The sequence below is a fragment of the Thermobia domestica genome, chromosome 1 (assembly GCF_964235325.1).
Source record: "Thermobia domestica chromosome 1, izTheDome1.hap1.1, whole genome shotgun sequence".
NCBI lineage: Eukaryota > Metazoa > Arthropoda > Insecta > Zygentoma > Lepismatidae > Thermobia > Thermobia domestica.
The window spans coordinates 385,867,656-385,993,214 of NC_137454.1; the positions used below are offsets into that span (position 1 = coordinate 385,867,656).

The 125,559-nt window shown below is 36.6% G+C and overlaps 1 protein-coding gene across 2 annotated transcripts; it reads right to left on the minus strand.

Moving 5' to 3' along the window:
• Positions 1-2,125: 2,125 nt before the first annotated feature.
• LOC145665008 (uncharacterized) lies at positions 2,126-109,043 on the minus strand. Of its 2 annotated transcripts, XM_081732198.1 has the most exons (9): positions 108,367-109,043; positions 48,807-48,884; positions 30,213-30,445; positions 22,365-22,464; positions 20,234-20,398; positions 16,708-16,762; positions 15,222-15,957; positions 11,870-12,109; positions 2,126-5,360 (listed from the first exon to the last, which is right to left on the minus strand). In XM_081732198.1, the coding sequence occupies exons 2-9, from the start codon at positions 48,880-48,882 to the stop codon at positions 5,241-5,243; spliced, it is 1,725 nt and encodes a 574-aa protein (XP_081588324.1). In that variant the 5' UTR covers positions 48,883-48,884; positions 108,367-109,043; the 3' UTR covers positions 2,126-5,240. The 2 variants fall into 2 exon arrangements, with proteins under 2 accessions (XP_081588324.1, XP_081588334.1); XM_081732208.1 differs by lacking the exon at positions 48,807-48,884 and having other exon boundaries at positions 108,367-109,041.
• Between the last annotated feature and the right edge of the window lie 16,516 nt (positions 109,044-125,559).

Consider the following 125,559-nt stretch of genomic DNA (forward strand, 5'->3'; position numbering starts at 1 on the left):
GGTGAATTCCGCGAGTGTGTTTTGAAAAGTTGAAACAGGCCTATGAGGAACATTGCTTACCAAGAGCACAAGTTTTCCGCTGGCACAAATCATTTTTGGAAGGCCGAGAACACGTTGAAGATGAACCTCGCTCAGGGAAACCTTCATCTTCAAAAACTGACGAAAACGTTGAACGTGTGAGGGCTCTTGTGAAATCAGACGGTTGTTTAACAACAAGGATGATGAGTGAACAGTTAAATTTAAAACTGTCACGGTACATCAAATTTTGACAGACAATTTGAACATGTGAAAGATTTATGCCAAAATGGTGCCGAAAAACTTCACAACTGAACAGAAGGACAATGGAAAAAACGTGTGCGTTGATCGTCTTGAGATGATTGCCAATGACTAAGAATTCTTCAATTGTGTGATCACAGGTGATGAATCTTGAATATTTGAGTACGATCCTGAAACAAAGCGGGAAAGCGAAGAGTGGCACACTCCATCATCTCCTCGGCCGAAGAAATGTATGAGCAAATCAAAGATCAAGACGATGCTGACTTGTTTTTTGACAGTAAGGGTATCGTGCACAAAGAATTTCTTCCACTAGGACAAACTGTCAACCAAGTGTTTTATAAAAGTGTCCTTGAAAGGCTCAGGAAAAGAGTGATTCGTTTGAGACCAGACATTGCAAACGAGTGGATGCTTCACCATGACAATGCCCTGTGTAACACGGCCATTTCCATCAGTGAATTTTTGACCTCAAAACGCATTACTGTTGTTACTCAACCCCCCTATTCACCTGATTTGAGTCTTTGTGACGTTTTCCTGTTCCCGAAATTGAAACATGTCCTAAAAGGACGTAATTTTGGAACTCTGGAGAACATGTAAAATACTGCGACCAACCAGTTAAAAGTCATACCAGTTGAAGACTTCCAGCGCCGCTACCAAGAGTAGGAACAACGACTCCGCCAGTGTATAGCTGCCCAAGGGAGCTACTTTGAAGGGGATAACATTGTGTTCTTTGAAAAACATAAAAACTTTAGTTAGTACAAAATCAGTCCCATTACTTTTCTCACACACCTCGTAAGCAAATATATTTTTTTTTTTGTTTTCGTCAGATTTTATTTTTGGTACAGATTCACTGTACGGATCCATACGTAAATTCAATTGTATATATACTTATTTTTCAGCAAATCTATTCATATCATTGACAATCATTTTTGGGGTGTGGACTTGCATTCCTCTGTACAGATTCACTTTAGTGGGTGGGGTACACGATATTGTGCAAAAGACACTAACTAACTTGTGCTAGGCAGCCATTAAAAAGCACGAATGTCATCTAACCAAGTTAGAGCAGGGGTGCCCAAGTGACAGTAAGGAGTGCGTTTGTAGAGAGCAAGTGTGTGAGCGAAGTTGGGTATACACATAAATGAGAATAGTGCAAAACATATATGCCATAAAATTACTTACTTTACATGTTGAATCATGTATTTGTACGTTACTAAAGACATTATAGGTAATATCCCGATATATATTTTTATTGCTTGCATATTTGTGTTCTGAAGAAACGTAGCATATTACTAACGTAAATTTCACAATTATGTGGATCCCATAACTCTCGAACATTTCCATAGCTAAGTACCATGAGTTAGCACATTGACTTCAGGGACCTTATGCAGAGTCGTTCTGACGCGTGATTAGTGCAATACTAAAGACTTCGACTAACATGTTTCCTGCACTAGTCAGGCATTTAGTATGGCGCTAATCATCCGTCAAAACGACTCTGATAAGACCCCAAATATTTCAGTTTGTATACTGTTAGTTACTAGCTCCCTTATGGGTAAATCCGTGCGCATAACAGGTTCGACTTTCATAAATGTACTTTTACGTAGATACACATTTCATAGGTAAGAACACATTTAGATTATTTAGACACTAGTCTAATAATCTATTAAAAATTATTATAATATTATTAAAAATTATTATATTATTGAAAATTTGTTCTGTAAATTTTACATATCTGTGGATCCGTACAATAAATCTGATGCTTAAGAACTCTAATTCATCAGAATAAAAATATGCATGTTATAAATCAGAATATGTTATAAATAAAAATATGAATTAGCAAAGTGAAATGTATCAATATTGTGTAAAAATCAGTTTTAATTTAATCAATTAACAAGAAAATACATTGATAATGATATAATCATTTGTTATTTATGTAGATATTATCAATCCCCTAATATCTTAATATAATTACATGACCTTTTAAAGGTGAGAAAAATCGTCATCATTGGGGTTTAACAACATACAGAACTTTAAGACTAGCTCCTTGTTATTGTTTTTATTTATGATATATAAGGTATGTCATTTGTTTGTTACATTTGAATGTAGTGAGTGACAGTAAATCATTTCCGTAAGTTGCAATCAATGTAGCCATCAGAATGTTCCTTGAAGACACCAAAAGTATTATTTACAAAATTAATTATTTTATTACTTACAAAAGAGAAATATATACATATAACACAGTCGTTGTTAATCTAACAAGAAGAAAGGGAAACACCAAGCTTGTAACTGAAATAATGGATAACTATCTTATTTTGATCGATAACAGTACAGGTCCAGGAAATGCAATACAAAATTATTTACTATATTTTTTTGTCCAAATTATGTACGGTACTCATAACCCACTAAAATGTTATACGGTATTAGTGTATGATTATCTTCTAATTTTACTGTAACAATTCAATTTAAGCTACTCTCTTTCCCCTTTTCTGATAAAATTTGAAGAGTCGAGCATATGATAAACGGAATCATGGGTAAATATTTTTTTATGGAAATATTCTCATACATTTTTATTTTAATATATCATAGAGCGAAATAGCTCAAGGGGTAAAGCGTTGGCTTCGCATTCGGGAGGTCGTGGGTTCGATTCCCGCTGCAGACCATCCTGACAGGTTTTCCTCAGTTCTAGCAGGCAAATGCCAGATGGTACCTACTAAACAAGTCCTGGCCGATCAAAAATCATTTTCGTTGTTATTGTTGTTAGATATAGTATAAAATGGCCTCTGAGCTTTATCTGGTGATTGTTAAAGAAATAAATAAATACAATTTACTCTATTTCCAGTTAAATTTTCATTCTGTGAATCTGCACGATATTGGGATATTATTAAAAATGCATTTGCATATTAAAATGTTGATTCCGAGAAATTGAACATAGAAATAATTTTAATTAAAACGTTGGTTTGAATTGGATTAGAAGAATTGATGAAGTACTGTGATAGCAAGGTATCTCTGGGAAGTGATGTTATGGTAAGTATGTTTTTACTTATATATCAAATAAATAAAACTCATTTATTTTTTGAAAGTAGTAGAACAGTGTTTCATCACTTTTTCCTTCCTTTCGAGCTCACTAAAAGAATGTAATTACATATGTATGCGTACATTTATTTATATTTCCCTTCAGTGATCGAATTTATAAACATTTCTTTCTTTTTTTCTGCAGGCTGGTAGCACTATTACTTTCACTGAAGTTAAATGTTCTGTACAAACAATGCAAGCATCTCACAAATCTGCATTGCTACATTTTCTCTTTATAATTACGTCAATACACTATACAAATCTATTGCTTCAAATGATTTTGATATAGAAACACACAAGTTGTAGAAAATTTACCACATTTGGTGGAATTAGATGCCATTGATATTGGAATAGGAATAAAACTCGAAATGAGCAATTTCAGGTTTTATTTGACCACTCTTAACGAGAAGAGCTAACTTTAAAAAAAGAAAAACTTAAACTGCGACAAAGTATATTCTTTAGTAACAATAGGCCATATCTGTGCTCTTGATCACTAAACAAAAAGGAAATTCGTTTACAAAGGCACCAACTACCATCGTTTGCGCAAAACTGGCAATACTTGATGATTTAAAGAACCAGTAAGAATATTCTGAACTAAATCATCATCTACAATTAAAAACCTGTAGGCCTATATATGATATGTGGTTGATTCAGAAAGTAATGCCTCCAAGCATACTACTTGGCCAACAGTACTGCAAATTATCATTAATGCACTGATGGTTAAGCTATAGAATGTCACTTGTCTCATCATCCTATCTCTTCTCGTTCCAGAGTAATGAAGCAATTCAAGGCATCCAGTGGTGGCGTCCGGTTGAAACAGCGGGCTGTCATTGAATTTCTGACTGCGGAAGGTTGTGCGTCCAGGAACATTCATCGCCGGCGACGAGTCGTACATATACCATTACGACCGGGAACAAATGGTCAGTCGATGGAGTACCGCCACACTTCCTCCCCTCCGCTAGAAAAAAAATCAAAGTTGTCTCATCTGCTGGCAAAGTGTTGTTGACATTCTGCCTCATCCTGCCTGTAGTCCGGATCTTCCGCCTTGTGACTTTTGACTCTCCCCAAACTTAAGGATCACCTTAAGAGCGAACGCTACAGTTGTGACGCGGGGGTGGAAACAACAGTTCCGCAATGGTGTCGCCAGCAGCCACCACAATTCTTCGCTGACGGCATGAAAAACGTTGTTTCGCGTTGGTTTGTATTGCCCGTAATTGGGACTAGGTGTTGCAAAATGATGCCACCATTTCTAGCTGACATTACAAGCTTTCCACTGATACCTGTATCCGTGCTATGTGTCAAAACACAGATAAAAGTATCACCTTGGAGGCATTATTTTCTGAATCACCCTCGTATAAACGCAAAATCAATTTCAGTAGAACGGTATTACCACAAACACTAAGACAATATTTCCCTTTCTTTAAGTTAGACATGAATTACAATGTACACTTATCTTCTTATTTTACACATTACTCTTCAAGACAGTTAGTCTTACACAACTCGGACCATTTGTAAGATTCACCACAGCAAGCAATTTATTAGCTTTTTTTTAATATGCTCTTGCTTCTGTTTACATATTTACAGTAGAGTTCTTCGCGATAGAATAGTGCTCAGCAAAATATCAATTAACATAACGTTGCTCAGTCTTAAATCAGCCCTTGCACTGAGATTTTAACACTGCTTATCACAACCAACAACAAATATAATATACAGAACTTTTTATTTGATTTGTTTTCAGAATATGTTTATTTCTTAGAGAAAATTAAGCTTTCGGGCTTTTACTTAGTTGGCTCTGAAAGCCTTTTTCAATCGCCTGGTAAACCTGCTAAAGCGGGCCCGAAATACAGTAGATTGCTGAAACACAAAGGCGTCATAACACGCTGTAAGGATTTCGTTATTTACATAATGACACAAGGCATGGCACAACATACTGGTAGACAGACGGGTACAACTGCTGCACCCCCTGCTCCTCCCTTGCCGTCTCCTTTTCCTGCCTTCCCATCATCCTTCATTTTGGCCTGTAAAAGAACGAATGGAACAATTACCAAACGTGCTGTACTTGTTCGGACAGAATTAATCTATGCTACTAAAAAGTAAAAGTGACACACTCAACAACGCCCAGGGTACTTCAGAAAGCAACAAGTCTTGTAGAAAATAGTATATCTGTACGTCTTGTGCAAGTTTCTCAAAATTAAACTATGGACTTACAAAATATAAGGAATAAGTGCAAAGTCCAGTTTCGATAAGTGTTTTCTGATGTTTGAAATGTTCTTTTTCATACAATAATGCCATCAATACTAAAAATATGTTGAGAGTTATAAACTTTAAGTTAATTAATGTAACATGCCACGAACAAATACAAAGCCAATTTTTAGATGTGTTTCAATTGACGACTAAATCATATGTTACCTCCCCGATATTAGTAGTGGCCAGGAAAGTTAGAAATTTAGATATGTTCGAAAATTTCTGTAACATATAAGCGTATATATTCTCAAAGATGTAACCTCCGTTGCAAATACTGTATTATAATATTTAAGCATGTTAATTTATATCTTTTAAGTTATGCACATTTTCTCAGTGTACTGTAGATCTTGTGCTTTGCAAAAAATCAACTAATATTTATAACAAGTGACTAGTACTATTGTTGCTAGAAACGTGAAATTCGGACAGAATGCTCCTTTTGTCAGGAAAGAAGGGATATTTTGAAATTCGTATTGTAAGTGTAGACGAAGAGGGTTCAATTTCTTTTGTCAATAGCGTGGTGTCTTATTAATCCCTGGAGTTAGAGAGATTTGGCTTCATATAAACTTTTCATTAAACCCAACTGAATACATGTTTCAACGATCCCGAAAATTCTGTTCCTAAAGAAGTAAAGGAGACAATTTCTACGTATAATCTTCAAAGTACCCTTCCTTTATTCAGGAAGTGCTCAAGAATTCACGTTAAGTTGCACCTCGAATTGAATTGTCAAATATATACTAATGAGATACCATTTTCACGTACCATATATATATATATATATATATATATATATATATATATATATATATATGCACTTTACTACGTGAAACAATAAACAGAAACAAAATTACCGTTATATTACTTAATGTGGTAACAAAATTTATACCCATCAGTATGTACTATATAAATATTGATCATAAATCAATATTACTGATTTAAGTTGTAGGTATACAATGAATCATGAAACGATGTAAGTCAGTTAGTCCCAAGAAGAAACAAAGAGAAACTGCTAAGTTTCTTGAGAAAAAATCTCAATAAATGTAGGAATTTCATTAATTTAGAACCTCTTAAGTTCTTTAGACACGATCATATTTCTATCATACATTGGATCACAGATTTCATCAGATTGAACTGTAGGATGGACAGTTGTGGGTGTACCATTGAAGAGTTGATTTGAATAAGGGCTCATGTAACAAAATTTTAATTTCACAGAATACTTTTCTTCTTCAAATTTTATAGTCATATTTCAAGATTATGTATTAGCAATATAGATATCTCTGTAGGGGACAATAAACAATCTTAATTATAGAATGTAATATGTAAAACATGATACGATCTTGTAAACTTTCAACTTTGTTATGTGAGTCCTTATCCAAACCAACCCTTCAATTTTGGGATTACGTACAACATTTGGAGCTATGTTTTATTTTCATCCGACATACTTGAAAGGAAACAAATGAAAAGCATGGTGCGATATAACACTATTTTGATCATCATCACTTCCATATGAATGTACCGGTAGAATTTCACTCATACACTAATTCTTACTGATATGCAATTATCAGAATGGCAGCTGCCACGTAACTAAAATAAACTTCACAAGAAACCATATTGGTATGCTCATTATATATATATATATATATATATATATATATATATATATATATATATATATATATGCTCAGAGTTTTAATATAGGGTTAAATAAATTTCAAGACTTAAAGATGGTGAAATGGGCACTAGTGTACGTAATCTCTATGCTCAAATGTTATTTCTCAGTTTTGGTAGCATTGTGGAAATAGTCATGGGTGGTTGACTATATATAAAAACTTTGCAATTAGCTATTAAAAGAAAAAAAAAACAATCGAATGAAGAAATATTAAGAACTAAGGGGAAAAATAATGTTTGATCTGTGTAAGGCATATACAATTTTCAGTTAACTTTTACCGTATAGTCACGTTATAGGAGGACAATAAAAAGAAGTGAAGAGGATTTATTAAACACCTGCAGGGACATAGATTTACACGTAAATGTGGAAATAAAACTAATTACATGAAAACTCCAGTTGACCAACACTGTAAATTATGGATCTGATAAAATATCAAATAATACTTTCAACAAAGTGGATACTTTCAGATATCTAGGATCAACATTAACAGACCAAGACCATATCTACGAAGAAATTAAATGTCGACTGAAAGCAGAGAGCTCGCGTTATTGCTCAGTCCAAACTCTTCTCTTCGGAAATTCTGTCGAGGAATCTGAAGTTTAAAATACGTAGAAGGATAATTACACCTATTGTACTGTATGGCTGTATGGTTGCGAAACATGGTCGCTTGCTTTGAGAGAAGAATGCAGACTGAAAGTATTCGAAAACAGAATCCTGAAGCGAATATTCGGGTTCAAGAGGAATGGGAGCGGAGAATGGTGGGAACTCCATAACGAGGAATTCCGTAATTTATACTGTTTACCTAACATTGTTAGAGTCATTGGGCCTTATGCAGTGTCGTTCTAACGCGTTATTAGTGCCATACTAAAGAGTTCGACTAACATATGTTTCCTGCAGCAACATGCCGCTAATGATGTCTTTAATATGACGCTAATGATAACATCAAAACGACTCTGCATAAGGCCCATTAAGTCGAGAAGGTAGCTAGATCATGTAGCCAGGATGGAAGAAAGTAGCAGTAGGAAAGAAGGTAGAAACGTAATCGGAGAAAGGCCATTAGGAAGAAAACATAGACGTAGATGGGAGGACAATATTAAGTTGAATCTTCCGAAAATAGGAATACAAAGTAGAAAGTGGACACGGTTGGTTAAGGTGAGAAGTCAATGGAAAGCTTTCGTGAATGCGGCATTGAACCTCAGAGTTCCATAGGCCATAGAATTAGTTATTATGTAATCACCAAGTGTGTAGCCACGAGAAGGGGCATCGGAGCCAGGCCCTTCAAATGATTTTCTGGATCCCCAAATGACCAGCTTTTAAAACCTCATCGTACGATTACGTCGCTCCAGTCATTTAAAAACAACAAAGTTTACATATAAGGGCAAATTACGGAAAATTTACAAATTAATAATATACGGTAAATAATTTACCTATTGAAAAATAGTATGGTATCTCTTCTGTGTAAGGAATGATCAATGCACAGCTTGCTACCACATCTGCTACAATCGATTGACTTAGTACTCCTGTGCGGATCATGTCCAATATGAAGCATGAAAATATTTTATATAAGTCTACTTTAAAATAATTGTTAATCTATGCCAATACGAGAATTTGTATCGTGAACGGAAACGTAACCACTGAAGTTACTTTTAAAATAGGGATGTATCAAATTTCTTTGACATGGAAAAGCTTCTGTTGTTTGGCAACAGTGATTTTTCAGTAATACACGCCGAAGAGTTTGTTTACCGTATATGCTGTGTACAGGAAAAGGCGAGTATGTCTTTACTAAAGTATTTTAAGGAAGCATGAAAAGCAGCTCAGAAGACAATACTGCTGCTGCAAAAAAGGAACAACAAAATGTGCAACATTTTAGAAGTAAGGAAAATAATTTAGAGATGCAGTGTCCTGGTGAGTTAGGGTTAGAAGAACCCGTACAGCCAATTCTGCCATGTTATCCAAAGTCGGAAATAGGAAACAGATCGCGGTCGTTTTCTAACAAGTGGTATGATGGAAGACAATGGCTAGAGTTGTCGTATTGTGGTCTAATGAGTAGATCGCTTGACAATGGCTAGAATATTCCATTTCTGTTGATGCTGCACTTTGTTTCCCTTGTTGGTGCTTTTAAGAAGGGTGTGGATATTATATTTACTCTAAGGATTGAAAACATGCTGGAAAACAAAATTTTCCGGTTTTTTCATGTCTCAAAATCACTAGCTATAACACTTTTTTTCCTTTTCTGGCGTTGCACATTGTAGCTGCCCCCTTCAAAACCGACGGGCTCCTCCTAGATAAACCCGCTTACAACGATATTGTATATCTGTGAATTATTTTCATATGAATTACTTCCATTTTTCTTGTAGTTATTGTGGGCAAAGGTGTTTAATAGTGCACAATCTGTTGTTAAGAAGAAGAAAAAAATTAGATAATATGTCGTTGATTTTTATATATAATTAATGAATAATTGTAGGAGGTTGGCAAGATGGCGTAGAATGTTCTACACAATAGAGCGTTATGCTCTTCAATTATTTCAATTTAATTTTTAACTACAATTTCAATTTTGGACATAATTTAGTGCATTACAATTTTTATAGTGTTATACATAATTTTTTGTATGTTCTACGCTTCTGCCTTCCTTTTTAATTCACAAACTATTGCGGAAACAGAACTATTTGAAAGAGGCCAATTCGTACATTTTGGAACGGGCCATCTTCTACAATTCCATTAACAACAAAAAGATTTAAAACAATTCTAGTGAAGCAGTCAACTTGGCCTTAGTGCTGTGACTTTTTACTTATAAAATCTCCCGCGAGGGAGATGAATAGAATAGAATAATTGTAGAGGCAGCAATTACGAATAGCTGTTTGTTTCGAGTTGCTATGACAACTGAGAATCAATTAATGGAGATTTTGGAAAATAAAAAGGTAGTTGTGATGTGTATGTGATTATTTTAATTTCAAGGTTAGTTCTTGCCAATATACGTATAAAATAAGTGTACTACCTATCTTATTATTCCAACTATGGGCTAATGTAACAAAAAATACGTCAGATATAAATATAACATTAGACGCTGGCTCACATCAATTGTTCACTCCATGAGACTTTTATGTGTATTATTTTATTATTTTGCCAACGCTATTTGATTGAATACCAATGTAATATCCACAATGTGCTAAAGAAATAGTGCTATTACATAAGTGTTATAATTTTCAACTTTCGTTTATGATTTAAGGGGAACATATGGACCGCTTGAATACCAAGCAATGTAACTTTAAAGTGGAAATTTTTCAGGAGAGAACTTTGAAGATCAGTATCTCCTGAGAAATACATATTTATTTTATATTTTGAACCAAAAACGTAACTATGAAATCTATTTTCTACTGGTGATAGTGAATAATATTCTTTTAGTTCAATTTACATGAGATGAAGTTCAAAGTTCTTTCGAGGAAAATTTCAATTCTGGACTTACCCCATTTGGCATCCAAGTGGACCGGTTTGGGTACAAAACCTCGCGGCCAGAACCTTGCGGACCAAAACCTCGCCTCCCAAAACCTCGCGGCCCAAAATCTCGCCGGGCCGAAACCTCGCCTGGCCAAAACCTTGCCGCCCAAACCCTCGCGGGACAAAATCTCGCCGGGCCAAAACCCCGCCTGGCCAAAACCTCGCCGCCCAAAACCTCGCGGGACAAAATCCCGCGGGGCCAAAATATCACCATACCCAAAATCTCGCCTGACCAAAATGTAAATGTTCCAACAGATGATAAGGATTACGGTATAAAAGACGCTGTTTCAGAAAAAGTATCACGGGTATTTGACCAAGTCTCGCGATACCATATGAAAATTATATTTCTCTATTAGAGGATTTCAATGTGATGGTAGGGCGACAGAATGTTTTTAAACTGGTTATAAGGAAAGAAAGTCTGCATAAGGAAAGCAATGACAACTAACGGGGTTAGTTTCGTGAACTTGGGAGCATCCAAAAACTTAAAATTTCAACAAAAATCTAATAATATTTATGAAAGTATGAAATAATATATGAGTTTTTACGACGTCCCTTGATTATGTCCTGTAGGTTAAAGGAGACGTAGATGACCAGGATGAAGGAAATGATCGAATAAAGAAAGTGGGAGGAAACGGGAATAACCCGAGAAAGCCCATGCACACGATGTTTTTTGTTTCTTCTTCTTCTTCTTCTTATTATTATTATTATTATTATTATTATTATTATTATTATTATTATTATTATTATTATTATTATTATTATTATTATTATTATTATTATTATTATTATTATTATTATTATTTGTAATGTGGAATTGCATATTAAGAAACTCATTGGGTAAATTTTAAAGAAAAGTTTCATTCGCGGCGAGGTTTTGGCCCGGCGAGGTTTTGGCAACGCGAGGTTTTGTCCGTATCCCAAGTGGACCACATGAGTCAAAGGAAAATATAATGGCCATTTCTTTGGTGAGATGGAAGGTAAGTGGGGAAATGTTTTTTAAGTGCCCTTAGTAGGATTTATGGTTTGCACTGTTCAAAATATTATATCCACTTTCAGAGATGACAAGATCCACACTACATCGTTTTGTATCCTTGATTATGTGATGAATTAGAGAATACTCACATTAACTGGTTCATCCTTCTTGGCAAAGAGCTCTACACCTGGAGGATAATACACGGGAGGCCCGGCAACGTTCTTTGACTTGGCTTTCTCTTGAGTGGCAGGGGGTGGTTTCTCAGACACTACACCTCCATTTTCCTCTGGACGATTTTCCCTTGGTGGGCGTGGAGGGCGATCATCCACTGGTGGTGAACTGTCCGCCACAATGTAACGAGACGACGGTGGTGGATGAGGCTCCAACTCCTGAAAACACAAGTGTAACATTACTTTTCTTGAAAAGTAAAATTCGAAAATAGAAACTAATCTCTCGTTCTATGTTATTGTGTTGAACAAAGATTACGAGATCCGACCTTGAATTCACTCACTCCCATTTTTAATTTCTGAACGGTTCCAGATTCTCAGTCTAAAAACCGATACACTCTATGAAAATTTACACTTAAAACTGGGACATTTTACGAAAATTTAGTAACTTCTAGTCCTGCACTTACTTTTTGATGAAATGTAATAATTAATTAATATCAAAAGTGACTAATAAAAGCGGTACTTTATATATATATATATATATATATATAGTCAAAATACTGACACGTAAACAACTTCCAAGAAAATACACTTCTTTCAGATCGCTGGAGTGCTCGGGCTCAAAATCGAATTCTACAAGTCTACAGGCCAACAAACTAAATATATGGGCTTAAATAATAAATTACTTATAATTAATTACACATATACGGGGAATGGAGAAATACAGGTTGCGTATGGTTGTCAAAGTGATGTTGTATCATTCTTGCAGCTAAAACATTGCTAATTATTGTAAAGACAACGGTGATGGATAGCAGACTCGCACCTTGGTCTCCAAAATTGACCACAAGGGCTCAATGATACTGAGGTCTTTGGTTGTGGAGACCATGGCAGATGACACTTCACCTTCGTGCTCATCAAACTAGTCCTGGACGATGTGAGCTGTATAAACAAGCCTCTGTCATTTTGACACACAGCATTAGCATCTGCGAACAAAGTTTGCACTATGAGGTGCAGTTGGACACTCAAAATGGTTACGTAGTCCTTGGCAGTGACATATCTATGCAGATGATGATGGATCCGGTAGAATACCAGGATATGGCTACCCAAATCATCACTGAACCACCGCCATGCTTCACTCTTAGTAAGAGACAGTATGTATCGTACGCTTGTGCTGGCGTTCTCCGCACGTAAACTCGGCCAGCACTTTTTATGGGCGTTACACCACTGTCTCTGTATAGCAATATGGTCAACAGTCACGAGTTTGGAAATTGCAGATCTACAATAAATACCCTTCTTGTGGAGTCTTCGTCTGACTGCTAACTGGGTTTGTAAGCATTGTATTCAGATCAACTGTGAGTTTTGGCTCCGTGGTGATCTGCTTGGTCACAATCCTACCCAATGTGCGTCTGTCTCTGTCACGCAACACACATTTGCGTCCACGCCGGTGCTTCGCTGATGCGGTTTTTCCGGAACACTCGTAGGCAGTCATAATTTTCGAGACTGTGCCTCTTGTTACGCCAAACATTTCCGCTACTTTCGTCACGGAAACTCGTACCATATGCACACCCACAATTTGTCCTCATTGAAACCCTGTCAGCTCAGATATGATTCACGATAACCTGCACGAACCAGTCACTGAACTGTAACTGGCCCATCTGTTCGATTAACCAGATTGCATATCTCACAGGATGTGCCGGTGATCACAGCGATACCTATTATTCAGATGCAAATCGTGTTTGATATAACTACCTCTTTTATCCCAGGAGTTTCCATATTTTTATCCATCTTTTGTACATGTCATTTGTATTATTTACGTCCATAAGATATAATTCTTCTCAAATAATGACTTAATCAGCTTTTTCAATTGTTTTTAATTACCTTAAAAATTTGTTCTTTTGTCACCTACTACAAGTAACACATCTTCATTACTTTTCCATTCCTCTTACCTACATCTCTCCGTTGTTCTCCATCAGTAACGACGCTAGTGAGGCCAAGGAGGAGGGTGTCCCCCGGTGGCATCGTCTGCCCCCAGACATGTATTTTAAGGCTCATTTTCGGTATATATAAAAATAACCGCTCCCGCTAAAAATTTCTCTGTCCCTTCACTTGTCCCTAAGAAATTAAAGGTGGCGTCTCATTGTTCTCCATAAACATTATTTGAAAGTATTTAGCTGCTTTTCATTACTTTTCCACAGTATCCAGTCCAGGTTTCTGCTTCGCATAGTACAATGTTCCACAAGAAATATATAAGGCTGATGACACTTTTTCAAAACTAAACGCGGATATTCATTGAGGGAGAAACCAAAGTACTACTAGATTCTATCTATGACCAACCATCCAAACAGGATTGCTACACTCTACTTCTCAAGGGTTAATTCTATATTATCTTCCCATTCTTAGCCTACTCAGAGGTATTGCATCCAAAGACTTTGCAATGAGAAGCCTACACAACCTGCTTTCAAAAGTAATTTAAGAGTGGAAAGTCGTAAAGATGGGTAATTTATTGGATGGGAAGTGATTGAAAGTTTAAGAAATGTCAACCCAATTCATATATGTTGAAAGTTTGGTTTATTTCTCTTACAAATATTCATTCTTAAAACTGTTTTTCCCCTGTATCCTTCATTTATATGGAAAATAGTATTGTTACCCAAATATTGAATACTCTTAAGCAGTGAGTTGTTCGAAAACAAATACAAGCTATCTAACTTTTTCTGATTCGCAATACTAAACTTTTTGCTATCAAATACTGATGATGAACAGAATGTTAAATGGTGTATTGGAATCTGTTACTAAACAAGGCTATTATACTATTCTATTCACAATCTAAAGATACGGTTATAGTGAATTATCCTACTTCATCCTTCCCTTTTCAATTATCCTCTCTCGAATCACCCTTCGTCCTTCATTGAAGAACGTATTTATGCTAAGAATACCGATCAATTTCCCTCACTCTTAGGCAGGGATCAGGGTTAGCAGTGAAATCGTTGAAACAGTTCTTGCTGCTCATACGATAACATCACATTTGCAGTAAAGAGAACATCAGTAACCCTATTTTAAACGTCTATGAGTTAGCAGAACTTCTGTGTGTGTGTGTGTGTGTGTGTGTGAGAGAGAGAGAGAGAGAGAGAGTAGCCAATCAGTGCGCTTTCCACTCGATCGTCCACTGAAAAAAACAAATACGTTTGCCCTTTTTTGTGTCGTAGAAGGAAGAAAAGGGAAGGATGAAACAGAAAAACTCGGCATAATCGTACCCTTAGGTTGAGACCAGTATAATTTATTTAAACTAGCAAGTGAAGGGAACAAATTAGAAATAAGAAATTATATTTTATCTTACCGTATCAGAAAACGTGGCCATCAGATCGTCTAGTCTTTTTGGTGGTTGTCCAGGGGTTCCAGCTGGAGACTTGCTAGGAGTCACAGGGAACGGACGAGGTCCTGTGTTCTCAGGCTGCGTGGGAGGCAATGGTGCTCCTGGGTGGGTGGTTGTGTGCGTCGAGTACTTGTAGGTGATGACTCGGGTAGAGGGCTCCAGTGGTGTCGGCTGTTGATGTGCATATGGGGATGGAGAGTGTGAGCGAGAAGAGGTAGGAGGATGAGGACTCGGAGTGACATCCGGGAGAGGTTGAGGAGAAATGTGATATGTCACTGTACTGTTAGAGGATTGTCTTGGAGGTGGCGTGTGGCGCGGAAGATCTCCTGGATGTCCACCTTCTCCGGGGCTTCCACCATAAGTGTATGTCCTAACTGTTGTGGTAACCTTGCTTCCAGGAGGATACGGCGATGCAGAGTGTGATCGCGGAGGGATTCCCTCTGGAGGTGACGCGTCAGGGTAAGGAGAGGTCCTTCCTCCCCTTCCACTGCTATCATATTTGAAGGATTTAACCGTGGTGACTTTAGTTGATGGAAAAGGACCAGTGTCTGGATAGTCATCTTTCGGCGGCTGCAGTGGTGGCAGTGGTTGCAAAGGTTTGTTGTCAGCTTCATACTGAGTTGTGTATTGATAGGAACGAACGGTTCGGCTTACTCCGTGGCGCTGTGGTGTGCTGTGGTCTAAAGGAGCAGCATCTTCTCTGAAATAAAGAATATCTTATGAGTAATCGCCCAAAATATTTTACACCTTAGAAATTAAAAAAAAAACGCATTGTACAAAGACATTAAAAGTTAATCAAATTTCACGAATACAAAGAATGTCACCTCAACAATATTCCAACTCGTAACAAGGAGATAACATTGGCTCAGTGGCAAACCGCTTAACTCTGGTGCATGGGGTCCCATGGTTTGATCCCCAGTCAAGCAACTTTGTAGTGGATAACATCATGTCCGAAGGGTTTCTCGGGATACTCCCATTTCCTTTCACTTTCTCATTCCACCAATTCTTCCATCATTATTCACTTGCTTTAAGAGTATGCCTTACTAAAAATAATACAAACTTTACCATTTTTCTTTTGCTTGTTTATTCATAAGTGAAAGAAGATAATGAGACGCAACTTATCACAATCATAGATAATGTTATTCTACAACAGAAAATATGAACCTAAAGAATTTTCAACGTTGCCATCCATAGAAATTACACTGTTGCCAGAATAACAATTCCCTTAAAATCTAAGTTAAAGCAGCGACTAGAGGAACGAACTCAGCTACACGTATTTCATTTACGTATTATATTGTTTTGGTATCCTGTGAACTACTTTTTGAATAACATTATAATTTAATTTTAATAACTGCATGTTAAAGTTATTTTGTTTATTACAAACTAAATACAACTATTATTTAATAACTAAAATTAAATATAAAGAATAAAACATAATATGTGCACTTACATTAGGCCAGAATCTATTCCTCTTGTACTTTCAACAACGCTGCTTAATACGCCACCTAAAATCAAGCACAATGAATAGTAAGTCAATAAAATTACATTAATATATTTACAAAAACTTATATTCATTATTTATTATAAATTAGCAAATGATTATGAGTGTAACCGTCGACAATTTTATGTGACATTCTCTCTCTGCGTCCTTTATATTAAATTCATTTATGATCCGAGGCAAAAGTCTATAAACAAATGCTTCCGAAGAAATATGTGATATGTAGCAAAGTTTTCTTGTTTCTCAGCCTTTCCTGCTGAAATTTCAGAATTTCTGCAAGAGAATGATATATTAGTGTTCTCTGTACTCTTTTTTAGAAACTCCTACATACCAACATTTTGTGACCATATCTGCAGCAGGTCAAATGAAACATATCTATATAACAATAATTATTTCCCTCCTACAATTTTTCCTCTGTGTTTTCTATACATATTCATGCGAGTACAGTATTTACACATTATTTAGATATTTTTTAAAAAAAGAAATGATGTGGAGGAACCTTCCAAGGAACCAAGAACTAGCATTTTGTTGACTATTGTCAGAGCTGTTTCTTCTAAAAAGGAATTATGGCTGCTGTTATCTTGCGATTTGTCAAAACGGGGATATTAATACCTTCACTTGCTTTCCTCTTCATAGAAGTATGCACATTATACTAATTTTTTCCTACTTCAGCTGCATAAGGTTTTGGTTTCAAAGTAGACAATTCTGCAGGAAATATGGACTAGTGCTGTGACAATTCGAATAAACCAAACTCAAATATCCAAATAATGGGGGGGGGGCGCGGTGGCTCAGTAGTAGAGCGTTCACCTCTGGTGCTTGGGGTCCCGGGTTCGATCCCAGCCCCCGCCAAGTGAACTTTGTGGTGGACAAACACCGTGCTCGTGGGTTTTCTCGGGGTACTCCCGTTTCCTCCCACTTTCTTCATTCCACCATTTCACTCATCTCTCATTATCACCGTCTCCTTTAGCCTAACCGGCATAACGGTGGGACGTAAAACTGAAAGATTTCATTTCATTTTTTTCCAAATAATGGGTTCTTTGAATATTCATTAATCGAATAGCTGAATAAAATTTTCTTTATTCGAATATTGAGAATGAATATCAAAAGAATTACTCAAGTACCGAATAATCCAAAAATTTTAACAGGACTATTTATGAAATTTCTTCCCCTCCCCATGTATGACAGGTAGAATCTATAGTTACTGCTTTTAAGGTTAGATGCATTTCAATGTGTGAAAAATGATGCACAACCGATCTATGTCTATGATATTTAAATTATGCTTAGGGTTGTGCGATATTTAGATTTGGATATCAAGAATCGATATCGAAACTTGATTAAATATCAAATTACCGAAAAATTTTAAAACATCGAAATACCGAACAATATTGAAATATCAAAAATTAAAAAAATCGGATAACAAAATATTGAAAAAATATTGAAATATTAAATTTTGAAATAGAAAAGATTCAAATATGGAAAACTATTATTTTTATTATTGATATTTGAAACATTCGTCAATAAATTAAAAGATCGCAAAGTCCTAATTGTGTTCCTCGAAGGTGACAAGAATTTCAACAACTATCGTGGTAACAGCCGACAAAGAGAAAACATAAAAGGATGCGCGAAGAGACAAAATAAAGCCTTCAGAGCCGCAGCAGAAATTATAGTGACCGTGATAACTCGTGAAACCTGGGCTCTACGCTAATGACAGAAATGTTTCCCTCACGTGTGATGCATCGGATGAATCCGGTACGATTAGTGGAGCTGTCTTCCGAACGCACACTTGCGAGAAAGTGAAACGTCAGAAGTGCACCACCAATGTTGTCAAACTTAAAAATACAGTACAAACTAGTGATAAAACGCAGCACCCAAAGATCTATAACACAAATACAATTAAACGGTAACAATAATTATAGGAAAAACATAAAATAACAACAACAAAAATAACAAAACAAAACTTAACGGCAATCTGGAACAGTGCACCCTCAGGAGATGCTTTCTTATAGCGCGAGAGACGATACTGGCAAAGTTTCATGGATGGAGATTGACGACCGGAACATACCCTTGCATTCTGTTTGGATGCTGAAATTGGTAGATCTAGATCAAGCTTCATAACTCCGTGCGATCACTACAGTGCTTTCGACTATATAAAGTTACAGTTAAATGTGGATGGGTGGCTATCTTTTCGACTTGCTAGCGGAAGGCGTTGCTTCTTCGATATCCATGGTGGTAAGTTCTTATCTACATTGCAAAGATATGGATTGGGACAGTATGTATGAAGTAGCGGTGGGCACAAAAACAGGTTTTAAGATTTTTAGACAAACCAAAACCGGTTTTTGAAAATTTTCAAAACCCGGTTTTTCAGCGAAACCGGTTTCGGTTTTCTCCTAAACAGGTTCGCTTTTCGCCGAAACCGGTTTCGAGTTCTTCTAAACCGGTTCGCTTTTCACCGAAACCGGTTTCGATTTTCTTCAAAACCGGTTCTATTTTTCCAAATTGGTTCTATTTCTGACCAGAATAGTGTTTGATTGTTATCCAAAAACCGATTGTTTCCACAGAAATGGTATTATGCGTTTTCAAAAAGTTTTCACCGAAACCAGTTTCGGTAAAAACCGAATCGGTTTTGAAGAAAACCGAAACCGGTTTCGGTGAAAAACCGAACCGGTTTTTGGAGAAATCCGAAATAGGTTTCGGTGAAAAACCGAACCGGTTTTGGAGAAAACCGAAATATTGGCTTTCGAATTTCGGTATTTCTAGAAACCGTTTTCCGGTTTTTATAAAAACCTGTTTTGCCCATCCCTAGTATGAAGCGGTATGGTATGCCGGAAGTAAATTAAGATCTAAAAATGATATTTTTTTTTTAATTCTCATACATTCGTCATTTTTTCTTTCCGTCTTTCATTTTCTGTGTCTTACTCGTTTGAATTACTACGGTGAGCTGGACTTTTACCATAGTGAACTTACTGTATTTATCATTTATTTATTTATGAAAAAGTAATTTTCAACATGTTATGCACCTATTTTTGACACTTCTTCAGTAACACAGATAGCATGTACTATATTATAGTTAGCGTGTACAAAAAATAAATATGTCGGACCGTAGTGGCTCAGTAATTAAGTGTTGACCTCTGATGTATGGAGTTCCTGGTGCGATTCCGACTCGTGCCAAGTGAGTTTTATGTTATGTGTGAATTTCCTAACGATTCTCTCGTTTTCTTCCATTTTCCTCATTGTCCATATTGTTTATTATCCTCACCATACTTCTTAACTCGCAGTACAATTGTTGGACGTTAAACTCAATAAACAGACAAATAAATACGTTAATTTTGATAAAAGAGGAAACATGAAAAACTGTAACTCGTTTAAAATCTTCGGAGAAGCTCGTATACGCACGAGCATACTGGTAGTAATTTACTCCCAATTCGACCGCTGTGCAAAGGTATCTTTCCACTAATTCCTTAGACTAGAATGGACTTACCTGGCCGAGTCTCTGTTCTGAAGTCCGTCTGCTGTGCGTGGTGAAGGTCATCTAATAGGCTGTCCAATTCACTAAGATTCTGCCGAAGTCTTGCATCCGCTGCAGGATCAGACGAAGAAGATGGTTTCACGCGCTCGCTTGTCTCGTTCAAGGTCAGCGCTGGAACTGAAAAAACGAACAACCCTCGTACAAAAGTGTATTATGTAAAACATTACAGTTATAGGCTTAATCAATCATTTCATTATGGTTGATGTATGACACCATAGTATGTCTTTAGGCCTAAAGAAGCGACACAGAGAAACATAAGGAGAAGATAGGGAAACGTTGCAAGTATACAAGTGGTCATAGACTACTTCAGTATTGTTCTTGTGTGCCTGTTAACACTGATTTTCTCGGCCTGCTCTCCATACTGTTTGTCTGGTTTACTGATAATTGGAAACAATGACGTCATAGAGGATCAACTTGACTTTAATAAGTCAGCTACGCCACTATCAGAGGCGGCTCGTGAGGGAAATCATCTCTGAAAATATTATAGTTTTATTGCTTCCAAATAAGAGCATACTTAATTTACTATGTATCGAGCAACTTTTAATTTTTTTTATCACTGTGACTTCCCTCACGAGCCGCTTGTAGTAGCTACTTTAATTTATATTCAGTTAGAGACTAACTTTAAATTCAGTTTTATTATTTTCATTTATATCATTTCAGCATTTTTAGATAAATCAAGTACATTATATTTGAATATTACTAGATGCTTTAAATTAATGATGGCCAAATGAAGTCTCGCGAGCCAAATCCGGAACGCAAATAAGAATGAAAAGATTTGTTTCTTTATATTCTTTATATTCCATAACAAGAAGTGTTAATGTTAATTCACACATAGTGTGCTGTTTCCATATTTGACATCAAGATGGTCATGACATACATACAGCAAAAAGTAAACGCCATATGCTGTTGGCCCTCGTAACCGAGCGCGCTAGCGAGCAGGCTAATTATGAAAGTCACTTTCGGCGTGGGTTCAAGCCCGGCCCACGGAAGATTTTTTTTATTTTTTTAAATTTTCATAACACTTTTCTCATTAAAATAAGATAGAAAATGACACTTTAAAAAATGATTTATCTAGTGGGCTAGTAATAAAAGTCGCTTTTGGCGTGGGTTCAAACCCGGCCCAAGGAAAGTTTTTTTTTTATTATTTTTTTGAATTCTCATAACACTTTCATTAAAATAAGCGTGCAGTTTTCCAATACGGATCCATGGTATAAGTAGTAGTAGTAGGAGAAGGAGGAGGAATTAATGACTTGCCCGAATTTTCCTGTACATTTTTCATGAAACAGCTGTCTAGGGTAGCGAGCGAATACTGAAACGTTTGGGATCGGCAAAAATGCATGCTGTTTCCATGCTCCGTCCGTGCCGTAGGCCACAAAATTTCTTTTCAGTCTTTGACATTGAAAATTCATTGTTTTTCTTTTTTTAATTCACACGTGACGTGCCGTTCCGGTCCTATGCCGTGCCCCGACATACCACCTTGAAGAGAAACCAGTCCGGTCGTGGCTCGTCGGTCGTGATCCTTCGGCTTTCTTCGGAGCACACGAAGCGACACGAAGTTAACCAGAACTAAGGGAAATTATGTAGAAAGCAGTTGCGGCACGTTATCGTATATGTGAATGGTCGCGGCCGTGGCACAGACGGAGCATGGCAGGAGAATGGTATAAGTACTGCACCCAATGTTTTTATAGTATTAGACTCATCTCTTTATTTTACCCACAAAAGAATCTCCTTGTGCTTTATATAAAATTATTGTAAAGCTTATTTTTTTCCTTTTTGTTACTAGAGTTTTCACATTAAATCAGTTCTTAAAGTCTGTCATACTTGAACAATCTGAAACGTAATTAACGAAGACCCCTTGGACGTTATACTGTGCATGCAACCTTCAGAGTATTTTGGTTGCCTAACAGAATAGAATATATAGTTAGTAGAAAACAATATTAACACCTCAATAATAAAAAGTAACAATGGAGTATTGTCTTGTCATTCGATTTACGTTACTATGCAAAATTTAATCATGATATAAGGTTGCAACCAGGATATGTATGAACCATTCTGAGTTTTAAAAAAAAATCTCTAGAAGTACCTGAATTCGTATCTTGGCCGCCATATTTGTAAGAGACAGTCTTGTAAGATTTGGTTTCGTATGCAACATTCTTCTGTTGAATAACTTGAGTTCCACTGCCCTGTAAAAGAAGACGAACAAGATTCTTTTAGAAGTTGACTACCACAAAATAAATAATCCCAGAAATCAGTTACTGAACCAATAGAATAAGAACAGAAATAAGAGAGGAAAGCAATTTGAAGTGAAGTTTGATATTTCTCTAACTAGATCAAAGGGACTTCAGAAAATATGTCATTTCAATTCAATTGGCAGTCGATTTCGTCGCGTTCAATCAACAGGCGAGTCACTCAAAGTTTTGTTTAGACAATCGACTGAGCCAAAAGTGACGTCAGATCAACTGAACCTACCACAAATACTCTAAGTGGAAACACACCTTTTAGATACCATCTACGCAACAATTAAAGGTAATAGTATACATGAGAACCCCCTGATCTGCGTTTCTTCTGTGTTCTATTACCACTTCTACACGAAATACCAAAAATTTTCTACGTAGTACAATAGTAAGAAGTATCCATGTGCACAAGACGTGCGATATGCGTTAAATCCCCCCCCCCCCCCCCCACACACACACATAGTCATAGATAAAGTACAAGGGCACTACACATGCAGATATAAAGTACAGATACGCTCTTTTTTATTTTCGTATCAGTCGATAAGTAAATAAAAGTCGCTTTGTTACCCCCTTTGTAAGTTCGTATATACACAATGAATAATCCCTAAAAGTATGAGCGTCCTGCTCCTTCGGGAACTGATGCAGCTTCATGTATACTATATCCCAATTAAATTAATACAAGTACTAAACTCACATAGGATGAAGATTATATGGTGTTGGATTGATCTGCTAGCTAGTAGTAGGCCTATTACATCTTGCACGATCAAGCCATGCTGCTGTATTTTTGTGAGAAATAACTATTCACCTAGTTACAACAAGTATAATTTATTAATGCAGCTTCGGACAGTCGTCTCGCCTCGCTTTTTGATTTGTCTTGTCGAAAACGGCGGCGGATCTGGCCCGAGGCCGGGGAGGCAGAGCCCCCCAGTTTTTTAAGTGGCAAAAATAATTTAATCTATTATTTATGTATTTTTGGAAATTTATAGTAAACTCTGATATATTTATCTCAGTCTAGGTTCTGCCCCCCCCTTCCCCCGTTTTTACCTTTTAGATCCGCTATTGCTCGAAAATATATCTTAATTAACAGTGTAATAGGAGCCAGGATAAAAAAAAAACATGTTAATTGTTCACTTAAATTTGAGTTTACCGTCCTTTTCAGCAGAGAAGCTATAAGAGACATGAACCTGTAGCTTGATGTGGGATCCGAATCACATGAACTCCCACCAGGAGTCGAACCCGGCTCTCTCACGCCATAGAAGCGTACGCTAACCGCTTAGCCACGAGCGAGCTTATAGAAACATATTTATATGTTCCCATCATATTCCTTTCGTTTCGAAAATATGCGAGCTCTCAACACTGAAGAGTTCAAGAGCATTTGTGCTCGATGACAAGCGCGAATGCGGTAATTCTTTTTTGTAAATGAATCTTCAAATTAATATAAATCTTTCTGTTTAACCTCATACGTTTATTTAAGGGATATGGATGATTAAGACAAATGAATGATGATGGAAGAATTGGTGAAATGATAATGTGGAAGGAAACGGGAGAATATCCACGGATACGGTGTTGTCCACCTCAAACTTACTTGGCCGGGGATCAAACAAGGGACCCCATGCTCCAGAAGTAAGCTCTCTAGCACTAAGCCACCATGCCCTGTCCATGATATTTTGTAGGTAATAGGAGGTTAAAATCTGGTACCTCATATTGCGTACGCCACTGGATTGGAGTGCATAGCATAGAAGCAACATGAGATATGGGACTCATAGCTTAACTTGAAATCCTACAATTGGTTTGGTTACAGAACCTCACGGAACAAAACCTCGCCGCCGAAATACTTTCGGCCCAAAATCCCGCCAGGTCGAAACCTCGCCTGGCCAAAACCTCGCGGGACAAAATCTCGCCAGGCCAAAACCTCGCCGCCCAAAATCTCGCCTGTGCAAAATCTCGCCGGGCCGAAACCTCGCCTTGCCAAAACCTCGCGTCCCAAAATCTCGCCTGGCCAAAACCTCGCGGTCCTGATCTCGGGACACAGAATCTCGGCTGGGAAGAGATGTCGTCAATATAAAACCTCGTTATGACGATTTCTTTGATGCAGAATGCTCTATATATTGCTATTAGTGTATATATTTTTTAATAACACATAATTGCATTAAAATAATGACAAGAAAATATTCTAACGCGTGCTTTGAAAATCTGGATATATAAAAATGAAAATTACTATGTTTGTGACATCATACCTCTTGAGCCACCCGATCGATCTCGATCAAATTTTCAACATAGATGAGGTTCGGGCCCGGGATGTCTTTTGTAATTTCACTTTGACGGCATAATGAAGTGGAGGGGGAGATATATAAAAATAAATAAAACTTAATAACTCTTAAACCAAGAGATCAATCTCGATCGAATTTGTCAGACAGATCAGGTTACTGCCTGGGATGGTTTTTGTCATTTCACTTGGACGGGAAGGCGGAAGGGAAGGGGGAAACAGAGAAATACATAAAAATGAAAGTGACTCCGTTTGTGACTTAATAACTCTTGAACCACCCGATAGGTCTCGATCAAATTTTCAATATAGATGGGGTTTGAGTCTGGGATGGTTTATATTTCACTTTGACCGTGACCTTACGGAATTCTAACAAAAGCTAATAATATTTATGAAAGTATGAAATAATATCTGAGTTTTTACGTCCCTCGATTATGTCTTGTAGGTTAAAGGAGACGTAGATGATCAGGATGAAGGAAATGATTGAATAAAGAAAGTGGGAGGAAACGGGAATACCCCGAAAAAGCGCTAGCACACGATATTTTGTATATATATATTATTATTATTATTATTTGTAATATGGAATTGAATATTAAGAAACTCATTGGGTAAATTTTAAGGAAAGGTTTCATTCTGCAAGTTTTTGGCCAAGCAAGATTTTGGTTCGCGAGGTTTTGAACTGCGAGGTTTTGACCAGGCGAGATTTTGGCTCGCGAGGTTTTGGCCCGTGAGATTTTGGGCGGCAATGTTTCGGCCGCGAGATTTTGTCCGTATCCCCTACAATCATATACTGCCATGCATTCGATCTTGTGTCTTCTTGATCAAAGTTGACAGCAGCATTGTAATAATAACGTTAACTAATTGAAGAGACAAGGTTAGCAGGGTTTCAAAATTAAAAATCGGGACTCGTGTGATACGTTCTCCCAGACGAACTACTTCTTACACATATTGTGTTCATATAGCGAGTATATACAGCACAAAAATGCCTATTACCTTGTTTTCGTACTTTTTTTTAAATTTTCTTTTATTTTTTTAATACTCCTTTTCAATTTTCACTACTTTCAACAGTTTCTTTTCCTTTCGTACAAATAATTTTTTAAAAAATGCATATAATCTGAAAGTTTACTTCACTGTCAATCCAGCTTCCACTAAATCTACGGCAGGTCAGTTGCCTAAGCAACCGACAGTTTTCATGATCGAAAATATTCGTTCAATTACAGCATTGCTCAGTGAGACCAAGAGAAAAAAAATCCACAACATTAAAGAGATTCTGTGATTCAGGTTTCCTGAAAGAAGTTCACTCATTTTGTTTGTTTGTTTGTTTGTTGATTAGGGTTTCCTGAGTTCGGAAATCACAGACTTTAATGTCTCATATTTGTTATAAAATGAAAAGTATTTTCCTTAATTCATGTATAGGGTTTATTGATTCCCAAAATTAGGTTATTTTATATTAATACTGCATAAAAACTATTCAGAGGAGAAAACCGGGAAGAATCGAGCAAACCAGGACTGGGGACACTGGTAAAAATTACGACTGTTGACAATTCGAAAAGACATTATTTTCCTTAATCAATTAAAAATATTGATAATGGACTTAATCGAGAATCGAATGAAAGGCTACTCTATGGAGATCAGAAAACAAAAGCAATGTTTAAAGAATGCTCAAGGTTTACGACTTGTCTATTATATGTGTAAAAATGTCTTTTAGCATCCATTCGCTGGTCGAGGAGGTCGACTTGAAGGTCGCCTCTCCCTTCCTCTTTAGAAATGAATTACGTAATGTGGATTTAAGAGCTTTTCTTCTCTCATTATTTCAACATATTCTCAATTTACAATCTTCCTACGACAATAGCATCAACAGGCCTTCTCTCTTTCTTCCTCGACAATGCATAATTTACCACTAAATTGAATAACAACAGACATTTCATAGTTGCCTCCCACTATTGCCAACTAGTGTTGACAGTGAGACGCTCTTGCAAGATGAAAAAAAAAATGAAAGTTATTCCATATAAAACATATAGCTAGCCTATCAGAGAGAAAACGGTGGCCCAGTAGTAGAGCAATCACGTCTGGTGCAAAGGGTTGGTGGTTCGATTCCATAATAGGGCACGTGGTCTTGTAGCAAGGCCGGATTAAACTATCTGGAGGCTAGAAAAAATATGTAGCCCCTGCTGACTTCATCTCATACATTTCTGTGGAAGTACGGTAGGAAAGTTAAGGGGATACATGTAGTTCTATATCAACCATGCCATGCGTTAAATTATTATAGCTAATGGAATCTTCCAAATGCATTAAAAAACTTAGCCTATTATATAAATGTAATAAATAAAATAAATAAGAACCTCAAAAATTTCTTTTCCTAGCTTTCGTCCTAGTGAAGTCATCATCAGATCCCAAATGTCAAGAGAATTGGCCATCTCATGATCAACTGACTACAAAGCGAGAGCGGAAATGCGTTCCTGTTGCAGTCTAGCACTTTTTATTTATTTATTTATTTATTTATTTATTATTTAGTGACTTAATTTTTCTGTCGGATTGGAACTGGATATTCTATAATTACATGAGACTATAGAACACTTGTAGTCAACTAGAAAATAAATAAATCACGATTCTCATGCACTATAATTGATCTTTTTTAAAAAACTGATTTTTGCTAATTTATTAAGACTGTGAACAAAGGAAGAAATTTGTTTTATATTTTTGGTCATATTTTATCTTACGATGATGATTGTATCTTGTATGATTCTTTTTAGACAATCAGTTAAGAGTTTGATCAGAGTGGAGGCCGCTGTCACCTGGAGGCCCGGGTCTACAACCAGGGGCGTCATTTAGGGGGGCAGGGAGGGGCATTGCCCCCCCCCGAGTTTGAGATGTATATAGATTTTATCAATAGAATAGTAGTAAATCAGTGAAAACGCGAAATTTTACTTATATCAAGGGGTCTTGCCCCCCAAGCAAAATCTGAAATGACGCTCCTGTCTACAGCCCCCCTAACCCCCTCAATCCGGCCCTGGTTTCTTGTAAATAATAAATTGTTCAGGTTCCTAAAAGGGATTTTTTTTTTCACTTTCCAATTTCATAAAGTAGTTTGTTCTTGTTTACTTATATTTACATTTCGTTTTACCAAGCCAGTCGTGTAGCGTTAAAGTAAAGCACCCTCTCGTGGCCAAATAGGTGCTTTCAGCAACGGCGCCGCCTTTCCAAAATTTATGTGCATATCAATGGCAGGGCATGTAAGCCTATATTTTTTCGATATTTGAATGATTTATTTTTATTTAAAATCTTTTATGAACACTGTCATAAAGGGCTGTGTTGTCATAAGGTAAAATATATCAGTACGCCCTACTATAAGGATAAGTTGGGGTTACACTAGCTCAGCCGGTAACATGACTGAATTAAACACAAGAGAAACGGGTTCAAATCCGGGTCTAAACTAAAAATCTTGTAGTGTGCCGCACCCACAAAATTATTCGAGTGGGTGCCGGAGCCCCGGAACACCCACGTAGTCGGCGCGCATGGCTTTCAGTGAACGCGTTCGGGGTTCGATTCCCGATGTTTTGTCTTGGATATAAACCCAAATAGTGGTATACATAGTTGCTCAACAATAGAACGCTTCATATATGTTCGCGCGCGAGATCTCAGATTAGATACCAGACCATGTGGGTTTAAGGTGGACAACATCAAGTCTGTGGGTTCTCCCGTTTTCTCTCCAGTGACGATGCTAAAGGTGGGTAAAGGGGCAGACACGTCCAGACATGTTTCATTCTAATGTAGATCAAGCTCAATTAAACCATTATTTTCGGTATTCAAAAAAAAAAAAAATAGCTGTACGACCAAAAATGTCTGCCTCTCAGCTCGCCCCTCTTCAAGAAATTAAAGCTAAAATCGACACTGTTTCTCCCACGTTCACATTCCACTATTTTTTTCATAATGATTCAGTTTAGTTAATGATACGCCTTCTTTAGCATAAAGGGTATAAGGTGCGACGTCGTACCAAATTTAATTTGATATCATTTTCATTTCAAAGCCGAATAATGGTTCGGATCTCAAAGTTTTGGCCTCTCAAAATCAACATAACTGGTATGAGAAGGGGAGTTTTTTTATATTTGCCAACATGATAGGAACGTATGCTCTTTCCAAAATTTTTCAAATAATAATAATAATAATAATAATAATAATAATAATAATAATAATAATAATAATAATAATAATAATAATAATAATAATAATAATAATAATAATAATAATATGCGGAGACACATCAGAAACAATTGAACATATCACAGGGTCATGCCCTATAAAAGCTCCGACAGACTATCTAAAAAGACAGACATTGTATCTAAACATTGTTGCAGAAAGCATTTATTAGTTATTCGCACATAACATGGATCTAATCACCGATACCAAGCCATACTACAAATACCAGCCAAGTCCCAATACTTGAAAATGATAAATACAAACTCTATTGGGATCGAGAAATTAGAACAGATGTAACAGTGCCTGCAAACAGACTATTATCAATAAAATGAACCAAGAAGTAACCTTCATAGATGTAGCAATAGCCAGTGGTGCCCACCCCCCCTTATGTCCATGACGCAACCCCCCCCTAATTGTCTATCCGTAGGTGTTCTTCCATGAAACAATCTTCTTTTCGATTAATTTTTACACCTTCTCAAACATATTTATATGGATTTTTACCCCCCCCAATATTTCAATGACGCAGTTTGCGTCATAGCCCCCCTCTGTGGGCACCCCTGCAATAGCCTACCATTGATTCATAACATACGTACAACATTCAGTACGAAAATAAGCAAATATAAAGACCTGGCAGATGAAGTCAAAAAGTAATGGAAATGTCAGAAAGTTACAGTAAGACCAATCATTATCTTAACTACAACAATTATCCCTTTAAGTACAATTACACAACTTGAACAGATAAATGCAAAACATCTCCTAACAAATCTAAAAAAAAATCAGTAATACTATAATCTATACCTGTCATATGATAAGGAAGTTCTTTGGGGAGCTCTTCAAATAATCTTCACTAGCCAGAGACGGCCGTCAGATTGCTAACCTGAAACCGGTTTAAACCGAAATACAGTAATAATAATAATAATAATAATAATAATAATAATAATAATAATAATAATAATAATAATAATAATAATAATAATAAAAAGCTGAATTTCTGGCAAGGTTAGTGGTGCCTCCCACTTGTACACAACCACGATCGTGGATACACCTCCAGAATTCATTCACCCCTCAATTTCACATTTCTGCAGAAAAGCCTGATCCAGCCAATGCAATATTCCTTATTTAAACAGCATATGAAAGGTTATTACGACAATAAACAGTATCAGATTGTCCTGAAACTCTTTATGAAAATTTTCAGAGACGGGGTCTCAATATGGTAGTCAACAGCCCATGGACTTACCAAATCAAATCCTGGGCTCGCAGATCTCTCCGCTACAACCGTCGTTGGGTTGGCAGGTGTCAGGTACTGAATTTGAAAGTCTTCTTTAACAGCAGGATCCTGTGAGACTACTGTTCGAACCTCACGATATGACCTAGAATAACCTGTGTTGGAAGGAGAAGGGCCGTTCATAGTGCCACCAGCCGCGGAGCCCGGTCGAGACACGCTCGTCTGCAGGTCTTCCAACAGAGCGTCTGCAACCAAAAACAAAAAGATAAATAAACAAAATGAATTTCAGTAAATTATTTTATATAAGACAATGTAGAAGCTAATTCATAATTTTGAATATTTAAGAACAATACAGAAGTAAAGTTTGCATCCAGTCTGTAACGATAGTCTGTATAAATATGTAAATGTCATGGGCAGTGGTCCAGTACCTAAGATATTATATTCTTTTATGGCCAGATCTGTACATTTACGTTGTTAAGTTTTGTGAGCAGACAAATTTTTCTAGGAAGTTAAGATGTAATACGTAAAGACGCCATTATGAATGGATGTAGATTCAATTTATAAAGAAGAAATTTTGTGAAAATATAACGTAAATGTTGAAAAGTATTTGAAAATACCTAAGTTTAAATCTATTTTATTCTGTGAGTTATCATTGAACATTCATGGAGCAAATTACATCTTAAGCAGTTCAATAACCTTATTTTGACGAACTTAGGGCAAATATGAAACTAACTGTCCAGAATAGTTGAAGTTACTAATATAAATGTTACAAGTCGTCATTTCACAACTCAAAATGTGTTATTCCACTAACGTTTTCCGCTTTTCAGATGTTTTTGCACGAAAGGGTTTATTTCGTAACTTACTGGAAAGTAGACCTGGGGAAGCGAAGACAGATGAGTAGCACAAAGAGTTATTTGAATTTACAGAGACTTTTAAAATACCTTGCAAAAGGTGAATAAATTGTTCGAGTGTGTATATTATGTAAGTGCATTTCTTATGGAGAAGACATGTCAGTGAGTGATTCATTATTTGTTATTTCTATCTTATTACTTTAGTTACAAGCATGCTGTCTGCATTAAAAAGTTCTTTACACATTATTGTTATATTTTGGGGGTAAAATAGTATGTTTTATATTAACATTTTCATTTTATACTAGAGTATTTTCGGTGCTGACCTTTGCTCCCAAAATTTCGTAACTTCACATGCACTTGTACACGATATGTTTTAAACTATGCTTGTAAACAATCTACTTCTATTATTTTTTCTGAGAATAGAAGAGACAACACTTTACCAATTACTTATCATTTTTTTCAGGTACAGAATAACACCGGTTCTATATACTATATAGACATAGTGCCTTGTGGTATTGGACGCTGGTCTGCACCATAATTTCAAAACGATTGTCACAGTAAATGAGCAAGTATGAGGCATAGTAAACAGCATTATATGCATAGCAGTATTCTTTTTTTTAAATGTAGAAGCAAACATAGGCACACAAGAAATAAGTGATCCTTATTCTACTGTCTAGCTCTATCATTTAAGAGCTGTACACACATATACGCATTATGCTTTTATAAATATACAAACTTGCCATGCCAAGTACACAAAATATTCCTTTCTAAGAAAATTAGTTTTATGTAAAAAGTTGATAAACTCAAAGTACGAGTGCAGGTGCTGTCTCAAATTATAGCCAGAAATGTAGTCCTAAATCTTGCATTGTTGAAGATAATTATGTTAGATACTAAGGAGAGAGAGGAATTAAGAAGATAATTGTGAAGTAAGTTATAGTTTATAGGTATATGGTCTCTAGGAATATCCTAGTGCTTCCGAGGATAACTTATTCTTTGGAGTTCGTTTTTTTTTTTTTTTTTTTTTCAAATAACATCGTTGCTATGTGACATACATAGATAGACCCACAGTTAGCATCGAAACAAAGCACATTTCCCGCTAGGGCGTCTAATAGGAAAAATGTTATGCACTACATCAACCATATTTATCTATCTGATGTCACCTTTAATTACAATTACTATAATTTCCATATATTTGAGCATCTAATTATTATGTTTAAAAAAATGTTCCCCTGTATTTAAATCATAGGATAAGAACTCATAGCCTCTGGTGAGGTAGAATATGGTACATTGATCCAGCATCGTGAAGGCAGTTGAGGAGCCACTCGAATTACAAGTGACGAACTCCTACCTAGAAAGTTGGAAAAATGGTAATACACTAACTAATAAACAGGTATCTGACCAGGCATAGCGCATAAGAATGTAATGCCAGTGAATAAATACCATATTTTAGAAAGTGATAACATTTCCTGCTGTTCATAATCAATCGGAACACAATTTCATCCTCAAAATTAGTTTTTTTTTTTATCACGATACGAGAAATAAGGTTTTCTTCGTCTCATTCTCGTCAGTTTCGTAGATCTTTTATCTCGTCTCAATTCTTGAACAATCCTTTCTCGTCTCATTTCGATTCTCGGAAAGCTTTTCTCTTCACGATTTGTAAATTCATCCACAAAACTTATGACCTGATTTTTTTTTTCTTAATTTCATCCAGAGTGTCTCACAATTTTTTCGCACAACGAGAGAACTACGAAGGAATATAATATAACAACATTTAAAACCTTTATTTTGTTGGAGTATATTTTGTAATGACTTGCGTATCTGTAAACGATAATAAATTTTCACATTGAACACTTTCTCATCAAAGAAAGGAAAATTGAAACCTAAAAGAAATGACCCAACTTTTCCCCTTATTAGAAACAGAATTTTTGAAAACGGTTAAACACAGGTTTGCTTATTTGTATTTGCTTTATTTATATACAAAATTTTATATCTTCAACTTAAGCGAATCCTTACATTCGGCACACTTTGTGAGTAAATAAAGGAAATAATTAATACTTTTGTGACCAGAATATATACTTATTTATTAAAATTAAAATAATATACATTTTAGAAACAGGGAAAAAGCTTAAGGAAAGTGTAAAACAACGTAGGGGCGATGTGAGGCTTTAAAGAGAGAATAACGCTATACATAAACATGCACTTTGTGAATAAGTAAAGGGAATAATTAATACTTTTCTGAAAAGAACATATGCTTATTTATTAAAATTAAAATAATATACATTGGAGAAACAGGGAAGAAAGCTTAAGGAAAGTGTAAAACAACGTAGGGGCGATGTGAGGCTTTAAAGAGAGAATAATGCTATACATAAACATGTTAAAGAAGTAGGAAGGGGTACAAAGTCTAGAGAAACAGAATAGAACAATAAGAAAATAAAAAAAGCGCGGATAATTAAGAAAGAAAGAACTGAAAGATTAATGAAATGGATTTCAAATACATGAATTATGAGATAGATTGTTAGAACGAATTGAAGGTTAAAAATCACGGATATGAGAAATTATTAAGGGAAGCAATAAAAATAAAATTATGTAATAAAACATTGATTTGAGAGGAAACTTTAACTGTTATTTGGAATATTTTTAAATAATAATAATAAAAGAGAAAAGTGAAAATAATAATGATTATGAAAACAGTTATATTATAAATTTAGAATGAAATAACAAATCATAACAATACCTAATTGTTTCATATTAAAATTTAAAGTCAAAAGAAGTTTAAAAATTAAAATTATATCATAATAATAATGATATTTCTGCTAGTTAACACCTGACGAAGATAAGTTATTGCAACTGTTACGCATATTTTAATTTTAATAAGTAAGATTATAAAGATTAAGTATTTATTATTCAAATAGTAAGTCCAGAGTCAAGATGGATGAAGTTACATAAGAGAACAGGAACGTCATTTCAGATTTTGCTTCGGGGGGGGGGGAGCAAAACCCCTTGATATAGGTAAAATTTCGCGTATTTCACTGATTTACTACTATTTTATTGATAAAATCTATAGAAATCTCAAACTCAGGAAGGGAGGCAATTGCCCCTCCCTGCCCCCCTAAATGACGTCCCTGAAAGAGAAATTTCAATATGACTAAAACTGACCTCTTTCTCCTTTTCCAGCGTAAGTACATGTTTCCTTGTTTTTAATTAAAACTCTATGTATCGAGTTTCAAATATTCAACTTTAAGCAAATCCTCATATTCAGGACTTTCTGATTAAACAAAGGGAAATTTGTGTATTTTTAAAATGTATACCCATTTTCTCCCTTTGAGCGTATTTTTCGTAAATGCTTCAGCCTTTCCTACGCTTTTTAATAAAGAGTTTAATCTCTTTAACACCCTCAGGAACTCATAAGATACACCATTCTTGGAGGAATCTTTGTAAACCCTCTTTACCTCCTTAGAATGGCTATTTCCACATTTTTTTCCTTATCCCTTATTTTCGTGACAAAAAGAATACCATCTAGAAATTTCACTTTTCGAGGTATAGTGCGTAGTTCACCCATTCCACTCTTTTATATAATAGTACAAAAGAATGTGTGTGGGGGTGGGGGTGGGCGGGTAATCAGATTTTCACCTACACAAATAGATCATCACGAGATCTAATCCTCTACGAAGTAATTTTTCGATTTTCGATTTAAGAAGGACTGAGTGATCAAAATTTATGCAAAAATTTTGTACAATGAGTCAGTGCCTGCGAGGTATGCAACCCAATAGTTTATTCTCTTGTCCGGGTTGCATACTTTCAGATGTTTGAATGCATTTGCATTAAACCTTTGCACTATCTAGGTATTTTTTGTAATGCGAAGTACCAAGGGGGCTCATTTCGTGTCCACCTGTTGTTAAGATTAAATATATCTTTAAAAATACAGAAATTAGAAACTCTTACAAAAATCTACAGTGATTGAAGTGAACAGTACACGGGATGAGACTAACAGCTATTTATTAAACTGCCATCTAGGAGTGATACTTTAAATGTAAGTCAAATCTTCCACCAGGGGGGGAGTTCTTTGTGCCCACCAACTTAAAATTGGAAATTTATGACACACACTAACGTTCAATATGCACCACCGTAAGGTATTTACTTTAGCTAAACATTGTTGAGCATTTTTTGACAATTTTAAAGAAACGATTAGAAGAGTAATTAAAAAAAACATACTGTGAGGGGCACAAATAACCCCCCTCTTCCGTTGATAGTGCGAGGGTTAATCTTATTCTTCTCATGTGAAGAACGGGTATTTTAGCTATTTTGAAATACTTAAACACAAGCTTCAGCGTGTTTCATATTTGACATAGAAGGGAAGGAAAGAGGTGGGAGTTACAATTATTATAATAAAATGTTCATATTTCGAAAGCCTTGAAAATGATGAAAAACGACTGTGAAGCTTTCGAAATGTGGGTGTGGAGAACATTGGAGAAGATCAGCTGAGTTGAGAGGAAAACGTATTAGAATGGTCTTAGAAAATGGTGGTAGAAAATTATTAATTTTAGATATTATTAAAAAGAGGGAGAGAAACTAGTTCGGACATTGGTTAAGAAGCAACTGTATCATAAGGGACGTGCTAGAGGGAAGACCGTGGAATATGGAAGCTTCTCAGTTGTGGCAAGCGATTTGCCAATAATGGCAAAACACCTATGATGATGAAAGTTTAGAGACATGAAATTTGCTGTTTGAACTTTTCATCTATAATAACGAAACATGTGTTTCAGCGTCTTTTGATATTCTCTCCGTGCGAAGAACGCTAAGTTTTCAATGTTGATACCCAGAACTCTAGTGAAATATTAAAGCCTTAAAACTATGATTGATGACTACTTCTGAACATTTGTCTTTGTTCGGGCCATTCTGCCCTCTGTTTGTTTCATAAAATTAAGAAGTAAAAGAAGGCTTATGTTTTTTCAGTGTTTGAGCCTATTGTGAGCATTTCCAAAACTTGGAACAAAATATATGTTTTATGTAGTGTCAGTTTTGCTGTAGAGATGTCTCTGCAGGTCAATATGGTTTCTATTTGTAGTATCTTACTCTGGCGGTCTCTTGTCTTTCTTTTCAAAATACCGTTAGGCCGCCTCCCGCATCTTTTTGTCAGTGTTGTGTTGTGCTTTCCTGCAAAAGCCTCGTGTGCGGGATCTTCAGTGTTTGTGTGTAGTATTTGCTTATTCTAATACTTATTAATTCCAGCAACTATACAAATTTATACAGTCCAAAATTCCAGATGCAAAATAAATTGTTATTGTTTTCAGTAACTCATTATCTGTTTAATTAAATGCGCAAAACAATAAACTATTGTTTGGTCGGCGTATACATGGTCCATCCGCGCCAAATTACTTGTGCCTATGTGAACTGTTGCTGTGAACAATAATAGACTAGTGATTGAGTGTTTTTTTCTCACGAACATAGTGCAGTGTTTTAGATATGGAGCCGCTAAAAATTAAGAAAAGAACATTAAAGTCAAAAATTACGCGCGAAGAAAAAGCCATCACAGAGTTGGACGCTACCGCAGCGGCAGCCATCTTGGTGCATCAGGCGAAGGTCAGTGAACTCCAGCAGGAGTGTTCAAAGCTGCTGGATGATATTTCGGCGGTGGCAGGAGACGAGGAGTTCGAAAAAGAAGAAGAAGAGTTAGCGGAAATGGACAAAAGAATAGTCCAGATGTGTGTTCAATTGATGGATTTTCAGTTGGAGGGAAGTAAAGGAGCCGAGCCTTCGTCTTCGTCTGAAGGGCCACCTGCTAGTGACGTAAGACTACCGCAGTTTCAGTTGCCAGTGTTTTCGGGAAACCTCCATGAGTGGTTATCGTTTCACGATTTATTTGTGGCTTCAGTACACAATAACAAAAATCTCTCAGGTGCTCAAAAGTTGCAGTACCTCAAAACATCCTTGAAAGGGGAACCAGCACAACTCCTTCAAGCGATGCAAACCACGGACAGCAACTACAAAGAGGCGTGGGACATTTTAAACGCACGTTATCACAATAAGAGGGAAATAGTGAACGCGACAATTAAACGCTTAGTTACGCAACCCGTAATACAACAAGAATCGCCAGCCGCCCTACGTAAGTTAATTGATACCACAATGGAGTGCACGCGGTCCCTCAAGGTGCTCGAGCAACCAGTCGAACACTGGGATGTTATCTTGGTTTATCATATCACGGATAAACTGGACAGTGAAAGTCGTAGACAGTGGGAACTTTCATTGAAAACAAATGAACATCCATCATTTGAGCAGCTCGCAGAGTTCCTCGACAACAGAGCCCGCGCGCTCGCAGTGTCTGCCGGCGGGAAATCACGCGTCGCCGGAAGTAGTGAGCAAGTGAAGAATCGCGACAAAAAACAAACTTCCTCCCATGTTACCACCAGTGAACGTGGTCAAACATTATGTGACGTATGCAGTGCAATCCACCCCCTCTACAAATGTGCTGAGTTCACAAAACTCAAAGTGTCTGATCGTGTCACCCTAGTGAAAGAGAAAAAACTGTGTTTTAATTGTCTTCGGAAATCGTGTAGAAAGGATACGTGCGCATCTAGTACGTGTCGCAAGTGCGCTAAAAAACATCATACTCTCTTGCACTACGAGAGAGCTGAGTCACCAGTGCGTGAATCAAATATCACGGCCCATGTTGCAGCGGACGCAAATGTACCACAGGTGTTATTATGTACTGCCATCGTGAAAGTAAGAGGAAATAATGGTGTGTATTACCCCTTCAGAGCGATGCTAGATTGCGCGAGTGAATCTAGTTTTGTCACCGAGAACTGTGTACAAAAACTGGGTCTCAAGAAAAAGAAATCCAGTATTGTGATTTCCGGGATTACAGGAGCAGGAGTGGCGACAGCGAGTGCAATGGTGGACTTAGAGTTTCAGTCATTTGGGGGAACAAGTGAAACTTTTGAAACTCGTGCTGTGGTAGTTCAGAAAGTTACATCTGATCTACCCAAACAAAAGTGTCCTAGTGCTACAAACTGGTCTCATTTAGAGGGCCTAAGATTAGCAGATCCCACTTTCAACGTAGTGGGCCCCATTGACATTCTGTTGGGAGCGGACGTGTTTCCATCACTTATGTTGAGCGGGAAGTGTATGGGGCCACCCGGGACGCCTGTCGCATTAGAAACTAGTCTCGGCTGGGTGCTATCTGGCAATATAGGTCCGACAAGTGGGAAGCTAACGGTGACGTCACATCGAGTTTCCTGCGAGATCGATGAAGCTCTTCGCCAGTTTTGGGAGTTAGAAGAGCTCCCACTTACAAAACACATGTCAAAAGAAGAAAGGAGCTGTGAAGAACACTTCGTAGCTACACACCACCGTGACGAGCACGGAAGTTATGTGGTGAGACTACCCTTCAGGGGTAACACAGCCCCATTAGGCAGATCACGAGAAATTGCAGTGAAGAGACTATTAAATACCGAACGAAAGTTAGCCAAACAACCCTCCCTTCAGCAACAATATCGCGACTTCATGAGGGAATATATTCAGTTAGGGCATATGGAACTCATTCCCCCAAGCGAGAGAAACGTTCCAGTTGAAACTAGTTGTTACCTACCACATCATGCTGTTTTGAAGCCCACTAGCTCCACTACGAAGGTGCGAGTGGTCTTCGATGGGAGTGCAAGAACAACTTCGGGTGTATCTCTGAATCAGAAGCTCATGGTGGGGCCAAAATTGCAGGACGATATTTTCCCGATTCTTGTTCGTTTTCGTGAGCATCGTGTTCCCTTATGTGCGGATATTGCAAAAATGTACCGGGCAGTGTTAGTGCACAAGGACGACGTCGACTTCCAAAGAATTGTGTGGAGAGATTCTCCAAGTGCTCCAATCGAAGACTACCGTTTGTTAACAGTGACGTACGGTACTGCATCTGCTAGCTTCTTGGCAACCAGATGCTTGCTCCAGGTAGTTGAAGAAGAAGGGGAGAAGTATCCTTTAGCAGCGAAGGCGGTGAGAAGAGATTTTTTCATGGATGACTTCCTCGGAGGTGCAGCTAGTGTGAGCGAAGCAATTGAGCTACAACAACAGCTGATTCAACTTTTGCGAGAAGGAGGCTTCGAACTTCGAAAGTGGCTATCTAGCGAACCGGAAGTGCTCCAGGCTGTTCCTCCCCATATGCGTGAAATTGACCTACAATTCAACTTCGACACCGATAACAACATCAAGACCCTCGGAGTACAGTGGTCACCTGTTAGCGACGAGTTTGGGTTCAACGTAGTGCCTCCCTCTCCCCCTGCAGTGTGGACAAAACGAAAAATGTTGTCAGAGATTGCCAAGATTTTCGATCCCCTTGGCCTTCTCTCCCCAGTAACCGTCAGGGCCAAGATGATGTTACAATCATTGTGGAAGGAAAGCCTCGGTTGGGACGACCCCCTCCCCTTTGAAACAAGTGCAGCCTGGCAAGAGTACTGCGATGAGTTGTTTGTGCTCCGTGAAGTGAAGGTCGAACGATGCATTGTGCCCTCTGATGCCGTCAGCTGTCAATTAATAGGTTTCTCTGATGCTAGTGAGCGGGCAGTCGCCTATTTACGAGCAGAGCGTCTTAACGGTCGTGTCGACGTGAGACTCATCGCTGCAAAAACCAAAGTTGCTCCAATCAAAACAGTTTCCCTACCCCGATTGGAACTGTGCGCCGCATTGTTGCTGGCCAAATTGTTAAAAACAGTTGCAAGTGCCATCAGTGTAAACGTCCAGGATACAAGGGCTTTCACTGACTCCACTGTTGTGTTGGCCTGGTTAGCCCAGTCACCTGACAAGTGGAAAACTTTCGTTTCAAATCGGGTAGCGAAAATACAAGGAATTTTGCCTTCGTCACAATGGTCACATACCAAGAGTGAAGATAATGCAGCTGATTGTGCGTCAAGGGGGTTAAAGCCCAGCGAGCTCTTAGAACATCCCCTGTGGTGGAGCGGTCCAGAGTGGTTGCGCGAAGCAATGTTGCCAGAGCCCCCATATCCTCTCGCTGACTTTACTACAGAAGTGGAAGAAAAGAAAAAATGTATCACCGTTATGTGTGTGCAGTCTGAAAATGACATTGTGAACCGTTTCTCCTCCCTAGTGAGATTGAAGCGTGTAGTGGGTTGGTGTCGCAGGTTTGTTTACAACTGCAGGAATCCGGTGCAGAAACGCCAGGGGGCACTTACATCGAAAGAAATGGAAGAGAGCCTTTTGTGTTTGGTAAAGGAGGTGCAGAAAAGAGAATTTCACACCGAAATCCAGTGCTTAGTGGATGAAGAGCCCATTCCCAATAAGAATAATATTTTATGCTTGTCTCCCTTCATTGACGAAAATGGCATCTTGCGTGTGGGGGGGAGATTACAAAACGCCGACATTTCTGTGGATAGAAAGCATCCCGTGCTGTTGCCCAATAAGCATAAATTAACGGAACTTCTGATCAATCACGAGCATTTAAACACTTTCCACGGTGGCCCTCAATTAGTGTTATCTACGCTACGGCAACATTTCTGGATTGTGAGTGCGAGAAATCTAGTGAGGAAGATAATCCGGAAGTGTGTAAAGTGTTGTCGGTTTGAAGGAAGAACAGAGACGCAACTAATGGGTTCCCTGCCCCCCTCTCGCGTAAACCCAAGCCGATGCTTTTCCCACACAGGTGTGGATTATGCAGGGCCGGTGCTACTCAAAGCCAGCCGGGGGCGCAGCCGTTTGAGGTTTAAGGCATACATCTGTCTTTTTGTGTGTTTTTCCACTAAGGCTATACACCTAGAATTAGTAGCGGATGCAAGCACTACTTCCTTTCTCGCTGCCCTACGGCGTTTTGTGGCTCGTCGGGGCGTACCTGGTGACATCTACAGCGATTGTGGGCGCAACTTTGTAGGAGCTAGCAAAGAGCTAAAGGAATTGTTAAGAGTGAGTGTTCACACGGCCAAAAATGAAGAAACTGCTGCCTATCTCAGCAAACAAGGAATATCTTGGCATTTTAACCCCCCGTCCGCACCTCATTTTGGTGGGATTTGGGAAGCAAATATACGTAGAGTAAAGCATCATTTCAAGCGCATCGTGGGAGAGGTGGCGTTAAGCTTTGAGGAAATGTATACCACGCTAGTTCAAATTGAAGCAATTCTGAACTCCCGCCCCCTCACTCCTCTCTCGGATGACCCCAACGATCTGGCCGCTCTTACACCTGCTCATTTCCTTGTGGGAGAATCACTACTTTCTGTCCCGGATAAGGATTTCACTTCATCCCAGCTCTCTCATCTGAAAAGGTGGCAATTGGTGCAGCAGTTGTCGCAGCATTTTTGGCGCCGTTGGTCCCAAGAATATTTGTGCAGTCTCCAGTCAAGAACGAAGTGGCGGAAAAACCGAGACAATATCAAGATTGGTGACATGGTTATTTTGAGGGAATCCCATCTGCCTCCCCAGCAATGGAGATTAGGGCGTGTTCAGTTCATATTTCCTGGAAATGATGGCTTAGTGCGAGCAGCAACTGTAAAGACTGCCTTCGGGGAGTTGAAGCGCCCCATCGCGAAGCTGGTTGTATTGCCTTTCAACCCTTCAAAGTAAAGTGAAGTCATGCAAAACGCTACAACCTCGCTCATCAAGCATGTCTTATCATTGCATATGAATATTTGTTTTGTGTGTGTGTGTGGTTTTATTATTATTATTATTATTATTATTATTATTATTATTATTATTATTATTATTATTATTATTATTATTATTATTATGCATTGTTATTATTTTTTCTCGCTTTTAGTGTATTTCTTGTGTGAATCTCGATCATTCATTGTGTGCGTGTGTTATTTGAAACTAGAGCGTTTCAAGGTGGGGGCTATGTTCGGGCCATTCTGCCCTCTGTTTGTTTCATAAAATTAAGAAGTAAAAGAAGGCTTATGTTTTTTCAGTGTTTGAGCCTATTGTGAGCATTTCCAAAACTTGGAACAAAATATATGTTTTATGTAGTGTCAGTTTTGCTGTAGAGATGTCTCTGCAGGTCAATATGGTTTCTATTTGTAGTATCTTACTCTGGCGGTCTCTTGTCTTTCTTTTCAAAATACCGTTAGGCCGCCTCCCGCATCTTTTTGTCAGTGTTGTGTTGTGCTTTCCTGCAAAAGCCTCGTGTGCGGGATCTTCAGTGTTTGTGTGTAGTATTTGCTTATTCTAATACTTATTAATTCCAGCAACTATACAAATTTATACAGTCCAAAATTCCAGATGCAAAATAAATTGTTATTGTTTTCAGTAACTCATTATCTGTTTAATTAAATGCGCAAAACAATAAACTATTGTTTGGTCGGCGTATACAGTCTTAAATATGTTATTCCTTTTCAATTATTTAAATCTTAAAACAGAAGTGTATCAACTATGGTTTCTTCTTTGAATAACCGAAGTCATCAACCTCACAAGCCAACTAATACCGGCATTTGCAGTCAAATACTGTGAAGTATTTCGTAGTAAAACGCTTAAGATGCTTTAATTAAAGCTGAAAGGAATGTAAAACAACAAGGAATGTATAATGGAAGCTGCTTTTGAGAAAAATTAACTTTTCTTTTTTGTGTATTAGTGCTTTGTATAGAAGACCTTGATCTTCTTGGATCGGTTGCTAATGAAAGCAACTGCTTGGAACAGTTTGACCACATGTTGCCAATTTCAGTTTTGAATTATCGTGGAACATATCAATTATTATCTCAAGAATCAATATTTATTTATCTCTCACTATATTAATTAATTGGAATTCTCTTTTCTTTGGGGTAGGTTTTTTTTTTTTTTTTTTTTTTTTTTTTTTTACAAAGGATGTCCGTAGATTAGTTTTCTACTCACAACGAAAGCATTTGAGTTGGAACTATCTTATTAAAATTTAATTATTATTCATTATTATTCAATTTTATTCTGGAATACGCTATAAAGAAGATCAAAGATAGAACCAGGGCCTAGAGTTGAATGGTATTCACCAGGTTATGGCGTATGCTGATCATGTAAATTTAATAGATGATAGGAGAACTATAGAAAGAAATGCAGAGGTCTTATTAAACGCTTGGAAGGACATGGGTTTAGAAATAAATGCAGAGAAAACTAAATACGTGGTAGTTCGTCAAGATCGTAATACGGCAAATTATGGGTGTATCAATATACGGTATCAAATAATATTTTTGACAAAGTAGATACTTCCAAATATCTAGGATCAATATTAACAGACAATCATATCCACAAAGCATTAAATGTCGACTGAAAGCAGGGAATTTATGTCATTATTCAGTTCAAAATATTTTGTCGTCGCTAATTCTCTCGAGGAATTTGAAGCTTAAAATAATACGAAACGATAATCATGCCTATTGTTCTGTATGGTTGCGAAACATGGTCGCTTCCTCTGTGGGAAGAACGTAGACTTTGAAAAAAAAAAAAAAATCTGAGACGAATATTTGGACCCAAGAAGAACGGGAATGGGGAATGGCTGATTAACTTCCATCCTCAAATAAAAAGTCTGACTTTTGCATCTCTAGAACGAGCTGTAGTACTGGTAATTGTTGCATCATTATTATTCTTATAATTAACATTTTATAATGGGAAAAGACAGGTAAAATATACTTTCATTTCCTTATTAAAAAAGGCAAATTTTCCCGAAGCCATTTTATCTTAAGATACTACTACTATAAAGTGGTTTTGGGAACTCTTCGAAAATACAGGTATGGTTCTAATGCAGACATTTTAAGTTTGATAATCATAAATAGAGCAACCCACATTATGCTTTATTTTTGTGTAATTATGTTTTATTTTTCCAAATTATGCTTTATTATTAATTTCAATCATTTTTTTACATTAATAGTGTATAATGCATAATATTTACTATACATTAAATATTCTAAATATTTTGAGCTAGTTATTAATATTTTATACAACCAGTTTCTTTCACATTTAATGAACTTTCTACTTAATGCACTGTAGAGAGATATACTTTACTCGAGTTAGTTTATCACTTGTGTGCGCCTTAGAGGTGCATATATACAGTAAGAGAAAGTAAAAGATGTCACCAAAAAGTACAGAAAAGTTCAAGAGGTAAACATAACAATATAGTGTGGAGTTCTTAGCGGAAAGTTTTCTTCTTCTTTTCCCTTTTTCTTTTCTCCACATCAAAGTATTGCATCGAAATGTTTACAAAAATAAAAATAAGCTTTTCATTGTTGCATTGTTATGTTCTCAACGATTTTGTATTGTAAATATTGGTTTTAAAAAATATTAATACAGTATGTTAAACTTGCAGTTAAACAAAAATTTTCAAGGATTGTGCTATATATTTTAAATTATGCTTTATTTTCTAAAATTATGCTTTATTATGCTTTTAAAATTAGTTTGTTCTGGATACTTAGACAACCATAACCATGTTCAAGGTACTGTACTAACCATATGTCTCAATTGCTATTATGCTTTTTATGCTTTTGGGTTGCCCTAATCATAAATATAGACTTTACCAATAGATAACCATTGAAACGTAATAAATGAGAATGACAGCGTAAGAAGTGAACTTCATGGGTTAGGGGTAAAGTTGCCAACCTCAAAGAATAAAATTATCGATTTCGTCTTTAAAATTATCGTATATAACAAAACATTATCTACATTCGTTATGCAAGTGATAATTGTAGAAGCAAGTATAATACTACTAATAATAGCAATAATATATAATAAACTTATCTAGTAATCTTCAGTTCCGACCTTCAAATCGATGTAACTGCCCTCATTGCTTTTTTAATCTTTATTAACCCTATTCTGAACAACAACAGTGTTTCCACCCCCTCGTAAACGTGACTGAATTTAAAGAACGGATGCAGGGTTGCCATTTGCCAATTCTCAAATCGTTATACATTTATTTTGGCGGGAGTGACAGTTGAAAACCTCAGTGTGTGTGCATTTTATAATTATTTCATGCACATCTACAATTGATTTGCACATTTAAAAACTGCTTTAAAAAATTATCGTGTGCGTTCTAAAATTATCGCATATTCACCTACTACCACAAGGGTATTATCATGTATAACATTAAGATTTAAATTACCGTATGATTGTCAAGCCCGGTTGTTAGGGTTTAGGTATTAATTCGGGAAAGACAGTTTTTGTTCCAATATTCAAAAGCAGCTTAGCTGAGATCCTTACCTACGATGGAAAGCAAAAAATCAAATATCAGAATACTTCAAAACGTAAAGGCCGAGAAAAATATTGTGTCAATTAAATGGAATTAAATTTTATGCATATTTGTCAAGAGTTAAAAATAGTGATACTATTGCACCAGTGGCTATAAAGTGATATTTTAAAATGTGACAAACAATATTGGGCAAACGTGTTGAAATGTATGATTGCAGTGAGAAACAAGGGCGGACGTGTCCTTGAAAGAATTGTTTATTATCTTTTTAAACCAGTCGTTTATTGGCCGTTAAAAATGTCTTTGCATGAAATCTTCCATTGACAGTCATTTCTCACTGTTTTATCTAATTTTGCATTGTTACTGCCATATTAGGATGAACATTTCTTTGGCTGCCTCTTTTATCTTTTTCAACATAACATGTGCAACTCCTACGCAGACGACTTGACACGCAAGAATGTCTGCGCGTGTGTGGAGGAAAGTAGATGAACTGGTTCGGATAACTTGATCTTAGGCGGTGCTTTTTTTTTTTTTTCGTATAAATTAATCTGTGAGTGGGTATTTGTAGGTATCTCTAATGGAATGTGGGAAGTCGCCAATCTTACTTCAAGAAAGTGCTTACTATACAGGAAGACAAGAGTGAATTGGAAATTAGGGCTATGTTAACTTGTGTGTAAAACTTACTCTTTTTTAACTTTCAAATGCTGCATTTCAAACAGAGCGTATGCCAGCTGGGAGGTTACATTATACAACCTCAATTGCATAGGCTGGACCTACATAACGTTACGTAAAATGTAATTGTCAAATGTTCAGCATGCATTCTCAAGCCCTGGCAATAAGAGATCTTCCCCAGCAAATGAATGTAATGGTTGTTTATGAAATGGTTGCTTTATTTATTTATTTATTGAAATATAACGCATCAGGCTTTCTACCCAATTGCATTGTTTATCTTTTATGATATAATACTTGGATTAGGAACTAAATTTCTGGACTTTCGGCACCCATTGCCAAGTTAGCCCGTTACGTACAAGGGATGGCGTTCCTCAGCGATCACACTATCCGAGGAAAGGGAAGGAAGAAAGGATTGAGGAAGGAAGGAAGCGGCCTGGGACCTATATGTTGGGTACCATCCAGCATTTGTTTAGTGTACTGTGAATGAGAAAAACAAAGGGAAACCTCACTCAGAACGGCTATCCTGAAAATGCTTTTACACTTTTTCGACGGAGTATACACACCGGGAATCGAATCTAGGACGCTACACAGTGCCACATGATATAATACTACAGGGTGGCTCAAAAGTAGGTATGCAGACCAGCATCAATCAAGTATGACATTTTCATTTATGAAGATAATGCATTTATTTGCTTTGGTTTGTTCCGAGCTTAAGGTATAAGTGAAAATAAATTAAGAACAGAAAAGGAAGAAACTAAGTCAATACCTATATGGATAATAATAAGTAAATGATATAAAATGTCATGACCGATCAGTACGGGACTGTATACCTACTTGTGGGCCACCCTGAATATATCACATTTCATTTTTAAATCTCGTTGGGAAGTCAACATAAATATGTTGTTTAAAACATTAAATGTTTAAGTTTAACTTCCCACGATTATGCCACGTAGGCTAAGGGAGATGATAAATAATGCAAGTGAACGACGATGGAAGAATTTGTGGAAAAAGAATGGGATTGGGGGAGGAAGCGGGAGTAAGCCGAGAAAACACGCGGACACGATGTTGTCCACCAAAATATACTGTTAGTAGTGACACATATTTTTTTACATACTTTGAGCTCGCTCGTGGCTATGTGCATACCGTGCGTATCTTTGGCGTACTGAGTTCGATTCCCGGCGAGAGCTCATATAATTCGCATCCTACGTTAAGCCACATGTCCACATCTTATATAGCCTCGCAGATCAATGCCACGCTAAACTCAAATCTAATTCTAACATACTTACTTGTAAATGTAAGTAATGTTCGTCTTAATAATATTCCTGAATAACTAAAAAAAAAAAAAAATCAAGCTTTTAAGTAAGGTCTGTCCGTTTTAAGTAATAGGTGCTAACCCTCTAACGCAGCGTTTCCCAACCTTTTTCACTTGCGGCACACTACGGGCACACTTATAGATATTATATATATATATATATATATATATATATATATATATATATATATATATATATATATATATATATATATATATATATATATATATATATATATATATATATATAACAGTGGTATTTTTTCTGTCACTATTGATCTCCTTCTCACTAAGAAGAAAGCTCTATCACTGGTTTTTCCCCGTGGTAAATCATTATGCTTATTTTTCATTCTAATTTAAAAATAGAAAACAATTGCAATAAAATATTGGACTCAGGTTTTTAAAAATACGCTTTCTTTTTAAAAACTATATCCAACCTTTTACTAAGAAGGAAGATCACTAAATAACAAAGGAACAAACAAATCTCTTTTACTTTTAAAACACAAACGTAGGTAATTTGTCGAAAGGATTGAATGATATTTTAAATTTTCAAGTTACTAAATAGTGTGCAACAATAAAGAAGTAATAATGGTCATAACTATGGTAACAAATACTTTTTTCAATGTTAGAAATGTACAGAACAGTAACACGGTATGAAACTTAAAATTGTAGATTCATAGTAATGTGAAATACAAATATACATTTCTCCCTACGTTTGGCAATTTGATTGCTATAAAATTAATAATTTTATTTCGATTCTTCGCGGCACACCAGCGGCCCATTCACGGCACACCGGTTGGGAAACGCTGCTCTAACGCAACATGCTGGCTCATAACACTGCCGCATTTCCGATAATAGCGGACAATTGTCAGGTGAACTCGCGGGAAAGAAACAAGCGACAAATCAGATTGTTCGTATCCATACATAATGTTCTCGAGATCAAGTCAATGAGGTAAAAAGACAAGACTTTTTTTTTTCTTTTTTTGACAAAGCGATCATGTTAAAAATGGACAAACTACAGGCATCCTTAGATAAGAACTTTATGTTGGGATATAGCATAAAATTTGAGGACAGTACTTATGTTTCGTAGCTTTAAGGGTTGCAACATGGATACCTGGGATAATCAGTCAATCTCAAATGGTTAATTTCGAAACCACGTTGTTTTGCTCTTTGGGTTCTCACAAATGCAAAAGATAAGCGAATACCAATGCAATGGAAGTGCAATAAAAGCAAAGTAAGATTAAACATAAACAAACAAACAAACAAAAAAGGGAACAAAACAGATCAAAACACAAAACACACGAACAACAGTGAAAAGCTTTTGATTGTGTATTTACAAAGCAAAAGTACAAGCGCTTAGAAACAACACAGAGCGTGAGATGTGCACAGATGGAAAATGGAAATAGGCTACAGCGTATGAACAGCAGTGGCGGTTCTTGAGGGAGTCAGTTTTATTCCTACAAGCTAAACGAAGAGAACTTGCTTAAATTTGTAATTCTTGTGTAAAAGAATTCGAACCTTAGATAAGTGTTCTTCCTTTAACATGTAGAGATAAAATTATAACATTTGATTGATATGACATGCCTCAAGAGCCGCTATTGGTGAATAATATTTTAGGGAAATTATGCCAGCGAGCACAGAAGACAACTCACCGAGTCTGTTGTCCCATTCTCCCTCGGGATGCGTCCTTGACTCTTGAGTGACCACCACCTGCTGAACGGTCGTCATACCTGTCACGAGAGCAACCAACTTTTTTTACCCATAAACTCTCTTTCAAACATATAACATGACACAAGATGTATTAACATACAATTCGTAGAAGAGCTATTCGCAATTTAGCTACATTTATCCACAAATATGATCTCATCTTTTGAGATGACGTGGTAGTTTCACAAAGGATTCGACTTCAGATACTTGTTCTTGTGGGCGACAGGGCAAGAAAGTATGTATCACAGGATAAAAAACCGCAATGTTTTTTTTTCTTTTTTTATCTTTCCAGTTCTATAAGCGAAACGATAATAATAAAAAAGACAATTAAAATGTTAGTTCTTTTTTTCAGAAGTGATCTGCAGAGGTTTCTTACAATGCTTTCAAACGACAACCCATCGCCGTTCTATACATATAAATACCAATACGTACTTGCTAACGATTTAAACAATCTGCAGAGCTGTCTTGGAAATGTGCCATATTGAAAAAATATTCATACTCGCCTCATTTTGAAAAAAGAAAAAATAAAGAAAAAAAACTTGTAGTCTTGGTCCAAAACTGAGACTATACATGTAAAAGGCTTACTTGTCTAAAAGATTTGTTTTCTACACACCAGAACAAACTTGCTTATTTTAATTACAGACAGTTTTTCGTACTTAAAACTTTAAAAATAATATAGGGATATTATCCATAAATTTCAGGATAATATCCTCTAAATTTTTATGTAAGGAAGATAAGGTAATTAGTAGAGAGAGGCCAAGTATGGAAAAACCAAAAAAAAAAAAAAAAAAAAAATGAAAGAAAGAAAAAAGGAGAAAATATGAAAATTAAAAGTCCAAAATCTGAAAAATATGAAATTTTAATGTTTTTTTTTTTTTTTAAAGATAAAGCATATATGTATACAGAGAGTTTCAAAACAATACCAACAATGTTTCACCAAACCTTGTCGGTATTGTTTTGAAGCTCCCTGTATACATATATGCTTTATCTTAAAAAAAAAAACATATCATTAAAATTTCAAACATATCACCAAACATTGTTGCGGAAGTACCGCATATTGTGAAACATTGATATTTGGATAGACTACATACTATATAGTTCCTAAGTGGAGACTTGACCCGACTACGGTAGATCCCATAGTTTTGGAGCTATGGACTTTTAAAGTTCATTTTTTTTTTTTCATGTTTTCGGCAGCCTATAATTCCAAAAGGAAGGATTTATGCACCTAGATTGGTCTATACTTTTTGTCTTATCTTGGTGTTAGGAATCACCGCCCAAACATTGTCAGTGTTGTTTTGAAACACCTTGTATATCACTTTGCCTTTAAATGTTACATATTCATTGACCTTTTCAAAACATATTACGCGTACGTTTATACAATTTATTTCAATAATAAAAGCTTTGGAAAAGTAATTTCCAAAGATCACAGAAATCTTGGTTACCTGGTTAATCAAAAACTACAGTGGTAGAAATGTGTAGTCCTCGTCTCCAAACATATTTTTGCCACCGCCCAGCTAGCAACTACATTCGTGGCAAAAAGAAGTCTGGAGTCTATCACATAAAGAATGTACCATATGTAGCACCGCCCGATTTTCAGGGAAGAACTTTCCTCTCAAGAAGTGGTCGGAATGCCGTAAGAGATGGTAGTAAGTGGGAGAGACATCAGGGGAATAAGATGGACAAGGAAGGCTTTGATACTACATTTCATAGAGACTCTGCAACTTCCTTTAACCGACATTTGCGCATGCAGTGTCAAGCAACATGACACTATGTCTTATCACAAATTCTGGATGCTTGCAAGCAATGTTGCTGTGCATTTCATGGTGTTCATCACTTAATGCTCCGCAGTGTTTTCACTTTGACGGAGAAAAACTTAATGAACTAACCCGAACATAAGTCACCGTATGATCAACATCTCCTAGAAGTTTGGGAAACTGTTCCGGACTTTGATCAGACATTGAACTTGAACTGCATCGCCTACTATTCATCTCAGCAACCCCGAAAATTTTGGATTCAATACTAATATCAGTTTTTTCGATTACTTTTACATGTCACCCCTTCCCAAGCCCTAGGGTCGTCTAATCCCATAGTATTTTTTATTTATCTATTTAGTTAGTTAGTTATTAGATTGTAAGTCATATGTGCATACCGACTAGACGTAGAAGTAGGGTTACATACCGACCTTCATCTTTCTAACACGAAAATTTGTGAGATATTCTATTTTTTTACATTAGTTTTAAATAATCTCTTTTCCTTTGATACCCTCTCCTTCCCCTTAGAATACGAACCAAACAGTTCTATATAGCTTACGGTCCCTTCTAAACTATAGTCTCTTCGATAAAATCACTTTGAAGTATGCCAAGTCAACGATGTAGATTTGTATACCAGCCAAACACACACAAACATCCATTTTTATATGTAAGATGTTTATTTTCCCATATCTTTCTCAAGTGGGGTTAAACCCAGAAATCCTTCTCGTGAATGCCACTGATCAAGGGCGCCGGAGGGGGTGCAATCAGATGTGTGTTTGGTTTCAGACAAGAGTCTAAGACGGCATATATGAGGATTTTAAGACAAATTGAACTTAAATTATGTCAAATATTGTATATTCATAAAAGCACATATAACAATAAAAATACATATTCATAAAAATAAATGGGGGCCCACATGAGCATTGTGGGGCCCGGGCCTCCCAGGATCGCCGCTCTTGCCACTAATACTACGTCAATTTACTATACTAATCACAGAACCGGTTGTTCAATGTTTTGAATGACGCCACTGCTTGCAATTGTGGACCTGGGAGCATAAACGGTCTAACCAAACTAGATCCATAACATAAATAAAGGCCAAATTACAAAAGTTAATCTACAGTCCTAGAATAAATCTTCAGTGCAACATGTTGTCAAATATAATCTTTGTAAAATAATTTGCAGTTAAGATAACGGAGAATTTAAGGCTGTGTTTCTCACTTTTAAATTACTGTTGGCTACACCACTAATTATATTTCTACAAAGATGTTTATTCAGGGAATTGATGATAAAATAAATATTCCGAGAAGAGAAACACATGACGTATGACAGTACAAGGTGGACAGATGGAAGAATATATGGGTTATGGAAGGCTCTATTGAAAAGATGAGAACTGTAATTTGGTCAAGGTGGCTCTCCTTGACTCTGGGAGTCCTCCCCTCCCCTCCCCACCCATCGCACTCGCACCGATCCGAATAAGGCGAGAAAGGAAAAGTGCAGCTTCTCTCGTGTTGCGTATGAAGTGTAGTTACCACGAGGGATCTGTCTCTTGTGTTGCAACATGCAAAAGTTGTTTCCAACTGGCGTTTAACAGGCGATCGTTACGTCATCTGGTTGCGGACTTTTAAAAAGTCCAGTTCCACCGCAAAAGGATTGTGGGCGCTGCTGATCTTCAACATAGTTGCCATACGATATGCCAATGTGTATTCTCTGGCTAAAGCAGTGGCGGCTCTAGAGTTCTAGAACAGGGAAATCATATCGGCAATGGATATAAAACAGGTTATTGCAAAATCATTTCTTGGCTTTGGAAGGCCTTCACTAATGTTTCACATTGAAGACATTCTTTAAATTCTGATACTAGGTACAAATACAGTATTACAGGAAAACAAATTGCCTTTCTATAATCATACATCCACAAGGGCGCCCATGTTGGGTTTCCAAGGGGGAGGGCAAGTATAAGCGACGTTTCAAATATAGTTTCAAATTTTGCTGTAACTAATGTAAAAATTCTATTGGGTTTTCAATATTCTCACGTAGAATTTCCTCTTAGGGGGCGAGCGCCCCACCTTGCCGCCCTGATGGGCGCCTTTGTACATCCAATATATCTTATATTGTCTTATGTGTCATCGAATATAATCATATATTCTGTATATGTCTTATATACAGAATTATTTAACTTAATTTTAGGCCTTCATACTTTATTCAGCACAAAGCATTGAAAGCAGGGTTGGCAAAAACCATGGTTTTTATTTAAGAAAACAAAAAAAAAAAAAAAACGGTTTTTTGGGTTTAAACCAGGTTTTTTTGTTTTAAACCAGGTTTTTATGGTTTAAATAATTTGCTCTATATATTCATATCATATATGGACAGAAATAAGTTTGTTTCGCCTTGATGTTATTATGCAACAACCGGGTTATGCTGGAAGGGGTCACATAAGCTTAAAGCGGAATAAAAACCGCTTTTCGAGTTACATCCGAGAGAAATTGTCCTCCATTTGAACTCGGAACCAGGACTAATTGGACACAAATGCGATACGTCTGCCGACTCACTCACGAAGGAATTCTGATAAAAATACGTTGTACTGATCTTTACATGCTATTTAATATAACTGTCAAGAGTCATTTCAGAAGGATAAAAAGATAAACAGTTGCACAAGTGAAACCATTACACAGAATTACATATGAACAATTGCAAAGTACTACGGAGTACAGAAGAACTAATTTAGTTCAAGTTAGTTAACAACGACTTTTATTGGTCCAAATTAAAGAAATACACCGACTTAATCTGCATATCAATAAGAAAAATGAATAAAGATACGAATTATTTGAGTCCACTTTGGCTCAGACTCATTTATACATAAATAAATACCAAAGATACTTATTTCACTAAATGCCTCTCGTGGGGTCTGTATGACCCCCCTCACACACACACAAAAAGTACGGTATTTTCGATGTATTTTATCAATAGTAAACATTGAAACGAAACAATATTTAGAATTTTTCTTCGATTGCAATTACATAACAATAATAACAACTACAAAAAATCACAAAATAAACATTTATAAACTTTTAAAAAAAAAGTTGCTTTTGTAGTATAATCTTTTTGAGTAATGAATGGGGAATTTAGGTCTAAATATAATACGAATAATATACGGGAGTGAAACGTGATAACCCACAAATGTGTGTTCATCAAGATTTTACAAACACTTTTGCAAACATTTTTTTTTTTTTTTTGGTTTAAACTAGGGATATCCACATTTTCCGGAAAAAACGGAAAACGGAAAATATTTTTCCGGAAACCGGAAAATTGAAAACAGAAAACGGAAAAATTTCCGGAAAATCGGAAGGCGGAAAATTTTCCGGAAAAACAGAAACGGAAAATTTTCCGGAAAACGGAAACGGAAGACGTAAAATTTTCCGGAGAAACGGAAGGCGAAAAATTTTCTGGAAAATGAAAATGTTCACTTGGAATAGTGACATTGGTCGTCTTACTTTAAGAAATATAACGAAAAATGCTTCGCGAAAACAAGTAAATGAGGCAATGCTCTTCACCATCTAGTGCTATAGAAACGCAACTCAAACTTAACAGTGGACAGGAGAGGAAAGGTCGAGTAAATCAGCGACGAAACATTCCTTCCTGCTACATCTATTTGTACACTTGCTTAATCATGTACTTTTTTGTTTGCGTGAGGGCTTGCAGATCATTCGTTTGCACCAGGAAATTCCGATCATGCGTGTATGCGTCTACCTGATGGCAGAATCCTGGCAGTAAAGAGAGCTGGCAGTGTGTTATTAATACAACTAGTATGTTTAAATTCCAACCATTTCTTCATTGATTATCGTGACCACGGTGATCTGTCAAGGTCACAGATCCTGGGGGGCCGGGGGCAGCCCCCTCAAATATAAATATACAATATTTTGAACAATTTGAATTCAGTTTGTCTTAAAACCCTCATATATACCTTCTGCATCTGAATGGATCCCCAAAGTTACAGAGAAATCGGCGCCCTAGATTCTATAGAATCCACACGCAGTAGTATTGGCGGGAGTACACTACGTATTCCAACTGAGCTCAGGCGTTAGAACATCGGGTTAACATTCAGAAGACGATGTTCGATTCGAGCGCCCTACCCGTCCCGACTATTTTTTTTCTGTAAGTTGATTACTCAGTTACATCCGACCCGAGTTGGCGTGGGTCAATGAAAACTTGATCCACGACCCACTGACCCACCACCAACCGTGACCCACGACCCACTGTGACCCATTACCCTCCGTGACCCACTCTGACCCACCACCCACCATGAACCACTCTCATCCATTGTGACCTACTCTGACTCACCAAAATCCATCGTCATCAACTCTGAACACGATCCACGGCCTCTTCTGTACTGACTAAAGAGTTTACACTTGTAATAAAACAAGACTGTCAAATTGTCACTAATCGGACTTTGAATTTCTAGTCAATCGCTCAATAATGGTGAATCTGACCTTTACGATATTAAATGGTAAAGTGTTTATCAGTGAGGAAATTGAAGCACTTCGAGGCGGGGGAAAATTAGTGTGTGCCTAAAATATACTTGTACTAAGAGAGTATTCTTGCAAGTGTTAATTTCTGAACGCTTTCCAAAAGAAACTTCTATTCACAGGAAAATACCCCTGTACAATATGGAAAAGGTTATGGTTTCTCAGTTCACAGTATTTTTCTCACAAAAGACTTGAAAATCAGTTTTTCATAGTGAATAAAGGTGCTCGAGTACTCTCTGAGAGAGCATCTCCATAAAGTATGCTCATAATTGTAATTTGTGTAATTACTAAAACGCCACGTTAAATTTAAGTTACCACCTTAAAATCAATCTGAAATCGGGTTTATTTCCTGTTGGTCTCCAGAACTTTTTCGTGGTAAACCATCCGCAGCGGAATGATGTGCATCATTCAGCCAAGAAATAACTACAGTAGCTCATCTACTTTGAGCTTGTCTAGCGGTGAGCCATTAACATTGATGAACAACAAGTTAGACAATGTTCGAGCACTTAGTCTATTTCTAATATCAGTCATCTAATCCCAGTTCGCACTCTGTCGTGGAAATTGATAATACTTCTACCCGATTCTGCAACTCCTCATCGACAATCTGCTTTTTAGACGTCTGATAACGATTTTTCTTGATCAGTTTTGAAATACTCAGCAAGAAGTATCATCTCTCTATCACCATACATCTTTTCCATATCGACCATGTCAGTTGGCAATGTCGACTCATGGAGAACAGAAACTTCATCTACCACACCTTCGATAGGGAATCTTGTGCATAAATTATCAATGAAAGCTTGATAAACTGATGATTTCTTATTTGTTTATTGAGCTGAGCGAGCGAAGCTCTTATACTCAGGTTAGCCGTTTGGTTGTCCGCGAACTCCTCCTAGACCGTTTGGCCGATCTCAACCAAACTTAGCACGCTGATAGAGTATGTCGTGCTGAGTGACAACATAGGTCGAAATCAAAAATCCGATGTACCATCGAGGAATAATGACCGAAAAACGCTTCCTCCTAGACCGTTTGGCCGATCTCAACCAAACTTAGCACGCTGATAGAGTATGTCGTGCTGAGTGAGAACATAGGTCGAAATCAAAAATCCGATGTACCATCGAGGAATAATCACCGAAAAACGCTTCCATAGACTTAACATGGGGAAAAAGTTTTCACGTGATTTTTTTGTCAACAATTAAAATCTGCGCGTGATTTTCAAAAATTCCGGGCTCGCTCAGCTCATTTCATTGCAATCGAGTATATCCATTGCATTCCTAGTATATTTAATTTTTGTAATTACACATGAAAGTTTGATGCCATTATCAAGTTTCCTCCCCCGTCTAGAAAGCGAAAGGGAACGAGGTTCCTGGAAAGTGTTCAGAGGTGAATGGGAATTTCCCTCCTTCCCCTTCAATTACCACACTGCTGTTTGCCATGGACCTAATTACGATGAATTTCAATTAAATTATCATAGTATAATTATTTCCTTGATGAATTATCGATACTTTTCAGTGGAAAAAGGATGAAATTTGAAAGTCCCAAACCAAGGTAAGTAGACCAACGTAAAGGGAAAAAAAAGAGTAAAATTTTTTATATAATTATGTGTACTATCCAAACTTAAAATTTCCGTGTAATTAAGCTTACAGTACAAATTTTATGACTATTTTTCTCACAACTTTGTGGGTTGATTGCCCTGTGCTGTAAGCTTCAACAATTATTATAGTAGAAAGCAATGGATATATGAAGGAAAGCACTATATTTTTTGTTGCTGATTTTTTCGTAACTAATATCGATCGTTTTCGATCATTTTTACAAACCAACTCACTACCAATTTTCCAAATATAGAAAGTGCCCCCCTCCACAAAGGAGAATTTTAAAAAAATGCTAGGACAAATTAATAATAAAGCATAGTTTGAAAAAAATAAAACATAATGTGGGTTGCTCTACTTATTATTCTACATTCATGTTTTGTTACTAAATTCTGAACTCCTAATTATTATTATTATTATTATTATTATTATTATTATTATTATTATTATTATTATTATTATTATTATTATTATTATTTCATAAACGTAGATGATAATCTAGGTGCTGCTACCTCTATATCTCAGATTATCGCTTCACCTGGCGTACGCTCAAATGCATCTAAAGTAACAGAAAGATCCCAGAAAAAATGTTTTACAAATAAGGGAACATATAGTATGTAAAAACAGAAAAAATTCTGTCTTATCTCAGAGACCCTAAACCTTGTTCTTCCGCAAGAGCAGAGGTGCTTGATAGTAAAATAAGTAATATGGTACCAAAGGATCTTCTTCCTTTGCCTTTCGTTGAAGCAATTCGGTTTCTTGAATTTATGAATGAAGTAGAACCAAGTTACCACTCACCATCCAGGCAAACTGTGACTCGCCGTATTGAGGCCTTGTTTTCTAAGGAGAAGTGTGGCTGCGGAATCGATTGCTTTGACAACAGATAGCTGGACTTCGCAGGCTACGGAAAGTTATATTACAATCACAGTCCACTATATGCTTCCATCTAAGTTCAATAAGTTCAGTCCTTCAAATAATTGAAATAGAAGTGAGGCACACAAGGGTAAACCTAACTCAGCACTTAGCACATGTTGCAGAGTAGTGGAACATTTCAGATAAAATACATGCAATTGTCTATGACAATGCTAGTAATATCACAAGTGCGGTACGAGAACTTCCGTATGCAAGCATATGTTGTTTTGCTCAGACCCTACAAATCTATATAGATAAGGGTCTTGCAATAGAATAAATCGAGAAAATGTTAAGTGTTGTTAGTCGGATTGTTTCCCACTTTAACAATGAATTATCAGATAGAAATGTAACAAAGGTGTCAGATTGCAAGTTTAACCCTTTAAGGATATCCACTTTCTGACGTAAATTTTACACTTTCACTCAAACAGCTACTGCTTCCTTACTATTTATTGTAGGATCATGGTTCATACCTCGTTTTTCTCACGATAGAGCATACTTACCAACGGTACCACGTGTCCGTATCATAAACCTTAACCGGAAAAATCTTAAAGAAACGGAATTTTTCTGAAAAAATCACCCCTTCGTAACACTTGCGCCCCTCGGGCCCGGCCCTGGTTTCACATAGGGATCTAAAAAAATTGATAAATACCCAAAGGTACACACAATCCTTATGCAAGTTTCAATCTGATATCGTGAAAACTAAAGGCGTGAAAAGGTTTTGAAATTTGCCTTAAGAAAAAAAAAAGTCACGTCCCTTCGCACCACTTGGCGCCGCCAAGTAGACCATCCGGTTCCAAAACGCATCTGCGGTGTTCTTTGGTCCATCCTTGACTTGAAAAATAAAAAAAATCCCGGCTTAAATACCTGTTATAGAACCTAAATAAGCGGTCAAAGAGGATAGTACGCCATGGTATATAAATATACCAGAACTCTTAAAAAGGTTCAACTTCCTACAGACTAGGAATGACCACATTTTCAGTGAAAACGGAAAACGGAATATAATTCTTCCGGAAACTGGAAAATTAGAAAGGAAAGACGGAAAATTTTCCGGAAAAACGGAAACGGAAAATTTTCCGGAAAATCGGACACCTAAAATTTTGCGGAAAATCGAAAAACGGAAAATTTTCCGGAAAACGGAAGACGGAAAATTTTCCGGAAAAACAGAAACGGAAAATTTTCCGGAAAATCGGAAGACGGAAAAATTTTCCGGAAAAACGGAAAATTTTCCGGAAAAACGGGAATGGAAAATTTTCTGAAAAATCGGAAACGGAAAATTTTCCGGAAAATCGGAAATGGAAAATTTTCCGGAAAATCGGAAAACGGAAAATTTTCCGGAAAACGGAAGACGGAAAATCTTCCGGAAAAACGGAAACGGAAAATTTTCCGGAAAAACGGAAAACGGAAAATTTTCCGGAAAATCGGAAGACGGAAAATTTTCCGGAAAAACGGAAAACGTGATTTCCGGAAACCGGAAAACTCTTTTTCCGAAAATGGCCATCCCTAGTTTAAACCAACCAACCCTGATTGAAAGCATTGAAGAAGTGAAAAAGAGTTGATGTTGCAAACTAGCGGCGCCGACTTTCCAAAATTTATGTGGGTGCGCATCAGTGGCGGAGCGTGTTATATGTTTTTAAGGGAGTCTCGATAATTTTGATTGATTTTCTTTTAATTTAAAATATTTTATGAACACTGTCATAAAGGACTGTGCTCGATTCTATTCGCAATATAGTTTCATTTTTTATTGTAAGAACTACCTTTGAGTAGGCCATAGATATGCAAGAAGAAAGGGGAAAGTGTATGTGTAACGTATCGGAACCACCATCTAAAATGTAACGATTATTAACTTATTATTTTTTCACGTTACATTTAGCCCACAGTTCGTAAAATTTTTAACTATATGTCAACACAATCAAATTACTTTAAATTAGAAACGTCACTTATATCTCTATTAGCTTTTATTATTCTTTCACAACTTCATTAATAATAATCTTCATTTTCGGTCGTCATAGCAACCTTTAAACAACTATTTGCTATTACGGTAACTATAGATATGCTACATTGACTTGATCCCTAGTCTTCCGTTGCAAGCGCTGCTATCGGCTGAAGGAATTCCACTCACTTTCTCTCGCTTAGCAACAGCTGAACCCTTATTGGCTCAACGCGTGGGTGTGTGAGGGTTTGAGCGTTAGTTAGAATTTTTGCCATGGCTCAAGACATTTTGGCAGCACAATAATAGTACAGTTTATACATTTAAAACTAACATAGATTTCAGTTACTCCGATTAACTGGATAGCAACATGGCAGAACTCTTATTTCTTTATATTTAGAATCAACAACATCTCTTTTATTCTTCTTCTTCTACTCAATAGATTGTATACTTTTACGCACCGTTGCCCAAAATCAAGATACGAAAATGGAAATAATTTATCGCATAGATATACAATATCGTTGTATATGGCTTGGTTATCTTTGGACAAACACATTTGAAACAAGCAATTATGTTTTAGAGGTTAGAAATTTTAACTTCCATTTCAATGTTTTAATTGCTTATTATTTTTTGATAATAGCAAATATTTATTTTAATTTGTTTCTATCAAACAAAAAAATCTTGTGGATGCTGAAGCCCCGGGGCACCCACATAGTCGGCGCGCATGGCAAAAACTACTCAACCTATACTTCTTCAATTGAATTTTTTCAATCGATTCTATAAATGAAATGATTTCTGGCTGTATATCTGATGGTACTCCATTTATGCTAAAGAAGAAGGATCAATTAATGAAAGTGGTGAAATGGGAATGTGGGAGAAAACGGGAGAACCCCGAGAAAACCCACGGACACGATGTTGTCCACCACAAACTCCTGTGGGAGGGGATGAAACCAGAAACATTAAGCACAGAACATGAGCATCCTACCACCGAGCCACTGTGCCCTCTCTGAAACAATTCTGTAAAAATCATTCGGTTACATACCCATTAACATACATAATTAAAAGTGAAATTTGAAACGGATACAAAAACTAAGTAGTGAAATGTTAACTAGCTTCGTTTATCGAATATTTAATTATTTACTTCTAAAATAGACACGGAATATTTTCATTGAAATCAAGTCTGCATTCAATTTGGATCGTTTCTGAAACAAATAAACAATTCTTTTGACCATCCATTTTCAGCATCAAGACGTAGACCGTGTAGACTCTGAATCACATGTGTTCTTATCGAGAATCGAACCCTGGTATCCCATGCCGAAAACACGTTTAACAAACCATATAGCATGAGGAATCTTCAGTATATGCATGAAGTTCCGCAGATCTACCGGGAGCCGAATTTACTGACACACCATGCGTGTTATCCACCTTAAACCTGGACTGCATGACTTGACAATTTACTTTTCTCTACTTACTGATCTTTTTATAATTTTGAATTACAAGTGTAACACTTACAAATTTGTCAGTGGGTTCGTATGTTTGCTTTCACAATAACATTTCTATAGTAAAACATTAGAAGTTCAAGAATATTAATTCATTCCCTAAATGCTTGCAATAATAATAATAATAATAATAATAATAATAATAATAATAATAATAATAATAATAATAATAATAATAATAATAATAATAATAATAATCTTAATAATAATAATAAACTAGGTAAACATGCACCAGGTGTTATTAAACTCTGAAATTGTAAAGTAATTATTATTATTATTATTATTATTATTATTATTATTATTATTATTATTATTATTACTATTATTTTGCATATAGACGTCACAAACAATGATTCGACATTATACTGTGGCTTATTCTCGTCTTTGATACAACATAAATCATTCTTTTGTGTGTGTGCGGAAAGCGTAAGAAACCCATCCCACTTTGCTCGGTTTGAGTGTGTCAACACGGCCACAGAGCTTAGGCTCCGCCCTATTTTCTCTTCTCCCGTGGTTCGGTCTTACGGTCGAAGCAGATTTTTTTTTTTTTTTTTTTTTTTTTTTTTTTTTTTTTTTTTTTTTTACAGTCGCGAAAAATATGTGATTATGTTATGCGTAAGGGATGCTCTTTAAAGAGATGCTCTTTGAGGCAGGCGATCGCTAGAAAGAACCACGGCAGAACACATGAACAGAGAGTAACATCAAGCATCATGACTTACACTATGTTCCCAAATCTCTCATTGATATCAATCACAATTTCAACTCCATATTAAAACAACAATTTTTTCTTCGGTCGTTCCTCGTTCGTATACAGGAATAAATGTCTATATTTCTTTTTTCTTAAGTAGTTTACTTCGTATTAATTGGGAAGGCATATGACTTTGTGACTACATCATAGAGCCGCTCCTGAATATAATAATAATAATAATAATAATAATAATAATAATAATAATAATAATAATAATAATAATAATAATAATAATAATAATAATAATAATAATAATAAACACCTGAGAGTCTTTCTAGGGGGAGAGGAAATTTTCAGACAATGGATAACGAATTACGAGTCCAATACACGTGACCTTAGAGTACTATCGAAATTTGATTAATGCAGATGAATGATTGTGAAAGTAGGTTTTTGTGCTTTGCTACTGTGAAGCAAACCTGGGATCACGTCCACCAAAGGCGAACGCGTCAGCCACTACACAAGCTATTTATAATATGAATATACACTAAATGTTAGACAAAATACCAATATCTTGATGTTAAATATGATGGAAAATGAACGCGCTGAAGTTCTTTTGGTAGGCTAGCTTCAATTTCAAAATAATAATAATAATAATAATAATAATAATAATAATAATAATAATAATAATAATAATAATAATAATAATAATAATAATAATAATAATAATAATAATAGTAATAATAATAATAATAATAATAATAATAATAATAATAATAATAATAATAATAATAATAATAATTTGCTCTTTATTGACTGTATTGAGAAAAAGTATTGAAAGAAAGAGAAGACATACGATATACATAGTATTAATTAAATAGTATATTGGAAATTCTTAAGGTACAGAAGTAATAGACATTGCTTAGATACCGAATATTGCCTATTTATTCAATTTTCTTCAAAATCAGCGTTTGATTGGAATAAATACGTACATCTTTTATTTCTATGAAGATTTCTCTCTTTTCCCAGAAATTTAGAAAGAAGAGAAACATGCCTTGTTAGGGTCAAATTTTGTGTGAAATGGTAGAATGCTGTAAATGATTTATTTATTAGATACACCTCGTAGTGTTCCCAGGAGACGGATCGGGACGACGAGTAAGGTTTTCTCGTCTCGTTTTCGTAAATTTTGTAGAAGTTTCATCTCGTCTCAATTCTCGAAGAGCCCTTCTAATGACGTATCGACTCTCAAAAACCTTTTCTTATCTCGTTACATTTCGTAAATTTATGCCCTTTTCTTTTTTAATTTTAGCGTTAACAGAGGTTCAGGAAGGGTGTGGTTTAACAACATTGAAACCTTATTTATTATTGGAGTACATTGCGTAATGGCTTGCGTATTTTTAAACGTTGATAAATAGTATTTATTTTGTTCGTACAATAACTTAATCGCTTTCTAGTTTTTGAACTCTGAGTCATGTAAAACTCTTTGAGATCTAAAACTTGTGTGAACTAATGTTACTCACGAAACTCAAGAAATTTCTGAGAATTTTAATGTTTCTCGTCTCGTCTCAAGAACAAATATTTCTGGTCTTGACACCTCTAGACACGCATGTTAAGAGCATGCCTTACTAAAAATTATACAAAATTTACCAGTTTTCTTTTGTTTGTTTATTCATCAGTGAAAGGAGATAATGAAATGCAAGTCACCACAATCATAGATAATGCTATTCTACAACAGAAAATATAAACCTTAAGAATGTTTAGTGTTGCCATCCATAGAAATTACAGTGTTACCATCCATAGAAATTACAGTGTTGCCAGAAAAACAATTTCCCTAAAACCTAAGTTAAGGCAGCGAGTAGAGGAATGAACTCAACTGCATTTGATTACGTATCATGTTGTTTTGGTTTCTTGTGAACTACTTTTTATTTAACATTATTATTTAGTTTTATAAATGTATGTTAAAACTATTTTGTTTATTACAAACTAAATACAACTATTATTTAAAAAGTAGTTCACAGGAAACCAAAACAACATGATACGTAACCAAATGCAATTGAGTTTGTTCCTCTACTCGCTGCCTTAACTTAGATTTTAGGGAAATGTTTTTTCTTGCAACACTGTAATTTCTATAAATGACAACACTGAAAATTCTTCAGGTTTATATTTTCTGTTGTAGAATAACATTATCTATGATTGTGGTGACTTGCATTTCATTATCTCCTTTCACTGATGAATAAACAAGCAAAAGAAAACTGGTAAATTTTGTATTATTTTTAGTAAGGCAGGCTATTTATATAAGATATATATAAGATATATAAGATATCCTCTACAAACTATGATGAGCGAGGTGCCTTTCTACATTATTTGATGATTTAATTTAAGTTTTTGTCATTGGATGTTGATTTGAGTTAGCGTCCCTTCTATGGTGCTATATGCATGGGCGGCGATTAGGGGGGGCAAAGGGGGGCAGTTGCCCCCCACTTTTCTGAAATGGCCTATTAATGTATGTAGTTTCAACCAGGGAAATATGTATATTAACATTGATATACAAATATTCAGATCATGTCTTGCCCCCCCACTTTTAACGTCCAATCGCCGCCACTGGCTATATGAAACGTAGAGCTACAGCTTAACGTAAGGTCAAAACCACATGAGGTTCTACCGGTAATCGAACCCAGTTCTCCCGCGCCAAAGACTCATACACTAATTCTGTATTTATGGAAGAAGTCGCCTGTATTATGTTTTGTTTCTGAAGAAATAATAACAACAACAACAAAAAAAAGTGTTGTCTGTGTACTCCGCCCTCCTGCAGAAGGCTAGTCTAAATCTAAATATCATCTCTTCCATATAAACTGTGTTAAGTGGGCGGGAAAAGTGCCTCGTGCATAAACAAACCTTATTTTGGTCAAGCAGCCAAGGTGACAGTCGTGTGACGTTTGATGCGTAAAACCGGTTTTTATTGCAACTGGTTCTATTAACCTCTTGCTGTTGGCAGGTTGTTTAACAAAGCGACTGATTTCTTAATGCTAATGTTTGATAATTCTAATGATGGGAAATAAAGATCTATTACAAGAAACAAAATTCACGTTTCACACTCGAACACTTTCTGTTTCTTTACCTTTTATGATTTTCTAACCTGATAGACGTGATATATTATTCAGGAACGTCATTTCAGATTTTGTTTGGGGGGGGGGGCAAGACCCCTTGATATAAGTAAAATTTCGCATTTTTCTCTGATTTACTACTATTCTATTGATAAAATCTATATACATCTCAAACTCAGGGGGGGGGGCAAATGCCCCTCCCTGCTCCCCCTAAATGACGCCCCTGATATTAATATTTTCGATTAGGTGTTTAAATCTGGTTCTGCTAAAATGTCTCAAATATGAAATCGGATATTCAGTTATGTGGTTGCCAACAAGACGAAACGAGACAGGACTTTCATGAGAAGAAGAGATAAAAGACAGAACTGTTCCAATAGAAATGCATATACTTTCATATACTTTCTCAGACGAGGGAGCTATCTCGTTAGTGTTGCCCACTAGATATTTTTGCTGTCCCGCCTCGAAAAGATATTGTGAAAATGCTGTCTCGTCTCGAACATACATAGACCTACGCTTTTATTGAAGGAGTTCAGTCTCGTCACGTTTCGAAAAACTATATATGCTTTTATTGGAAGAGTTCAGTCTCGACTCTTCTCGTCTCGAAAACTACACATGTTTTTATTAGAAGAGTTCAGTTTCGTCTGGAAAAACTTCATATGCTTCTGTTGGAAGAGTTCAGTCTCGTCTCTCATAACTTTTCATAAAATTATGTCTCGTCTCATCTAATGGGTAACTTTAATACTATATTATTTGTTTGTTGTTAAAATTTAGCGTCTTTTCTCAGCACCGACGATACGTAGGCCTGGTACGGTTTAAAACGAAAGCCGAACCAGCATAATGCAAGACTCCCGCCGGGAATCGGATTCGGAACCACATGCATCAACGGCATGCATGCTAGCGATAAGTTATATTATCCTGACTGTATATAGTGGATAGAAAATAGCCTATTAATAGCTGCTTCTCTTTTTGTATTGCCATTCCTAGTTTCTGTCTTTATCGACTTTCCATTTCTCGGTGGGGGCTGGAGAACAAGGGTTATTCTTCACAAAGAAGCAGTCCATTAAACTACCCCTCAAACCCCTCTCTTGTCCTTTCCCCTCTGCATTGCCTTATTTTAAAGGTCATTCTCGCATCTCACTGCTAATGCAGACGAGTACATCATCCACCAGCAATGAGATCACAAAATGAAAACAGATATCAGTAGGCCCATTTTGTAAAACAGTAGAGATGTCTTACTGTAAAAGAAGTTACTATTAGTAGTTATAATAACACGTTCTACTTTTCGTTTATTCTCAATCGCTTTCATATCTTTCATTTCACGATTGTCTTCTTAATATTTCAGGCGAAGAATGAGTAATGCCCTCCCTTCTGGTATAAGGGTTAGCGATAGCGAGTGGGCCTTTGGTACGCGTGGTCCCTGTGGGAGAGCACACAAAAAATTAATTTCACAGTCATTCCCTTCCATAAATTATTCGTTTCCTTTAGCCTAAAGAGTATAACTTCTCCACGTCTTTTGCTATAGCGGTCTTCTTTCTCGAAGTTTTTCACTGTTATAATTATAGCACATTTTTATTATACAATATAGTCTAGAACTGTATTCTTTCTGATCTACAATATACACTCGTGGTAGAATTGTAAGCTCAAGATGTATAGAATTAATTGTGCAGACTGATAATATTAATTGTGTAAATTGCAATAGCAAAGCCAAATTTTATCACTTTCTTCATTTCACGTGCGTAAGCATTATGGCCGTAAACACCAATACAAGTTATCAAGTTACGATCAGTGTAACAATCAATTGTCTAACACATAATGTTAACACATTGAACGATCTTTTTTAAGTATCTATAACCATAAGCTTGAATTGATTCTACAATGGGCAGGCCCGTATTCAGGTAAGTGCTATTCTGTGCTCGAGCACAGGGCGGCAGAATTTTTGGGGCGGCAAAATTTTGGATATTTTAATAGGTTCACAATAAAGTAATATTTAAACCTAGCAGCCCACAGAGTACCAAGCAAGCGCGAGAACATAATATTGTGTTAAATTTGCTCTAACTACAGTAGTTACTAATTAGCTAGCTTATCTGATTATTTTTAAAAAGTCATCCTTCTCCTCCCTTGCAAGGGATGAGGATGAATTTGATCATCATGAACAATGATAGCCTACCATTAAACAAAGCGACCTCGAAAACTATCGTTTTCGGCTATTTTTAAAATCTCACCCCTCCTGGGAAGTGGAGTATGACCTTGAAGTTGAATTGGATCACTATTCATCTCAGCGACCCCAAAAACTATGAATTGAACTCTAATATTGGTTGTATTCGGAGGAGCCGAAAATTTGGTGCGGGGGGCGGCAAATTATTTAGAGCACAGGGGCGTACAATATATAAATACGGACCTGACAATAACCCGATGATTTATTGGAGCACAGCTCCGCTTTACTCGATTTACGTAGGCGTGCGTTTGTTCGAATGCTTGAACCGTTCTTAACAAAATTTGACTTGATGATTCGAGAGCACGCGCTGAGTGACGTAAGGAGATGTATGTCCCGATCGGAGGGGTACCATTGAGAAATAATTACTGAAAAAAAGTGGTGCCCATAGATTTAACATAGTAAAAGCATTTGACGCCCGAATTCTCATTGCAAAGAATGTAAAATAGAATTTTCAGCGTTAGAAATAGGGCGAAGCCTTTTTCGTTTTGTTCTGCCAACATAGTTTTTCAAAGCCAATATGTTTTTCGCTGGTTGGCAAATTCAAGTATTTGCATGTCATGTTCGTTTACGAAAACAATTAATGCACTAAAACAAAAATCAATGAATAATCAATAAAGGCCGATTGCTTCGCTCCAAATTTGCAATTATTTCATCAATGGATCTCACTGAGCTGAACAAAAAATACATTCATGAGAGTAAATCTTCATGCCTAATTTTCGAAAAAATCGATAAAAAAAATAGAAAATTTTTATGGAGATCTAACACTAAAAGGCTCAATAACACACAACCTATTATACATGAAGCCTAATACTAAGTTACCGGTATAATTTATTGGAAAACCAACTTCTAAGTCCTTAGCCAGATAGAGAGTGGAGGGGAAGAGTGAAGTACTCATAGTTTACGAAAGGGGACGGAAGAAAAAGAAGGTTGGGAACCTCTGCTTTAAGGTAAATGAGATTAGAAATGATTAATGATAAGTGAATAGTGAAAAGACAGTAGATCTATAGTGCAGTGATGCCGGAAGCGGAGGTTGAGACTGTTCGACGGTATCAGCTACAGCTGCTGTAGTCATTGTAAATAGAAATAATAGTGTTATTCACTTCATATAACTATAATATTTTTCAGTGACTACACAGAATTTAATCAAGACTGGGTTCAAGCATCTAACTTCATATCCCCATGCCGTAAACGTCGCCAACACTTAGTGGCCCACTTGCCGGTAAATGTCGATCGTCGATATACCGACGCGTCGAAGGATTGCCGATAGTGTGCCATTGGCGGTAGGGTTTCGTCGAATCGAAAGAGATATCTAGAGTCGGGGTGTTGAAATTACCACCACGTAGCACCGAGGACTTCATTTTGGTCCGCACTCCTCCGATTCGTCGCGAAGAATCGCGAAGGGACCAACACGAACTATCGCCAGTCATGTGCATGCGGTTATTATTATATATTATTTTTTCCTGATGAATTGTTCCTAAAGTCAGCTCCAGGGGTCAAGAGTAATCCCTGCCTCTACATCATGAAGTGAAAAATCTTGAGATGAGTGCATATAATTGTGTGAATTTAGATGGCAACTGTCACCAATCATTAGAAAGTGAATATGGGAGAACTATGAAATAAAGTAAATAGATGTGAGTAATTTTATTATTAAATTATACGGCGAGCAGATTTTATTCGATCCTAAACGGTTATCTTCGAATATACGGGGTTACAGGAGCACTCTGATTAGCCAAATTAAAGAGACCCTGACGATTTATCCCCCTACAATTATTTGTTTTTAATTGCCTCCATGGCCAAGTCGGAAGAGCACGCACCTAGTTATCAAAAGGTTGGTGGTTCGCACCCACCCCGCGTACTTTTTTTACATGTCTTTTAGAGTTACCTTAATATAAACAAATTACTCATAAGTTATAGGCGATTTAAGACATTTTAGAGGGGTACTTTTGTTTCTCATTGGCGTTTCATCGCGTCTCTGCCGCTGGTAGTATAATCTTCAAAACGGAAGTGGGACCACCACGGATCGTCGCTGCGGGGCCGCTAATTTTTAGCTACATGTCGCTAGTTGCTCATCAGTGGTGCACCGACGTTTACAGCATGGGATGAGTACAGACGTAGTGGCTACGTAGCATTCAAGGGGTATTACTCTGCAACCGAAAAGACACTAAGTAATTGTAAAATACTTCCACTTATATATATACAATGAATGAACTAGATTATTTTTCTAAGAGAAAGTGTATAAATGTGTTGAGTTAGGAAGTTTTTTTTTGGGGTGGTGGTGGACCCGCTGTATCCCCCGTTGGTGCGCCTCTGTTGTAGCCTCTTTCATCCCTTCCTTGTTTTCCCTTCAATTGTACCTTGTAACACGTCCCTCATGATAGAGTTGGTTCTCAGTCAATATCCCTCCCTACAAGTTTTTATTGTATCAGACAAAATGACCACAAATCCAGAGAGATTCAAAATGACTTTGAGTGTGTGTGTGTTTCAGTTCAAATTTCAGTAATTTCCCTACATGCAGGACAGGAAATGAGCCTATATCCTATCCTGAATTTATCTCCTCCATACTTCTGTGTTTGATGCGTTCAGAAGCCAAGAGAAGGAAAAAAAATTGTGAAGAAGCTTCAGATAAATCAACGGAAAGTCTATTTTGGGTCGTGACCTGAGTGCTAACAGAATTTGAGCAAACAAACACAAGAACTAGGTTGATCCACCAAAATAAACCAGCTGATGATGGATTGTGGAAAAGCTGGAAACTGGCGCCAAACCCTAAAACACATGGATATCCACAACCAAAACAACATTTTAACCACTTAGAATCTTCCAACAAACTAACAACTACATAAAACTCACAGAATAGTGACTTTAAAACAAAATTTTGTTTGAATATCTGAAAATTCATTTTATATGTAGTAAAAGACAAGTAAACATAATTGAAATACTTTTTAAGTTGCTAGTATTGCGATTATTACAATACTGTTTCAATAATATTGGCATTAGTGTTATATGGCGTAGAACCGTGAGACTAGACAACAAGAAAAGCTCACAGAATAGAAATGGAAATTAGGCCTTTATTCTGCTTCGTCTGCTTTCTCTGAAGCAGTTTAATTAAGGCATTGCCAAGGGCGGATATGAGAGGTTAGAACCTTCCCTGACATATTGCACCTTTTCGACAAAAGTGACACAAGGCAAACAAACCTTAAGGTCCAAGCTCGTATCCCTCGCGAGAAAAAATGACATAACTCGTAACTTGTTTTAAAGTAGTTACTTTACAATCCCAACGGTTTGTTCTTTTATGTGCAAAGGTGTTATAAATATAGCTGTAAAATTATCCCAAAGTATTAAAACAAAAATGACAAATTTCGCACTGTTACTTTTCTCGTGAGGGATACGAGCTTGGACCTTAAGGTTTTTTTGACTTGTGCCACTTTCGGCGAAAAGGTGCAATATGTTCTACTGTATATGTCCACGGAAGTATTATAATGTACCCTGGATATACTTCAATTAGAGGCGGCCAGATGGGACAAAATATAGGATATACTTTGGAAACTGGACTAATAACAAATTAATTACGAATACAGATTCTTAAACACTTCTGATATTTAATTTCGCTCAATAAATAACTTGATTTCTGCACTGAGTAAAAAATCGTATGTGGTGTACGTAAAAACGTAGGTTATATGTGTAAATCCTGTAGTTTTTGGATTTAACGTACAACAAACGTATAACTGAAAACGTACGTTTTATAATACTTTCTCTATAAGTGTTCCATACAGTGTCGGACTGGCCAAGTTGAGGGCCCTTGGCGCTTTTCCTTAAAGGCCCCCATCCATATATATACAGAGCGTTCAAAAAGTCTCTATACACCTGAATTGTCACATATTCAAAGCAACGAGAAAATTATTTTACTCAAAATTTATTACATTTTATGGCATAAAAGCACTATGTACAGGGCGTAGCATATACACACACATTTCCACAGCAAATGTTGGAAATGTCCCCCATGAGCCTCCAAATGTCCCCCGCCCCCACGATTCAGGTGTATAGAGACTTTTTGAACGCTCTGTATATATATATATAAACTTAAGACGTTAGTTGCAAAACATGATAAATGACAACCTTATATTTTCTTAATTGAATAAATATGTAGTAAAAACAGATCGAAAAAAGTTACAATAATACTGAGACAATCAAACGTAATCGTGAATTTACTTTAATTACTTTGACAGCTTTTTACGCAGTTCTTCGCTTGATAAGGCAATCAAATTAATTACTTTTTCTTTGTCTACAGTTTAGAATAATTCTTTTTCTGTAAACATAAAAAGTAAAGGAGACAAATGGTTTTGACTTATCGTAGATTTTATTCTACTTTTAACAATTTTCAACTTAGAAAATGCTCTCTCACATGCGAACTTCGCTTCCGCAAGCTTTTTGGTAGGAAGACTCAGGAACCACTTGTGATCGCGAAAATTCGACCAAGGCCTACAGGTCCTGCGCCTCGTGATTCCTGCAGGGCCCCTCGGGCCCTTGGCGATTGCCAAGTAGCCAACGTGGCCAGTCCGGCACTGGTTCCATCTGTACATGCTTTCCATATGAAACAATATAGGCGGTCAGGACCTCACATACAAATGGACGTATATAACATACAGCTCACGAAGATAACGTACATATATGTATGTAATATAAGGAAGACTGTTAGATATCAGACATCCTGCAACGGCATAATGTAACATCTAAGGACAGTGCCTATGTAGCATACGGATAACGTATTCTCCATACTGATGTCTGTAGTAAGCAAGAGGGTTCCGTATATTTGTACAACATACCGCTCTCCGGAAACGGATTTTTCTCAGTGTAGAATGTGAATCAAGAACTTTGCCCTTCGAATTCAACCACGGTTACTGTTCTCCGTCCAAAGTTTAATGTACTCCAACAGTTGTATACATTTTAAATTTGTTAGTTTAAATGTTTCAATTAATTTGTTTTCTCGACCGCCTAAATTTTAAATTTTACAATTTGCATCTGAGCTACATTTTGTGACAGACATATCACTTTCATTTTGATCAAACATATGTATATCAATTACGACTAGTCGACAAAAAGATACTTTTTCTCTGGCACAAGGAAGAAAATACCCGATTCTAATAGAACTTTTCACGTAGAAATCGAATCTGTAATCAGTTTTTCTCCATCACACTCAGTTTTCCCGTGACAGAGGGATGGAGAAAAACTGATTGCAGATTCGAATTCTACGTGAAAAGTTCTATTAGAATCAGGTATTTTCATTTCTGTGCCAAAATCTTGTTGACTAGTGTTATTTATCAAATCCAGAATGATACGTTTCTCACACAAATTAGAGCTTTTACTATTAAACAATAATTATATTATTTAATATGTGTCATTAATGTATATCACAAATTAGAGCTATGTTTCATTTTCTATTGTGAACAGGTTTTCGCTTGATAAGTTTTATAGAACCACAACCATGTATAGAGGATCTGGAGTATAAAGTGCAGAACAACAGAATAAGATGAATCAATCTAATGAAATGCATAACAACTGTTGCCTTTTGTGGTAGTTCCGTTTTCTCCCACATTCTCATTTCACTAATTTTTCCATAATCATTCATTTATATTAATCAATGTTTCTTCAAGGCATCTTTCCGGCCGCTTTGCTCCTCTCCCATGGAGTCCTTCAACCGGTCCTCACTCGGACCTAAGATTAAACTTAAATTGCGGTTACCTGTTGATCTAGTATAGAGCACGTTTTTTTTTTTTTTTTTAAACAAATAGTATCGTAGTGTAGCCCCTTCAAACTTCGATTTTGTCCCCCCAAACATTTTTCTGGAAGAAATGTTGATACAAGGCATACGTAGCTATGGAACGTTAAATTAAAGATTCATTTACTTTCATTTTACCGATACAGCCTTCTAGTTATGCAATCACGCACAACACCCAAGAAATTTGTCGTCATCGACATCTGGCTAATGATATGTGTTACTTGGTAGGATGTCATCCATGCATCATCAATCTTTGCTAAGAGAATACCCGAGAATCTCTCACTTCCTTTGAGAAATGCCCTGCGCCTTCATTATGTGTTCCTGGAGTAGGCGTATCTAGCTAGAGTAAGTTTCAAACTCTTTGACGTTATTCTGCCGCTTCCATTCTATCATGCGTTGTTTCTGACATACATAGCTGAAAAGTTCATTTTCCCACGTTTTCAGCATCCTGTGTCTCCAAAAAGAAATGATTCCGAGATGTTTACTGGAACATTTTGTTTTTCATCTTTAAGTAGAATCATCTCCCAAATGTTGTGAATATTGTTTAGAAACACTATAGATACATACTATATATTCTAAACAGGAGCGCCCTGAGAAAATTTTCTAGGGGGGGGGGGCATCTTCATAGTTTCTACATTGCGTCTGGTACTTCTGGTATTTAATAGTATACGTGGTTTGCTATATTACGTACACGTTTTCGTGAGCCAGGGAGGGTCCCCACCCTACGGGCGTCCATGATTCTAAAGGCATTTTGAGGAAATGGCTTTTATGCTTTGATATAATTACGCTTTCGTGCTAAGTGATATGTTTAATAAGTGATAGCATTGCTCACATTGTCGTGTGGCCTTGGCAACAGCGTACTCGTATTTCTTTTGTCGACGGTTGAAGCTCAAGTTTGCAAGGCTGCTTCCATCCCAGTGGCACTCTACTGTATACCTCAAAGAAGAATATACATCAAAGAAGAAAAACATGCTCAGGTTCAGGCCCGTAGCCAGGGAGGGGCTAGAGGAGACACTGCCCCCTAAATTATTTTTGCCCCCTCTACAAAATAACGCTGAAGAGAATTTTCAAACTGACTAAAAACAGTGAAATTCTTGCAATTATATTTACCAAATTAATTTCAACTTAGCGAATTTTACTCATTTCTGTATAAAATTATATGTTTCTTGCTATATGCACCAAACATTGCCTTACCCATTTCAAGAATTTCAAACCGTACCCTATTATTGCAACCATGACAAGCATCTAAGGATACCAGGTGCACTCATTATAGTCCACAATAACAGTATTATAGTCCACAACGTTAGTTGTGAATATAAATAAACTGTAGTGTCTCGCTTATTTTGGAAGGTAGGAAATTGAGTGCAAACGTCGAATAAAACATATAACAACTACTACTTTGTATTGATATAAACTAAAGTTGCTGTAGCTGAAGTGGTAGAGCATTGGCTTCGCATTCGGGAGGTCGCAGGTTCGATTCCCGCTGGCGACCATCCTGACTGGGGTTTTCCGGAATTTTCCTGTCCTACCAGACAAATGCCGGGATGGTACCTACTAAACAGGCCCTGGCCGATACCTTCCCAAAATTCTAACCATTGTTGTTGTTAGATATCCAGTGTAAAATGGCCTCTGAGCTGTATCTGGTGATTGTTAAATAAAAATAAATAAAAAAAATATAATTTTGTTCTAATACTTAAAAAATAAATACTTCAATTTTAATTATTAATGTGGAACAAAGTAGCTCTCAAAAGAGCTTGTATTAAGCACTTAAAAATGAAAGAAAATTTACGATTTTGACAATTCAAAAATAAATACACATTCTTTAAATAATAAATAAATGTACAATTTTATGTAGTGTTCTTTGATGCCTTTGTCATTGCTCCCCCCCCCCCCCCCAGTTTTCATTTCTGCCCTTCCTAAGAAATCAGGCTGGCTACGGGCCTGCTCAGGTTTGTTGTGTGCGCAATAAAATTTGAATTTTGTGTATGGGTAAACTGACTGCTGACCTCCTCCTAAACATAAGAGATCAAGATGGCGGAATCGCACTAATGAAATGAAATAAAATGTCTTGTTTAACGTCAAGCGGTTATGTCCTTTAGGCTAAAGGACACGGGTGATTAACGAAGAGGGATAGTAATGAACGGAATAATGGAATGAAGAAAGTGGGTAAAAATCCACGCACATGGTGTTTATCCATCACAAACCTCACTTTTGTGAGAGATGCGATAGAACCCCACGCACCAGAGATAAACGCTCTATCACTGTAGTGCTCTCACCGGGTCGGGTCGGGTCGGGTTGAAGACCGACCCGACCCGATCCGTGACTCGAATTGACTGACCCGACCCGACAACCCGATCCGAGCTGACCCGATTGACCCGACCCGAATAACACAACCCGAGCTGACCCGACAACCCGACCCGAGTAGCCTGACCTGACAACCCAACCTGAGCTGACCCGACTGACCCGACCCGACAACCCGACCCGTTTTAGAGCACTATCACTGAGCCATTGCAACGATCAGAATTGCACTAAGATAATCTCTACGTTCCCTTTATTTTTTTAAAATTTATCATAAAAGGTAGGATCATCCTATTATAATTTCCTTCCTCTAATTGTTACATTATTCATATCATGCTTCTGATACTAGTGAAATATTTACCGGTATTTATATGAACAAAATTACAATAGTCATTTTCGGAAAACTTCGTCTGGGGTATTCTTTGTGAATTTGCTCAAGAAAAAATTATCTTTGTCATATTGAGAGGTTGTTAATAAAATATCTATTTATGAAATATGAAAATAATCGAATGAGTCGTTTTTAATAAAATTAATCGAAAAAAAACACCCGAGAGAAATTATCCTTACTGGATTTATTTTAAAATGAGAAACGCCACATTATAATGGTGTTAAAGAGATATTTAGTTTGAGTAGTTTGACCAAATCTTCAGAAAATTGAAAAAAAAAAAAAGAATCTTTTTGTTTTTAAATTAAAAATATTTCTTGTGGATTTTTTAAAGAAGAAATTACTGATATTGTGTTATAGGGTTGTTATTGTTACAAAAATTTTAAAATATGAAGAAAATTCCTTGAGTCGTTTTTCGAAAAAGCGTTTAGATTCTCACAAAGAAATATATTATATGATACTAGCTAAACATGCACTATTTACACAGCGCACAGTTCTAATATGAGCGTGAATCTCCTTCCCACTTCTCACTATATCTGTGCAAGTCCCTTTACGAACACAAATAAAGGACAGGAAGACTCAAAGAGAGTGAATTGCTATAAACAAACATATAAATGTAGTATTTTAATATATAGAATGTTGGGGTGAGTTTGTGGCAAACTTGGATAAGTGATAGATGATACCAAATGCGAATATTTTTATTCTTATAATTCGATACTCGTGTACGCCTCGTTGTGGGTCCACAACCCTTTGAAGTTGCCAATTTACAATAGGGTTTGTGATTCAGATTAAAACAAAGCGTCTGCAATGTCCATGAACCCGTTACACGTAGCTCCTCTACTGTTACAAGAGTATCAACCTCAACGTCCTAGTGGCAATATTAAACTAATAGGGTCGAAACAACGTCTACAATATGAAATAGAAAAATAAAGACAAGTTTTTTTTTTTTTTTTTTTTTTTTTGGGAAATTTAAATAAGAACTAGACAATCTACACAACATTTGGAATCGACCAACGAAAACGGCACTTGTGATTTTCGACACCTTATTGTCAAAAGGATTGCCCACAAACATATAAACCTTATTGGGTTGTTAATTAAGATGTATTTATTTGATAATATTTATTTATTTATTTATTTATTAAATATGAACAAAATAATTAGAGCCTTTTTTTAAAAAAATAAAGAAAATAGAAATTAATGAAATGAAGAATACATACTAACATGTATATAGTTTGTATCCAGTGACGTATACAGCTCACAGATGACGAGAAGAACCCTAGCAGAAGTAGTGTGACGTAGGTACGGGCTCGCCCACTTTTTGCACGGGGGTTTCAAATGACACCACGGAATAGCACAGATATAACTTTAGCCGGAGTGGCAGACGACATCTAAGTATAGACCACACCTCAAAAACCGAAAATGGACTTGACCGTGTCGTTGACCTTTCCCCGCTAAACCTGTTTTAGGGTTCTTCTCGTCATCTGTGAGCTGTACAAAGGGAGGTTTCTGTGCTTTAACCCTCCCCTCTTCTTGAAGAAGATACAAGTACTATGAAAAAATAAGCATTTAGCATATTGAGATATGTATGCAAAAGTTTTAAAACGATATACATTTGAATCTCTTCTCCTCCCCTGCCCCATTGATGAAATTCTGCGTACGCTACTGCGTAGCTATATATCTACAACTATCAATAGACTTTACATACATTTGTATGTGTGGATATGTTACATATAAACTTTCAGTCTTCTGGATGTTTAGTTATACCAATTCCTTATGTTAATTTTTTAAGTGTATACAGAAGGATTTAATGATTCAAAGTCTAAAAGCATACAGGCATACAGCAGACATGCTTTTATCTTCGTCACTTGTATCGAGATAAGCAAAACGAAAATCTGTTCTTGTTTCCTTAATTTATTGCTGACAAAGTGTTCAAGCTCTTTTAAGCTGTTAAGCCATCCTGAGATGAGCTAAAATTTATCACTTCACATATCGAAAGCTTCTTCTTCAATGGACGTAACATTTAGCGTTAGGAGTGTCTTGTTGAGTTGTTGGAAGACGTTTGTAACGAACGATATCTCTTGACGAGATCTGGCGTCTTCCTTTCATTTTCTTTGCTGTTGAAATAGAGCTATTTTAACGAATTGTGTAAATTAGTGTCACCATAACCTCGAAGCATTTTTGGCTGACCTAAATCTTGGGAGACTGACTCACCAAAGGGAGTTTGTTCCATGTCGTTGCTTTTGGTTCACAGCCAACTTCTCAAGTCAGTGGCTCCCGATTTTCCGCCGTCACGATATGTTGTCTTCACAGCAGAACAGTGAAGTTGCTGTTACAAATTGAAAACCATTCTTCACAAATGAGCAAACAGAAATGGGTAACAGGTGGGTAGATGGGCGTGGAGTTCGTTTACGTGTCTCGAACCTGAAGGTGGGTACATTGACATCTCCGTAGGCAGGCTACAAAGCATCACTCAGATATAATAATTAATGTATTGTAAATTCATTATGGTTAATATACGGTGATTAAAAAAAAGAGAGTGGGGAAACAGTTCTATCACTTGAATAGGATTAAAAGAAATATTGAACATGACAAATAAAAATAATAAGAAAACAGTAAAGAGTTGAATAATTACGAGTAACTAGCGAAGTCTCATGCAGAAACTGTTGTATGATTTTTCCTTTACTTTTATGTGTCTTCGTGAAAACACGTTCTTGGGACTTCTTTTTACTCTTTCACACGGGAGAAATATGTGTTTAAATGAATGGATTAGGATTAGGAATTAGATTTCTGGGCTTCTGACATCGAGGACCATGATAATCTGTCACATATCGGGTATGACGTCTCTCGGGGATCACACCATCCGAGGAAAAGGAAGGAAAGAAGCGGCCTGGGACTTGTATATTAAGTACCATCCCGACACTTGCCTGGTCTGAATTAGAAAAACCCAGGTAAACCTCACTGGGGAAGGCTGACCTGAAAACGTTTTAACACTTTTTCGACAGTGTCCCCACTGGAGAGGAAGCTTCGCTGAGAAATTAAGTTATTGGTTCTTGTATAGGGCATCATTAAACAGAACTAAGTTTTTATAAGGAAATGGAAAATATCAAAATACCTTGATATCGACAATATCAAAAAATACCAAAAATATTGACATATCAAAAATGTTGAAAAATATCGAAATTTGCATATAACGATTAGTAAAATTTTCCAATATCGATATTTGGATATTTGAAAATATTGATCGATTTATTGAACTCTCGCATGGCCCTACCAGCCGCCAGCGAGACTATACTAGGACTTTGACTTAAACTTATTAGACCTACACTAAATCAGCATTTCAATGCCCATTTCATACCACAACCCAGGCCCGTAGCCAGCCCAAAAATTTAGGGGGGGGGCCGGTAGAAGTTAGGGGGGCCCGACCCAATCATATTATACTTCATCACCATATTATAGTTCATTTTCAATCCTACCGTGAAATTTTATGGGGCCAGCCAAAATTTAGGGGGGCCCGGCCCCCTCTTGCCCCCTCCCCGTGGATACGGGCCTGCCACAACCCTCTTTCATCACATTATCTTGCCAGTTACCTCCGGCTGGAGCTCAAACACTCAATACGATGAGCAACTAAAGATGAAAAGCTTTTACCAATACCATTTTCAAAACATTGCAGTAGCATAGACATCTTACCAAATTCCAGGATATTCTATCCCTTACCCTATTAAATAATAATAATAATAATAATAATAATAATAATAATAATAATAATAATAATAATAATAATAATAATAATAATAATAATAATAATAAAGTTATTTTGTTTAATGCAAAATAATAAAGAAAAAATATGATTTTACTGCTCAAGCCTCAAGAACATCCTGAAATTGAATAGAAGTTGTAATGTGTAAACAGTTTCGGCCTGAAATTCCTTCAATAAATAAAGGGAATATTATAGGCTGTTGAAAATAATGACTTTTGTGCTTTAAATCGTATTTCGTTGATAGGTGAGAACACACTCTGTCACGTAAGAGAATGTTGAGCGTTGAGGTATCAAAACGTGACACAACTCTCTCACTATAGTTACATGTGGGACGATATGCAATCAACTTAACTTACTTGCTTACGTCATGCTTCAACAGGTGTGTCTGTATTCATAAAATGGCACGTTTAATAACAAGATGGCACGCAGCCCAACAACTTAACGAAGATAAAAAAAAAAAAAAATCAAGGGCAAAGCATTCATAGTGACAATTCGCAAGACAAATTAATATTGAAGTTTTTTCTTTTTTTATGAATAAAATCAGGATCTGGTACTATTGAGTAGAGATGTAATTGAATTTGTAGTTTTGTGAAAAGGAAATGTGTCCAAATGGAATAAATCGTGACCCAATTTTTTTGAAAGCTTTTAACTGGTAATTAGATTCATGCGGAAGATTTCAGTCATAATTTCAAGAAGTTGTAAACAAAGCTAACACGAGTACGGTTAAATAATTCCTGTTAGGTGAGGTTAGGTATTTGGGTTACAGAGCTTATCCGTAAAGAAGAAGTAGGGAAAATATTTTTTTCTTAATTTCTAGTGTTTACTTAGATTGCACATCACGACAACATTTCTGCAGCACACAAAATTACAGCTAGCAAATATCTTTAGTTGCATCATTCGCTATTCTGGCACACACAATAGGCAATTGGCCAGATAATGCAAGTAGAACAACGGATGTGTTTAAATTACGAAACAATTCTAATGTTCTTACGTTTGGTGAAATTTAACCTTTTAGAAAAGAATAAGGAATATTGACAATACCATATTCCAAGCCTTGAAATGAATCCGTATAAAATATCGATTAGATTGATCGATTAAAATTTTGTTAACTTTTAGTTTAATCAATTAAAATTTTCCCAGGTCAATTCTTAATTGATGATCATTAAAAATTGTTATTTATTATTATAGTGCGCGTCACCCGAACTGGCGTATGGCATCAGCCAATAAACTCACCGTGCGCTGTTACTAACCTTCAGAGAGGAATCTAATCATTCATAATTGATTTTGTTTGTATTTGTGGACAATTATGAATAATTAGATTCCTTCCTGTAGGTTTAGTAACAGCGTACTGCGAGCTTATTGGTTGATGCCACACGCCAATTCGGGTGACGTGGACTATAATCGCTTTTTTTTTTTTCCTAAAAAGACATACGAAATACGAATTCTGCAAGAATTCTTTTCTGGTTTATATCAAAAACTTTAAACGCGATCCCCCCAATACTAATTGCAGATATGGCATATGTATATATGTGTATAATATCTCCTAAACATGAAATGGAAAACATGACAATTCCTCGTCTTATTTTCGGGACAAGAATTCAGAAGACATGAGACACTTTTGGAATCTCGGGGACTACACTAATTCACCTAAATTTTAGGTCTCTAACAGTTTCAGTGTTACATTATTCATAGTGAAACACTTACAAACTGATAAAGTAATTGTACGAACATAATAAAGAGCATTTATGTATGCGTCGGTGGACCACCAATGGGCAATTAGCGACCTATCGCCAAAAATTGGTGGCCCCACAACCAAAATGTGTTAAATCGCTTATATGTATGATTTGTTTACATTAAGGTGAGTCTAGAAAACACACAAAGAAGTACTAAAAGAAGGACCCCAAAGTTGTGGCGAACAACCGAACTTAGTAGGCACGTATTTTTCCGACTTCGCCACGGAGGCGATGAAGAAAACCTCGCTTGTAGAGGGATATATCGTTGAGGTCTTTTTAATTTGGTCAATCAGGGTGCTTCTTTAACCGTGTATATTCGACGATAACCGTTTGGGATCAGGTAAAAATGCGTTCGCCATGCAATTTTATAACAAAATGACACGTGTCTATTTACTTTATTTCATAGTTCTCCCACATTCATTTTCTAATGATAGGCAACAGCTGCCATCTAAATTCATACAATTATACACACTCATCTCAAGATTTTTCACTTCATGATGTAGAGGCAGAGGTTACTCTTGACCCCCGGAGATCACTTTAAGGACAATTCATCAGGAAAAAAATTATATACTGGATAATAGTAACCACATGCACATGACTGGCGATAGTTCATGTTGGTTCTTTCGCGATCCTCCGCTACGAATGGAAGGAACACAGATCAAAATGAAGTCTTCGCCGCTACTCGGTGGTAACTTCAATACCCCGACTCTAGATATCTGTTTCGACTCGACGAAACCCTGCCGCCATTGGCACACTAGCGGCAATCCTTCGACGAGTCGCTATATCGACTATCGACATTTACCGGTAAGTGGGCCACTAGGTGTTGGCGACGTTTACAGCATAGGGCTATTATGACTATAGTTGTTACTTGCAACCATTTCCTCGTACCCTTCAGTTCGTCGTCGTTCGTGAATTTGAATGTATTCATTGATCATAAGAGTCACACATGGATTTATAAATACTCTTAGCGTTTGGCCAAGAACAACTTGGAGAAGATCGGACATGTCCTATTCAACCTCTACATATTTATCGATTATCATCTTGTTTTAATTATTCTTATATTTCATATTCCATTGTATTCTTTGGTAGCGCATGGTCCTCATACCTCATTCCCTAGTTTGCGTCGACTCAACTCAAAAGTTGCATTTAATTTGTGGTAATTGGCATAGTAATTATAATGGCTGTATACGTTTTTCGCGTTGCGATATACACTCATATACAATGTGCCCGTATATCATAATCATCTTATTCAGGCATTACGAAGTGATATGTCTGTGCCATTTTTTTTTTTTTTTTTAAAGAATTCAGTGGATAGCTATTTATAGAGTAATTCCGATCCATATCTCTACAAACTTTGCGTACAGCAAAGCAAGGCAAAAAATAACTAATAATAATAATAATAATAATAATAATAATAATAATAATAATAATAATAATAATAATAATAATATAAATTACAAATGCTACGCCGATTACCGCAAACTAAAAAGAACATTTTGCGTTGTGTCGACGCAAACCGCTAGGGAAGTAAATGGGCCGAATTATTAAGGAAATAAACCTTACAAAGCTGCGGACACATGAGTGAGTACAATATATGTATGTATAAACACGTTTAGAAAGATTAGGTATTGTGTGTGCATGTCAGACAATATATACATAGTTATTTTCGGTAGATTTATTGAATTAATAAATCTTTTATTTATTACAGATGTCATGTCGTATTTATGTACTCCCATGCGCAAAAAATATTGCGCGTATACTGTAACTCACGATTTTTCGCAATTATTCCATTTTCCATATGTTTATTGGTAAAATTCAGTTATTAGTACGTGGAGATAATAGAAAGCAATCCATTTAAGGAGATATTTCCAAAAAATATAATAAAATAATAAAAATATAAGCAAAAAACAAAATTATGTTCGGTTTTGAGTATACTGGCAATAATGTTTTCGAGGGAATTTTTGGAGTAGCACAGCACGATTGCAGAGGGAATAACAAGATTGGTAGGAGAAGAACTGAACCAAGGAACGAGAAATTGGAGTAAAATATTGCATTTATTGGCTTAAATCTAGGGTGTAAATTGTCTGCCAAATATAAATTAGCTTCTGTGAGCAAGATGTTATACGGAAATATATAAACAAAGAGAAAACCTGTTGTCTTAAGTTTGGAAGTGACATGCTCTATAGCCATGAGCATTTATTTCTTAAGAAAAAGTTAGGCAACAAAAGAAAACCTGTGTGGTCAAGTGGGTAGAGTGACGGACTAGTAATTCTTATACTGTTTTGACACCAGATCGAATCCCATCCGGTCCTGTTCAATTTTTTTTTCTTTACAAAACATTGTAGAAAGTATATAATTTTTATGTTAATAAGAAACGAAATAATATAATAATGAAATAACTTTTTGTTTTTCGGATGACGTATTTATTCAGAATTAGCTTACTATTTATTACTAATAGCGATTGTTTTTAGTTCATGGTATGGTATGCTTAACCGTTCCTTCTCCGTTTTTACACAGCTTCAACTCACTGCGAGTGTCTGTGAGTCAGGAACAGGAAAAGACAAAACAAGAGCAACCTGCAGCTTTACACACAGCGTGAGGAACACAGTCACAGCGATAGCTCGTTGTCATGAAGAAAAAAAACTGTTCTAGTGTTTCTGTGTGTGTTTCTTTTTAAAGTATTGACTCTCTCTCTCTCTCCTTTTGTTTCATATCCACAAGTGCAACAAATGCAAGTCTGTGTGAAAAAAAAATCAAGAGTGCTTTCTTTAAACAAAACTAAATTTTACAGCTCTCTTTGTGAGGAACGCGAATGCTTCCAAAAGATGCCATGAATATTAACTATAATCGTACCGAATTATACAGTAGCGTGAAAAACTGGTAATAAAATGATGTAACCCACACATTAAACATAACAAATTAAATTTATGGGATTACAAATTGTCACATTACGTGTCGGTGTAGGCCTATTCGTTTTCACATTCGAGCGACGAAAGAAGAAAGTGTGGTGATAGTTATAAAAACCGAATACCAGATTTCAATAAATTCAAGTTACATGGCTCCTACATATCGAAAAAAATGATTTTTCGATGTCTGTCCATCTATTTGTCTCTCGGTTCGTCACGTTTTTACACGCACTCAAATAGAGGCCATACTGTTCAACGTATCTGCACCGAATTCTAGACATAACGTTTTAATAACATAATATCTTTCGAATTTTATGTCCTTCGACACCTAAAAGCAAGGGTAATTTACTGAAGGATTAAAATTTAAAATAATTCAATTTTCTCAAATAAAAAAAAAAGCTGTGACGATTTTATTTACTTTTGATAAATATATATTTTATTAACAAATCTCCACCACATATGAATAATTTTTCTGAAAAAATATATATGGTGTAATTTACTGTATAGTATGCGTTCTTTTTGCACAATTTTCTCAACCAGATTTCATAAATAAACGTATCATTAATTACCTAACAATGTGACAACTCGTTCGAAGGAGTAGCTTAATCTTAGGGTGAGCTTTCCCCCGATGGTTTTCCCATTAACGCCTCAGGCAATTTTGTTCATATTTCGTAAAGAAATATTTCATTAATAAACTAACATAGAGCATAAATAATTTATTCCGATAACATACAGAAGAAGTGGTTTTCTCAAGGGTTGATTTTTTTGGACAATTGTCTCAGTAATAACTGAGACAAATTTGTTCTAATTTCAGTAAAAATATTTTCTGTAATAATCTTACAATATGGTATAACTCGCTTGTTCCGAAAAGAAAAATCCAAAAGAGATAGTTTACTTTGACAGTGAAATTTTTCCCGACGATTTGCTTAAAAATTACTCGATATACTGTCAAAATTACAGATAGAAGAGTTTACCTTTGGGGGTAAGCTTTTCCCGATGACCTTCCTAAAAACAACTCAGGAGATGTTTGTTGTTCATATTTTATAAATACGTGTTACATAAATAACCTAGCTATATGGTATAATTCCCTCATCTGGAAAATCTAGAAATGGTATATTATTTTTGACAGTAAGTTTTACCCTGCGATTTTCTCAAGAACGACTCAGGCGATTGTGTTCGTATTTCATAAATAAATGTTTTATGAAAACACTAACAATATAGCATAGCTCGTTTATACTGAAAAGATCCACAAGGGATAATTTACTCTTGGGGGTGACTTTTTGCATAATTTTCTCAGAAATTACTCAGACGCTTTTGCTTATAGTTCACATACAATTATATCCTTTATAATTCTAATATATGGATCAAGTTATTTCTAACGGAAATATGACCAATGGGTACTTTACTTATGGGCCTGAAGTTTCTTCTAGCAAAGTTTTCCAAATCTTATTTTATTCGCAATTTCCCAAATAAATGTTTCAATAACAGTTGCAGCCTAACATAAGTCAGTGTAAAAAATTCGAGCGAGAAAGTACAGTGCGTTTACTCCGTACCCTTTCTTAAATATATTTTTAAATGTTACACCTAATCACAATTTTCCGAACAAAATCGAAACTTCTTTTTAAATGTGCCTTGTTGTGGTCAAATGGTTCAAGTGCATTGGTTCTGGATTAGATTTCCAGTGAGAGCTAGTGTATCTTCATCCAAGAGATGTGACACGTCGGTGCAAAGAAGAAAGTGTTTAAATAAGCCTAACCAAGCTAATCAACAAAAGAAATAATACAATGTTACGAAATTATCGTAGAAACGTTGTTAATATTAGGTAGGTTCGACTGGAATGTCCAAACAATTGTCAATTCCAAAGGTCTTTCTTTTCGTCCGGCGGGAGCTCATGTGGTTCAGATTTCACGTTAATCAGTAGGTCCACGTCTCATATAGCCTCGCTGCTGAAAGGGACGATAAACTAAAAATCACATCACACATCTTTGTTTTCGCCTTTGTTTTAGCTCATAAATGTCTCTGTTCATAAGCTCCTTAGTGGTTAGCGTACGCGCCTTTGGAGTGGAAGACCCGGCTTCGATTCCCGGCGAGAGCTCACGTGGTTCGGAGTCCACGTTAATCAGTAGGCCGACGTCTCATATAGCTTCGTTCCTGAACGAGACGTTAAACTCAAACGCAATGTCTTTGTTCATAAATGTCTTTGTGTATGGTTTTTCATATACGTGGCATGGACATTAAATTTTGATTTCTACGCCATATGTATCTAATTACATACACACCTATAGAACGAACACAACAAACTTGGAATATCTACATTGTTTGCGTATGGAAAATAATCACGCTCTACTGTACAGGACAGCCGTGTGTATGGAATTCCATACACATGGCAATCAACGTATTAAGAAATGTATAATAATAAGAATTATAATAATAATAATAATAATAATAATAATTATTATTATTATTATTATTATTATTAATAATAATAATAATAATAATAATAATAATAATAATAATAATAATAATAATAATAATAATAATAATAATAATAATAATAATAATAATAATAATAATAATAAAGAGAAAACGATACGATCACTTACATAATTTATAAATATAAGTTAACATTTAATAAGCATATAACTGCAATGGAATTAAGTTGTTTCTCTCTCTCCCTGAACGCTACAGCCCTTATTGTTCTAAGGCGTAGAAGAGAACTTGTGGCACCCACGATTTGGGGCGGTGTGTGGTCACATTTTGGTATCCCTTTGTTGTTAGTTCTAGCTTTCTAGACGGATGCAGTTATTACCGGTAGAATATACAAGCAAATAGACTTTTGTATTACTATTAAAGTAAATTATTACACTCATTCCTTCAATGTGATACTTGTGGTTGCTTAACCGTATACAGACAGCTGATCCATGGAAAAATTGTTAATAATAATAATAATAATAATAATAATAATAATAATAATAATAATAATAATAATAATAACAGGAACTGGACAAATATTCTTGCAAATAATAGGAAAAAGTTTGCGTCACACTGTTCACTTTGCTGGACACACCAGTGTGGCGCGTTATACCGATTGTGGCACACTGGAATATAGGGTATGTTTTTTTTTTTTTTTTCCAACTATTCCAACTGCTTCAATTGAAATGGATCTATAATAATAAGAGAATGAATTTAGTCTTCTTACCCTTCAATTTAGAAATAAGGTTCGTGAGAATTTCATAAAAGAATAATATACTCAGAATTGTATATAGTAGATTGTTTTATTCGAAATTACATACTTCCTGCAACTGTTTTTTGATTGAAATGATTTGAAATGAAATTTTTAAGTTTTACGTCCCACGATTATGTCGGATAGGCTAAAGGAGACAGTGATGATAAGAAATGAATGAAATGGTGGAATGAAAAAAGTGGGATAAAACGGGAGAACCTCGAGAAAACCCACGCACACAGTGTTTGTCCAGCACAAGGTTCACTTGGCGCGAGCATAGATCGAACCAAGGACTCCATGCACCAAGGGTGAACGCTCTACCACTGAAACACCGTGGTCTCTGAAATTACTTATGGAACTACCGAGAACTATGCTGTAATATTTGAATGTGTTCCAAGTTTACAATAATTAGTTTAGTTAAATTCATTATTAACAATTAAATAATTGCATTCATTATTAACAGGTAAATGCTGCTGATGCAAAGACTTAAATCTAGCGATACCGCGAGCGTAGGTATTAAACAGAGGGATTTTAAAGAGCCCCCTCAGCTGGGGGCTCTGGGCTCCATTGGCTCCGCCCTTAATCCGTTAATTCCTATAGATTATAAATTAAAGGGGACGGGCCGGGTCCGTTCTAAAAATTCCGGCCCGTGCAGACCTCCAGCTCATGTGTATATGCTATCTAAAAATACAGTAGAGTTTCGCTTATCCGACATAAAACAGGCAGGCAGAACGCCGGATAATATGGATGAGTTAAGGAAAGACCTATAAAAAGTCAAACTATGATATAATTTTACACATTACGCATCTAATTATCATCTTTGCAAGAAACAAATATAATGCATTGACTCAGTAACGTATCCAGCGTGAGGTCCTGGAAGCTGTCCCTTACCAAACCTCAAGCACTTTTTAATAAACCTACTTTTTCCCTTTTGAGGGTTTTTTTTATGTCAGATTACTTTGAGTCAGTGTCCAAACTGTGGACAATGCGTTGTTGTTATAATTCTAATAAGTAACACTTCCCAAGTGTAACACTCCGATTTTAATAAAATTTGGCAGGTAGATACTATACATAAAATAAACAAATAAGTGCTTTTTTATTTTATTTGCTGAAAAACGGTTTTAGAGGGCAAAAGCCCTCACCCAAAATTTGAAAGTTGACGCTCGAAAGGCAAAAACAAGTGGACCAAAGTGAACGAAATTGTGAACAGATATTGCGGACATAAAATTAGGGAATACGTGTTTTGTATTTTCCTGGAAAAAACGGTTAGGTGGGGCACAGATCCCTCCAAACCTTTGATCATGAAATATCAAAAGTGCTAATAACAGTATGTCAGAAGTGCCTAAATTTACATGAAGAATTGGAACAAAACTTTGTGTTAGGACAATAAGCAAAAAATAAACAAATTCGGCTTTTTTATTTCCTGCGAAAAAAACGGTTTTAGAGGACAAAAAGTCCCCCCCCCCCCATGAATTTTGAAATTTGACGCAAGAAAGGCAAGAAAAAATGTACCGAACTGAATGAAATTGTTCAGAAATGTTGTAGAGGTAAGATGAGGAAATACGTGCTTCGTATTTTCCTGAAAAGAGAAAAAATCCCTTTGAGTGGACCGAGGCGTTGAGTGTCGGAAGGATTGGACCGAAGCGAATGAAATTGTCTGTAGATGTTGGATATGAAAAATAAAGCCTCTCGTGTTTCACAAGTGTCTCCATCAGATTTCTTCAAATTTGGCAGATCAACAACAAGCATAAACAGTATAGCGTATTTTGTAGTATTTCACGAGGCAACTTTAACCCTTACAATGTTTTTCCGCATAAACAAAAACACGTGCCGATTAATTTCCTGTTTGCTGTTGATGTGCCAAAATTGATAGGGACATCTTTAAAACACGAAAGTCCCTTATTTTACATACAGTCTATACAATATCTACACACAATTTCATTTGCTTCGGTCCACTCCTTCCTGCACTTTTACGGTAATATTAACTTTTTTTTGGAGGGGCTCTAGGCCCCAACACTGTTTTTTCATAGAAATTAAAATGCATTTCATTTATTGTTTTGCAAATTGTCCCCATACGAAGTTTCGTTGCAATTCTCCATACTCTTTAGGAACTTCTGACGTATACATACTTATTTGCACTTTTGATATTTCCTAATCAACAGCTTAGAAGGTCCGTGCCCCACTCCATCGCTTTTTTCCAGAAAATACGAAACACAATTACCTCAATTTACGTCTAGAATATCTGTGCACGATTTCAAAATTTTGGGTGGGGAATTCTGCCCCCTAAAACCAATTTTTCGCAGAAAATAAACCAGTTTTTTTTTTTTTTTTTTTTTTTTTGCGTATTGTCCCTATACAATGTGTCGTTCCAATTCTTCATGTCCTTTAAGCACTTCTGACATACTGTTATTAGCACTTTTGATATTTCACGATCAAAGTTTTGGAGGGGTCTGTGTCCCACAGAAACGTTTTTCTTTTTTTCAGGAAAATACGCAATCCATATTCCCTCATTTTTCGTCTACAATATCTGTGCACAATTTCATTCATTTCGGTTCACTTCTTCTTGCCTTTCGGGCGTCAACTTTCATCATTTTGGATGGGGGATTTTGTCCCCTAAAACAGGCATTTGTTTAGTTTTTGCGTATTGTCCATACACAAAGTGTCATCGGAATTCTTCGTCCTTTACACACATCAGACATATTGTTACTAGCACTTTTGATATTTCATGATCAAAGATTTGGAGGGGTCTGCGTCCCACCTAACCGTTTTCTCCAGGAAAATACAAAACACGCATTCCTTCATTTTACGTCTGCCATATCTGTGCACAATTTCGTACACTTTGGTCCACTTGTTTTTGTCTTTCGGGCGTCAACTTTCAAAATTTTGGATGAGTGCTTTTGCCCCCGTAAAACAGTTTTACCGCAGAAAATAAAAAACATGTATTCGTTTATTTTATGTGTAGTATCTGCCTGTCAAATTTTATCAAAATCGGAGTGTTACACTTGGGAAGTGTTACTTGTAAGAATATACCGTAATGCCATTGATACCAGGTGGAATTAAAGAACACTTTTAAATGGGATTACAATTTCGTTTCCGGTCTGTTTATAACATTACTGTATTAAAACGATACACTCATTGCAATTTGCTATTTTTGTTATGTGATATACGTAGCAGACAGTTTTCCTTACATGTCTCTAGAAAATATTTTTTGATTTCGTATGAGTTAGAATTAAGTTTGACCGGTTCATAAATGACAAGTAAGAAACGTTTAAGAGAAATACAGAACTGTTGCATTATTATTATTATTATTATTATTATTATTATTATTATTATTATTATTATTATTATTATTATTATTATTATTATTATTATTATTGATATTTTTGAAACATTAGAATTACGTGCTTACGAGGATTCGTGTTGGGTCCCCTCCGAAAAGAAAAGCTGGATATGTGTCTGCACTGAATGATAGACGTATGAGTCAAGGTATAGACGAGCGTGCTAGGCGATCGAGTCCGGAGCATCAAAAAAATGAAATGAAATGAAATCTTTGAGTTTTACGTCCCACGGTTATGCCGGTTAGGCTAAAGGAGACGGTGATGATGAGTAATGAATGAAAATGGTGGAATGAAGAAAGTGGGAGGAAACGGGAGAACCCCGAGAAAACCCACGCACACGGTGCTTGTCCACCACAAAGTTCACTTGGCGGGGGCCGGAGCATCAAAAACAGACTAAGACCACAACTTGCAATTCTTCTTGCCGATTGGGGAGCGCGGTGGCTCAGTGGTAGAGCGTTCACCTCCGGTGCGTGGGGTCTCTGGTTCGATCCCAGCTCGCGCCGTGTGGACTTTGTGGTGGACAAACACCGTGCTCGTGGGTTTTCTCGGGGCTCTCCCGTTTCCTCCCACTTTCTTCATTCCACCATTTCACTCATCTCTCATCATCACCGTCTCATTTAGCCTAACCGGCATAACCGTGGGACGTAAAACTTAAAGATTTCATTTCATTTCATTTTTCTTCTTGCCGATTGATGCTGCTTTTTACCTGTTATGATATGTCGGATAATAATGTGAAATAAACGAAGGTCAAGACCATGGCGTATTGGTGTTTCATGCACCTAAACCTGTCAAATATTTGTGCCTAAAACATCTTTCACTCACTAGCTAAATTTGAGGGTATGATCGCTCATCTTGCCTTATAAAGTATAGTCTTATAAAGAATATATATAGCATAATAAAAACCTTAAGACCAAATTCAATGATTTTCTATAGTTTTCTTTTTTAATAACGGGAAACTTGTTTATTTCATCACGATAAATCACGTTTGATACTAAGATGTCTCTTTCTGACTATATATATTTTTCTTACTTTATTGGAGACAATTTTTTTTTCAAGAAAAGAGGATGATAAAGGAAGCTATACAACACCATAAACTGAAAGCAATCGGTATTACTAATAGTACACTAATTCTAAATAAATACGTCATCAGAGGAAACAAAAAGTTATTTCCTAATTGTATTGTTTCAGTTTTATTAACATAAAAATTATACACTTTCTACAATGTTTTGTAAAGAAAAAAAATTGAACAGGACCGGATGGGATTCGATCTGGTGTCAAAACAGTATAAGAATTACTAGTCCGTCACTCTACCCACTTGACTACACAGATTTTCTTTTGTTGTCTAACATTTTCTTAAGAAATAAATACTCATGGCTATAGAGCATGTCACTTCCAAACTTAAGACAACAGGTTTTCTCTTTGTTTATATATTTCCGTAAACATCTTGATTACAGAAGCTAATTTATATTTGGCAGACAATTTACACCCTAGATTTAAGCCAATAAATGCAATATTTTACTCCAATTTCTCGTTCCTTGGTTCAGTTCTTCTCCTACCAATCTTGTTATTCCCTCTGCAATCGTGCTGTGCTACTCCAAAAATTCCCTCGAAAACATTATTGCCAGTATACACAAAACCGAACATAATTTTGTTTTTTGCTTATATTTTTATTATTTTATTATATTTTTTGGAAATATCTCCTTAGATGGATTGCTTTCTATTATCTCCACTTACTAATAACTAAATTTTACCCATAAACATATGGAAAATGAAATAATTGCGAAAAATCGTGAGTTACAGTATACGCGCAATTTTTTTTGCGCATGGGAGTACATGTGGGGGGAGGCATTATTGTCCAATTTTCAATTATTGCACCTTCAGACGCAACGTCCTGTTGGCTTAATTTTATCCACCCCAAATATAAATTATCTAATTAGCACAATGTTTTTAATTTTGATAAACGAGTATCACACCCTCCGCCGACCTCCCGGGGTGCGGAGAAATTCTGATAGCTTGTAGATCAAAGTAAGAAAAAAATCAGCACATAAATCTTGTACACAAATTTACACAAGATACAAGAAATATTTTGAAACGAGAAAATCTTTCCCATGATCGAGACGAGACGAGACTTCAACAAAATTACGAGAAAGAGACGAGAAAGCCTTCGTCTCATCTCGCATCGACACACTAGTTGCTAATGTTAAATTTCTACCACTTCCGGTTTTATATGAAACGATGCGGGTAAAGATGATGGGCCTTATGCAGAGTCGTTTTGACTTATGATTAGCGTCATAATAAAGGCCTGACTACCGCAGGAAACATATGTTAGTCGAACTATTTAGTATGGCACTAATCATGCGTCAGAACGACTGTGCATATGGCCCGATATCTCTACTTAAGGCGCTGAATAGATTCTAAACAAACGAAAGCTTGCCGCCATCTATTACCGTTTTTGTTCTATGGCGATTAACGTTGAAATAGTTAATTTCTTCTACTTTCGTTTTGAAGAAATGGTTAACTAATGAAGTGAAACCTATCTTTAGGACGATGAATTGATCCCAGAAAGCCGCTTCTTGACGTCTTGTAATTTTTTTTTTTTCTCTGATACCTGTCGATGGGAGGATGGACATCGCTGTTCTATAAGACTTCCGATACTTATGCGATACAGGGAAGTATACTGGTATTAACATATGCTCAAAATTTCTTTTTTTAAATGACAAAATTGTTTTTGAATGTTAAAAGGGTAGAATGGTCCGTAGAACATTTTGACTAATAAAAGTGACCCTACTTGACATAAAGAAAAGTTCGAGAAACACTGAGCTACATAATAACAAGAATTTTAGAAATAATAATAAAAAGAATACATCAAAAGATTGCGATGTTGGTCAATACTTAGTTTGTGGATCAAGGGCCACAAATGTTTTGAACGACTCTTAAATCGTTTTTTTTTTTTTTTTTTTTTTTTTTAACAGAATAACCACATCATACTGAATTAAGTGATACTTTGAACTTGGCTACACTAGGAATGCGCACGAGACAAGATTTGTGGCTGTCTCACCTCGAAAATGTGCTGTAAAAGTGATGTCTCGACTCGAAAAGTATATATTTCTCTATTGGAAGAACCGTGTCTCGACTCTAATTTTGTCAAGAAAATCCTGTCTCGACTCGTCTAGTGCGCATCCCTAGGCTACACTATATATAGTTCTCCAGATATATGGTGTAGAAGAAAATTTTTTATTGAAATATATTGGATTTTTTGGATCAGGGGGCACAAAATTTTTGAACGACCCCTAAATCGAGTTTTCGTATTTTTTACGGAATAAGCACATCATACTGACTGTGAATTAAGTGATAGTTTTGGTTTGGCTACACTATATGTAGTTCTCCAGATATAAGGCCTACAAGAAATTTTTTGACTAAAATATATTGGATCTTTTTGATTCAAAAAGACAAATGTTCTAATTTGTAATTTGACAATAAAAGACTTATAAAAATGGAAAAAAAAATCAATAAACAGGGATGAATGCGTTTTCACTTCTCCGACAAATTAATTTTTAATTAATCAGGAAAAATTGCTTTATCGTTATTATTAATTACATAGCTCGTGCTACGTCATCAGTCAATGAATTGATTGCAAAGTGAATGCACTGCCTCATCACCAGCTTATACGATGTCACGGATAATTTGTTCTTGTGAATCACAAGGAAGGAACAATAAGAAAAAAGGCAGCAGAGAACATCTTCAGACAGCGAGCGTTTCCTGTAAAGGTTGATGATCGAGTTTTAATTTTAATTAGTAGGGCTGTGGAATCTTTCTGACGGGATAATTACTTTCTCATTTCGCACGTATGGAAAGAATTTTGATCAATACTTAAGTTGGATGAACAGTTATTTATACAGAAAAGAAACGTATGGTCTGGATTGCAACTCATTTCCTAACTAGAATAAGCCACGACAACTAAACTGTGTTCCTCTTACTTGTAAGCACGAATAAACAATTTGTAGCCTTCCGCTATTCAACAACCTGATTGGGTAGCGACAGCGAATTACATTCCCACGCTTACAAAAGGAAGGACAAACTATACACTTGATTTCGATAAGTTTGCATATGAACTAGAGGGAGCCACTGGGGCAGCCACCTCCCTCTGAAACACAAGGGTATGAAGATCAGTTAGGGAACTTAAAATAGAGGACAAGAAAAAAACGAAATCTTTAAGTTTTACGTCCCACGCATATGCTGGCTAGGCTAAAGGAGACAGTGATGATGAGAAATGAATGCAATGGTGGAATGAATACATTGGGAAGAAACGGGAGAACCCCAAGAAAACCCACGCATACGATGTTTGTCCACCACAAAAGTTGCTATTGGACTGCCTATGAGCAGCTGGTTGGGACACGAAGCATCAAGAAATGGCTAACAACTACAACGATTAATAATAATAATAATAATAATAATAATAATAATAATAATAATAATAATAATAATAATAATAATAATAATAATAATAATAATAATAATAATAATAATGGCACATTTTAAGTAGAAATCTGAAGGAAATTATATTCTAATGAACGAATACATACAGTTCGCATCTCAATAAGTTTTTAAATGTAATTTTTTAGAAGTATGTAGTATGTGCACTAATAATATGCAGTCTTCGTTAGGAAAAGACAAACAATAATCTGTTAGTTCAGAGTGTATCTTGATGCATGTAACATTTAAAAAAATTGCAATTTTTTATATATATCATTGACAACAAACTACATACTTTTAGGGGCACAAAATTCACTTTTTTTTTTTTTTGGTTTTCTCAATAACTACACATTAAAATTTACCTTAAGAGGTCTGATCACAGGGAAATTAAAATACCGCTAATTTTACAGTAACGAAATGAAATGAAATTGTCTTTATTGAAGCGGGCGAGGTTCAGCCATGGCTGCTCTACCACCTAACCCTTGTCAAAAGAATACAATATTAAACATTACACATCAAAAGGAACAAAAATAAATAAATGAAATAAAATAAATACAAGTAAAAGAATAAATAAGAAAATAAACAAGTGACATGCAATAAAAAGTATCGATATTGTTGGATTTAGCTAAGTTGTTACATAAAACTGTACAAGTTGTAAGTGCCAGAGGCAAGTTGCTGGGATTTCATCAAATGTGATTTTAATGAATTTCGAAATGAATTAAATGACTTTATTTCCGTGAGAGCTTTTGGTATCGCATTCCATACTCTCGGACCTGCTCTAGAAAATGATCCTTGCACTATCTTCAGTTTAAGTCTTTGTACATTGAATTTCTCACTGTTACGCGTAACGTGAGAGTGAATTTATGACCGCTTTGTAAATTTACAATATAAATATTGTGGGGATTGAGTTTTAAGGACTTTATATATCAGATAACTATAGTCTAGGTATCTTCTTCTCGACATTGTTAAAATGTCGTTTCTATTTAGCACTGGTAGGATATGTTCCGATTTCTTTAAGTTAAAGGCAAACCTAATGCACGAGTTCTGTATTTTCTGTATAGTTTTAGAATTGTAAACAGAGAGAGATGGTCCATATACAGCGTCACAGTAGTCTAATAACGGTAAAACAAGAACTTGTATGAGATATAATTTCATAGACTGAGATAGAAAGTCTTTGGCTTTGTAAAGTCGACGTAATAAAGTAATAGCTTTATTACACTGAGTAGATATATGATTACTAGCAGCGTTCACCCCGCTTCGCTGCGGTCACCCCGGAACGCAATAAACTTTGTTACTTAGATAATTTTTACTTTTTCGCTTTCAAGTGATATGATAAAAACCATAGAAGATTGCAGTAAATCTTAACATTATATCGCCTGTCATTTATGTTAACCCGCCCCGCTTCGCTGCGGTCATCCCGGTGCTGGCATATTGTAAAAGTGTCTGTAAAAATAAGCAAATCAATTAAAAAATTTTAAACAGAAGATTCAAGCTATTTTCCGCTGTATATCGCCTGTCATTTATGTTAACCCGCCGAGTGACACGGTCATGCGGGTTGCATATAAATACGTTTATTTTTACCTATGATGAACTAACAAAGGATTTGTGGACACCTGAATGGTCAATTATCTCAAGACACTGGTAATTAAAAATTAAAGTGATATGATAAAAACCATCTAGGGTCCAAATCCTAATAACCCCCCAAAAATGAAAGAAATTGGTTCAGCCGTATTAGCGTGATGAGCGGACAAAGAATTGTACGTTCTCTTTTATATATATAGATTATAGTTTAGTTCCTTATCCAATATGAGTCCTAAGCTTTTCACATGAGTAGAGTAAGAAATATAAGTGTCCATAATTTTTATTTTTAGATCCGCTGCATTGATTTTACTCAACTGTTGTGAGGTTCCTATAATCGTAAATGTACACTTACTGGGGTTGATGACAAGACCGTTATCGGTACACCATTCAGATACAGATGTCAAATCTCTATTAACAAGTTCTACAGTTTGTTCAATATTTTGTGGTGATGACATGATGCAAAGTTGTGTCATCCGCGTAGCAATGCACAGTAGAGTATTTAATAGAATCTATGAGGTCAGCAATGTAAATAGAAAATAAAAGGGGACCCAAGATTGATCCTCGAGGTACTCCTTTGTTTATAACGAGTGCCGAAGATAAGGGATTTTGAGCTGTCCTAAGATATACTTGTTGCTTCCTGCCTAGTAAGTAGCTTTCAATCCAGTTTATGACGGTATCAGAAAATTTATAATACCTTAGTTTAGCCAACAACAGGTTATGATTAATGTGATATCTTCAAATAGATGAAAGATAATCGAAATGCGGAACAAGACCGCTGTAGATAATATTATTTTGCATGAGGTACCGTTATCACGAGTCACCTAGAAGCTTTCCTTTTGCAGCCATTTAGAAACGCGAAAATAAATGCCGATTTTCAAAATGGCTCGAAATCGAAAGCAGATAAGTGAGTCGTAATAACGGTTTCTCATGTAAAATAATATTGTCTAGGGCGCTCTTGTTCCACATTTCGATTATCTTTTACCTATTTGAAGATATCACATAATTACTGTAAAATTAGCGGTATTTTAATTTCGCAGTGATGGGGCCTCTCAATGTATGTTATTTTATTTATCTGAATGTAATATATCGAATGACATATACAGGGTGGCCCAAAAGTAGGTATACACCCCTGCATTGATCTAGCATAACATTCTAGTTTATGGGTTTATTTGCTTCGGTTGTTCCGAGCTTTAAAAAGACATTAAGAACAAATAATAAAGAAACTAAGTCTAATGAAAGAGTGAGGCGGGGGCGGAGGGGGGGGGCTGAAGTTTGTTTCACATATTTTCCGAGGGCACTTAAAATAACAAGGCTCTAGAGGATATGGTGACAGGAAAAAGAGGAAGTGGACGAAGAAAACTGCAATTAATGAACGATTTCAAAACAGAAAAATCGTACGTGAAAACGATGTTAGCGGAAGACCGTGGGGCATGGAAGCTTCTCAATTACACCAAGTGACTTGCCAATAATGACAGAATACCTATGATGATGATGATGATTGTTCAACTCTATCAAATCTGTCGGTTGGTATTTCCTCTTGTTTGGATATTATTATTATTATTATTATTATTATTATTATTATTATTATTATTATTATTATTATTATTATTATTATTATTTTCCTTGAACGCTAAAATTACTGTAGAATTGTAATCTGACGAAATCTAAAACAAAATTCATTAAGTAAAGAAAAATATATCCTATAAGCAAACTACATACATCGTTATTTCGGTGCATGTGGTAATATTAGTGATATGCAACGTACTACTAACTAGTTAACGTAATTGCTTAAAGTTGTTGATGTGAAAGAGATGTTGCGTGGTTGCCAGATAATCCTCTGTAGGTGGACACAGCGAATTGGACACCAACTCATTTGTAGCTTTGCCAAGTACAAAAAGTTTCAAAGCAAAAAGCAACTCTTGTGCCATCGTCATGTCGGCGGAACTAAACTGCAAGACCTAACAACGCTACAGCAATATACACGCCTACAGACTACAGCAATATGTAATCATCTCCTACGAATAGGAAGGGAGAAAATGTAAATTAAAACTTTTGGGAAAAAGGGGAGGACACCAACAGCCTGCATAAAGAGCAGGCAGCAGCCATCTTTTTCTTGAGTAACGGTAAATAATGCATTGAACAATCTCACATGATAAATTAGAAACGTAGACATAAATTAATACGGGTTAACTCAGTACAGTCTATTTCATACAACAAATATTTATGTCCTATTTTTTATTTACATGAAATTATAATAAATATTGCCAAACCAGCTTGATGTACTAATGGATAATTTCTATACTGGTGTTACAATCTATATACACATATAAAGTAAAATTTAAGAATATTTTTTCAAAAATGATCTCTTAAAAAAAGTAACAAACAAAATAATACAAATAGTACCAGAAAAGTAAAATATAATATTCTTTTGAAGAAAATTACGTCAAAAAATCTATGCATTACTAGAAATAAAAGCACGGGTAGCGCTCAATTTTTCAAGTGATTCTACAGAGTAGCCCACGGAAAACCCACCCGCTTCTCATGAGGTTGAATGACTGGTTTTTGTAAAAAGAAGTAAATATTATCTGAAGGTACACAAAAAATACACACTAACTAACTAACTAACTAACTCTATGGCGTATGAAACCCAGAAGTTCAATGCCGCGTTCACAAAAGCTTATGATTGACTTCTATCCTTAGCCAACTGGATCCACTTTTCACTTTGTACTCTTATTTCTGCGAGATCTATCTTAATATTGTCCTCCCATCTGCGCCTAGGTCTTCCTTATGATCGTTTTCCGATTGGTCTTAAAGTTAAGACATTGAAAAGGTTTCTATTTTCTTCAATCCTGGCTACATGATCTGCGCACCTGAGCCTCCTAGACTTGGTAACCCTAACAATGTTTGGTAAGCCGTATAAATTATGTAGTTACTCGTTATGAAGTTTCCGCCATTCCCCATTCCTGTTCCTCTTGGGTCCGAATATTCGTCTCAGGATCTTGTTCTCAAATACTTTCAGTCTATGTTCTTCACTCAGAGTCAGCGACCATGTTTCGCAACCATACAGAGTTGAGTTGATTTTGAGTTTAACGTCCCTTTCAGCAGCGAGGCTATATGAGACGGGATCTACTGATTAATGTGGAATCCGAACCACATGAACTCTCGTCGGGAAATCGAACCCAGGTCTCCCACGCCAAAGGCGCGTACGCTAACCGCTTAACCACGGAGGAGCTCGCAACCACACAAAGCAACAGGCATGATTATCATTTTATATATTGTAAGCTTCAAATTCCTCGACAGCATTCGCGACAAGAGATTTTGAACTGAATAATAACTGAAATTCCCTGCTTTTAGCCAGCATTTAACTTCTTCGTGAATATGGTTTTCGTCTGTTAATATTGATCCTAGATATTTGAAAGTATCCACTTTATCGAAAGTATTATTTGATATTTTAGCATATCGTGAACACCCATTATATGAGAGCGGCCCGAATGCTCTTCTTTTAAGTCATGCAGCACAAATAGAATTATTTTTAAAAGTAATTTTCTTGAAAATAGAATTATTTTTTTAAAATTTTAGTACAATTTGATTTTTTAATTTTTAGTCATCTCATACTTAAATACATTTTATTTGTTTCCTTTCCTACGTATATTTGTGGTGGACAACATTATGTCCGTAAGCTTTCTCGAGGTTCTCCCGTTTTCCTCCCACATTCTCATTCCATTATCATTCACTTGCCTTATTCATCCGTCTCCCTTAGCCTAAAGGACATAAACGTGGGATGTACCTGTAAAACTGAAAGATTTCATTTTTTTTCTTTTCCCACAATAGTTGAAGAGATTCAGTGTCTTTTGACATTACAGTCTACCTGAGGAAGGAAACTCAAAAATTACTCTTAGTTAAGAAATACATATATAGCATATAGGGATGTGAAAGTAACACTGGAATACTGTATTGTTATCTGACTTAAGTTTGCGTGCAAAATTCCTTCCTTGTATAACATCGTGAAATGAGTTAAACTAACGTTGCAAGATTTGAGAAGACTGTTAAATCATTTTGAAAATAAAGAAAGGAGTTTTAAAAATGCTCTCTTTAAAAAGTAAAACAAATGATACTAAAAAGTAATTTTAAAAATCTGATTTCAAGAAAACTACTTTTTTTAAAAAAAAAAAAAAAAACATGTTTATGGGCGATTAAGAGGAAAAGCATAGGATGTGCTCTCATATACAAAGTGTTTCAAAATAACACCGACAACGTTCGGGAGGTGATTCCTGACATGAAGATAAGACAAAAAATATAGAGCAACCTGGGTGCACAAATGTTTCTTATCAGAGTTATAGGTTGCCGAAAACATGAAAAAATCAAATTTGAAGATCCATAGCTCCAAAGCTATTGGACCTACCGTAGCCGGATTAAGACTTCACTTATGAACTAGTATGTGCTCTATCCAAATATCCAAGTTTCAGAATACTGCGGTACTTGCGCAACAATTTTTATAGAGTAGTTGGTGAATACTTCAAATTAGACCCCCGTAGCCAAACTATCTCTATAAAATTTGTTGCGTGAATATCTTAGGAGTCTGAAATATGTATTTTTGAATAGAGCACAAATTAGTTCCTAAGTGAAGTCTTGTCCCGACTACGATAGGGCTCATAGTTTTGGAGCTATGGACCTTCAAAGTTCATTTTTTTCTTGTTTTCGGCAGCTTATAACTCTGAAAGGAAGCATTTTGTGCACTCAGGTTACTCTATACTTTTTGTCTTATCTTGGTGTCAGGAATCACCTCCCAAAGTTGTCGGTGTAGTTTGAAACACCCTGTATAATCAATTTATAATAGTTGTCTTTTTTTTTCTTTTTACACATGCTCATAAATTTTCCGTCCGTTTCTCGGAGTTCTATAGTTTTCTCCCACAGATTATTCCACGGTCACTTGATTCCATTAACATAATATCATTTTTAGTCTAAAGAGCATAAGCGTACGATATGAAACTAGTTTAAAATTATTATTTTTCCAATCCGTAGTAGTCATTATGACATCTTCTCGAGCGTCGAGACTAAGATTCAATATGCCTTTTCTTCAAATGCACTTGCGTTTAAAGACTTTCTGTATACCTACATATTTTGACATTTTCTTCAGTAATATCTTGTTTGTTAAAGAAATTACGCGATTTCCTTTTTTTTTTTTTTTTAAAGAAAGAACAAGCTTTCTCAATGCTGATCACGAAATTTTAGTGAAATGAGAAATTCAAACCACTTTCCAGCTAAAACAAAGTGACTAATTTATACATAAACAATATTGTTAATGAAAACGGTACCCTGAGAGGGTACTTAATTGCAGATCAAAATCACTAAGAAAGATTAAAAATATATATTGTTTTTTGTTCAGACGTGTTAGGAAAACTTAGGAGGTCCGTTATCTTTCTTAGGAACCGCTGAAGGATACAGAACAAATAATGAATAAAGGACATATGTACGTCATGTTTTAAAATAAATTAACAGATGCTCATTCTTTGCTTGGAAAGAATAAGGTTTATGAAAAAACAAATTAAAAGAAAAAAAAGTAGGCTGTGTGGAGTCTGCAACCATTAATTACAACTATGTCGTGAGGGTTATCTAACGTTCAGGAGTTCACGTATTTCAGTATTCTATCCAATGGACATTATGATGATTAATTGTATGTCTATTTGTGGATAACTGGTTATCGAAGGTGAATAATAAAAATCCAGCTGTATCCAAGCGCTGTGTTCAAAAATTCATTTCAAGTGATTCAGCTGTTTTGTCATGAAAAGTCGACATACAATGTTGATTTGATATTTATATATCATTAGAATGTCCTGTTTATACACTTAGGGATATTGAAATAGTTGAATGTTTGCATGGTGCTTTTCTTTGCTTATTACCTTGTAACTATCCACTTTGCTAGTATTGTATGACTAAGAAATTTCTATATGTAGAAAGTGAACTGAAAATGACATATTTTAGTTTTACGTCTAAAGTTCATGCAGTGTAGACTAAAAGAGGCGGTGACGAGGGGCTGAGAATGAATGAGTGGTAAAACACAGAAAGTGGGAGAAAACGGGAGAATTCCAAGAAAACTCACGTATTTGCCGATCACAAACCCACTCGGAGTAAAATGGGATCAAACCAGGAACGCCATGCCCCAGAGGCGAACGCTGTACCACGGCGCTACCGCGGCCCCACTATATAGCAACTGTTGCACATATTCTATAAGTGTTGTTTCTGTTAATTATTTGGCTATTTAAGTATATCGCTCTTATTTAAGTATCGATGTTCCTTTTTTATGTTGCTGAAAGTCATTCTAAAGAACTAAAACTTCTACATTTTGCATTTTCAAGATAATTTTAAAGAAAAAAGCGAAATTAAAATTTACAGACTATGATTTTCAGATTAACTTTATAAGAATTTTGTGCCATCAAAGTGCTTGTAAATCATGTCATTTCTTTTCAAATCACAGAGTAATAGTAACTCCTGTCTGTAAATTTCTAGAAAGTACAAAATATTACTGAGTATGCTAATCAATGTTAGGGATGCGCACGAGACAAGATTTGAGACTGTCTCGACTCGAAAATGTGCCGTAAAAGTTATGTCTCGACTCGAAAAATATATATTTTTCTATTGGAAGAGCTGTGTCTCGACTCGAATTTTGTCAGAAAAATTCTGTCTCGACTCGACTCGAACGCATCTCTAATCAATGTTCTTGAGATGGTTCATTCTTTATCATATAAGTCCCTGTCTTCACGATTGATGACTATTGTTTGACAACATGGAGGACGCATCCATAACACAAAGTGTTTCACTAAGTAATATTTTATAAATAGTAAATAATTTCGGTGTTCTTTTTTTTATTTTAGTATTCTTTCTTAATTTCATATATATTTCAAGAAAAGGTAAAAGAATGCATGAGCCTAATCTTAAGTAGCCCACAGTTTCAACGTCACAGAAACAAAAGCGTGTCTTTGTATTCTATCCTGTGTGAGTCCTGTCATGTAATGAAATTTTTCAGTTTAACGTCCCACGCTTATTCCCTTTAGGCTAAGGGAGACGGATGATAAAGGTAAGTGAATGATGTTGGAAGAATTGGTGGAATGAAATGTGGAAGGAAACGGGAGTGCCCAAGTAAACCCACGGACACAATATTGTCCACCACAAACTTATTTGGTTGGGGATTGAACCAAGGGCCCCACGCATCACAGGTTAGCATTCTATCACTCAGCCACAGTGCTCCCCTAAAGCAATGGTATGTTTTATATATAATTATAATTATTAATAATGTTATGTATATTTTTATATGTATTATGCAATGACGTTTATTTCAAGCTGATATTGTAAAGCTTATTGTAAAAGGAACAACAATCTGTTCTAGATGACAAATAAATAAATAAATCTCAATTATGATTTATAACTTTACAAATTTTTCTCTCTCTCGCAAAGTACATACTCTTTACGTTTTAGACTGCCATATTGCAGTTTACATTGTCATAAATTTTATGTAATCTAGTTTTCATTCCAAAACCTATTCCTCTGAGTAACTAACTCGAAAGCCGTAGACACAATCGAGAACTGGAAACGACTCGAGATCTAGCTGTTTGGACAATATCTTATCTCACTATTTGCAACAAACTATAATGTCCAAGGTAAACGATTGCAGAAATCTAAACGTGATTGCTCCTAAATAATAGTGTATAAATCATTTGAAGCGATAAGTGTTTAATTTATTATTCACGAATTATTCATGAGCAATATCTGAAGGTAAATGATTTATGCTTCCTTTAAGGCAGTTGTAGTTGTTCTTAACGCAAACCCTATGATTCCTTCTGCTAACACAACCTTGACCACAATACAATGCAAATGTATATGTGCTTTTTTGTTTTTATGATGTAAGTATTTAAGTGATACAAAACGGACGATAAGAGAATAACACAGTCAGTAGGCCTCAACAATGGGAAAAGTAGGCTAACCAACTGTCAACGTTGGCCTTTAGGCACTTTGTCGAGCATTTGACAACCAACTCAACTGCCGACGTAAGGAGTCATTCCGTATTGGTTTACGCAAAATTTTCGGATTGCAATAGAATGCAGAAAATACAATAAGCATATAATAACTACAATAAGCAACTATAACTGCTATGTTCATTATTCCAAATTTTGCCTTGCGTTGACTCAAACAAGCACAGAATGAAACCCTTGGTTTCTACCAAATAAATAAATAAATAAATAAATAAATTGGAATTGACAGGAGGATACGAAATCTTGGAGGTAGAGTTACTCCCACTTAATATTTTTGGAAGAAAATCTCAAGACTAATAACTTACTGCGAGGGAAGCACTGATGGAATAGGTCATTAAGGTCACAACTTAAGGTCTGGGTCGCCTGGGTCTGAGTATCGCTTCTGAGACCTAGTCTGACCTGCTGACCCAGGCGAACTCAATGACTCAGTCTGACTCGGCGACTTAGAAGCAGCAGAAATATCAGCTCTGCAACATTACCGTAGAATCTTATAGTTAATTAATAACTTTTCATACTTCGAGCTCGACAATTCATCAGTTCGGTTGACCGTGTGGCATTCCTTAATCAAGATAACAATGTTTTGAATATTTCAAATATAATTTCACGTTTATTCGTCTTCGCATAAGTGGTTTTTGAACATAACCTTTTGAAAGTTACTTTTTAAGTCTATACTTCAAACTAGATACAAGTTTGAGAAAACCGGTCATAAATGGGCTGGTAAGAAGTGTAAACCGGTCACCGGCTTTAATCAAAATAACAGCAATATTTCCGGCCAGGCCGGTGAAAAACCGGAGAGTGGCAACCTTAGGGCACATCAACAACTTAGGATTACATCATGAGCCCTTGGAAGATGAGTACCACAACTTTATATATATATTCCTGTTTACCAATGAACAATATATAGTAAATAAAAAAGTTTTTGAGGAGTAAAGTTAATCCTATTCTAATCTTAAAAATAAATAATTCAAAGATCATTTATGTAGCCTAAATATTTGACTAATTTATAATAAAGATCAGTCGAGAATAATTCTGAAAGATGGTGGACCAGTACTTTATCCTAACATTAGTGATCGAAGTGAGACAGTGTGCGGTGGTATGCCATACGGTCTCTGGTTTTTCAGTGATGAAGGCATATCGTCCCTGATTTTTTAATGATTAAAAGATACCGTCAATGGAAAGTAGATGATAAACACCTTTAATAAATCAATTTTTATAGACAGTAATTAATGAATAGCTTCGCATGTAAAAGAATTTATTTTTTATGTGTAAGTAATTTCTAAGTTGACAACATCGAAATTTTTATTATCTTTTTCCTACTTTTTGTTTCTAAAATGGGGCGTCTTAAAAGAAGTTCACGTAATTTATATTTTGATGTCCATATTGAATTGTTTCTCTTTTTATGAATGTGTGTGTGTGTCTTCTTACTTTAATGCATATAAATGTCGTGTTTTGAGCATGGGCGGATTTAGGGTCTGTCTGCTGTGGGGGCGGAACTTCTGGGGGTTTGGCATAACCCACAGTAAAGTGGGGAGACCAGAAGTTTTCCCGCGGGAAATTGTTAATATCCTCATCTGGTTTTTCAGCATTTTCGTGTATACTTCTCTATAACATAACATAAAGGGATATATATATATATATATATATATATATTTTTTTTTTGAAAGTTGTTAGCGAAGGATCAAAGTCTCTGCATATCCCCCCCTCGTTACTAGAGAGAAGTTCACCAATGGTTTTCAGTCATCATATAAATTGAAATGCAATGTTTTAGGCAACATACCCTCACTATATTTCAACAGTTAGATAGCCGATATGCCGAGACAAAATCGTAATTAAACATACCGCCTCTGCTTTTTTTTTCCTACTTCGAACACTGCCTAACATGAATGATTACTGATTATAATAAACAAACATAGATACGCAAAACCATAATTCACTGTTTCGCTTTATAGTTTCAACAGCAAAGCAGAGTCCCTTTTGTCATCTTGTTTGAACATGTCTCAATACTTGCTTACTGCATTCAGCATCGTTAATAAAACATCAATCTCCCACCCACTTATTATGTAATGCTTAATTTCTAGCCTAAAAGAAAAGTAAACTGATCTTCTGAAAATAGAAGCGATATTTATTCAGATGTCATTTTACTTTTATTTTTCAATTTCTAGCACAGTATGACAATGTTTGGAAATTTACTTTTATACGAATTTCGTTCCTTTCATTTCAAGGGTCACCCAGGAGACGAGATGAAACATAATTTCCTCCACGACACCGTTTCGAGACAAGACACCATTTATTCTTGTTTCGTCGGTAACCCTCTTCAATTCATTCTCCACAAACGAGCGTTTGCCTGGTGGGACTGAGGAAAAGCTCTGAATAAACTCAGTCATAATGACTTGCCAAAAGGTTCGAACCCAGAAACTTCCGATTGCAAATCAAGAACGCTAACCATCAGCTGCCATCACTAGATCTTTATCATTCCTCTACTCTAATTAACAACCGCGTGTAGCTGAAGAAGCTACAAAGAAAGGTTAAAGGTTTTAGAAATGTGGCGGTGGAGAAGAATGGAAGAAGTTAGCAGGGTCGAACGGGAATTCAATCAAGAAGCGTTAGGTGTAACACAGACGAAAGAACGATATTGTAGTTAATTATAAAAGGAAGAGAAAGTGACTACCCAAGATTGGACTACAGAACATTATTATATGGGACGTTAAACTAAATAATTCATTTCACTCATAAACACCGACTTGGAAAAGCACACTACTTTTTGCCGGCCCCCAAGGTATAAAGACAGGAGTATCGACCACCCAATGATATTACTGAAAGCAGTGATGATTTCAGATTTCCCGGTAGGGGGGGGGGGGGCTTCAATACACGACGGAAAATGTTTCCGGACGGAATTTCTCCCGGACTATGCCTGAAATGATCACTTCAATTAATTTCAGGAATATATTTCTCTATTGTATAAAAATCATCAATATGATCTCTGAAGATTTACTACGTTAGAAAGATGCCTCTCAAGTCGAGTTCGTTAGTACGAATGGATTAATTCAAAGTAAGATGCAGCAGGTCTGCGTACCGTGATTGGTCAAGCTTTAAATTAAACCAGTAATTACTATTTCATGACCACAATTGAAACCATTTGATGTATGCTAAAGATCATTAATATTTTAAGCAATTAAGACAAATATTATTAACATATTTTGTTCACTATCATCCACCACACGTATGCAAATATACTTCAAAGAAGTCTGAACATATGGTTTAATTTTTCCCCTTCATTTGGAATCAAATGCATATAAGATGATAATATATAAAAAAAAATTAAATTAAATTAAATTAGTTCTTAACGATTATGCCGCTTGGGCTACATGAATACAAAATATCGGTGGAATGGCAATGTAAGAGGAGAAACCTTTAGAAAACTCAAAGACACTCTGTTGTCCACTACAAACTTACATGAACTGGGATCAAACCAGAAACCCCCTCGAATTAGGTACCAGTAAACGACCGTGTCCCCCTAATCAGAGGCGTCATTTCAAGTTTTGCTTGAGAGGAAGGGACAATACAAGTACAAATTATATTTTCATTAGCGAAAATTACTATGCTATTAATTTCCTTCTGCTCTCTAATGACGCCCCTGCCCCTAAGAACAATAAAAAAAAATCGAAAAAGGAAAAGTGGCCTACTTTTAAATAAATAGTAAAATGATCCTCTACCATCAGGTAAAATAACTAATTATTATTACTATTACAAGCGTAGTTGTTAGAAATGCAAATGAATGTAGCTTCATATATATATATTGAAAGAAATCTTACCTTGTTGCCAGAAGGGTGTGTTGTAACGAACTGTCTGAGCGAACGGTTCTTTTACTGCCGTTCGGACGTAACCTTTGGTGACAATAAACGAAAACTACGACACATTAACCATTAACATTAATTAAGAGAGAGAGAAACACTCGTTCACTCGAAGCACAAAAAAGCACACCACAACAGAGCCGACTGTCAGCGAGGACCGTGCGTCTGCTACGATCAGTTGAAGACGTTTCTCTGCTGCCTTGAGAGAGAAACAAGAGATGTAGGCCGATCTACTCTTACATAACAAAGTCCTCCGCCCGCCCCTTTCGCGGTTATTTAGCCATCATCAAACCTGGAGCAGGCCCTTTCGTTTCTTGCAGTTTGGCAGTTGCAAAGTAGTCACTTTCTCACCTCACACGAGCGCCCCGTAGTGCTCAAAAGTCACCGGAACACGTGGGACTCTCGACAGAGAGCAACAAGATCTCAGGTGTTCCCGTCTTCCGCCCCCTCCACACCGGGGAGAAAACACCTGCGAAAGAGTTTCCTCGATACGCGCACCCTCGTGCGTCTTCCGAAGTCGTTTCCTCCCTCCCGCGGGCCCCGCGACAGGAAATCTTCCCGTGTGACGTATTTACTCCCAACAAATTTGGCGAGAGGCACGATTTTCGCTCCCAAAATAACCAACTGGTTGAGCCCACTTCTCAGTTTCTGTCTCTCTCTTTCTCAGAACCTGCAACCGGAGGAGCACATTCTTCCGCCCCCACGCGCCAAGCATCCGTCCTCTCCACCCTTTGATGCTTTCGACTCGGTCGGTGGTGAAACGGGAATCTATCTTAATCATTCCCCTGTTGTTTGGTCGGAGGGAATTTTAGTTATGTCACTCGTAATATTTATTGTTTACAATGGCCATACCAAATAAGCAGAAACAAATGGGAAAGAACACCCTCTTCGATTAAGGCAGCATTCCTCACTCCACCTTCACATACCATAAATATTTACTGTTAACACCAAGAAGGCTTTGCATTATTTATGTATTTTAGTCTTCAGGTTATTTGAATGCTTCCACCCTTTATCTCAAACGTTAGGAAGGAAATTTGTACTCATCAAATGTACCATCACATCATTTATCTGAAGCGATGGATGATAAAAGTAATTAGTCACGGAGCAGTGTAGCCAGCTAGTTGTTCTAGGAGGGGTGAGCATTATTTTTTTTCAAGTGGGCAGGGTTTTCTACAAACTAAAAGGGAACCAAAAGTCTTCTTTGAAAAGAACTCCATTTGGGAAAGTAGGAAACCCCTTGGGAGCGCCCCCCCTATGTGCCCACGTAGCTACACCCCCGTCAGTCACGATAAAATGTTTTTCCTACATACTTTACCTAATCCCATATTAATCACTCCAATTTCACACTTAGGGTGGCACAATGGCGGACCCAAGGGGGGCGATCGGGGCAATTGCCCCCCTCCAGAAGAGGAAACTTTCTTATTTTATATATATAAGTAAAACCCATCCCAGCGTTTGGAGCTCTTAAAAGTAGCTCTAAGTAGCAGTATTACAACCCACCGCCCTCCCCCCCAGAAGTCCGTCCTGGATCCGCCCCTGGGGTGGCACAGTGGCTCAGTGGTAGAGATCTTACCTGTGGTGCGTGGGGTCCCTGGTTCGATCTCCGACCAAGTAAGTTTGTGGTGGTCAACATTGTCCTCGTAGATTTTCTCGGGGTACTCAGGTTTCCTGGCACATTCTCATTTCACCGATTGCTCCATTGTCACTCACTTGCCTTACTTATCCGTCTTCCTTAGCATAAAGGGCATAATCGTGGGACGTTAAACTCAAAGATTTCATTTCATATCAATTTCGTACAAGATTATGCTATTTTTCGAGCTTCTTCATGGCAAAAGGTAGCACATGCCCCTTTTGTGCTAGAGACCCAGACTCGATCGTCGGTGGAAGCACATGTTGTTCGGATCCCATGTTAAACTGCAAATCTTCGTTTCGTAGCTTCTGTGATGAAAAGAACGTTAAATTCCAGACCACCAACCAATCTATACAATTTGCCATCAAAACAAAGTTCTTGGGACAATAATATAAAGTGGGGGATAACGTGGAGAAACGTTCTCCCCAGAAATATTCATTTTTTAAAATTTATTTATTTATTCAGTAGTGTTTCCAAATCAATTAGGTGAATCTGAGTAGCTGATCTCTCCACAGTTTCTCATGTCCTCTAGTCATATTGACCGAAAGATGGCACTACTTTCCACTTGGACTTTCTAGATCTTGTTTTCTCATTTCTGTATACTGAACCAACTACCACTGCAGCAGCACCCACGTTCCAAACCTACAAGCACTCGCATAGCAAAAGTAGAAGTTACAAGGTCATCAGAAGTCACAATTTCCCGGAAAAAGTCCGTATATTTCATCTTTCCTCCCTCAAGTAATTCTGTTTATGTAACAAGAGCACCGGGTTTTGAAAATCAGTGGGGTGTGATCTTACAGTTCGCGACTGAGATATCTCGGAGCACATAATAACAGTCAGTTCTTTCCTCGGTAATACAATTTTAGGTATTTTTGAATGAAAATGGATTTTTTGTTTGTTTTTTGTTTTTTCTTCTTTTCTTACACAGTGGAAAATCCGTATTTTTGAATGAAAGAATGAGACCTAATCAGGGAGGTTCTATAGTTTGAAGGTTCTAACACCCGATCTAATTTGTCGTCACGCCATTCTGATCCCCGACCAGTTGCGATATGAGAAGCGTGAAATTTTTTAGCTGAAAATAGTACAGAGAAACACTCGTTCGATTTGTAACTTACAAAATTCTCAGCGCCACAATTCCGAAATTTTACGTGTTTAATTCATAGTAAATTATGTCCTAACTTTATAAACCGCATCAACCCTCTATGAAAATGAAATGAAATGAAATCTTTGAGTTTTACGTCCCACGTTTATGCCGGCTAGGCTAAAGGAGACGGTGATTATGAGAAATGAATGAAATGATGGAATGAGGAAAGTAGGGGAAAACTGGAGAACCCCGAGAAAATCCCCCACGTGGTGTTTGTCCACCACAAATCTAACTTAGTGCGATCTGGAATCGAACCAAGGACCCCATGCACCAAAGGTGAATGCTCTCCTCTATGAAAATATCGATCATATAATCAATTAAGAAATGTGGCAAAATATTAACATTAGAATTTCCTCTTTTTTGTGTGGGTTCTGAGACGTCCTACAAAAATTCTGAGGGGTGTTCGGGCACCCCCGGAGTCGGCGTCTCTATACTCTGTGATATCTTAAGTCTTTCGCAATAATTATGTCCAGTAGCTTCCCAATTTTCTTCTCTAGCATTCCGTTCTATAGGTTTCCCATTTAACTTTGAATGGATTTGTATATTTAATTCATTATACCTAAACATGCATGCTGCAAAACCGTACATCACTTACACAGAGCGTGATAGTTCAGGGTACTGACATGGGCGCATCCACGCGGAGGTAACCCCACTCCCAAAAAAACTTGGTAACTCGACATACGTTTGTCCAATTTCTAAATAAAACTATACTTCTGTAGCACAGGGACAAAAGTGTGGGGGAACACGGGCGGACGTCATTCCCTCATTTCCAAAAATATCTATGGGGTCCCACACTTTCTAAAACATTACAATGGGCAATGGGACGGCGTGACGTCAAACGTCCCTCTACCTTTTCAGACCCACTTTTACACTTGGTATAGCAGGAAAATTTATTGATGTAGCCTATTGATTTGGTGTTATACTTCGTTTGTATTATTTTCTTTATTATAAAAGCAATCTACTTCTATCTTTTTTTCTCTAGAAATATAGGTTATCTTTTCGACTTTTGAATAGCACCGATTCAATACTACATAGGTGTTGTGTCTTGTAATATTGGAACCTACTTAAACTTTGAACCCTTCCAACAAAAAATTCTGGGTGCGTGCCTAGGTAATGATTATTTTAGGAGGTGGCCAGAGGAAAATTTCCCCTGGAACAACAAAATTCCCCTCCTGGTCAGGGGCGGATCCAAGACGGACTTCTGGGGGGGGGCGGTGGATTGTAATACTGCTACTTAGAGCTACTTTTAAGAGGAGCTGCAAACTTTATATAAAATAAGAAAGTTTCGTCTTCCTGGGGGGGGGGGCGATCGTTCCCCTGGATACGCCCCTGCTCCTGTTGCCATATCTTTTACCGTGCTCAGTGTTGGTTGCTCGTGTTTCCGCAGTACTACTTTCCATAGCAGTTTATTGAAATCCCCCCCCCCCTTCAGGGGAGAAATCATCAGTGAATAAAAGTTCTCAGTGTCGTAATTTGAAAAATGGCAAAATCAAACTTTAATTATATTCGTAATAATACTGTTAAAAATGCAAAAAGTTTTGAAATTGAAATTGTAGAGTTTAGTCTACAAAACAAGTTATCTTGGTTTAGTCGCAGCTACTTCCAGTCTCTTCTGCTTTCTTGAGGGTGGGGTGGGGTAAATTTTGGCTATGAGGGGGAATCGCGCCCAAGTACTTGCGGCATACTGATAAATATGGAATGGAGTTTGGGGTAGTTGATGGAAGAAACTTTAATAATAATAATAATAATAATAATAATAATAATAATAATAATAATAATAATAATAATAATAATAATAATAATAATAATAATAATAATAATGAGATTTATATGGATTGGATTTGGCAAGAAGTATTATTATTATACATACCATATCCTTGTATAATGTATCTGTACGTAACTTTTTTTCCATTCCATTTCCTTTCCCTTGATTTGAATTTGAATTTAGCGTCCCGTTCACCAGCAAGGCTATATGAAACGTGGACCTACAGCTTAACGTAGAATCCGAACCATATGAATTCCCTCCGGGGAACGAACCCAGATCTCCCATGCCAAATGTGCGGACACTAACCGCTTAGCCACGAATGAGTTCTTTTCTTTTTCATACTTGCAAGTAGATTACAAAATAGTCAGTTCCATTGGGTAAAATATCCAATGTCAAAACTTGCAATAACGCGTGGGTTTAGTCATGGCTGCTTGCACCGCGGAGCAAGTGGGGGCGAGGCTGTTGAATTCTTGGAAATACACGTCAAAACATAGTAGTTTCCTCACACACATTATACTACTTAATATATTTATATTATATACTGTTGTACTATTGTCTATTTATTGTAATTAAAAAGGATAAGTACATAAATAATTATTGATTTATATTGTTACGAAACAGATTATCTTGTTACGGAGGAGAAGCCCTCCCCTAACAATATGATGTATTATGTGTAGGTGTGCATCAAAGTGTGTTGGCTTATGTTGTGTGTCAGTCTGTTGCCCTGCCAGTGGCGGATGTGGAAGGTAAAAACTGGAGAGGGCGAGATAGAATCCAGAATATTATAGGTATATCATGAGTTTACTATAAACTTTCAAAAATATATAAATAATAGCTCCAATTATTTTTGTCACTTAAAAACCTGGGGGAGTCTAGGTCCCCTCGGCCACGGGTTAGATCCGCCACTGTGCCTGCCCCTTGCAAAAAAAAAAAATACTGCAGGCGTCCCTGGGTCTAGCGGACTACATAGTAAGTGTAGGTGATTTACACACAAATCTCAGGCAAATGAAGAGACCAGTTAATATGTTAGTGGCGGATCTAGCACGAGGCCGAGGGCGCCCCTCCAATTTTTTGAGTGAAAAAATTATATAAGCACTTACTTATATTTTTCTGAAAGTTTATAGTAAGCTAATCATATACCTATCATAGTCTGGTTCTGGCTGATCCTCAGTTTTTACCTTCTAGATAGAAAATACAGATGGTGATCAGAAAAATGGAAACACCTGAACGAAATTGCAACTTACCAGATTAATATGGTGTCGGGCTACCTTTCGCCTTCAGAACAGCCTTGATGCGACGTGGGATGGAGGCATAGAGGTGGTGAATGGTAGCAAGTGGAATTTTACACCATTCCTCGTGCAGGGCATCGGCCAGTTCTGTGAGAGAGGATGGAGGTGGAAATCGTCGCCGGAGTCGTGTTTCCAAGACGGACCACAGATGTTCAATTATGTTGAGATCTGGGGATTGGTCGGGCCAGGGGAGGTGTTGAACTTCATCACGATGTTCCTCAAACCAGGCTGCAACAACGCCAGCTGTGTGAATGGGTGCATTATCATCCTGGAAGATGGTGTCATTGTCCGGGAATAACATGCGGACCATAGGATGCAAGTGGTCTCCTAAAATTGCGGCATAATCGTTGGCAGTGATTCGTCCGGTAAGTGTGACCACAGGATCCAATGAAAACCATGATATGGCGGCCCACAGCATCACCGAGCCGCCGCCATGTTTCACAGTTGGGCGGAGATACTGCAGATCATAAGCTTCTTTGGGCGTTCTCCACACATAAACACGGCCCGTGGTTGGGAATAGGGTGAAGGATGACTCATCCGACCATATCACACGTTTCCAGTCCTCAACGGTCCAAGTTACATGGTCGCGGCACCATTTGCGGCGTGCGAAAGCGTTATGGTCCCTGATGAGCGGTTTGGCCCGTGCAACACGACCCCTTAGGTTCATGTCATTTAATTCGCGGGGACTGTGATTGTCGAAACAGAGTGGGGGAGGTGCTGATTGAGTTCCTTCGTCACTTGCTCCGTAGTGGCACGACGGTTCTGCGTGACTTTATCAGGCACAAATTGCGCCATGTTCACTTAACTACAAACTGGTGTTGTTGACGCTTTAATCCACTGCCCTATACTACGAACGATACGCGATGACAGGGGTTTGCAACACATGTGTGGATACACGGAACTGTGGGACGCTCCGTTCGTTGCGCCATCTCTTGTCCACCCGCACGAATTAATTCCTAGACCAAATATATATACCACTTCACTTACCACTGGGACATATTGAATTTTCGATGTAAAAGTTATTAGATTCTCATTTTAAACACACACAACTGAAAAAATGTAAAAGCACCCAACAGAACATTATACTAAATTTTTCGGATGAACTCATTTATTTTGCTCTTTTCTTCCAAGTCCAACAACAACTAAATATATTGCTTCCCTTAGCACTTGACTATCATTTAAACATTTAATGTAGACATTTTTCATGCTCATAATAAATAGACAAAACTGAAGAAAATACTCAACAGAATATTGAACTACTTGTTTCTTCGGTTTTTTTTTTTTTTTTTTTTGAAAGAAACAATTTGTCTTTCTTCCTAGTTTGAATACTGAATATATTTCACTTGGTTCCAATAAAACTGCGTATATCATTTCATTTAAAACTTATCCATTATTTTAATTCTTAAAAAAAAAGTTACATGCCATTTCCATTAGTTTAGTACAATTCGAACACAATACTCTTAATCACACTAATATTCATAACTTGAGTGGTCTTGTAATTTGAGGGTGTAGTATATTTGAAGTAGTTTATTCGAACGTTCGAAGCTGAGCCGGTTTCTTGTGACGTTATGGACAAAGGACCAATTTGAGAAAAAGTCTTTCAATTTGCGCTGAAGATGCTAGGATGTTCAGTAACTTCATAGCAAATTCCGACAACTCCTTATGTTACCGAGTAGCGAAATACCAGAATGTGCGTGGTTTTGTAATTCCCTTCTTCATAAGTTCTTCAAAATTTCCACATTTTCCCCGATATTGTTGGTAGCTAGTTATTCCTGAGGGGCCGAGGTTTTCCAACAGAAACTCCTCTACTTGTTCGTGATGCTTTTCTCAGACATTGCAGAAAGTCGTCGCAAATGGAGACCACGAAGGCTTACCATTGTTGTTATATTGCACAATAGTTTCTTTCATGGCTTCTCTGGCATAAAACTTTTCTTGATTACAGATGTTTAAAACATGAAACATGATGAAATTGGTTTTGAACAGTCACGCGTACAAACCGTATTATACAATGCTACTTTACAAAGCCAATACAAAATTCCCAGTTTATGCTTACGGATTAAGTTTTGCAAAATCCAGCTAGATTCCATACAATTTTAGGAAGAAATTTTTTAAAGCTCAGCGCGTAGAACGTTTTCTTTTAATTTGTAGACCTGTTTCTAATTTTTTACGTACTTTACGTATTTTACGTAAATTACGAGTTTTTTACGCGTATTTTACACGTCACGTAGAAAACCTTTTTTTACGCGTAATTACCCAACCCTGCTTAAAGCATTGCACAAGTGCACTAGAATCACAGAAAAGAATAGCTACATATTTTTTTCTTATTAGGAAATGCCAAAGTTTAATCGACTGAAATTGTAAAAGTTGTCGTGTAAAATGTAAGAGATACCGCTAAGCCCAAACAGGGTTTTGTTGAATCTTTTCTTACATCTTGCCAAAAAAAAAAAAAAAAAAAGCGCTTTCCAGTGTAGGAAGACTAACATGAAATTATATTTAAAATATTTAAGAGATGACACCTGTATTAAGAACAAGTAGGGTTGGTAACTGGCCGGTACTTTACCGGCAAACCGGTATTTTTGTCAAGCTCAACTATGTGTTTCAACGTTTACGATACAGTTATTCTTCATCTGTTTTCAGCATTATGAGTGAGTGCCGGTAATTTTGTCTTTCTGAATTGGCAACTTTAAGAACAAAAGAATATTTGAGTTTGAGTAATGGACGCCATTCATAAACTTAAAATTCTGTTCTGACACAGGCACCGAGTTTGAGGTGCAGGGCACTTTTGCCCCCCCCCCCCTCAATATTTAAAGGTGGTGTCCTCGCCCACCCCCAATATAATCCAGTTGAGGAAGAATTAACAAAGAGGAGCAAGAATTTCTGTCGTAAATTTCGTTTTGCCTTTAATTCAATATTAGGAACAGCCTTCTTATTCGCTAGAAAGCGCCGTTTTCAAAACGGTGTTTAGTAGAGCACTGAAGCTTCAACCAACACTATGGCAACACTGATATCACAAGTGAAAATCAATGTGGTGCAGCGAAGTTCCCAGAATTTGAACTTGAATTTGTTTTAATGCCTTTAGACAAATTTGACTTAGGTCATGAATTTCGCAGCGGAACGGATGCAGCGGACCGAGATCAAGGGGGAAGGGGGCCTTTATCAAGCAGTTAATAGAAAACGGCTGAACATAATTATATATTTATTCATTGTTTGCCCCCCCCCCCCCAATATTTTCTTCAAGTCGGCGCCTATGTGTTCTGATGTTGTAAAGTTATTATTTCGGCTGCTTCCGGATCAGTGATAGTGTTCATAGTTTGAGGGAAATTTCGTAGATAAATTTAGCAAAAAGGGAGTTTTTCGATAAAACTTGAAAATCAAGGGAAATTCTCGCGTTGATTGATGACCAATTAAAACTTTCCTGTATTCTTCAGAAATAAATCAATACATTAGCAATAGTTTATATATAGTCTGTTCAAAGTAGCGTAATTTGCACCCATTGGTGCTTGGATTTATTTGTTATTTTTTAGTAAAAAAAAAAAGGAAAAGTTATAAAAGAAGCAAAAATCAAATGAATAAAATAAATGTGGTTGAAACTTAATTGAATGTAGCTACGATAATCTTAATCACATAACTTCTGTCATAGGAATTGGGATACTCAACCAACTAGAGAAATTTTGATGTTAAAAAGGGAAAATTTAGAGCGTTGAGGGAAATTTTCTGCAGGAAATAAGCAGGGATTGAATTCGTGACTTTAGCTCCCGCACCACTTTTACAGGGAAGACGCGCTCCCCAACTCCCAAATCGCTCATTTAAAACTGAACGCCATCGACTTCAAATAATATAAAAATAAGCATTTTGTACCATCGTATACTTATGGGGCCAGTGGTCGAAGTGAGATGGTATGCGGTGGTATGCCATATCGCCTCTGGGTTTTCAGCGATGACGGCATACCGCCTCTGGTTTTCTAGTGATCAATATATAACGTCACGGGAGAGTTAATGCTAAATACCTTTAATAGATCCATTTTTATACACAGTAATTGAATAGTTTTGCACCTAAAAATATTTTATTTCTTATGACGTATAAAATAATTTCTAAGTTGACAACACCGACTTTTTTGTTTTCTTTTTCCTAATCTAGTTTATATTTAGATGTGCCACATTGAATTGTTTCTTCCGTATTTATGTGCATGGGCGTCTCTGGCAAATTAAAATTGGAGGACGGTGACGACTAAAATGCCACTAGACCCCAACTGAATTTACGTCAAAATTATGAGTAAATGGTAATTTACTTGAATTATGAGCTAACAGCATAATCACCGTTACCAATACAATCGATAGGTTACAGATGACGTATTTCCGTTGGTTCCAAGTGAGCAAGGGCGCCGATTTCTCTGTAACTTTGGGGGGCATTCAGATGCAGAAGGCATATATAAGAATTTTAAAGACAAATTGAGTTTAAATTATACCAAATATTGTATATTCATAAATACAATGTGGGTCGCACATGAGCTTTGCGGGGAGCGAGACCCCCAGGATCGGCGCCCTTGGAGATACATATGGAACTTACAACGATTATGATTTCTGTATCCTTTTTAATTCCTCTTGTCACCTTTACTTCTATTGTATACTCCTCTGTCTTTGTAATTTCTTTTTTTAATTCGCAGATCAACTTTCTATACGTTTTATTCCTTCTCTGGTCTTCGTCATGAAATCCAATCGTTGCTGGTTGAGCAATGATACGAGTATGTGACTGAAGACGAGCGTAACAAAGAAATGTAGCTTTTTAAATACATATATATATAGTGCACACACACACACACACACACACACACACACACACATATATATATATATATATATATATATATATATATATATATATATATATATATATATATATATATAGGGTGTTAATGAACTATACCGACAAACTATAAGAGGTGATTCCTTACATCAAAATAAGAGAAAAAGTTCATATGGACCTGTGGGGGAAAATGCATAGTTTCAGAGCTGGGGCTGTTCAAATCGCGAAAATGTCAAATTTCAACAGGCGCTATTTCGAATTCCAGAAACTGTGGATGGTGGTTCTTATCTAAAATGTAAAATCTAAAATGAAAACTAATACATGGTACATTGTAATTAAAATAATCACTGTATGAAACCACATCCTTTTGCCATTGCTCAGGCAACGAATGGATCCCGTTAAAAAAGAAGTCCTTAGTCGTATGTTGCACCATTCAACCACCGTTGCAATGTCTTGCCTCCCAAGAAATAATCGATACGCCGGAAAAAGTGGTAGGCAGTGGGAGATATATCTGGGGAAGACGCTGGATGAGAAAAGGTTTCATACTGCACCACCTTTTTCGTGACATATGGGCGAGCAGTGTCGTGAAGCGCAAAGGTATCATGTATATGTGACCAGTGCTTTATAGTTAAGCGGTATCGCATCGCAGTTTGCTACACAAAATTCTAGAAATGAGATGAAAACGAAAAATTGAATCGCAAAATGCGATGCATCTATGATCATAATTTATTACTGAAGTGAGCTATTTTTGCAAAACAAAACAGTTTATCATTATCGTCCTTTATGAGAGGACGGTTCTCTTTTGATCTTACATACAGTTAAAGCTCAGTGATTAAGCCTTCTTGGACACCCGACGTTTACCTTTAGGTGTCTGTTGACTTTCAAGAACACAATTTACTACTGACTACAAATCAAATTATTGGGAACCAGTGTTTCTTCCAGACACGTTTTTTTTGGGGGGAGGGGCACTGCCCCCCGGACAGGGCCGGCGCTAGCAGTTTTGCCGCCCTGGGCGGTACTATCACATGCCACCCCTTTAATCTGCAAACCTTATTTTGACAGAAGATGTTCAAATGTCATGAAAAAGATGCCCCGTTTAAAAGCATGTATGAAATGGAAAAGTAAACAAAAAAAATTGAACTATTTCTCTCGAATGCTTACGTAATATTTGAGGGGCAACGATGGCTCAGTGGAAGAGTGTTCAGCTGTGGTGCATGTGGTCCGTGGTTCGATCTCAGCTCGCGCCAAGTGAATTTTGTGATAGACAAACACCATGTGCGTGGGTCCTTGGGGTTATCCCGTTTCCTACCACTTTCTTCATTCCACCATTTTCATAATTTCTCATCATCACTGTCTGCTTTAACCTAGTCGGCATAAACGTGGGACGTAAAACTCAAAGATTTTTTAAAATTTTGCTTATATACTCCATATATGACACAATATTTAGTATGCTCGATTTTGCTTTGTACCTGTGATGTACAGCAGCGCATACAGAAAATAAAATAAAAATGCTTTAGTCACGGCTAAGAATTTTAATTTTTAAGCTTATTTTTATATCGAAAGGTGTTTCCAATAGAGTATGGAGCACAAAGATAATAGAGTGAATCAGATATTACGGCAAAACTAAGTGATTATACTTTAATTGAAAGAAACTTCTTGCTTTGATACGAGCAAATTCCATTATCACATTCGCGTAGTCCAATGTTTCAGCCAATTCGTATTCTATTGATATCGCTAGACTGCATAAGCGTGTTTTAGACGTGCAAGAACGTAAGTAGTTTTTAATAAACTTAAGTTTCGAGAAACTTCTTTCTCCACTTGCCACTGTTACCGGTAAGGTTAACAGAATCCTAAGTCATGGGAGCAAAGTCATGTCCCTTAATTAATTTTTAAGTCCCTTTTGGTGACCTTTCAGGCTTAATTATAGCGGATAACACTTTCAGTTCGTCTTTCAAATCATTGAGGTCAATTTCTTTCGATTAGGTGTGTTAAAATGCTGGCAAGTTTAGTCACTTTTCAGACAAAAGTTCAGGTGGTATATCTTTAAGATTATTTATATCGTAAAGAAAATCGAAATACTTGCTGTGATGTTCAAGTTGCTCAAACCATTCTCTTAAAGCTAACACAATCACGTCTAGAACGTTGTAATAAAAATCGATCTTGTATCTTATTTGTGGATCTTCAATAACTTCATCCTCTGCCTCGTACTGAAACTGTCTCTTATTCTTTCGACTTCGAGCATGCACTGTATTACCTATCTGTGGATCATCCATATCTAATGCTGATGCCAACTTTATCGCATCAACTAAGTAAGATTGAAACTTTGCATCATTTCTTCTCCTCTCAAAGTACTCAAATACATTTTCAAGAAACCCGACTGTATCCAGCACATGACAATCAATGCTTTGGAGACTTTTGCTTACTATGTTTATGTGGAGTAAAAAGTCATACCAGATAAGGAGTGAGCGAAGGAAAGTAGCCACGCAGCTGGTTTGCTATACACAGAGCATCGTGAGTGACCATTCTATCTGAAATATTGTCGTTACTTATTTCAAGTAAGGCATCATAAACCTCCCCTATTTGATATCTAACACGTAAGTTAAGTCAGAGCATCAATTCGGCTCTCCCATCTTGTAGTGCTAAATGCTTTTAAAATGAGACTGCTAATATGTTCCTTTAGTATGGGCCAACGTTGAACTTATACAAAAACTGAAACGGCGTACTGAGGTACTGTGGCTGCATCGTTAACGACAAGGTTTAATGAATGACTACTGCAAGGAACATAGAAGGCTCGTGAATATATTTCTAAAATGCTCTTCTGAATACCTGAATGTTTGCCTTTCATATTGGAACCATTGTCATATCCTTGGCCCCTCATATCTTCGATAGGAATGTTCATTTCCTTTAGATGTTAATTATTAGTACTTCTGTCGGTCCTAGGCCAGCGGTGTCTGTTACCGGTACGAAACCAACGAGTTTTCAACCAATTTGTAAATTAATTAAAAACTCGCTGCTAGAACCTAAATGTCTCTAGATACTGTAGGCTAAACGCCCTGTCTCAAGTGGAAGTGTACCTTTTGCATATTTGGAGTGGAGCGTTAGAACATTGCTGAATAGAAAAAATATGAAAGACACCTTGAAAATCTTATCCACCCTAGCTGAAAATCTTCGCCGCAGCAAGGGAAATATTGAACGAGATACCTATGGCTGGTAGTTCGATAATTGAAAATGAAGGGGAATGCTGTGAATTTCCTGAGTAAGTAATTTCCTGAATGTGAGTGAAGTAAGTTCAATTACATTCTCAGGTAAATACAGTTTTATGTTTCCATTTGTGGGCCTATTACGAAGCATTATATTTTGATAGTATTCTTTTCTTTTTCAAATTTTGCCGCCCATTAGACTTGCCGCCCTGGGCAGTGGCACGGCTCGACCCCCCCCTCGCGCCGGCCCTGCCCCCGGAGCTCTGAGGGTGTCCCCCGGATTAGACCAAAAATACTTATTTAATATAATAATAAATATAATAGTACCAGCAGTCCCCCCGGAATACTAAGTGTGCCCCCTCAGAACATTGTTTCTGGAAGGAACACTGTTGGGAACAGACCGTAGAACTGATGACAGAGGCCATATGCTCTTCGAAACTTTGTTCTATCTGTAAAGAAAGTGGCTCAATCGACTCTCCAAATCCAAGATCCGAGCTTACTTTTCAAAAACTAGATTACTAGCTAAAATACGGGACATTAGCAGTACATTTTTCTACCGTAGTTTCATAGTATTGGCCTAGAAATATATATGCAGGGTTTTCATAAAGTCTGGACGGATTTAATTTGCTTATAATTTTCATAAAAATGCTCATAATGAAATCAAATAAAGTGCAAACGGTAGCGGAAGGATTAAATTTTTACATGTAATCTGCACCAGCTCAGTTCATTCACCACCACCTCCAACTGGGCGCCATTTACGTCCACACATTCGCGTAGGCGGCGCTGGAATCCACCCACAGCGTTCCGCCGTGTTTGATCCGAAATGCCAGCCACAGACGCCCTGATTTTGTCCTTTAAGTTCTCCAAACCACTTGGCTTCTTTGCATAAACTTCTGTTTTCACATGACCCCAGTCGGTGCCGGCTTTTTGAACTCTTTGGTGAACTTTCGACACACCAGAATTGGTGATTTTAGCTCTCCGTACCACAGAACACATTGCGCTTTCTCTTTCACCGACGCCATCTTTGATACGGTAAAAAAAAAAGTCTTCTCAGAGGAGTTTTTCATTTATTTATTTCTTTAAAAGACACACACACCAATACAGCTTACAACTTACTTTTAACAGTCAACATTGAAACAACAATGGATGGAATTTGGTAAGAAACTGCCCCTTGCCCTCCCTCTCCCTCTCTGAACGTGTTCAGAGTTGCCGCTTATCTAACAGTGTTGCCAACTAAAAATTTAATCCTTCCGCTACCGTTTGCACTTTATTTGATTTCATTATGAGCATTTTTATGAAAATTATAAGCAAATTAAATCCGTCCAGACTTTATGAAAACCCTGTATATATATATATATCTGTTTTGCTATGCTTGCTTATTTTGCACTGAAGTTACGAGGGGAAAAAAAAAAAGTCTTCGGTTTAAAATGTTTAAACCGAATTAGATAAGAGTAACAGTTCGCTACAATTAGAAACTGGACCTTGTTTGAAATAAGTTATTTTGTTTTATCGTAAAAAAAACGGGTTGATTTCGTAGGGCGTAATTCCAATTACCCGTCTCTTCAACTCATTACGGATAAAAAAATGGACACACATTCGAAAACAGCTATCAGCTTAAACAATCCGCAGAATATCAAAGTTAAAACTTTGTAAAACAATAATTGCTGTTACTTTTTCCTTACTTTACTTTTCATTATCATACTTCTTTGTGATGCATAGAAAACGTTTCACTGTACAAAATAATAATAATGTTTTTCTTGGCTGCCGAGAGTGCGATACAAAACTTACGAATTGCGATGCAAATTTAAATTTGTTTCTCATTTTGTTACGTAAAAGTCAAAATCTTAAAAACGATGATGCCGACTATTGCTGGATGCTTGCGGACAAGCTTTCGCTGCATTTCATGGAATTCAGCATCGCAACGATCTAAATTGATAGTTTCTCCTCGACGGAGAAAAACGTAATGGGTGACCCTCACCACAAACTAATTTACCAGAAACACCACCTTCTATGGGTCTGGAAACTGTCCTGAATGTTTTTCACGATCCAACCATTGTCTTGACCGTTTACGATTTTTATAGTAGGTTCATTTTTCATCTGAAATGACAGTCCAACGCAGGAAACCTTACGGTTGTTCATTGTACTCAGAGAACAGCACACCTTGAAGCGCTGAATCTCGTTGATCAGTGTTAACTCATGTGGAACCCATGGGTCTAAATTCTTCATCTTTTCGAATTCACGGGACCGCAGAATGACAGTGGTATGTCGTATGCCTAACTCGTCTGCAATGGTATGGTTGAGTTGAATTTGAGTTTAACGTCCCTTCCAGCAGTGAGGCTGAGACGGGACCTACTGATTAACGTGGAATCCGAACCATATGAATCGAACCCGGGTCCCCCACGCCAAAAGCGCGTACGCTAACCGCTTAGCCACGAATGAGCTCTGTAATGGTATAGTGTATGCCTAACTCGTCTGCAATGGTATAGTATATGCCTAACTCGTCTGCAATGGTATAGTGTATGCCTAACTCGTCTGCAATGGTATAGTGTATGCCTAACTCGTCTGCAATGGTATAGTGTATGCCTAACTCGTCTGAAATGGTATAGTGTATGCCTAACTCGTCTGCAATGGTATAGTGTATGCCTAACTCGTCTGCAATGGTATAGTGTATGCCGACCTGATCTGCAATGGTATAGTGTATGTCGAACTGGTCTGCAATGGTATGGTGTATGTCGAACTGGTCTGCAATGGTATAGTGTATGCCTAACTCGTCTGTAATGGTATAGTGTATCCCTAACTCGTCTGCAATGGTATAGTGTATGCCTAACTCGTCTGCAATCGTATAGTGTATGTCGAACTCGTCTGCAATGGTATAGTGTATGTCGAACTCGTCTGCAATGGTATAGTGTATGCCTAACTCGTCTGCAATGGTATAGTGTATGCCTAACTCGTCTGCAATGGTATAGTGTATGCCTAACTCGTCTTCCAAGGATTAGCTTCCACAGTGCTTATTTTGTAATGCTGTTGCCTGAGCTAAACTTGATAAATCAACTGTAGATGGTGCGTTTATTCGTCGTTCCTGGACCAAATGTTCTCTTAATGTTATTTACGGCTAGCTGTGCAGAATGTCCAGCTTTGAGGACGTAAAGAAAAATCATTAGCAATGTGTGTCCTTCATTGTGTACTTTCATGAGACCCTGTCCACAATGCACTAACTATATCTCCTGACTTGCTAAACGTGTACAGCTCACAGATGACGAGAAGAACTAAGCGGGGAAAGGTCAACGACACGGTCAAGTCCATTTTCGGTTTTTGAGGTGTGG

Excerpts from the sequence above, each read along its gene's own strand:
- LOC145665008 (XM_081732198.1), bottom strand. The coding sequence starts at position 48,882 with ATGACGACCGTTCAGCAGGTGGTGGTCACTCAAGAGTCAAGGACGCAT. Across the intron at positions 15,958-16,707 it reads GGAATAGATTCTGGCCTAAT|AGAAGATGCTGCTCCTTTAG; the intron begins GTAAGTGCACAT and ends TCTTTATTTCAG. Across the intron at positions 12,110-15,221 it reads TGGCCACGTTTTCTGATACG|GAGTTGGAGCCTCATCCACC; the intron begins GTAAGATAAAAT and ends TTGTGTTTTCAG.